The sequence below is a fragment of the Rhinolophus hipposideros genome (assembly GCF_964194185.1).
Source record: "Rhinolophus hipposideros genome assembly, chromosome: 3".
Classification (NCBI taxonomy): domain Eukaryota; kingdom Metazoa; phylum Chordata; class Mammalia; order Chiroptera; family Rhinolophidae; genus Rhinolophus; species Rhinolophus hipposideros.
In genome coordinates this window covers 107,232,180-107,376,358 of record NC_138049.1, presented here as the reverse complement: position 1 = coordinate 107,376,358, position 144,179 = coordinate 107,232,180, and the positions used below count along the sequence as shown (strand labels likewise).

General features: G+C 45.3%; 2 protein-coding genes and 1 pseudogene across 4 annotated transcripts; all 3 read right to left on the bottom strand.

Annotated features, from left to right (window-relative positions):
- Positions 1 to 29,761: 29,761 nt before the first annotated feature.
- Positions 29,762 to 33,799, bottom strand: LOC308495772 (patr class I histocompatibility antigen, A-126 alpha chain-like). Of its 2 annotated transcripts, XM_081044159.1 has the most exons (9): positions 33,690 to 33,799; positions 33,207 to 33,315; positions 32,615 to 32,899; positions 32,113 to 32,388; positions 31,226 to 31,501; positions 30,997 to 31,110; positions 30,523 to 30,555; positions 30,333 to 30,380; positions 29,762 to 30,176 (listed from the first exon to the last, which is right to left on the bottom strand). In XM_081044159.1, the coding sequence occupies exons 2-9, from the start codon at positions 33,268 to 33,270 to the stop codon at positions 30,172 to 30,174; spliced, it is 1,101 nt and encodes a 366-aa protein (XP_080900285.1). In that variant the 5' UTR covers positions 33,271 to 33,315; positions 33,690 to 33,799; the 3' UTR covers positions 29,762 to 30,171. The 2 variants fall into 2 exon arrangements, with proteins under 2 accessions (XP_080900285.1, XP_080900284.1); XM_081044158.1 differs by lacking the exon at positions 33,690 to 33,799 and having other exon boundaries at positions 33,207 to 33,504.
- A 9,249-nt stretch (positions 33,800 to 43,048) lies between these two features.
- LOC308494786 (high mobility group protein B1-like) lies at positions 43,049 to 81,980 on the bottom strand (annotated as a pseudogene). Its single transcript has 5 exons — positions 81,954 to 81,980; positions 76,697 to 77,312; positions 43,341 to 43,464; positions 43,179 to 43,211; positions 43,049 to 43,090 (listed from the first exon to the last, which is right to left on the bottom strand). The product of its transcript is annotated as a high mobility group protein B1-like (transcript).
- A 5,050-nt stretch (positions 81,981 to 87,030) lies between these two features.
- Positions 87,031 to 90,706, bottom strand: LOC308495774 (patr class I histocompatibility antigen, A-126 alpha chain-like). The gene is made up of 8 exons (XM_081044161.1): positions 90,410 to 90,706; positions 89,853 to 90,137; positions 89,367 to 89,642; positions 88,396 to 88,671; positions 88,165 to 88,278; positions 87,689 to 87,721; positions 87,499 to 87,546; positions 87,031 to 87,340 (listed from the first exon to the last, which is right to left on the bottom strand). The coding sequence occupies exons 1-8, from the start codon at positions 90,471 to 90,473 to the stop codon at positions 87,336 to 87,338; spliced, it is 1,101 nt and encodes a 366-aa protein (XP_080900287.1). The 5' UTR covers positions 90,474 to 90,706; the 3' UTR covers positions 87,031 to 87,335.
- Positions 90,707 to 144,179: the final 53,473 nt, after the last annotated feature.

Sequence of the window (144,179 nt, the reverse complement as noted above, 5' to 3'; positions counted from 1 at the left end):
ACTTTTTGTACGTCATAGACCATCTCCACAATCCAGTCTAGATCCTTTCCATCACTCCCAGAGCTCCTCTGACCCCAGTGACACCGGGTCTCCATCCCACCCCCACCCCCAGGCCACCGCGCATTTGCTGCTCATCTCCTTAGATTCGGTGGACACTTCATGTAAATAAAACCACACAATAGGCGCTCTTATGTTGCTTCTGGTGTAACGCTTCTGCGGTTCCTTCTCGGTGTAATGGGCATCAGGAGTTCCTTTCCTCACACTGCCAAGTAGTGTTCGATGCGTGCAGACGCCACACTTGGTTTCGCTCTCATCAGTCCACGGATGTCTGGATTGTTTGCTCCATTTTTGGCTATAATAAATAATGCTGCTATGAAGGTTCATGCCTGGGATTTGTGTGGACACAGATTTTCACTTCTCTTGGTAGGTATCGCATTGGAATTGCAGTGTTGTATGTTTACGTTTAATCTTTTAGGGATCTGACACAGCTTTTTCAAAATGACTTATTTTATATATTCACCAGCAATATGTGAGACTCCCCGTTTCTTCATATCTTCAGCAACATCTGTCTTTTTTGTTATAGCCATTCTGGTGGGTGTGTAGTGGTAGCTCATTATGGTTTTAATTTCCATTTCCCTAATGATTAATGATGTGATAATCTTTTTGTATGCTTATTATAAGCTACTTACATATTTCCTTGAGTGAAATATCTATTCAAATCTTATGGTCATTTAAAATTTTGAGTTAAAGAACTTTGGTGGGATAATTGTAGGTCGACATTTAAAGAAATAATAGAGAAATTCTGTATACACTTCACCTAGTTTCCCCCCAGTAGTCACATCTTGCATAACTTTAGTACAACATCAAAGGCAGGAAATGGACATGGATGCAGTCCATCAGATGTCACCACTTTACATGTGTGTGTAATTAGTTCTATATAATTTTATCACATGTTGATTATGAGACCACCAGCAGTTCCATGACGAGCACCATTTGTGCTGCCCTTTTATAGGCACAGCCCCTCCTCCCTCCCCCAACCATGGCAACCAACAGTCTCTTCTCCAGCTCTATCATGTTGTCATTTGGAAAATCTAAATAAATGGAATCATTCAGTACGGATGTAACTTTGAAGACTGGCTGTTTTTCACCTAGCCTAATTTCCCTGAGATCACCCTTGAGCATAATTTCCTAACTGGAGAGCCCATCAGGAAGCTCTGTGACCAGCAGGTCTAGGAAAACTGGACTGCCACAGGGTCTTCACTGCAGGTCAGTGCCTGTGGCTGAGGGGGCCAGTGGAGCGGCCAGCGGGGCTGTGTGCAGGTGCTCGTGCAGGTGAGGAGGCCCGAGGTCTACCCTGTTTCCCCGAAAGTAAGACCTAACCGGACGATAAGCTCTAATGCATCTTTTGGAGCAAAAATTAATATGAGACCTGGTATTATATTATATTATATTATATTATATTATATTATATTATATTATATTATATTATATTATATTATATTATATACCGGGTCTTATATTAGATTAAAATAAGACTGGGTCTCATATTAATTTTTGCTCCAAAAGATGCATTAGAGCTTATCGTCCGGTGAAGTCTTATTTTCGGGGAAACACAGTAAGCGGAGAAGGAGCTTTGTGTGGGGCCCTTCCCAGGCCTGGAGGACCAAGGCGCCATGACCATCAGGGGGGCTCCCACGGAGTCGGGGGATGGGTCAGGGCTTGAGACGAGTGGGCACTGGGTGTCCACTCCTGGGTCTTGTCCTTTAGTCCTGAGGCCCTTTCACCCCCTGCACGGTGGGTGGTGGAAGCAGAGACAGGTGATGATGTTCCTGGAGCCATGGGAGGAGGCCAGCAGGGGCTGGGAAAGTGGGGTGAGGGGAGAATCCGGTGGGGGGGGCATTACTTTTCCTGAGCTCAAGGCAAGGCCTGAAATCTGGAGAGCCTGAGGAGGGAGTATCCCTGAGAAAACACAAGGTTTTCTCACCCAGTTAACTCACGTGTGTTGATTGTTTTTTCTGTTACCTTCTTCCCTAGAACTTGTGAGGTTACAAGTCCAGGGCCAGCACCAGACAGACCATAATGGCCCCACAGGTCAGCTTTCAGTCTCCTTGGTCAGCTCCCGAGGCTCTGATTGAACTGGGGGTGGTGGTGGGGGTGGGGGCAATGAATCTGCAGCCCGGTGGCCTGGGTTGAAATCCCTGCTCTGGTCTTAGGAGCACTTTCCCTCTCGCTGCCTCAGTTTCCCCATCTGTGAAATGACGAGGACACTGCAGCACTTATGTCCTGGGCAGGGTTCTCAGCACAGTGCCATTAACACTGTGGGCCAGATGTCCTTCCTGGGGAACTGCCCCCTGTATTGTGAGTGTTTAGCATGATCTTTGGCCTCTCCCTGAAGGATGCCAGCAATTCCCACTTACCCCCCTCCTTGCCAAGTATGACAACCCAAATGACCCCACACTTCACAACGTCCCCAGGGCTGAGAACCAGGGAGGTGTGGCCAGGCCAGGGGCTCTGTAGCCTGGGGCTAGTCTGGGCCTCAGGCAGGACATCAGGCATTTTTCCACCTGACTTGTGAGGTCATCTTTTGTTTGGTCCAAATAAGGCTTCTCTCCAGCTAATTTTTTGTCCTTAAAACTTACATCCAAAAAAAACCCCACCTTACATCCATCTTTAAAACAAATCAATTTCCCGCTAATCTGCATTCACTAATCTTTCCTCATCCGTTCTTTTAGTGTATCCAGGAATGTGCCAAATTCACTTCTAGCAATTAGCATATTTGACGGGTATGATACAGGGTGTTGCCCCAAGTAGACTTCTGATTCCCTTAGGGCAGGAAATGTGTCCTGAGTCTTCGATCCAGATGGCCTAATCCAGTTTATGTCACTTTACTTCTCCAGGATGTTGCTCCTCATCTTTAAAATGTAAATTTGAATAATAATTACTAGGCAGCTTCTTCCCTCATTCAACACATATTTACTGTGCACACATATATCAAATATGGGGCCTTGTATTGTCTGAAGGATCGCGTCAGATCAAAGAACTGTATTAAGATGTTGTAACCTGTCCAAACCAGGTCTAAGGAGATTTGTGTCCTGCAGTTTCTAAAGCTTTCTCCATGTGGTTTTTCAATGTGCGTATGGTATTTCTTTCTCCACCCTTTAACTTTCATCCTGTCTGTGACCTGCTCCTGAAGGGTGTCCTTTGTAAGCAGTATATGGTTATTTACTTTTACCCATCTGACAGGCTTTGTCTCTTAATTGTAATGTTTGAGTTTATTTGTGTTCAGTGTAGTTACTGACACATGGATTTAAATCTATCACCCGACCTTTCACTCTTTTTTAATCTCATTTATTCTCTGCTCCATTGTTTTTTTTTCCCCTTTTCTTTTGGATTAGCCAAAAACTTTTCATTATTGCAGTTTTCTTAATTAGTTTTCTAGTTACACAATTTATTATTATTCACTTACTTACCCTAGAAATCACAATACTAATCCGTGACTTATTATATGATTCCTGTCACGACATTTTGGCTTAACCCTCAGATAAAGCAAGGGAAGAAGAGGAGCTTGGGCTCTGAGACACGTAGGAGGGGAGTGGGAGGAGAAGCAGGCAATAAAGCTGGAGACGCAGAGGCATCGAGGCCTCTCCCTCCTGAACCCCAGCCCAGGACCCTCTCCCTCTACTGCTGTCCTGGCCTGGAGCTGAGATGCTCCAGCCCCAGCTGCACGTCACCTCCCTGGTCACGCTGTGGTCATGAGCAGATGTCCGTTCCTGGAACTGGACCCCAATATGCTTTAAGGAAATGTAATATACCACCCGGATACAGCCTGGCAGGCCTGCTGATCAGTGCTGACTGCTGCTTCTAGAGGAGGAGTGGACAGCAGGCCCAAGCTGGACAACTGGACGTGCTCTCACAGGAGTGTGAGCCTTGAGCAGGGCTGAAAAGTGTACATGTGGGGTATTTTATGTTGACCCAGGGGGTGCTCCTTAAGGGGACTGTCTGTTGCCACGCAGCAGCCTACTCGTCTGTCTCCTCGTACCTGCTCCTAAAGAAAGGGGAGTCTGTGAGATGGATCCTTTCAGAGACTTTGCTTCACCTTTGTTCTTGCACGTTATGTCTCCCTGTTTGGCCTCAAAAGATGGCTGGCTAGTCAATGACGGGTAAGATTCCCCATGGGGGGGACAACCCAAGCCAGACACAGCCACGTGGGGACCATCCGGGGAACTCACGGAGTCGAGAGAGGTGGGCACAGCCCCCCACATTCCCCCAGCTAAGGAGAGCCTTTGCCTTTGTGGCTGCATTCCTTCCCACAACCTGCAGGGGAAGTGACTCAGTGATGTGCTCTCCATCTATTCATATGCATAAAGGTTTTGTCCCTTGGGGAGGGACATAACATCCTGAGACTTATGGTTCAGCTGCCTGCAGGCAAGAGTGATTGACTTAAATCAGTTTTCTATTATAATGTATGGGATTCACAGATCTTGAGGTTGACAAGCTTTACTTCTTTTACTTCCACACCTAAATAATAAAAGCCATGCGTTGGCCCAATTCAGGGCTCAATCCTTGAGGCTGCAGTCCCTTGGCCCGCTTACACACTATTCTTTTTTTTTTTTTAAATCATTCTTTATTGTTTTGATACATACTTTTTTCATTTTTTTGTGTGGTTTTTTTTTTTTTGTTTTGAGAGCCCACTGGCCCATGTGGGAATCGAACCGGCAGCCTTCGGAGCCAGGAGCATGGAGCTCTAACCACCTGAGCCACCGGGCCGGCCCCTACACACTATTCTTGACTGCTGTCTTTCTTAACCCTGTGACGCTCTCATCGCTCCCCATAACTCTTGTCGCGCAGGACGCGACAACTGCCCATATCCCAGTGCTGCCCTGATCCCCACCCGCCTAAGGCTTACTTCCTCGGCTGCACCCATGATTCTGTAAGCTTGTCCATTATCCCAGCACAACCCCTTTCCCCCAATTAGTAAGGATGCTTTTGTTTCTTTACAAATAACCCAACTGATGACGTCACGAAGTGCACAAACTTTGTGGGGAAATGAAGTGAGATACATGGAGAGGTACTGGGTAATTTTTATTTAAAAAAATAGAGAAAGTTGTGGATGATTGAGAGAAACACGTGTTTATTACCTATTCAGTATAATTATTAGTGTCAGATGGAACTTGTAGTGTTGTGAAGAGGCTTGTTAATGAGTGTATATTTGACCCTTGTGTAATTCAAAGCATGTAAGTGAGGGCTAACACAAGATTTGCCCAGGGACATAAAATACATGTTAAAAATTATCCAGTAGAATAAGCAGGTTAGCTCAGGGCCACAATTATTGGGGAGTAGTCAAGGGGAGATAACAGTCCCTTTTCCAGTAGTTTAATACCCACAGACCATGAGCTCTCATTTGCTAGCAGAACCTGAGGGAACCACTATTATTACCACCCTGCCTCCTGTGTCTAGTCGTATGCTTTCATACACAACCAGGAAGTGAACATAGGGCCCTTTTCCGTGGTTTTCCAATCTGCTCGTCCATCCTGGTTGGTGGAGACCTCACCACCTTTTGATTTTGGAGATTTCTCCCAGGAAGCTCTGCATCTTGGTTATCTGCAGACATTTCCTTTCCTTCCCATTGAGACACACCCTAGGAGCCCATACAGAATGAGCCTAATATCTGTCATCTTCCCAACATTTCTTCTTCTTCTTTATTTTTTTAAACTTTTATATATTTTAAGTGTTTTTCCAGGACTCATCATCTCCAAGTCAAGTAGTTTTCAATCTAGTTGTGGAGGGCACAGCTCACAGTGGCCCATGTGGGGATTGACCCGGCAACCTTGTTGTTAAGGGCACCACGTTCTAACCAACTGAGCTAACTGGCTGCCCCTCAACATTTATTTTTATAGTTGAAGACACACATCCTGCCTTTTCTTTCACAGAATCTGTATAATCTCAACATACCAGTGTTCTCCTTTGTCTGCTCTCCAGGTCCTAAATGGCCCGTGAGGCATCACCTGTATTTTAGTTATTCTCACAGAACACCCCATCTGGGTTCCTTGCCCCCCAGCCTCCAACTGGGTTTGCCAGTAGGAGGCGCTGCAGGGACCACTGATGGGAGGAGAAAGAATTCAAGGCACTGACGCCCCACTCTTCCCTCCTGCGCTGCTACAGCAGTGCCTGCATTCCTCTACCTACAGCACTAGTACGTGTTTGGTGGCCCCTCTCGAAGGTCACAGCTTTGCTGGGTTCTGGAAACTTCTGCTGTCCCTTCAGTCTAAAGATGGTAACAGCTTCCTGCTGTTTCTAGTCCCAGGGAGTTTTGCCATCTATTGCTGTCACCTTCCTGTCCTTTGTAAATAGCCTGGTCATTCACATGATCTCTTCAATGATCTCTTTGATTCTGCCATCTGTTCCCTCCCAAGACCTAATAAGGCACTCAGAAGAGAGATAAAATAGAAACAAGAATTTATTCGTATTGCAGAACTGACACATTGCTTCTCCATGTTAATTCCAAAACACGTGTGAATTAAGAAGTGTCTGGTAACTGCTGGAAGGAAGGAAAAGGCAGAACAGTCTCGTGATTAGTGTGTGAAATTCAGAGGGGCCCTGTGTGCAGTCATTGCCCTTTGTATTGTGGGGGAATCACCAACCTCTGTCAGAGATCAAGTGTGATCAGCATGGGATGACTGTTGTTCTCTTCCAAAACAACCTACAGATAAATCCCATGAGGAAGGAGTGAAATCTACATGGGAAATGAGCAGCATGTCCAGAGGTGGGGCAGGATCGAAACACGCTCCAAACAACTGAGCCATCCGGCTGTCCACCGGGAGTTCAGCAGCAGCTCACAGCTCAAGTCGTTGTCTTCAATCTAGTTGCGGAGGGCACAGCTCACTGGCCCATGTGGGAATCAAACCTGCAACCCTGTTCCTTAGAGCTCATGCGCTAACCGACTGAGCCATCCAGCCACCCTCCAATACCATACTGTTTTGATTACTATATAGCCTTGTAGTATAATTTGATATCAAGTAGTATGATATCTCTAGTTTTGTTCTTGTTTTTCTGGATTGTCATGGCTATTCGGAGTCTTTTATGGTTCCATATAAATTTTAGGATTATTGTCCCGACCGGCAGGACAATGCAACGTGGGACGAGGGGAAGAAACCTGTTGAGGATGAAAAAAAAAGGGGGAGACAGGAGACGCGAAGAATGGAGGCAAGACAGGGATCTGATCAAGCCTCAAAATTTTATTACGATGGCGGGTTATATATATAGCTATGTCAGATGGGGGTGGGATATGCTATGTCATAGGGTGGCGAGGTACTTGTCGCGGGCTGATAGGCTAGGACAGGGCGATGCCATATGAGGTACAAGGAAATGGGCAGGCTCTGGGTTTGGCGCGCGCGGGCTCTGGGTTTGGCGCGCGCGGGCTCTGGGTTTTGTGACCAGGAAGTTCTGCCTAGGCAAGGCCTGGGGATTTCTATGGCTTCCGACATCTCCTCCCTTTTTGTTTGTTTTAAGGAGGTGGGCCTTGACCGAGTGAGGGAACAGAGGCCTGGTTCCTCCAACGAGCAGAGCTCGTTATTGGATGGTTTTGGGTATCTTTTGTGGAGGAGAGGTAGACATTTTTTGATACCAACCTCTATGCAAACCAGGTATGTTCTCAGGAAAGTTAAAGGGAGCCGACCGTTGTGAGTCGAGCCCTTTCCTTGCAAATGCTTTGCTTTGCACTCACCTCGGTGCCCATACCCCTCCCCAACTCGTGGGGGGAGTAGACATACCCTTAGTATTATGTCGTCCCCGTGGGGAGGAAGCCAAGATAGCCTTCTTCGAGGCCGTCCCCTGTTGCTAGCCGCTGATAATGGATTTGGATTGGTTTGGCCAAAACAGCATCGATTTGGTTTTTAATGAGGTCAGTAATGCGCCTAAAAGCCCATGGCCCGAAGGCTATTAAGAGAAGGATGCATAGGAGGGGGCCAAGGGTGGGGAGCAGGTAGGGGAGAAGTCCGTTGAGACCCGTCCAGAGTGGGTTTTCGAAGAGTTCTTTGCGTCTTTTTACTAGGTCCTCTTGTAGTTTTTTGATCTTGTCTCGGACGATCCCAGACTTGTTAGCATAGAAGCAGCAGCGTTCCTGTAAAGCTAAGCAGATACCTCCCTGTTCTGCAGTGAGAAGATCTAGGCCTCGACGGTTTTGTAAGACTACTTCAGCTAAAGAGTCAATCTGATCTTGGAGATCATTGATGGTCCCAGAAAGTGTTTGGACATCATCTATCAGCTGGCGTGATAGTTTATTGTAGGACTGGACTGCAACACCTACTCCCGCGGTACCCGAGGCTATTCCAGCAGTAATTCCTAGCCCTACGAGTAAGGGAATGGCTGTAATAGCACGCTTGTGGCGCCCGGTGGCAAATTCTAGGCTGGGGAGAGGGACAGGTGTGTCTCCTGGGATAATAGAGATATCAGGGAGGAGACTAGCTGAGACACAAAGTCCAGTCCAGTTGGTGGGTAACGTGGTGTAAGCGAGGCTGTTCCCACATATGAAAACTTGTCCAGGGCTAGAACACAAGGTTCCGTTAACTTGAATGATGTCAGAACAGTTAGTAAAAGTGACAAACCCTAGATCTACATCAAAAGTGTTGTTTTGAAATCGTCCCTGATAGCAGGGGGAGGTATTAAATCCTACAGGTTGAACTCTAAGAGGAAGGGAGAGACGGGAACAGTTAGAGATTTGTGTGTTTACTGTGATATTGGAGGGGATTGCAGTAGGTATGGGAGTTCCCATAGTCATGCAAAGCCAGCAGTCCTGGGCAAGAGAAGGGTTGGAATGATTTAAGGCCCAGAAGGTGGATTCGAGAATGTTGTTGGTTTGTGTGTCTAAATCCATATCCCGGGATTTTGGGAGAGCCAAGGGGTGGTAAGTTAAAGGGGGGAATAGGTGGTGGAGTATTTTTTGAATGTGCTCAGTGACAAGAGTCTCTTTTAATATGTCATTTGGCCCTCCGCCATCTGAAATGTGGACAGGCATTTTAGTTGGCCAACAGACTTTATTTCCAATTGTACCACTGCAGCCCGCCTGACTATATTTGTTATTGTCAGAGAGGGAGGTGGAGTCCCAATCACCTCCGAATGTGGCGGACCTACGTCTCAATAACATGGCTGTGAGATAAGTTTGGTTGTCTGAGCCAGTACAAATTTGGGTGGTTGTGTAGCAGGAAGAATGCATTTGATCAAAATAGCTGCATTCGCTGGGGCAGGGCGGTGGTAGTCCTGCAATGGGGGGAATAATGCGGGGCTTATTGGTACAGGTCCATTGTGTTTCATCTATTCCTAGTCCGAATCCCCCCTTTATATTAGGATTATAGGCGAGGTAGGCTACTTTATTACCGCAATCAGTGGATGCTAAGTATGCTAAATCTACCTGTCCTTGTGGGGCTGGCTCCTCGGTGTGGGCACGGAGGTATCCACTGGGCACTGTGCCTCCCGGGCAGTCACATGGGTTGCCATAGAGCTGTCTGTATAGCTGCTCGCGGCTTACGGGGGGCCCAAACCCTCCGTAAACGGGGATGATGAGGAATGTGAAGAGTGTCAAAGTGAAGGACTCCATGAAGAACTTTATGTCCTGTGAAAAGAGAGAGAGATTTTCTCAGGGAAGATATCCCTGGAGTCTTTATGTGTTATTTGGATTTGGGGTGTTGACAGGCTTAACGAGACGCTCTGGCAGCCATCGCGCGCCGCCTTCCTGAGAATCATAAATGCAGGCTGACCCACGTCCCCAAATGAGGACTGGATCGGGGCCGTTCCATTTGGAGGTTAATGGATCTTTCCACATAACTGTAGCATATTGATTTTTTGTTTCTTGGTGCCAGAAGCGATCGGCAGCCGATTTTCCCTGAGCGTCAAGTTGTAGGAAATTAAGGGTAAATAATGCATGGCTGAGAACGTTACGAGGAGATCCTTTGGTCGGATAGGCAGTGGTGGTTTTTAACTTGTTGATGGTGTTTTTGAGTGTCTGGTGGGCTCGCTCTACAATGCCCTGGCCTTGGGGATTGTAAGGGATGCCAGTGACGTGTTTGATTTGGAATTGAGCACAAAAGGCTTGAAATGCCTGGGAGGTATACCCTGGTCCATTGTCTGTTTTTATAGTTTGAGGTTTTCCTAGTGTGGTAAGGCATTGGAGGGTATGGGCTATGATGTTTTTTGTAGCCTCGCCCCCATGAAGGGTGGCAACCATGAAGCCGCTGAAGGTATCTATAGTTACGTGTACATACTTTAAATGGCCGAATTCAGGAATATGTGTAATGTCCATCTGCCAGATTTGTCCAGGGAGTAAGCCCCTTGGGTTAACTCCTAGGTGAGGAAGAGGCAGAAAGGTTATGCACCCTGAGCAACTTTTAACAATGTGTCTAGCCTGATCTCGGGTAATTTTGAATAACAAGCGAAGTGTGTGGGCATTGACATGATGTAAGTTGTGGAATTGGGTGGCTCGCGTTATAGGATCTAAGGTTAAGGGACATACTAAGCGGGTATGATTGTCTGCTATAGCATTGCCCTGTGAAAGGGGTCCAGGGAGGTCAGTATGAGCCCGAAGATGACTAAGGAAAAATGGGGTCTGTCTTTGTAGTATGAGATGTTGTAGTTGTTGAAAAAGTTTGGCAGCGCTGGTAGAGGGCTTGATATATGGCACTGTTTCTAGTTGGGGCACAGACAGGGCGATATAGGCACTATCAGTGTACAAGTTAAAGGGTGACTCCTGTAGTTTTTTAAACACTTTTATAACGGCATAAAGTTCAACAAGTTGGGCAGACTGAAATGGAGACTGCACCTGAAATCTTTGTGAGTTAATGACATATGCTGCTACGCCAGAAGAAGACCCATCCGTGAAAACCAAGGCGGCATTTTGTAATGGTTTAGTGGCTGTTATCTTTGGAAAAACAAAGGGATGTAGTCTGGAGAACTGTAGGAGTTTATTAGGGGGATAATGATTATCTATCTTGCCCTGAAATGATGTAAGGGAAATGATCCAGTCATCGTTATTTTGGGTTAGCCAATTAAGCTGTTCTTTAGTGTAGGGGAGAATGAGCTGATCAGGGTCCCTGCCAAAGTGTTGTCGGCTTTTTTCTCTTCCTATCTTAATAAGTTTGACTACCAGGGATGGGTATGTGACTAGGACCTTAGACGGGGAGGAGGGTAAATGAACCCAGAAGAGGGGATTATCTTGCCATAAGACCCCAGTAGGTGTATGAGGGGTTGCACAAATAATGAGGGAGAAGGGCTGTTTGTATGATAGAAAGGTGACTTGTTGTTGTTGAATTGCCTTTTCTAGTAATTGAAGAGAGCCCTTTGCCTCAGGCGACAGCTCTCGAGGGGAGAGAGGGTCTGAGTCTCCCTGAAGAATATCAAAGAGGGGCTTGAGGTCTCCTGTAGTGAGCCTTAAGTATGGTCGAAGCCAGTTAATATCTCCCAAAAATTTTTGAAAGTCATGTAAAGTGTATAAATGACTAGTTTTAAGTTGGACTTTTTGGGTGGTTATGGACTGATTATGTAGCTCAAATCCCAGATAGTAGTAGGGGTCTTTGAGCTGGATCTTATTGGGGGCAAGTTGGAGTCCATAAGTGGTAAGATTGTGAGTTAAGTGTTGGCAGCATTGGAGTACCTCTGTGGTGGTCTTTCCTGCTAGAAGGATATCGTCCATATAATGAATAATATAAATAGTGGGCCATTGTGTTCTAACAGGATCCACAGCTTGTGCCACAAATTTTTGGCATAGGGTGGGACTATTGGCCATGCCTTGTGGGAGGACTTTCCACTGAAAGCGCTGCATAGGACCCTTGAAGTTGGTTACAGGCAGGCTAAATGCGAAACGCTCTCTGTCCAGGGGGTGTAAAGGAATGGTAAAGAAACAATCTTTAAGGTCTATAATAATCTTGTGATAGTTAGCTGGGATAGCTGTCGGGGAAGGGAGGCCTGGTTGGAGGGCTCCCATGGAGAACATGGTTTTATTAATTTCTCTGAGATCCTGAAGGAGGCGCCAAGACCCAGACTTCTTTTTAATAACAAAAATGGGTGTATTCCATGGCGAAGTAGTTGGTTCTATATGTCCTGCCGCTAATTGTTCCTGCACTAACCGAGAAGCTGCGGACAACTTTTCCTCAGGTAGTGGCCATTGGTCCACCCAAACGGGGGAATTATCTTTCCATTTTATCTTCTCCGCATGGGGTGCAGGAGGATCAATGGCCGCTAGGAAAAATCCTGACTGCCTAATCCTTGTCGGTTAGGGTTGGGCTTTATAGAGAGGGGATTTTTTATCCCTTGACCAGCTTTTCCCAGTCCCTGTCCAGGGAGATAGCCTTGGTTAAGCATCTGTTGAGCAACTATTTCGTTGGGGCTGCACATGATAAGTTTGAGTTGTGATAGGATATCACGGCCCCACAGATTAATGGGAATTCCAGAAATAATATATGGCTGGACCTTACCAGTATTGCCCTCTTCGTCTTCCCATGAGAGTATTTTAGAGCTTTGTCTGGGATTGGCTGATTGTCCTATGCCCTGTAGATGGGTATATGAGGCTTTAGAGGGCCATGTTGAAGGCCAGTATCTATCTGAGATGACTGTTGCGTCCGCTCCCGTGTCTATTAAACCTTGAAATTTTTTTCCATCTAAGTACAGGGTTAAAAGTAGCCTCTCTAAAGTGACCTGTTGTATCCAATAGGCATCTGAGGAGCCGAAGGCGGACTCCCGTCTCTTTGGTGTCAGATATTGTTTATTAGAGGTGTCTAATGGGAGAAGCACAAGCTGTGCTATCCTTTGGCCTTTTACTATGGATACAGGGCCCAGAGGGGCCGAGGCTAAGAGTTGTATGAGTCCTGTATAATCATTATCTATGACTCCTGGGATTATATTCAGGCCGGCGAGGGAAGAGCTGCCCCGTCCCAATATAAGTCCAAATGTTTCCGGGGGCATAGGTCCCGTCGTGGTGGTGGGAACGAGTTGGACCCCTTGGTCTGGGGTTAGTATCGAGTCGGCGGCGGCACAGAGGTCCAGTCCTGCGCTTCCGGGGGTAGCCCGGTGGAGGGAACCGACACTTGAGCTGGGAGGATCTGAGGACTTGGTTGTTGGGGAACAAACCTGACAGCCCCTAGGTTGTGTCCCGATGGAGGGGCCAGGGGCTGGCCCCGACTGGGGTTTCCCGGTTTCCTGGAAAGGGGGATACCTTCAATATCTGTTTTAGAATAACAATCAGAGGCCCAATGTTTGCCCCGTCGACATCTTGGGCACACGGTGGAAGGCATTGGTCTGGAGGGTGTCGGTGGGGGCTGTGATGAATTTTGGGGTTGTGGACCTCTATTTTTTATTGGGCAATCTCGACTAAAGTGTCCAGGTTGTTTACAGGAGAAACATAACCTAGATTGTTGATTAGGAGGCTTGTTTGAGGCAAAGTCTCGGAGGGCGGCTCCGATAGCGAGTCCCAAGGTATGGGAGGCTCCAACCCCTGAGCATAGTTTAATGTAGTCAGCAAGGTTGCCTCCACGGTGGGGGCGAATGGTTGCCTGGCAAGTGGGGTTAGCATTTTCATAGGCTAAATGTTTAACAAAGGCGCTGTCGTTCTCGCCTTCTCCGACCAACCGTTCGGCGGCGTCGGTGAGTCTGCTGATAAACTCACAATATGGCTCCTCGGGGCCCTGACGAATCTTTGCCAGGGAGGTGGTAGCGGAGCCTCTTGGAGGTAGGCGGCGCCACGCCTTGAGACCAGCGTTCTGAATTTGAGCTAACAGCCCCGGGGGAAAAGTTGCCTGGATTTCATTGGTATGATAGGGTTTTTCTCCTAGTAATTTATCCCGAGTCCATGATCTTGTTGTTCTATTTTCACTATTGCGCTGTGCTATCTCTCGGCAGTTTTCTTTAAACTCTGTGTGCCAGAGGACGTGGTCCCCCCCAGAAAGGGTGGCACGAGCTAATTTAAACCAATCATTGGGTGTGAGCCAACGGTCACTGAGACCTTCAAGAATTGCCAAGGTGTAGGGCGCTGTCGGGCCATAAGAGCTTACTGCACCTTTTAAATCTTTAATATGTTTGATGCCTAGCCGGTGATATTTTTGGCCAGTGGGATCATTGGAGTTGGGAGTGTTATCTTCTGGGTCTTCTGTGTCAGAGGCCTCATCGGCCGAGGGGGGATTATGAGAGTCGGGGGGTTCATTGTCAGTCTCTTCCATTGTATCCTCTTGAGAGGGTGGGCCACGGTTTTGGCTGCGGGTAACTGGAAAGGTCATTAGGGTCTTTTTATTAAGTATTGGGCCTTTTTGAGGTTTTTCAGGGTTTTGGTTAGGCATTAAGGTTTTAAGTTCTTTTTCAAGGGCATGCAGCTCCTTTAGGAGTTGCATATGTTCGCGTTTTTGTTGGAGTGTCTCTCTAAGAGAAGAAATTTCTTGGGTTAAAGATATTTTTGCCTGCCTAATGGGATCGGTTAAGGATGGGGTGTTTTGAACTAGGGTGTCTTGAGGGAATAGGGGTGGGTTTGGGTTTAAGACTGGGTCATAGAATGTTGGGAGTTCCTGAGGGGGGACATAAGGGGGAGGGGTATGTATTTTTTGTGAAGGGGCGCGCAAGGTTGGCGCGGCAAGGCCCCAGGGATCTTCTTTTTTATTATAGCGGGCAGCTTGTTCCTCTAAATCTATCTGGTCTCTTGGGGAGAGCTGGTCCTGATTATTAAAGGCCAAAAGGGAAGGGTAGATTTTAGGGGGGTCTTTTAATGGGTGATTCTCTAAGGCAGAGGCTTCCTGATTATCAGCTTGTTTTTTAGGTTCCTCTGGCATGTCTATTGAAACAGATTGGCAGACAGAAGGGGGGCGGGAACTCTCTTTTAGGACTGTTTCCCCTGTCTGTAAGATCTCTCTAACATCTGGGTCTGAGGAATGTATTTTTAGGATATCATTAATCAGATTCCAATATGAGAATGCCGATACAGGGACCTTGTTGGGTCCAAAAACCCGATAGTAATCATTAAAACAGTCTCCAACTCTCTTCCAATATTTTTGATCAATCGTTCCTTCTTGGGGGAACCAGGGGCAGATATCAGAGACAAAACTGAAAAACTCACGTAAATCTTTTTTCTAGCCTTAACTCTCCGCATCTTGAGAGATTCCTTAATACCCTTAAGGAAGAGTTCATGTGAACTCAACTCCTGTCCCATGTCAATCACCTACTCACCAATCTCTCGTCCTTCGCTGGGCGGCTACTCCAACGTCGGGCAAACTTGGAGTCTTTTCTTACGGGTGAATACCTCGTGAACTCCAAACGAGCCTTTTTACTGCCGAGGGGGCTGTCGAGTCTTGTCCCTTACGGGCTCGAAACAAGCCACACTCGCGCCGGGGAGGCCCTCGAGTCTTGTCCCACGAGTGAAAACTGCGTGGGCTCGAAAGAAGCCAGCCCGTGGAGGCTCAGGGAGGGGGGGGGGCCGCGGCGGTTTCCAGAGTAGGTGTCCTCATAGAATCTTCGTACCTCGGGCCCCACGTTGGGCGCCAAAATGTCCCGACCGGCAGGACAATGCAACGTGGGACGAGGGGAAGAAACCTGTTGAGGATGAAAAAAAAAGGGGGAGACAGGAGACGCGAAGAATGGAGGCAAGACAGGGATCTGATCAAGCCTCAAAATTTTATTACGATGGCGGGTTATATATATAGCTATGTCAGATGGGGGTGGGATATGCTATGTCATAGGGTGGCGAGGTACTTGTCGCGGGCTGATAGGCTAGGACAGGGCGATGCCATATGAGGTACAAGGAAATGGGCAGGCTCTGGGTTTGGCGCGCGCGGGCTCTGGGTTTGGCGCGCGCGGGCTCTGGGTTTGGCGCGCGCGGGCTCTGGGTTTTGTGACCAGGAAGTTCTGCCTAGGCAAGGCCTGGGGATTTCTATGGCTTCCGACAGATTATTTGTTCTTGTTTTGTGAAAAATGCCATTGGTATTTTGGTAGGGATTGCATTAAATATATATGTATATTGCTTTGAGTAACATGGACATTTAAACTATATTATTTCTTCCTATCCATGAGTGTGGTATATGTTTCCATTTATTTGTATCTTCTTTAATTTCTCTCTTCAATATTGTATAATTTTCTGAGTACAGGTCTTTTACTTCCTTGGTTAAATTTATTCCTAAGTATTTATTTTGATGCAATTGTAAATGGGATTGTTTTCTTAATTTCTCTATCTGATTATTTGTTATTGATGTATAGAAATGCAACCAATTTCTGAATATTAGTTTTGTATCCTGCTACTTTACTAAATTCATTTTTCAGTTCTAATAGTTTTTTGGTAAAATCTTTGGGGTTCTCTATATAGAATACCAGGTCATTGGCAAATAATGACAATTTTACTTCCTCCTTTCTAATTTAGATGCCTTTTATTTCTTTTTCTTGTCTGACTGTGGGGGCACAGAACTTCCAGTACTATGTTGAATAAAAGTGGAGAAAGTGGGCAACCTTGTCTTGTTCCTGATCTAAAGGGGAATGCTTTTAGCTTTTCCCCATGGAGTATGATATTAGCTGTGGGTTTGTCATATCTGGCCTTTATTATATTGAGGTATGTTCCTTCTATATACTTTGCTGAGAGGTGTTTTTTTTTTTAAATCATAAATGGATGCTGGATTTTGTCAAATACTTTTTCTGCTTCTATTGATATGACCATATGATTTTTATTTTTCATTTTTTTATGTGGTGTATCACATTAATTGATTTGCAGATATTGACCAACTTGCATACCAGGAATGAATCCCACTTGATCGTGGTGTATTGCTGAATTCGGTTTGCTAATATTTTGTTGAGGATTTTTGCATGTATTTTCGTTAGGGATATCAGCTTATAGTTTTCTTTTTTTTTTTTTTTTTTGTAATGTCTTTGTCTGGTTTTAGGATCAGGGTAATGGTAGCCTCGTAAAATGAACTTCTGTATGTTTTGGAATAGTTTGAGGAGTATAGGTGTTAATTCTTTTTTGAATGTTTGGTAAAACTGATCTGTGAAGCCATCTGTTACAGGAATTTTATTTGTTGGGTGCTTGTTGATTACCGATTCAATTCCATTGGTAGTAGTTGGTCTGTTTAGATTTTTGGTTTCTTCTTGATTCAGCTTTGAAAGATTGTATGCTTCCAGGAATTTATACATTTTTCCAGATTGTCCAATTTGTTGGTGTATAGTTACTCATAGTATTAAAAAAAATCTTTTTGTGTGTGTGTATCTGTGGTATCAATTGTCAGTTCTCCTCTTTCATTTGTGATTTTATTTGGGTCCTCTCTCTTTTTTTCTTGATGAGTCTGGTTAAAGGTTTTTCAATTTTATCTCTAAAGAAAGCCAGCTTTTTGTTTTATTGATTTTGTCTCTATTTTGTTTATTCCCACGCTGAAAATAATCAGAAGAAAACACTTTCCTTTTTTTAAAGAGTTTTTCCCCCTCTTCTTCCATCACTCGCCCCCCCCACCCCCCATTCAAGGCATTGTTTCTCAGTCTAGTTGTAAGACACAGCTCCTTGGCCCATGCTGGTGGTATTATGAGCTTTGCCCTCCCCCTGGCTGAGGCAGTCGGTCTCTAGTCATTGGTCGCGGCTCACAGCAGCTCAGTAGCTCTTACCAGCTGCTGGCCGCTCTCCATGGCTGCCCCCATTCACGCTGGTCGCCGGCTCCTCATGGCAGCATCTGGCAGCCCATAGCAGCCCAGCTCCAGGGAGAGCTGTTGTTCACAATCTTAGCTGTAGAGGGCGCAGCTCACTGGCCCATGTGGGAATTGAACCAACGACCTCAGCGTTAGGAGCGTGGCGCTCCAACTACCTGAGCCACCAGGCTGGCCCTATTACCTTTACGGTTCCAACTGTGTGTGATGATAGACATTAACTAAATTATTCTGGGAATTATACATGAAATCATTGTGTTTTACACCTAAAACTAATAAAATGTTATATGTCAATAGTAAACAAAGAAACAAACGCAAAAAGTCCACATCTCCCACAAGTAAACACTCCTAGAAGGGTCAGGAGTATGGTTTAGAGCAGATGAGAAGCTGTTTTTTGAAGGAAAAAGTAAATTTACTAAAATATTTCTCTCTTTTTAAATTTTTGTACATGGTGTAAGAAAGTGGTCTAGTTTTTTGTTTGTTTGTTTTTGGGGGCTTTTTTTTTTGGCATGTATTGTTTTCCCAACACCATTTTTTTTTTCTTTTTAATTGGGGAAGGACAACAGAAATTTATTGGGAAACAGTGTGTATTTCCAGGATGTTTTCCAGGTCAAGTTGCTGTCCTTGCAATCTTAGTTGTAGAGGGCGCAGCTCAGCTCCAGGTCCAGTTGCCGTTGCTAGTTGCAGGGGGCACAGACCACCATCCTTTGTGGGAGTCGAACCGGCAATCTTGTGGTTGAGAGGATGCATTCCAACCAACTGAGCCATCCGGGAGCTCAGCAGCAGCTCAGCTCAAGGTGCCGTGTTTAATCTTAGTTGCAGGGGGCACAGCCCACCATCCCTTGCGGGAGTCGAGGAATCGAACAGGCAACCTTGTGGTTGAGAGCCCACTGGCCCATGTGGGAATCGAACTGGCAGTCTTCGGCATTAGCAGCACGGTGCTCCAACCGCCTGAGCCACCAGGCCGGCCCCACTAAAATATTTCTTGATTTGAATAAGGTCGATGTCATTTCTTGAATTTCAGCTAGCATCCAATAACAATCAGAAGAAAACACTTGACAAAAAGATAAGTTTTTAAAAACTAGCAATTTCTGCTCCCCACCCAGAATTAAAATAAATCAGACTCTCTGGGGCTGGCACTGGATGTCAGTCTTTAAAAAGACTTTGGGATTATTCTAACGTGGGGGAGAGCTGAGGTCACTTGCACAGAGCATGAAGTCTTGCTCTGGTGTGTCTGTTCCCTTTAGGGGCCCACATGGCTCTCTCTGACCACAGGAAACAAAAGTGGGGCAGAGCAGAGGTCAGCCCTAATCTTTGGAAGCTGTGAGTAGGTTCCCTTACATGGCAAAAGGGCTTTAGTGATGTAATTAAGGTTTAGGGCTTTAAAATAGGGAGATTATTCTGGATTACCTGTGTGGACCCAAACAAATCACAGGAATCTTTAGAAGCAGAGCAAGTTACTTTTGTTGTTTCCTTCGAAGAAAAGATATGATTGCATTTTTTTTGCCCCATTTCCACTGCTGCGGAGGACATATCATGCCTGAACATAATCACACTGTGCCATGCTTATACCCACCCTTTTGTCTCAAGTGTCCAGCAACCTTTTGTTTTTTAATTTCAAAGTTATTTTTTAAATGTTATCCTCATGTTAAGGTGCAAGACAAATCAGAAAACTTCCTTGGAATTTCTGGTAAGACAGGTTGTTAATCAGCCCTTGCCCACCACTTCCACCTCCAGAGCTGATGGACTCTGGGAAGGCCCATGGCTGCCTCACACTTGTCAGCCCAGTTCAGCCCAGCCCCAGAGTGGTCCTCACTTCCTAGAAGGCTCTTCAGGAAGATCTGGAGCTGCCTAGGGGCTATCACCCTTCAAATGATAGTGCCAGCATTTCTAAATTAATGCATGTGCGGCTCACACACAACCAGGCGTGTTGATTACCACTTAGTACACCAAAGAATCAGCTTAATGCAAAATACTATAGCACTCACAAGAGTCCATGTCGTGACATTCCCCATGTCCCAACGTATCCCCAAGGCACACTAACCTAGAGAAATAATAATAAAAATGTGAACCACTTTTATGTGTTTTTGGGTGTCCAGGTCAGAATTATCTGAATCATCTTTAAAACTATGCATTTCCTGCAGCAAAGAAGGCTGAGGCATCACTATTCCTTTCCTGAAAGGAACTATTTGTTTTCCTAACTCAAGAGCTTTGTGCTTGCTTGCTTACTTGCAAAAAAAGAAGAAGAAATTGGGTGAATAAAATGCACATTGATGAAGTTAAAACAAAGGTCTTAATACAGCACTGCTGACAGGTGGGTGGAGTAAAGGGGAAACCCTTGTTATTCCTTCAAAACTAAAGGGACTCAAACAAGATGGCTCTATTCACCCCAGTGTGAAGGAATTTGAAAAGCAGGACGGCAAAGACTAGAATGAGAAACCTGATCTGCAACCACTTGGGGCAATAGTCAGGCACATTAATCAGGATAAAGATTCACTAAGAGCCAGAGTTTACTCGACCCCCTGTGGGGACTCAAGTGTGGGTGAATGGTCTAGGGTTGGAGAAGAGGGGGTGTAATGGTCTACACTGGCTGCTTTACATGGGAACCCCAAGTCTGTTGTACCAAACCCGTTAGTGAAGCCCTAACATGGGCACAATTAGATTGAGATAATATAGAAACATAAGAGTTGATAGGATTCAGGTGAAGATGACAATGCAAACGGGACAGTTTATGCAGGTTTTAGTGACGAGCTTGTGTCTCCTGTACCTGAGTGTGTTATGGGAACGGATATTATGTCTGACGGGGGAACACTGTCCCCATGTAGTGTCGCAAGACAGAGACGTGCAAAGGCACCCTGTAAGCAACATTACTTGGACGTGCTAAATGGAACCCAAAGAGCATGGAACGGAAGCTGCAGGGCCGGTACAGACACATTCTCTGTACGACAGCCTGAGTGGAGCAGCCACGGGACCTCATGGCCTCTGAGCCGCTCAGTGGTGACTATGGGAACTTTGAGCTAGAGTTTCCATTCAAGGGGCAGTCACTAGCTGCTACTGGACATTAATTGAAATTACCTTATGAAATAATCTTCACACCTGAAATACACATGATGTCCTGGATAACATTGGCGACACACTCTAGTGTTGAGGACAGTGCCTGGAAGTGTTCCATGAAAACGTAGGGATGGTTTATACAGGGTCGTGCTGCCAGGGAATGGATGCAGGGAGGGTATGTGCATGGCAGGGAGCCTCTTTCCCCAGACTCCCTGAAATACGTGGACATTGGGGGGCTGCCGCAAAGCAGAGAGGGGCTGAGTCTAGACATATTCCTCTTGCATCTGCTGAGGCACAAAGTCCCAAGAAGAACTGTTCTGTGTGCCAACAAGAGAGAGACTGCAGACCGTTGCAGTCACAGATGCCCTGGAGGGAAGGCCTTCAAGGCACAAGTCATACTGAGGCCGCAGTCGCAGGGCGGTGGCTGGAATGGGTCTTAACAGAGTAGCCGCTGCCTCTGGACTGGGCTTGGCTTACCGGGTGGTCCATGCCAAGTCTCACAGTGCTAGGAAAGGACCAGAACAGAAGACATTGCACCAGTGTGGACGCCAAGTCACATTTCTTCAGACCTAGGAATACACTTACAGCCCATAATGTCCGACGAGGGCAGAGAGAGATTCTCCTCAGAGTAATAGTTTGGTAGAGAACTGGATGGATAACGGAAATGCTGGCTGTCTAAAACAGGGCGGGAGGGAGGGTCTCAGGAATGGTGGCAGTGAGGTGGTCTTCTTGAGTTCTCCTCCAGAACCTACAACAAATTGAACATCTATAACCCATCAAAGGATGCTCTGCTCATCACACAGAACAGCTAAGAGACTCGTACAAGGATTACTTAAGGTGGGCAAATTGGGCGAGCAGGGGAGGAGGGAAGGGAGCAGAGTGAAAACACAGCCCGCATCCACCCACATCCGTGGCTGCAGAGATGCAGGGGGTCTCAGGACAGAACAGAGAACACAAAAGCCAGGAGGTGGGCTCTTTCCCTGCGTCCCACAGCTGATCTCTCCCACAGAGAGAGCAGCATACCCAGCATTTGAGGCAGAAACCTCAGCTGAGACCTCCAGCTAGGTCCTAGGTCAGACAAAGGACCTCCTCCATTCTCCCAATCCTACCCCGGGCCTTCCAGAGACTCAAGCTGACCCCTGAATTTAGGAATAGTGTCAGATTACAGAGTAGCCTTAGTGCTCAGGATCTGGGAAGAGTGGCTTGCAGCTCTGACTCAGGGAAGAGGCTGGGAAAAGTGTGATGCAGCTGGGCTGGGAGAGAGAAGACTTCTCCACCCCCAGCCCCCTGTTTCTGGCCTGCCAATTACAACTGCGGAGACTCTCCCTAGGGATCAGCAGTAGGTGGCAGATGCAGCTCTGGGCTTTCAGCAGCTCAGAAATCTCCCACCCTCCACACACACACACACACACACACACACACACACACACACGACAAAAGTGCCCTAAGACTCAGGAGACCTGGGCACAGGGCTGGTGGTGTTACTCTCAGTGCACATATTTGCAGGCAAGAGCAGAAACTGCACTGACTTTGTAAAAACTACCATCCAAACCCCATAACCCCACTCATCTAAAACTGCAGTCTCAAGGTCACACAGGGCACCAGGTGACCGGCTCTGCCTGAACAAGGTGCAGAGGACTCTTTGGTACAGCAGAGGACAACGTGGGGAATACTTCGTGGGCTTAAGCCAAGACTGGAGCTGTTTTTTTTTGTTTTGTTTCTGTATCTTTGATATATTTGCCTGTGTTGAATGTGGGTTATCAGTTGTTTTACATGAATATATTCGATTTTTTCTTTGTTGCTGCTGTTGTTGTTGTTGTGCTTGGTGATTTGCTTTGTTCTGAAATTGCCCTACACCAGGGCCCAGCTTAAAGGGCACAAGATTCAACAAACCCAGAGGACAACTCCAGACCAAATCAGAGTATTACTGGGTTTGACCTACGAGTGACACCTCCAGAGGGAATTCTCTGCAGGCACAAGAGCCCATAGGGGCCAAACCTCAATTAAGCAGTCAACCCTCACGCAGCAGAACACCCTGCGGTGGGCAGAGCCAAGTCTCACAATTAGTCAGCCTAGGCGTCAACCCCACCTACTCACAAGCCAAAAGCAACTAAAGATCAATTTCTAACAGGACAATATACACAACACAAGAGTCACCTTTGGAGCACACGCAGAGGAGAAAAACGAAGTAGTGCAAGTCAAATATAAAGGACACATACTACATAAGATAACCCAGCAAGAACTAAGAACTCTAGGGGATCTACCTAATCCATTGAAGCAAACACAGAGAGTCAGCCAGAATGGGGAAACAAAGAAACATGTCCCAAATAAAAGAACAGTAGAAACCTCCACAATTGGAACAAAATGAAATAGAGGAAACCAACCTATCAGACACAGAGTTCAGAACACTGGTGATGAGAATGTTTAAGGAGCTTAGTGACGACATAAAGAAGGATGTAGAAATCATAATGAACAACCAGTTAGAACTAAAAAACACAATAACTGAAATAAAGAACTCACTTGAAGGAATTAGCGGCAGGTTAGATGAAGCAGAGGATCGAATCAGCGACTTAGAAGACAAGTTAGCAGAGATCACCCAAACAGAACAACAGAAAGAAAAAATAATAAAAAACAATGAAGATGGTTTAAGAGTCCTCTGGGATAACATAAAGCACAACAACATGCGCGTCATAGGAATACCAGAAGGTGAAGAGAGGAAGCAAGGGATTGAGAATATATTTGAAGTAATAATGTCCGAAAACTTCCCTAACCTGATGAAGGAAACCAACATACAAGCCCAGGAAGTGCAGAGAGTTCCAACCAGGATAAACCCAAACAGGCCCACACCAAGACACATTATAGTTAAAATGGCAAAGCTTAAAGACAAAGAGAGAATCCTAAAAGCAGCAAGAGAAACACAGAGGGTTACATACAAGGGAACTCCCATAAGACTCTCAAATGATTTTTCTACAGAAACATTGAAGGCCAGGAGGGAGTGGCAGGAGACACTCAAAGTGATGGAAAACAAAGGCCTACAACCTAGATCGTGTTATCTAGCAAGGCTATCCTTCAAAATTGAAGGAGAGATAAAGAGCTTCCTAGAAAAGAATAAGCTGAAGGAATTTATTACCACCAAGTCAGCATTGCAGGAAATATTAAAAGGGCTTCTGTAAACAGAAGAAAGATGAAAACAATCTAACTACAAATTTAAAAACTGGCAATAACTATGTACCTATCAATAATCACTTTAAATGTAAATGGATTAAATGCTCCAATCAAAAGACATAGGGTGGCTGAGTGGATAAGAAAGTAAGACCCTTGTATATGTTGTATACAAGAGACTCACCTCAGATCAAAAGACACACACAGGCTGAAAGTGAAGGGTTGGAGTAAGATGTTTCACGCAAATGGAAATGAGAAAAAAGCTGGAGTTGCAATACTTATATCTGACAAAATAGACTTTAAAATGAAGAACATATTAAAAGATAAAGATGGGCACTATATAATAATAAAGGGATTGATCCGACAAGAGGACATAACCCTAGTAAACAACTCTGCACCCAACATAGGAGCACCTAAATATATAAAACAGATATTGACTGACATAAAGACAGAGATCAACAGTAACACTATCATAGTAGGGGACTTCAACACACCTCTGACAACAAGGGACAGGTCTTCCAGACAGAAAATCAATATGGAAACAATGGCCTTAAATGACACATTAGACCACTTGGATTTAATCAATATTTTCAGAGCATTTCACCCCAAAGCTGCAGGATACACGTTCTTCTCAAGCACACATGGAATATTTTCCAAGACAGAACACATGTTAGGCCACAAAACAAGTCCTGATAAATTTAAGAAAATTGAAATCATACCAATTGTCTTCTCTGACCACAGTGCTATGAAATTAGAAATCAACTACAGGAAAAAAAACTGGAAGACACACCAATTCATGGAGGCTGAATAACATGTTACTAAATAATGAATGGGTCAAGCAGGAGATCAAGGAAGAAATCAAAAGATATCTTGAGACAAAGGAAAATGAAAACACGACGACCCAAAATCTATGGGATACCGCGAAAGCAGTCCTAAGAGGGAAATTCATAGCACTGCAGGCCTACCTAAAGCAACAAGAAACATCACTAATCAACAGTTTATCATCACACTTAAGGGATCTGGAAAAACAACAGCAAAATAAGCCCAAAGGGAGCACAAGGAAGGAAATAATAAAGATCAGAGCAGAAATAAATGAAATAGAAATGGAACTGCATGTAAACCTGAAAACTAGGACGGTGTTTGTTTGTTTTTTAGTCCTTTGTGATAGTCCAATAAAAAGTGATAAATGTTACATTCTATCCCCAGAAATCACTTCCGCATACAAGGAAATACAAATATTAATATAACACATCAGGGCACACACAGGCCAGGAGTTCCATATCTGAGGGTTTTAATTCTAGTTAGAGACAGAGGCAGGGAGAAGACGTTTCGAGTAATCTTCTGACCATCTTACAAAGCCACTCCGCTTATTTTTAAGTATGAACTGGAGTAGACAAAATTTGGACCCGAGAACCGATTACTAATAGATTAAGTTGAACGACTCATTTATTAGTCCCTGTTCTTCCAGTCAAACCTGAGTGCCTATAACGTGCCAAAGAAAGTTCTAGTCTCAGATCTTTGGTCTGAGAATTGAAATTAGTCATTCTTTTCACATCCCTCACCTTGAACACCTAAACTCTCTTCCTACATTAGGAAAATTCCACAAGTAGAGTCTTGGTGAGAGGCAGAGGCTACTTCACTCCATAAAAGAGGGAAACCCACTGTCCCCAACACTCTTGCAGCTGGACATGGCACGAAGCTCCCCCATCAGGTGACCACATGTTGTCATGCAGCAGCCTAACCATCTGTTCCCTCATGCCTACCCCTAAAGAAAGAAGAGTCTGTGAGACTGATTCTTTCAGGGACTTTGCTTGACCTTTGTGCTTACACCTCATGTCTCTCTGTTTGGCCCCCAAAAGATGGTTGGTCAGCCAATGATGGGTAAGATTCCTCATGGAAGAAACAACAAGCCAGGTGCAGCCATGCGGGACCACCAGGAGAACTCACCGGGTCGATAGAGGTGGGCACAGCCCCCACCGTCCCCCGGCTAAAGAGAACTTCTGTCTCTGTGGCTATATCCCTTCCCACAACCTGTTTGGGAAATGAGCCAATGATGTGATAACATCAGTTCTCCTTCCATTCTTATAAATAAGTTTCAGCATAAAGGATTTGTCCCTGGGGAGGCACATACCGTAATTGTTAAGACATCATCGGACTTTCTATTCCGGCTGTTTGCAGGCAAGGGTGACTGATTTGAATCAGTTTTCTGGTATGATGTATGAGACTCACAGACTGTGGAGAAATCAATATTACTTCCTGTGTGTTCATCAATAAAAGCCAGAAGGTGGCCCGATTCGGGGCTCTCAGTCCTTTGAGGCTGGGAGATCCTTGGCCCCTGTTTCATAACTTTCTTGATTTCTGTTTCTTTCTTAACCCTTCGCCGCCCCTTCTTGTTCTCTCACTGCCTGTGTTGCACTGGATGCGACATCTGGCACCCAACGTGGGGCCACTGATTCTGGGACTCACTTGTGGTGCACGAGGAGGGAAGGGCAACTACGAGTCGTAATTAACTGGTGGAGCAATGGCAAGGGCTCTGGGCAACTGTTGCGCGACAACTACCTGGTAAGGAGGTAGGGAAGGTCCCAGAGAATTCAACCAAGGAAAAGGGGAAGTGAAAAAAGAAAAAATCTTACTAACCACTATTGTATGTGAGAGAGTGATTGTGTGAGTGATTGATCTTAGCTCCACAGCTTCGGCTACGGAGTTTGTGTGAGCTCTAATCTGCGGTTCCGTGGTCATGCCATAAGGTAAAATGGTGATTTGGCGCTTAGCCATCCAGGCTTGGAACTTATATGAGTACACCATAAGCTAAGACGGACCTGAAAGTCCAGCGAGGGACGCGACAACCACATGCCAAACTCTGACTCAGGACGTGGTAACTCAAAGGCTGGAACCGTGCAGAACGCATCTGGCAGTAACACCAGCTGCCAGGAGCAGCAGTGACAGCAGTCATGGCTGCAGGATCCGGGGTCCCCATGGACGTCAGTGGTGTGAGTAGTGACACGTGTGCCCAGCAGCAGGGGCAGTGGTTCCCACGACCTGGGGGGACTGTCAGTTCCTGGTGTGTGGCCTCAAGGCTGCTCTGTGGCCTCCCCAAAATAGTGTTAGACCCCAATATCATAGATAGATGATAGATAGATGGATAGATAGATAGATACTACTTTGCATCTAAATTAGGAAAAATTTTGGATTCTATTGTTTGTTCCCAGAAATCAATCTGGGGCATAGTTTCAGGAGCGAGCATTCAGAGATTTTATTATACTGACCTGTGACCCACTCCTAAATCTCCCACCTGACTCTACAACATGGTAGAGAGAACAACATGTTACCAACATCACGTCTCATAGTTGACGATGTATGTCCTCCCCTTTCTGAGGAAAAAAACACCTTTAAAAGTGTATTTAAGACCATTCCCCACCCTGAGCTCCATCACTGACCTCAGAGGGTCCCAAGCTGGCTGAGCCCCAGGACAGCTTGTGGGCTTGTTACAGACACTCAGGCTTCCCCCAGACCCACCATCTCAGATATTTGGACTCAAGCCCAGGAGTTGCTTCTGTAACAAGCCCTGCAGGTGAGGCTGACATACAGCCCTGTGGGAATCCCGGTCACGGTCTTGCTACTAAAAGTGTGATCTGAAGGCCAGCAGCGGCACCAACCTCCTTATAAATCCAGAGTCTCTGCTCGGCTCCAGACTTTCTGAGTCTTAACAAGATGTCCAGGTGATTCCCTCCCAGGGAAGTTTGGGACTCACTGGTCTATGTGCCTTATCGACGTGGGGCCAGAACTGTGCCGTTTGCAGGGTGTGTGGTCTGATCAGATCACAGCACTGGGGGTCCAGGGTTCAGTCCTGTTCTTTTCCCTTCTATAGCCATCACTCCCTTGGTGACCTCATCTGTGCTCAAGGCTTTAAATATCATTTATATGTGTCACTTCCCAAGTCTATTTCTCCAGGTAACATTTCCCCTAATCTCTAGACTCACCTGCCCACTGCCAGTCCAATGACCTCACTTGTATTTCTAACAGACATCTCAGCTCCAACATCTCTTAAAATGAATGCCTGTGATGCCCCCCACCTCTCAGATAGGCTCCTTCCAGAGCCTTCCCCATCTCTGCTGACAGCACCTCCATCTTTCTACTTGTATCCTCTGAGATTCTGGGTGTCCCTGACTCTCACGCCCCAGACTGACCCATTAGGAAATGCTGTAATGTCCCCCTTCAGGACGTACCCAGAACCCCACTCCCACTATTTCCACCACTCACTCCCAGTAGCAGCATGTCCAACCCTGCAGATTCCTGCAGCTCCCCAACGGCCTCCCTCCCTCAAGTATGTACTCAGCACCGCAGCCCCAGCCGTCCTCTGAAAGGAGGCCCCACCATGTCCCCTTCTGCTCCTAACTCTCCTGTACCCCCCCCCCCCCAGAGCACAGCTCACCGCCCTCCACCACCCTCCCGGCCACGTGGCCTGGCCGCACCTGTCTCTTCTCATCACTCTCTGCTGCAGCCACAACAGCCTCCCCGCTCTTCCCAGAACCCAGACACACTCCTGCCCCAGGGCATTCCCACTGCAGGTTCCCTGCCTGGAAAGAAGGTGCTCAGATGTCCTCCTGGGTAATTCCTTATGTCCTTTACATCTTACCTCAAGGTCAGCTTCGCAGTGAGGCCCACTGACCACCACAATCAAAACAGCCATCTTCCCTGGTCCCACACCCCACACTGTGGATCCCCTTCCCCACTGCATTTTCCTGGAACACTTATCTCCTTCTAACATACACACCTTCCTCGTTTACTGTGCTTATAGGATATAGTCTGTCTCTTCCCACTGGAACAGAACCTCCCGGAGGGCAGCCATTTGTTTTTACTTCAGTGATGTTTCCCAGATGCAGAAACTGTCACACATCTGGCACACGGCCAATGTCATTGAATGATCAGTGACAGCGCCTCTCTGTTCTAGAGACAGTCTTTATTAATGCAGCCTCGGGTCAAATTCTGTGTGGCAGCTACAGCACTAAGTCCCCTCACCCTGGCATCAGTGCCACCTCCACTTTTCTCACACATGCTCCTCCCCCCTCCCCCCTTCTTTCTCCCACACCTGCCCACCTGCACATCACAATACAGTGATATTTCCCTCTTCAGGAAACAATGAGTCCCGACTTATGGGTCCTATTCTTCACCCAAATACAAATCTAAAGCGGACTCTGCTTCATAAACCCCTGAGTCTGGACTGGAGCCAGCACTAGAGCTCAGGGCAGGGAGAGCAGGCAGCGAGCAGAGCAGAATTCCAGCAGGAACTTAGGTAAGATGAGAAATTACGGGATCCCTTGTCTGCTCATTCCCGAATCTGGTTCCTCTGATACTTTGGGAAAAGATGGAAATAACAATCAAGCCCTAGAAGGAGGCAAGAGCTGGATTAATCAAGCCACGGACTCTCAAGCCACGGACTCCTTCTTGTGTGCATGGTCCCAAGGTCAGGCTGGGCATTGTGGGGACAATGACAGGCAAAACACCTCGTGCTGCTGACAGACAGGGACACCCAGAGGAGAATGAGACCAGGATTTGTAAGGAGAACAAAAAGAGTCATATTCTTCTATGGAAACAACAAATAAACACCTGGAAGATGGGGGCTGAAGGCCAGGCCAGGCTTGAGCCTTGGTGACCCGGCCACACGAAGCCCTCACTAACAAGACCAGACCTGGGTGATGTTAGAGTCCCTGAGGTCACAGGTCTTGGTGGGACAAGGTCCTACTGAAGGGACGAGGACAAAGAGGCAGAGAGGTGACCCTGCCGAGAAGTGACCACGTCAGAGCCCACGATGCACTGAGCCCCAACTGGGCTCAGGCCGCGTCCACGCTCGGTCCTCACAGCCTCTTCTGTCTCCACCTGCAACAGACTCAGCACAGCAAACACACGGATTCTGGAAGGTTCTCAGTGCTTCCATTTATTTCCTCTCAAACTTTAGCATTTTCTCCTTCAATTAACCCATCAACCGTTCTTGGCAAGAACTGAAAAAACAGATTCATGTCCAGATTCTTATCTCCACAGGAAGTAAAAAGTTGCCGCTTAGTGTAACATGACGCAAAGGCGGGGATGGAAACAGCCTCTGCTAGAACAGGACAATAGGTAGGGAAGAGACTTGGTCAGTGTGGGGAGGGGGCGTGGAGGGCAGGGGGCGGGCAGTCTCCCACCTCCTCACATGATGTGAGAGGAATGCAGACACATTCAGATGCCCTTTGCAGAAAGAGAGATCAGAGGTTCCTGTGGCACAAAGTGGGGGCATGAACAAATCTCGCATCACTCCGTCCCCACAAGGCAGCTGTCTCACGCTGCAGAAGAAAATAATCATGAACAAATTCAGGTTAGTGGCTGTAAGTGGTGACATTCTCAAAAGACCACCACATGCTCAAACTGTCCCAAGGAACCCCCAGCACCCAGTCCTGTCCCCTCTGCCCCCACTCCCACTTCAGGCCTCCAGGTCTCACCTTTAGAAGCCGTGAGGGACACATCAGAGCCCTGGACACTGTCACTGCCTGGGGGAGAATAAAAGGGGATGTGGTCAGAGCCCACAGCAGATGTGGCTAAAGGAGGAATTATGGGGGTGGGTGAGCTCCTCCAAGGGCTTCCATCTACACTATCCCAAGGGTTTCAGGGATCACCCTCCTCCATACTCACCTGCAGCCTGACTGTAGCTCCCTCCTTTTCCACCTGTGGGAAGAAAACATCATAAGAGATGCCAGGAAGGAGGCAGGACCATGAGGTCCTAAAGGAACCCCCTAGTCCTGGACCCCAGAGAAGTTTCCAGAACTGTGACTACAGACCCTTGGCAGGATCAGGAAACCTGAGGAAAGTACATGTGTGGGGACTGGACCAACCACCCTCCTGGAGGTCTGTCCTCAGCGGGACCCTCGGCTCTGACCTGTGACTATTGAGAATCAGGTCCCCATCACCAGAATCATCAAGGTGATAAATCTATCCCTCATTTTCACACGTGCGTTAACAAAGAGTGAGTGTTAGCAAATAGGGCCCCAGACAGGGAAAGCACACGTGTGTGGATGGTCCTTCCCACTAACGAGGCAGGACACACGTCCACCTGGGGCTTGAAACCCCCAGTGGGACAAGACACCTCAGTCCCCGCCCCTTCCCTACCTGAGCGCTTCCTGCTCCACAGCACAGCTCCAGTGACCGCAGCTCCCAGGACGACCAGCCCAACAATGACACCCACCACCATGCCAGTGGGGATGGCGGCCTGAGGAGGCGGCTCTGGAAGGGAAGGGCAGGTGAGGGCCCTGACCCCAGGCCTCAGCCCCGACCTGACGTCCTCCAGAGGCCCCTGCTTTCCCTGAGAAGAGGCCCTGTGCCCACGGCCCCTCCGTACCCCATCTCAGGGTCAGGGGCTCGGGCAGCCCCTCGTGCTGCACATGGCACGTGTATCTCTGCTCCTCTCCAGAAGGCACCCCCACGGCTGCCCACTTCTGGAAGGTCCCATCCCCCGCAGGCCTGGTCTCCACGAGCTCCGTGTCCTGGGTCACGTCCTCCCCATCGCGCTGCCAGGTCACGGTGATCTCCGCAGGGTAGAAGCCCAGCGCCCAGCACCTCAGGGTGACGTCACGGTCAGAGGTGCGGTGATGGGTCACGTGTGCCTTTGGAGGGTCTGAGGAGAAGGGTCAGAATATTCAGGACCTTTGCACCCCTCAGGGGACACTCCAGTAGTGGTCACGTGACGACCCTGAGACTGGTCAGGACAACTGGGGTGGGGGAAGGGAGCACAAAACCCAGACACCACACTGGACACAGGCATCTGGGATAATCTCTATTCTTTAAAAAGTTGTAGAATCAGGGTGAGACAGCCCAGGGCACAGACAGGTCTCTGAGGGGGAGAAGGGGATTCCTGGTCCTAACCTGGGTGGAGACCAAACGACTCAGAAAAGCTGGGATCAGAGCTCAGTCACATTGTGTGTGAGGCAGAGAACAAACCCTGAGAGGGTCTCCCAGGGTTTCCAGAGCAGCGGCCAGAGTCACAGGGGACCGCTAGTTATTTCTGAGATGGTCCCCCCTCAACCCCCAGAGAAACTGCACCCCTAATTGTCCCTGAGAGAAGGTGGGCCCCTGGGTCACTCTCTGGTACCAGATCTGAAAACCCAGGCAGACTCAATTTCTCGACTCACACGGGATGGGGGTATTCTGGTGTTTATCTTATTTCCTCCTCTTCTCGTAGGAGGCCCAACCAGAAGGGAGATGGGGTGGCCCTGATGTCCCTGGTACCTGCGCGCAGCAGCGTCTCCTTCCCGTTCTCCAGGTATTTGAGGAGCCACTCCAGGCACGTGCCTCCAAAGTACTCTCTGAAGGCCTTTGCTACATCGGCCGCCTCCCACTTGCGCCGGGTGATCTGAGCCGCCGTGTCCGCCGCGGTCCAGGAGCGCAGGTCCTCGTTCAGGGCGATGTAGTCGGCGCCGTCGTAGGCGTACTGATAGTACCCGCGGAGGAGGCGGCCGTCTGGCCCCACCTCGCAGCCGTACATCCTCTGGAGGGTGTGAGACCCTGACCCCGCCCCTAGGTCAGCTCCGACCTTTAACCCCGACCTTTAACCCCGCCCCGCAATGGAGCCTGAACCCAAAACGAAACCGGGTCAAAGGCCCCCGGGCTCTTCCCGGGTGGAGGGGCCAGGCGGGTCCCGCAGTTTAGGGGTGACGCTCGGACAGGAGACTCGGGGGAACCCCGGCCCATCCGTGGGGATCGTGACGGGGACCAGGGCCGCATCGCTCACCGGCCTCGCTCTGGTTGTAGTAGCCGCGTAGGATGTTCAGGTTCACTCGGTAAGTCTGTGCCCAGTCCCTGGCACGCAGTGTCTCTTCTTCCCAATACTGTGGATCCTCCTGCTCCACCCACGGCCCCTCCATCCACGCCGCTCGTGGCTCCATCCTCGGACTCGTGGCGTCGCTGTCGAACCGCACGAACTGCGTGCCGTCCACGTATCCGACTTCGATGTACCGGGGCTCCCCACGGCCGGGCCGGGACCAGGTGGTGATGAAATATGTCATGAAGTGGGAGCCTGGGGACGGGGAGGGGCTGAGACCCAGGGGACACCCCTCCCGGCGCGGGTCCCGGGTCCGAGGGCGATGGGCCGGGAGGGGCAGGGGCCCGGGAGACGGGAAAGTGGGGGACGGAAGGGGGAGGGGGCGGGATCCCGAGTGGGCGGGACACGGGGCGGGGTCAGGGCGGGGCCGGAGGGTCTGGGGTCTGGACCAGGGGGTGGGGACACATCCTCCCCGGGGTCCTGCGTCCCCACCGGGCGGGTCCACCCCCTTGCTCCCCCCCCCCCTTTCGCGGAGACCGTTCCCTCCCGACCCCGCACTCACCCGCCCGGGTCCCGGTCAGGCCCAGGGCCCCCGAGAGCAGCAGGAGGAGGGTTCCGGGGCCCATGACCCGCAGCCTCCAGCTCTGGGGACAGTCTGCGTGCGGGCGGGACTGTGGAGACATTGAAACCGAAAAGGCTGCGACACTGATTGGCTTCTCTAGAACCGGACACGCAATGGGAGTGAGAACTGGGGCGGCGTCACGAGTTTCCAGACAGGAGGACCCGACACAGGTTGTGAGAAGGAGAAGTGGAACTGCGGGGAGTGGGGACTCCCCGACACTGAGCTTCCCTCCCCAGACTCCGCCCTCAGGGGCCCTGGGACTCGCCCTGACCCGTCCTCCTGAACGGAGCGCTCTGTGTCACGCTGTCACCCTGAGTCCTGACCCAGGGACTGTCTGAGGAACCAGGGCTCAGCCCCTTTCCCTCCTCTTCTCTTCCCCGAATCCCTCTCCCTGAAATGGACGCCCTGCCTCCCACCCTTTACCTCTCCCCCGGGAATCTTCTGGAAGAAGACACCCCCAGGGAACGTGGGGCCAGAGTGAGCTCGCCCTGGGAATAGAGGAAGGACAGGGATTTTCTCTTTAATCCTGGAGAAGTTGTGCCTGAAAACACCAGCTGGAGATTCTCAGAGAGACCAGTCTCCTTGTTGTTTATTAACTACAGTGGGGAACAACCTTGGAAACCCCTGATCATCAGGAAGCTAATCTGTAAAATCGTGATTTGTCCCCCTTGGTGCAGAAATGTGTGTAAACAGCACTGCAGTCGGACTCTCAAAGCTCCTAAGTCTCACTTTCCCAGACGGTACACCTGTGACTCCGGATGTTTCTACTGTAAAATGATCTTCCTTCCACAGCCCCGAGTTGTCTGTTGAGTCCCCGCCTCCTCCATACAAAGAAGCAGTGGAAGCAGTTTGTTACTGTGTATTTCAACCAGGACCGTGTACAACCTCAAAGCTGCAAATGTTGAGTGCAGTTAAAATGTTCTTGCATCGCCTATTTTTGTGAATAATTCACATCTAAGCTGTGTTTATATGTTATTGGGACACATTATTATTTTTAGACTGATTAGCATAAGAAACGATTAGTGTTTGGGCAGCTCCACAGAACATCCCGCTGGGCGCTAGATAATTTACTAAAGATCTATAAAACAACATATTTCAACCTGAGAGTTCCACTGCTTTAGGATTCTTCACGTCTGCCCCTTTCCCTCCCCCTGCTTCTCCAGCCCTTCGCTGTCTCTCTCACCCCTCAGCCCCTCTTCCCCCCTTAGACCCCACCACCCTCTCACTCCTGATTGTGGTACTAGTGCCACCCCGTCACCTGCCAGCCAAGGACTGTTCTCCCCACAGGGATCTGGGATCCTCCTAATGTCAGTGAGGCTGTGTCATTTCTTCACTACAAACACTCTAATGGCTCCGAATCACTCTGGGAAGCTTCTAGAATGTCAGGCACATGAGCACAGGGGCTTCGGCCTGTTCAGGTCAAAGTTGTATCCCAGGCATATGAAGCCATTCCTAATAGATAGTAGGTATTAAATTATTTGTTGAATGAATGAATGATTGTATTAAAATTTATATCACATAAAATCCTAGCCTGAGAAATACAAAAAAAATAGGAAATATTTCATTTACAAACGAGTGCACATATCAGTTCATAAATTCATTCCAGTGGAAAAAATGCTGTGTGTTTATTTGTTGCACAGTTGAGCCTGTGTATTAGTTTTCCATTGCTGCGTGACAAATTACCACAACTTAGTGGCTCAAAACAGCACCCATTTATTTGCTCACAGTTTCTTAGTCAGAAATCCAGGCTTGATATGGATGGGATCTCTAGTCAGGGTGTCACGAAGCTGTGTACTCATTCTCAGCTCAGGATCTTCTTCCAAGCTTATGCAGAGATTGTTAGCAGAATTCAATTTTGTCTAGTTGTAGTTCTGAGGTCCCTATTTCTTTGACAAGTGTCAGTGAGGGGGTGCTGCCCCAACCCCTAGTGTCCACCAGCAGTCTTTGCCATGTGGCCCTCAATTTTCAAAGCCCTCAGTGGAGAAATGCCTCACACTGAATCTCTCTCATTTGGAATCTTTGGGAAAGGGGAAACCCCAGTCTGTAGTCCCCTGATTAGGACATTCCCCATGGATAGTTCCCATGTCTGAAGGACAGCTGAATTGAGACCTAAGTTACATCTTCAGAATATCTTCTTGTATTAATGTTTGATTGAATAAATGGGGAAGGTGAATATAGGGTGGTTATTGGTATATATGCTGCCGAAGCGAGCCAGGGTGGTTATTGGGGACCATCACAGAATCAGCCTAGGATGGCTTACTCTTCCCTTTGTGTTTATTTGGGTCGCAGTTGGAAATGAAGTTCAAGTAAATAGATTGTTGTGAGTGGTAATAAAATGCATCTTGTCTATTAGCCATGGAAATTCTTAGATCTTAAAATCAAATGATATGTTTAATATCTTATTAATTTAGAGCAAATGAAAAAGTACAATAATTCATTCTCTCTTTGGACACGATGTGTCACATCATAACAAATTACCCAAAACTTAACAGCTCAAAACAGCAAATGTGTATTATCTCCCAGTTTCCCAGGGTCAGGAATCCAGGAGAGGTTTACCTGACGTTTCTGGCTCAGGGCCTCTCTCAAGGTTGCAGTCAAGTTGTCAGCCAGGTCTGCCTTGTCTGAAGGCTTGACTGGGGCTGGAGGACTCGCATGACACATGGCTCACTCATGGGGCTGTTGGAAGGGGCCTCGTTTCCTTCCTGGATGGTCCCAGGAGGCCTCAGTTCCTAGCTCTGTGACTATGTGGACTTATCCATAAGGATTTTTCCTACCAAATGCCTAGGTACTTGGCTTCCCCTAGAGCAGTGATGAGAGAGAGAGAAACCAAGATGGAAGCTGCAGTGAGTTTTATGTCTTAGACTCAGAGTCACATAACATTACATCAGCCTGATGAGAGGTGAGTCATTAAGTCCAGCCCACACTTACGAGAGAGGGAATTACTCCACCTCTGGAAGGGAGGAGTGTCAAAGAATTTACATACATATAAAAATAAAAATTTCAATTAATTATTGTTTCAGGATTTTATAAATCACACGCTTCTTTTACCTGATTATTTTCTTTAACGCCTTAAGTCTCACTTTTGGAACGTAATGATTAAAAGTTTGACACAGAGAAAGGAGATACAACAATATTTATAACTTTTTATCGCATATGCCTTTAATAACAATATCCCCTAGAATAAATGACAAAAAAGTGGCTAGATCAACTAGTTTAAAGACTGAGTGCCATAACATTAATGCCTTTTTAATAACTTGATAAAAGTGAACTGACTTCTTGGGATGCTTAACCATGGATCTGGGAGGACTGTGGGTGGAGCTGGGCCCCCTGTTGACTCTATAGCCTTGACTTCCTGTTGAACTTCGTGGTAACTTCAGGGGGAGGGATGCTAATAAATAGAATAGCCATCTTGGAATTGGGGTCATTATTTTCCTTCTTTGCGGGAGCTGGTTGGAGCCCTGGGTTGGAGGTGTGCATTCCCGCACTGCAGCGGTGGTTTTTGTTTCTTTTTCCTTTTCCCGAATAAATCGTTTTTCTTGTTGATTTATCTGGAGAGTTATTTTTGCCAGTCAACATTTTGGGGGCTCCTCGGGGATCCAGAGAAGAACAGAACTCTGGCAGCTGCCTGGCTGTTGAGCAAACTATAAATAGGTGCCTACTGAGCCGTTTGCAGCTCCAATACTTTGCTCTTCAGCTTAGGGGGCTGTGGAGTAAGTTCTCTCCTTGATCTGAGCCAACGGGCTTCTGCCTCTGGTGCTCTCCAGGTTTTATTCGAGAACTGTTTGAAAAATTTTGTGTTTGTTTTTGTGTCTGTGTGTGTGTGAATGCATTAAAGGCCTATTTGTCTATGTTGTCTGGATACTCGTTGTAGTACATCAGGTTGATTTCTTTGGAAAACAAGCTATACTTTGAGACAAACACTGGCCTTCGCCAAATGCCCTCCTGGGGATAAAAGGCTATTTGTATCGAAATTGGCCAGTCTTGGCCAGTGTCCAGACTGTGCCATCTCTGAGAGCGGGGAAGAATACCATCCAGCCTAGCCTATAGTTTATCTCACTGAGGGTTGGCGGTTTCCCTGCAACTGGCTCCAGCCTTCAGCCTGATTCTCAGTGATCAAAGTATTCCAGAGTGAGGCGGGCTGAAGGCCTGCAGGTCACGTGAGCTGTGAATTGTTTTGGGCCCAGTGTTAAAAAAAATATGGGATCCCTGATGTCTAAGCCTTCGCAAATTGTTCCTCCTCCAGGGACACTGGCCGAGTACATGTTTAAAACCCGCGGGGAAATTTTCGTGCACATATTTAACTAAATGGACAGATCTGACTAAGAGTAATTTTGAAAAATCAGTAGCCACTTTGGGGAAGTTTACAGATTCCCAAACTTGATTTTCTTAAAACTGTGGTCTCTAAGACCATAGGATAGTAACAGTAAATTGGATAGTAACAGTGTTGTAACTGAAAACTCCAATTCAAAAATCAGTATGCACTCCTATGTTTATTGCAGCACTTTACACAATAGCCAAGATATGGAAAAAACCGAAATGCCCATCGGTAGATGACTGGATTAAGAAGCTGTGGTACATTTATACAATGGAGTATTACGCAGCCATAAAGAAGAAAGAAATCTTATCATTTGCAACAACATGGATGGATCGAGAGAACATTATGTTAAGTGAAATAAGTCAGAAAGAGAAAGACAAGTACCATATGATCTCACTTATATGCAGAATCTAAAGAAAAGAATAAGTGAATGAACTAATCAGAAACAGTTTTGGGGACAAAAAGGGAAAAACCGAGAGTTGTTAGATGGGCGGGGGGTGGTGGTGGAGATAAGGGGAAAGGTGAAGGGATTAGGAAGCAGCTGGTAACCACAAGATGGCCTCAGGGTTTTGAAAATTAATTTGGGGAACGTATTCAATAATGTTGTAAAGATTTTGTTGGGTATCCGATGGACATGCGTCCTATTTGGGAGACCACCTCAGAGATAATGCCTGATCATGGCATTGTACACCAGAAGCTGAACATTAATGAATGCCAACTATAATTTTATATATATAATGTGATGGCTCGGTGTGAGGTCGGAGGGATAGTGGATGGGGGGAGGGGGTTCACAGTGTGAGGGATATAAATGATGAACGTCTTTAAGTATTACCTTGTCTTGTACACCTGAAACTAATAAATTTAAAAAAAAAAAAGAGGAATGGAATGTCTGTTTGGAGTGGTATACTAAGGCTACCAAACAGGATTACAAATCTAAAGTTGTCGTTTTACGAAAAACAAGGTCTTAAAGTTAATGAAGGCTGTTAAGAAATCTAAAATAGAATGGCTGCTGAAATCTGGTGCTCTGTCTACCACACTGCCTTGCCCTTCCCCCACTACTCCTTCGTCTCCTCCCCCACTTTCAACTCAACCCCCAGCCACAACTTCTCTTGAATCTCCTCCTCGAATCTCCTCCTCACTCTTCTTCCTCAGAACTTATCAGCACTTTTCCTTTTAAAATCAAACCATCTGGAGATCCTAATAAACCCCACATTTCCTATGTTCCCTGGTCAAAAGCTGAGTTTTGAGCCATTTTCCTAAAGTAACTGAGGATTTTCTTAAGGTAACTGAGGATTCTAATAAGTTTGCTGAGGAATTTGATATTACTATTCAAGCATATCAACCTGGGTTTTCTGATTTGTTCCAGTTGATCCATATGTTGGTTGGTGAAGGTCAAGCTAGACATTGGATGAGGATCGCCAGATAGGAGCATCCTGAAAGAGATTTAGAAAAACAAATCTCCGATATTTGGGAGGACGCCAGGGAACTTGCTCAAAAGTTACATGAGCAATTCCCCAGGCTTTTCCAAGGTCTATCGATTAGAGCAAAATTCACACTTGCTCATAAAGGCCTGACGAAACTGTTCATGACTTTTATAATAGGTTTCAGGTAGCTTTTAAGGAAAATTCTGGTCTTCCTCCAAATATTGACTCCACATGTGTAACTTTTAACTCTTTGTTTGTCAATGGGCTAAATAAAGACCTTTCCCTCCTGGTCAAGAGATCTAGGATGGGATGGGGAACTATGCCCACCCTAGACTTGGTAAATTTAGCTAATGTGTTGCTAGTTCCCTAGATGAGCCGCCTAAAAACAAGATCACCAAGACATCTGACTTTCAGCCGTGGCAAATGAAAAGCCCTGTGAGAAACCAGAAAACTCCAGCTTTTTTGCCACTACTGCAAAGAACAAGGACATTAGAAAAAGGATTGCTGTAAGTTGAAGCGTACAAGATACTCTCTGCCTACTAACCAGTCTTTTTCAGGCCTTCCTAATTCCCATTGATGGCTCTGAGGAACTACAGGGTTTTTTTTTCCAGTCCTTCCCCTTAATCATTTTGGAGAAACTTCTCTTCAAGTTGGGGAGGAAATTATTTCTGTTCTCATTGACACAGGTGCTACACTCTCGGGGCTCAACCCCACTGGTTATAAACCAGCCAACGCCTCGGAGTAATAAGACATTTCAAATAGTGGGGATTTTAAATAAACCTCAATAGGTTCATGTATCTGAACCTATTCACTTTTGTCTAGAGATGAACATTGTCCCTTAAGAGATGAACATTGTTTTCTCCTTAGTTCTTCTGCCTCTACTCATTTATTAGGTAGACTTCTTAGAGAAGTATCATGCTGGAATATCCTTTTATTGAAAAGGCGAAATAATATTAGAGTTTGATGGTAACCGTCTGTCATGCGGAAGACCCTGCTCGCTGCGCCATTTGTTGTGTGGGGTCTCCTGCAGGGTCTCTGCTCCCGCTCCCCACATAAGAACGCAGGATGTGGCTAGGCCAAAAAGGAACACCCACGGAGCCATAGGTAGGGGAGTCATACCACTGTGGTCTCACTGGAGGCTGGGTTCACACGACGTGTGATCTTCTGTCTGCTGCCAACCGACTGACTCTCCTCGACTCTCCTTCACTCTCCTCCATAGCCGCGGCAGTTATTATCAGTGGCCAATGGCTCAATGGTTACAGCTGACGGCCAACCAGCCACAGCTGACAGCTATCTACTACTACCCGAACCAGCACCTCTCCACATGAGGCCAAGAGCCTGGAAACTGCTCTCTGGGGCTCTCTCCCCACACTCCACCCCTACAGGTTCTCGCCTCATAATCTATACGACAAGCGTCTTCTGCGAGGGTCCCTATGCCATATTAGCCTATTGATACCTACGGACAAAAAGAAACGGTAGTCTTAGGAACCAATAATGGCAAATCCCTTCCATCTGGGAGGACACATGCTAGCTTCTTGTCTTGGGAAAGGAGGGTCGCTGCCACTGGCACCTTTCCCGGTTTGTGGTACCAGACCTTTATGGCAGTGCTTGGGGTCCCTTGCATAGTTTCAACATGTAACAGAACAGGGGACCCCATAATCGGCCATAGTGAGAGCACATAGGTTCCCTGCAAAATCATCCCAGTATCGGGACCTCCATACAATACAGTCATTTGTGGCCACTCAGCCACCACCCCTGGCGTCACTTGCAAATCATGAGTCAAACCGGCCCCCCATGAGGCTATCAGGTCCAACCATCGACAGTGGGGGCTTTTGACCTGCCAGGGCCAAGTCCATTGCTGCCGTTCCCCTGCTTTCAAGCATGTGGGTGCTGGCAGCAAAATGTTTCCATTTCTGCCGTAGCCTGGCTTTAACAGAGTCTCACTGGTGGTAACTTGTAATTGAATGGGAGCGGCTGTTCGATGTAGCAGAGCTTCTACTGGTGCCGGTCCTCCCTTCCGTGGTCTCTCATTCAGGACTCTCAGGACATCCCATAGACACGAGGCCCAGTCACGCATCGTGGGAGGGGGTTTTGACACCCGGAGACCTTGCTTCAAAAGGCCATTATAGCATTCAATCATGCCAGCTGCTTGTGGGTTATACGGAGCATGAAACAACCATTGCACGTCCATCCTGGCAGCCCAGCGCTGCACTTCTTGCCCTGTAAAATGGGTACCTGTCACTTTCAATAACTTGGGGGCACCCATAGAGGGCGCACAGCCGTGTAAGAGCGACCATTGTATGCCGCTGATCCGCAGCTGGACACGGCCAAGCAAACATCAACCCCGTAGCAGTGTCCACTGCTGTAAATGCGTATATCGCATAGCGGGCCTTAGGCAGGGGTCCAATGTAATCCACTTGCCAGCGAGTGAGGGGCACCCTCCCTCGCGTAATCTGCTGTGTCTCCCAGGGGAGCCTCCCCCTTTGGGGGCTGTCCTGGGCACAGACGGCACAGTCATAGCAGGCATCTGCTATCTCCTGCCATTTCAAAGGCAGACCCCAGCGTCTGCTCACCTGCCACATGGTTCGGCTTCCAGCGTGCTGCAATTTCCTTTGCAGCCAATGGGCCACATCAGTGGCAGGAGCCCATTCTAACCATCGGACCCGTGCTAGGGCATCTGCTTCATCATTACCTGGGGACACTAAAGGGGAGTGACCTGTGACATGCATTAAGGTCACCTCCTTTCTCTGCCCTAGGTCCCAGAGGTCCTGCCACATGACTTCACCCGATAATGGATGGTGTCCTACCAACCAGTTTTGGTATTTTCATGTAGGGAGCCACAACGTTAGGCCCCGGAACACCGCCCAGCTGTCAGTACAAATAACTAGGGGCCTGGGCTCGTGGCTGATTACCATCCACACAGCCCGTAATTCAGCCCACTGGGTACTCTGGCCCGTCCCAGTATCAAACCAAATGGTGTCTATTTTGGGCTGCACACCAATAGCCGTCCAAACAGCTGCAGCCCCTCGGCTAGAACCATCGGTAAACCAGGCATCCTCAGGTACTGGGGCCTGTCCTTCTTTGTAGGGCGAGGGCTCCAAGTCCTCCCCTCTAGGAAGAGCACTTGGCTCAGCCTGGGCTACAAGCTCCACAGGCCCCAGGACCTGTTGTAGCTCTGTGCTCAAAGGGCTTGAACTAAGGGTGCTACGTTGCTCCAAGTAGGCACCCCACTTGGCGAGGGTGGTGGTCTGTGCCACCCCTGTTTTGGGTCCCTGGGTCCATGTACGCACCCAGCCCTGGACAGGATAGGTTGTTCGAACCAATACCCTTGCCGTTCCTGTGATGGCTTCTGTGGCCACTAGGGCTGCGTACACAGCAGCCAGCTGCTTCTCTATTAGAGAGTAGCGGACTTCCGATCCTTTCCATAATTGGGACCTAAATCCCACTGGCAACCAGAGACGCTCCTGCCGTTGCTAGAGGCCCCATCCGTATCTCTCTTGGGTTACGTGAACATCAAGTTCAAATGGGCGGCCAGGGTCCACTACTTGCAGAGCCTCTGCCTGCTGCACTGCCCGTTTCATGGCAACGAAGGCTTGCTCTATAGCCTCTGTCCAATCCCATGAGGCCCCCCTTTTTATCATGTTGTACAAGGGCCTTGCCATTTGTGCTAAATGGGGTACAAAGCCCGCCAATATCCTAGCAGACCCAAATACGTCTGCAGTTGGGAGACCTTGGTTGGCCGGGGAAAGGCTTGTATCTTATCAATAATCGCCTCAGGTATAACCTTTGTCTTAGAAGTCTCTGATTCAGCAAATACTCTGCGTCCTGGACCATGTCACCCTCTCCCTTCAGGGCGTGTCCTCAAAGCTAGCACTTCACTGGCACCTTCAGGAGGCCTGTCCAGTGCTCTGTGTGGCCAGCAGCCCCAGGTGGTGCAAATGGGACATGACCAGTGGACCCCACGGTCACGCCCGGCCTGCACCTCCTTCATGTGAAGTGGGTCCCCGGTCAGATGCTGTGCCGAGAGCAGTTCCAAGACTGGGTCAGGGGTTTCGAAGCCCCCAGGTGGTGTTGCCGCTGATGTTCTGAGGACAGGACAGGAAAACCCACACATGGCATAGGTGTCTGTCCCTGTGGGGACGAACCTCTGATGCTTCAGGATGGAAGGCTCACTGTAGTCAGCTTGTCACTTGGTGGCTTGGTCACCTACAGAAATAGGACCAAATAAGGGCCTGGTATGGGTCTAATGCTGACACTTGGACATTCCGAAGTGGCAGCAGCTGGGACAGCCTTGGTACGTGGGAGTCAAAGCTGCTGGGCCTGATGTAGCCCCACCTCTGCCATCGTGGTCACTCCATCCATGTGCCCGTCCACCTGGTCCTGGGCTGACCGGTGATGAAGGCTAGCTGAGGTCAGTTTGTCTGCCTGGCTGTTCGGGGCCTCTTCAGGGGGATGCTGTCTGGTGGATGTTAGCATGTGACTCAGGCTTAGCCACAGATGGACCATTTCCACCTCACGATGGACTGCTGAGCCTGTCCAATGTATGACTTACTGGGTTATGCAGACCCCAAGTCCTAGGGACATTTGTAATCCCATGGACATGCTTGGTGTCCAAGGTCAGCATTCTGTCTTATCAGGTCCAGTAACACACCCAGAGTTCCTTCCCAAAGGGGTCCGTCTGTGCTGTGGATGGCATGGCCTTCCTCCAGAGCCCAGGGGCCGGCACTGTGCTCCTTTCACTGGGCCCGGTTCAGCCCCACGCTGCATCTTCTCCCACCACTGACACCTCGAACAGCACGGGGGCTGCTGGGTGGTGGGGATGCACCAGGGCCTGGAGCTGCCGAGTGTCCTTCCAGGTCCAGGTCCCACTCAAGGCTGGCGTCCTTCTGTGTCACGCAGAGTGTGGGCCCAGCAGTACACCAGGTGTGGAATGTGTGTGTGAGAACCCACAGGCCGACCAGGCAGCGTGCTTCCTTCTCTGCAGCAAGGGAGGCGGGATGCAGAGTGTCTTCCTGTAGAGGGGATATGGCTGCACGGCCCTCCCCGCTGGACTCTAGGCCTGGACTGAGGCGGCCACTCCTGGAGTCTCTGCAAGGTTCAGTCCCACCTCTGCAGGGCCCGTGTTACCGAGGTGCCTGTCCACCTCTTGCTCAGCGTCCCAGTCTGCAAGACGCTGTCAGTGATGTGAGCCACAGTTGACACTTGAGCAACGGGGGTTTGAACTGTGTGGGTCCCCTTGGAAGAGGATTGTTTTTACTGACCTATTCAGTTCTATTAACCCACTCAATTCAAAACTGAGTTCTTCAAGGGTCACCTGTCACGTGTATGGGATGTGCAGGAGGCCCCGATCTCTTCAGACTGTATTACAGAGGGCAGGGAGGTCAAATCGCCCTGAGGCAAATATAAATAAATGTTGTTCCTTCCACGTGCTCATCATTTCACCTCCACTTTCTGATGGGAATAAAAGGAACTCACTCCCACAGTCCCACCCACGCGCCCTGTCCCTGCGGCCTTATCACTGGCGCCAGCGGTGGTACCGCATCCAGCGCGCAGCTGCCAGCAGGGCTGTACCTGCTCAGGTCTGAGGTAATCTCACGCCTTCTTTAGACCCCGTCAGGTTTCCGCAGGGACAGGTTGCTGGGTTAATGGAGATAATAGGCAACGCCAACACGGCCCTGCTTCCCTCAGGTCTCTACTGGTGGTGCTCACCCTACAGCGCCTGCAAACCCCTCCACAGCACCGCCCCTGCGACACAGCATCGTTTCTCACCTGGCCGGGATGGGGCATTGTCACGCGGGGTGTCATGCAGAGTCTCTGGTCCCGCTCCCCACATAAAAACTCAGGACATGGTGCGGCCAAAAAGGAACACCCAAGGAGCCATAGGTAGGGGAGTCATACCACTTTATTCTTCGTGGCGGCTGGGTTGGAGACCCAGGAAGCAGGAGTCACACGATCCGCAATCCACACTCCCCCACTTACTAGCTCAGCCACCATCTTCCTGCTAGGCCCCATTTTGTTGCTAGTGTAACCACAGCAGTTATGTTAGTGGCCAATGGCTCACTGGTTACAGCTGACGGCCAACTAGCCACAGCTGATGGCCATCCAATCACATTTGATGGCTATTTACTACCTGAGCCAGCACCTTTCCACGTGAAGTCGAGAGCCTGGAAACTGCACTCCTGGCTCTGTCCCCATAGGCACTTTCAGAGGTTTCCCTCTGTCCTTCAGCACAATGAGAGACCCTGGGGTTCCTCCAACTGCCAATTGCATCAGTGCTGGTCAGTACTTGGGAAACGGGGCAACAATCCTGGGGGGTCATGGATCCATTGGTCACACTGAGTGCCAGGCTTGTCCAAGACTCCACCTGTGACCTGGCACCTGTAAGCCCCACTGTCAGGGGGACGTGGTGATGCTGTGGGAATCCGGGTACTGATGGCAACACACACCCTGTGTGCAATACTGCTACCCTAACTTAGGAGTACCCTATACTCCTAACCCTAACCCTAAGCCTAACCCTAACAGTCTGGTCGTTTCTGTGTCCCCAGTGTCCAGTCACCCAAGTAAATGGCTGAGGTGCCTTTGCAGAAGGATGAAGGGACTGTCCCCTCCTTACTCACCATGGTGTTCCAGGGTCCTTCCTCCTGGGGCTTTGGACTCCTTTTCAGTCAGTGGGCTCTGATTCTGAAAATTGGCTCAGGTCGGGGAACTCAGCAAAGGATCATGACTCTTTATCAGGACAAAAACCTTCAGTCTTGCTTTTTTATTCTAGATGTTAAGCAGCTCACTTGTTGACCACCCATCCGCTAGGGTCTGAATGTTTGTGTCCCCCCATAATTCACATGTTGGAATACTGCCCCCAAGGTGGTAATATGAGGAGGTGGGTCCTTTGGGAAGGTGGGGCCCTCAGGAATGGGCTTAGTGCTCCTATAAAACAGTCCTGAGAAACCCCTTGCTCCCCCACCACGTGAGGACACCGCTAGGAGGCGCCTTCTGAGAAAGCCGCTCTCACCACACAGCGAACCTGCCAGCACCTTGACCTTGATCCTCCAGAACTGTGAGAAATAAGTTTCTGTTTATAAGTCACCCAGGTTATAGTACCTGTTACAACAGCCGATAAGGACTGAGACACCCTCTGTTCTGACCCAGGGACACGACTCCATCAGCCTTCGTCACCACTCCCGCAGGTCAGGCTCCCTCCCTGTTGCTGCTCTGGGGTTGTTATGGTGACTGTGGCCTCTGGCTGTTGCTGGGTAACTGTCACCATTTGGTCTCTGGCTCTTCAGGGCCATATCCTCCCCATGATACTAAGGAGCTGACTCTGGGATCTCCTTTCCCTGTCATCCCAGCCTGCAGAGGACACAACATCCCCAAACTTAGTGACACAGGGCCCTCTCCAGCACCACCCTGATGGCTTTGGTGACAGGTGAGCCCTCTGGGTTCTCCTGTGGAACATGATCCGCTGCTGGGTCTCTGGCCTCACACAATGATACCCCCACACCTTCAGCCTCTTTCTCCATCCTCTATCATCTGCCAGTGCGACTAAGTCACATGCACCTGGTTGAGAGTCGGACATCATTGTTTCCAGGCTATGAAGAGTCACCCAGCAGTAAGTCGGCCCCATGTCCTGGGTCCCTGATAAACCCATGTGCTGAGAAAGTGCGTCTAAGCCAGTAAATTTGTGTTTATCCAGCCTGACATTCTGGCTACTTGATCAAAACCCTAAAATCCCACCCCAGAGGTGCTCCATGGGCTCCTACAGATATGTGCTGGCTGGTTCTTGCCGAGATCCCCATTGCATCATGGGTGTGGCTTCTGCAGCATCTCCCAGCACAGGGGGAGAGCTAACTGGTACTAGAGAAGGGGGAGCCCCTCTGCATGCCCAGTGGGTCCAGAGGGTGTCCCTCAGGATAACCCTGTCCTTATGCAGGATCTTAGGTTCTCCCACCACGGTCTTGATTTTCATGTAACAAGGCTGCCTCGGCTGAGTGTCCAACCATCTCTGTAGGGTTCTGCGACCCTCACAGTTCCGTCTTCACTGCCACCCGTCTCCACCTGCCGTCCTGTACATGAGACAAGTGCCTGTCTGTGAGCCGCTGCAGAGGCTCTCACACCAGCCTGTGATGGTGTTAACTCCTCAGATGCCCACGATCCTTCTCTAGGGCTGGGGCATCCACACAACGTGCCACCTCACCCACAATCAGCCACCTCCACTGTCTCTGTAGGCCCCCCGCCCCCCGCCAAGTGGTTTTCAAGGGCTTCTGTCCTCACACTTGCCATAGCATCCCCCCAAACCAGGACATTTTCTCAGGTCACCAGGAGTGACGTCTAGCAGTTCAGCTGCCACCCGGTGCCCCACCTAGCGACCTAGACAGCCTCCTCTTGGTCTGCAGGCAGTGGGCACGCTAGTCCCAAATGCCGTCTTTGCCTGTGTTCTTGGGCCACTCCTGACACCACTTGTGTTAGTGAGGGTCCCTGAGGAGCAGACACCAACACGGTATTAAATGCGCAGGATGTTATCAGAGGAAACAGCTGTGAGAGACAATGGGGAGGGACATGGGCAAGGCTGGGAGAGCCATCGCATCTGAATCCAAGTGAAGGAGAGAGGAGAAACATGGGCTGAGGCATCCTGGACCCAGGACAGAGTGAGGACACTTCAGTGAGGTGTCAGGGGGCCCTGGAGCCTCAGTCAGCCTTCAGAGGAGTGAGGGTCCTGTCTTAGTTTCCTGCTGTTCTCAGTCTCTGATGGGGAGGAGCCTGTGGGAAGTGCAGTCTCAGAGCAAATGGGCAACAGATCTGAGAGCACAGCACCGAGGACATCAGTCGATTATCCTCCCTCTCACTGAGGGCCTGGGACGTGCACTCTGGTGACTGCCACAGTGACTAGTGGAGGGGAGATGATAGACGAGAAAAAGGGGAGAATCACTAGACCAACACTTTAAGGAGACAAGAACAGACACGGTCTAGGGCACCAGCAGGGGGACTGGCTCTGGCCAGCAGTAGGGACAGTGAACCTGTGATGAAGGTCTGGAAGTGGACGGTGGTGGAAATCTGTAAAGGTGCCTTCTAATGTGCTCAGTGTTCTCAGTGAGGCAGGAAACAAGGCCATCAGCGGTAATAAGAATGGAAAGGGGGCTGGATGGTGAGCAGAGAGGGGTGTAAGGTCAGCCAGGATGGGAGGAGCCCGAGTGAACGTGCAAGGACAGGGTGATGGCTGGGAGCCGTGTGGGCTCCCCTGTGGTTTGGGTCATGACGCTGAGGTGACAGTGGTCAGCGTGGCTGTGAGTTGTTCTCAGCCTCCTGAAGCTGCACGGGGGCAGGTGCAGGGCAGACAGACGCCAAATTCACCAGCTGTGTTGTCTTTCCATGCAAGGGTGACAAAGCGAGTGAGAGACAAGGGAGGGATTGACATTATTTATCATGGAATTTAAAATGAGTGAGGAGGGAGGAGAGGACATCGAGGAATGAGAGACAGTAAATAGATGGTAGGATCAATAAAGTGGGTCCCAGTGGGCTTAAGGAGTGTTGGAATTGATGTGCTAAGGGGTGGACCCCAGGCCTGGGAAATAAACACATTTGCGGTTTTTTAAAAAATTTTAATTAAATTTATTGGGGGTGACATTGGATAGTAAAATTGTACAGGTTTCAAGTGTAAAATTCTATAATACATCATCTATGTATTGCACTGTGTTTTCACCACTGAGTCAGTTCTCCTTCCATCACCATATATTTGACCCTCTTTACCCTCTTCCATCACCCCCATCCCTCTTGCCCTCTGGAAACCACTAAACTGTTGTCTGTGTCTATGAGTTTTTGTTTGTTTACTTGTATTATTCATTTGTTGCTTTCAGTTTTGTATCGCACATATCAGTGAAGTCATATGGTTCTCGACTTTTTCTGTCTGACTTATCTTGGATCTTAATCTCAAGATCCATTCATGTTACAAATAGCCGATTTCATCTTTTCTTTTTCTCTTCTTTTTTTTTTTTGACCTATCTGTAAGACATTGCAAACTTCTACTTACTAAACATCTGCTCTTACCTTCCTGCAATGATCTTTTGAAGCTCCCAATGCACATTACCTAATCCCTACCTCAGAATGTCTTATATACCCATAATCCCCTTCTCTGAATCTTTTGTTCGTGTTGGGGTCTCTGACTCTCTCATGTATGTGAGTTCATATATATACATATATATATATACATATATATGTATTAAATTTGGTTATTCTCTCTTGCTAATCTGTCTCATGTTCATTTGATTATAGGCACCAAAAGAACTTTGAGGGTAGAGGAAATGAGGGTGCCCCTAATCTGTTACTCTGGGCTCACATTTACAGTGCTCCATCCACCCCGATGCTGTCTCCTATGTCCACACTCATCTGTTAGGATCTGGCCTTCTTAAATTCACTACTATTTGTTGACTGTTAACCACATGTCAAGCCCTTACTACATACTCATTCATCATTCATTCAACAAATACATGGTGAGACCTACTGTAGTCAAGCACCAGGTATATATAATGGTGAACCAAATAGACATTGGTTGCTGGCCCAAAGGAGCTATATGTAGTCTAGTGAAAACTAATAGCTTACATAGAGTGACTGCTATACACAAACCCTGTATTAAGCACTTCATATGGATTACCTGACTTAATCTGTCAGAAAAATTGCTTCATTTAAGGAGCACATCAAACTGAACCAAAGAGAAATGAAGGGTTCTGCCCAAGGAAAAGTTAGACACCCCAGCTAAGGGCAAAGCTGAGATTCCCACGAATGGAGGGCTTCCTTGGGTCCCTCTAAGCTAGCCCTTGTGTTTGACACACCCATTTCCTCCTCCCACAGTGGTCTGGGTACCCAGACCACAGAACTGGAGCCAGTTCTTGTGTCTTTCCTCTGGAGCAGCTAGTCCAGTGAGCCGCCTCCACTCCCCCCACCCCCGCGGCACCCCCCATCCCTGCCCTGGAGCTGCTTCCAACACGTCTACTGAACTTGCAGATCTGATCTAGAACCCTGGATCCTTCCCCCTGTTGTGGGTTTTCATCTGATTAAATCGCAGATCTTCCTTCTGCAGTGGCTCCTACTCAAGACTGACCTAACGAGAAGCCCATTTTACAGATGAAGCAAACACAGATCCTGAGTCATTCAAGATTCCTTCTACCTCCTGACTGGTCGGCTCAGATCCCTTTTTTTCGTGGGAAATGACCTGTCTTCCGAATGTCCAGAATATTAACCCCAAAAAACACAGGCTGATTCTCAGGGCGCTTCTCTGCGCTGGGCTGAGCTTGTTTCGCACTCTGGACACCTTTACTCAAGTTCCATCCCCATCGCCGAACTGGAGATGATCAACTTCCCACCACCACCTGCCACCATAGCCCTCCCGCACACACCCCAGGCACTTCCTTCAACGACGGTGGGGGCTACACTGGGAACGCTCATGCCCCCACCATCCATAGCTCTTCTTTGTGGAGCATGGCCAGCAGGTGGACAGCAAGCCACCGGTCCTGGTCTTGGCCGCTGTGGTTCCCCCAGATTTCATCTTTTCTAATGGCAGAGTAATAGTCCATTGTGTATATATACCACATCTTCTTTATCTAATCATCTGTTGAAGGACACTTTGGTTGTTTCCATGTCTTGGCCACCTGAATAATGCTGCAATAAACATAGAAGTACATATGGGTTTACTGATAAATGTTTTTAGATATTTTGGGGGTAGATAACCAGGAGAGGGATTGCTGGGTCATATGGTAATTCTATGCTTATTTTTTTCAGGAAACTCCATACTGTTTTCCACAGCAGCTGTACCAGTTTACATTCCAGCAACGGTGTATGAGGGTTCCTTTTCCTCCACAGCCTCTCCTACACTTGTTTTGTTAATGATAGCCGTTCTAAATGGTGTGAGGTGGTATCTCATTATGATTTTGATTTGCATTTCCCTAATAGCTAGTGAAGTTTAGCATTTTTTCATATATCTGTTGGCTGTTTGTATGTCTTCTTGGGAGAAGTGTCAGTTCAGGTCCTCTGCCCATTTTTAAATTGGATTGTTTATTTTTTTGTTGAGTGTTATATGAGTTTTTTACATATTTTGGATGTTAGCCCTTTATAAGAGGTGTTTGAAAATACCTTCTCCCATTCCATCGGTGGCCTCTGTTTTTTTGATGGTTTCTTTTGCTGTGCAGAAGCTTTTTAGTTTGATATAATCCCATTCATTTATTTTTGCTTTTTTTCCCCTTGCCTTTGGAGTCAAATTCATAAAATCCTCTCTGAACCCAAGGTCCATAAGTTTAGTAACTATGCTTTCTTCTATGCAATTTATTGTTTCAGATCTCATGTTTAGGTCTTTGATCCATTTTGAGTTAATTTTGGTACATGGTAACAGATAGCAGTCTAATTTCATTCTTTTGAATGTGACTTTCCAATTTTTCCAGCACCACTTATTGAAGAGACATTCATTTCTCCATTGTGTTTTTGACTCCTTTGTTGAAAATTATCTGCCTATATATACATATATATGTGGGTTTATGTTTGGGTTCTCAATTCTATTACATTGGTCCAGGTGTCTTTTTTTCCTGCCAATACCATAAACAGGCATATTTGTGATGAATGGTTTGCTGGTGTTACATTACAACATCTGATAAAATCATCATTTCAGTGTTTCCAGGGCTTAGGCCACCCTGCAAGGAGATGAGCAGGAAGATGGTGGCAGAGAGTGGGAGCATGGAATGGAGACTGTGGAAGGGCTGGGCTGTCGGAAGTGACAAGGTCTAGGGGATGACAAGGGTGTGGGGCCCAGGGAGAGCAGAGCAGAAGGTCACGGGAAGAGGAGCTCAGGGAAGTGAGAAGCCAGGGAATGGGAGCATCCCCTCTGCTGCGTGGGGTCCTCCACGGCCATAAAGTTCCCACAGACCTAGCGGCTTTAGACAGCACCCACTGATTACCTCACAGTGTGTGGGGCCAAGTCCGACATGCTCTCACTGAGCCAAGATCAAGGTGTTGGCAGGTCTCTGTTCCTTACTGGGGGCGCTGGGAGAATCCAGTGCCAAGCTCACAAATTTGGTGTCTGAATTGTTTCTTGCAGACATAGGGCTGAGGTCCCCATTTCCTTGCTGGCTGCCAGCTGGAGCCACCCTGAGCTCCTAGAGGACCTGTTTGGTCCCGGAACAAGGCCCCTACAGCACCCAGGCCTTCCCCCACTTGGAATTTCTCTGACCTCCCCTCGGCCGCGTCTCTGCTGCAGCATCTCTGACTCCATCAAGAAACTTCTCTGCTTCTAAGGGTGTGTGTGATGTGACTGGGCCCACCCGCATAATCCAGGGAGTGTCCCTATTTTAAGGTCCTTACCCTGAATTACATCACCCAGGTCCCTTTGGCCACTGAGGCCATTCAGTTTCCAAGGATAGGGCTGGACATCTCTGGAGACCACTCTTCAACCTCCCACCTCTGCTTATGCTGAAATCACTGAGGGTTGAGGAGGTAACTCTCTTGGGGAGGGAGACAGTGGGTCAGAAACTAAAAGAGTCAACAATGGGGGAGTGACCTGGGGGTTCACAGGGAATAGTTACAGTGAGGGGAGTGGGGGCCGTAATCTGAGTACAGAAGGTTCAAGTAAGAAAATGTTTAGGGAAGAGAGGAACATGGGGTAGGAGGTACCTACGGAAGGGAGAGGTACACCACTGTGGGGGAGGGCTTTATGGGAGCCGTGTCCTTGGGGAGGCCCAGGCTTCTGTCAGAGCTGCGAGGTAAAGGAACCTCCTGACAGAGTACTCTGGGGATTTGGCTCATCCCGGGCTGAGAGCTCAGGGGCTCAGTGGGAAGGTCTCAGGAGTTGGGGACGGGATGTGAGAGGAGAAGGAATAGGGGTCTGCAGAGCTGTGGAGATGAGTGTGCAGGACGTTGGGGGACCAGGTGTGACTGACACAAACAGGGAAAGGACATGAGATAAGTCCTGGTGGTTTCAAGGCAGATGGTGGGGGTGAGTGTGTGAGAGATGCAGGAGGGCAGGAGCAGGGGTTGGGCTCTCATGGGCTGTGTCGGTGCCGATGAGATGGTTTGCGGTGGTTGAATCTTAGTTCCAATGTGTGGAGCTTTTCTTCACCCTCTGAATATGAGGTGCAATCCCTGGGGCAGGAGGGGCATTAAAGGACATCCATGGGTTCACTGTGGGCCCTTGTGGGGTAGGACTGCCCTCAGACCAGCTCTCAGGTCCACGTGACTCCTGTTCAGGAAAGATTTCTGGGGGACTAGGTGTGACCCTGCACGGGGGCCCCTCTTCTGCCCTGCTGAGGGGACAGATGCCTAGGTGAGCTGTGGCCCTTGTCCCAATAGTCCCATGTGCATATCCACACTGGAAGATTATGCAGACATTTAAAAAGTGTTACTAAATACGAGATGATTTTTTTAAAAAGCTGATATGAAATTTAACTTTTGGAGGATAATTAAGATAATTTTATATGACCTTGAAATTTGAATATATTTGAGAATTTTATTTATTTTCCCCATTGTTATAATATTATGGATAGGAAGAAATGTGCTTTTGTCAAAGAGATGAATGCTGAATGTTTAGGGATGGGGGTTATGACGCATGCAAGTGACTGTTAAGTGATTTGGCCAAAATATTATAGAAACATTATTTATCTTTTTTCAAAGTGTATTTTAAAGTTATAGTTGACACAGAATATTCCATAAGTTCCAGGTGTACAACACAGTGGTTTGGCATTTACATACCTTACGAAGTGATGACCACGGTGAGTCTAGTACAGAGTTACGATATTATTGACTGTATTCCCGATGCTGTACTTCACATCCCCGTGACTCATTTTAAACTGGCAGTTTGTACATTAAGAAATCCCCCACAGCATTTTTGCCTACTCCTTGCCCCTCTCCTCTGGCAACGATGCGTTTTTTTCTCTGTATCTATGAGTCTGCTTCTGTTTTGCTTTGTTTCTTTTGTGCTTTGAATTTTGCATATATAAGTGAAATCATACAGCATTTTTCTTTCTCTGTCTGACTTATGTAATCCCACATAACCCTATAGGCTTATCCATGTTGTCACAATAGTAAGATTTCATTCTTTTTAATGACCTAGTAATATGCCATTGTGTATATGTATATATGTGTGTATGAAAATATGGACATTTTAATAATATTAATTATTCCTATCCATGAGCACAGTTCATTCTTTTTCTTTTTTAAAAAATATTTTATTGGGGAAGGGGAACAGGACTTTATTGGGGAACAGTGTGTATTTTCAGGACTTTTTTCCAAGTCAAGTTGTTGTCCTTTCAGTCTTAGTTGTGGAGGGTGCAGCTCAGCTCCAGGTCCAGTTGCCGTTACTAGTTGCAGCGGTCTCAGCCCACCATCCCTTGTGGAAGTCGAGACCGGCAACCTTGTTGTTGAGAGGACGTGCTCCAACCAACTGAGCCATCCGGGAGGCAGCTCAGCTCAGGGTGCCAAGTGTTCAATCTTAGTTGCAGGGGGCGCTGCCCACCATGCCTTGCAGGACTCGAGGAATTGAACTGGCAACCTTGTGGTTGAGAGCCTACTGGCCCATGTGGGAATCGAACCGGCAGCCTTCGGAGTTAGGAGCATGGAGCTCCAAGCGCCTGAGCCACCAGTTCAGCCCCCACAGTTTATTCTTTTATTTGTGTCTTCTTTAATTTCTTTCATCAATGTGTTATAGTTTTTAGAGTACAAATATAACCTCCTTGTTTATATTTATTCCTAGGTATCTTATTCTTTTTGATCCCATTGTGAATGGGATTGTTTTATTTATTTGTTTATTTATTTATTTTTTAAATTTATTGGGGGTGACAATTGCTAGTAAAATTATATAGATTTCAGGTGTACAATTCAGTATTACATCATCTATAAATCCCATTGTGTGCTCACCACCCAGAGTCAGTTCTCCTTCCATCACCATATATTTCATCCTCCTTACCCTCATCTCCCACCCCCCACCCCCTTACCCTCTGTTAACCACTAAACTATTGTCTGTGTCTATGAGTTTTTGTTTCTCATTTGTTTGTCTTGTTTTTGGTTCATATACCACATATCAGTGAAATCATAGGGTTCTCTGCTTTTTCTGTCTGACTTATTTCACTTAGCATTATTCTCTCGAGATCCATCCATGTTGTCACAAATGCTCCTATATCATCTTTCCTTAACGCCGTATAGTATTCCATTGTGTATATATACCACAACTTCTTTATCCATTCATCTAGCGAAGGACATTTTGGTTGTTTCCATGTCTTGGCCACCGTAATAAAAGGCAATGAACATTAGAGCAAACGTATCTTTATGTATAAATGTTTTCAGATTTTTTGGGTAGATACCCAGGAGAGAGATTGCTGCGTCCTATGGTAATTCTATTTGTAATTATTTGAGGAACCTCCACACTGCCTTCCATGGCAGCTGCATCAGTCTGCATTCCCACCAACAGTGTATGAGGGTTCCTTTTTCTCCACAGCCTCTCCAACACTTGTTACGATTTGTCTTGTTGATGATAGCCGTTCTGACTGGGGTGAGGTGATATCTCATTGTGGTTTTCATTTGCATTTCTCTGATGATTAGTGATGTTGAGCATTTTTTCATATGTCTATTTGCCATTTGTATGTCCTCTTTAAAGAAATGTCTCTTCAGGTCCTCTGCCCATTTTTCAATTGGGTTCTTTGTTTTTTTTGTTGTTGAGTTGCATGAGTTCCTTGTATATTTTGGATATTAGCCCCTTATTGGAGGCACTGTTTTCAAAAATCTTCTCCCATTCAGTTGGTTGCTTCTTTATTTTGTTGATGGTTTCTTTTGCTGTGCAGAAGCTTTTAAGTTTCATATAGTCCCATTCGCTTATTTTAGCTTTTACTTCCATTGCCTTTGGAGTCAAATTCATAAAATGCTCTTTGAACCCAAGGTCCATAAGTTTAGTACCTATGTTTTCTTCGATGCAGTTTATTGTGTCAGGTCTTATGCTTAACTCTTTGCTCCATTTTGAATTAATTTTGGTACATGGTGACAGATAACAGTCCAGTTTCATTCTTTTGCACATGGCTATCCAATTCTGCCAGCACCATTTATTAAAGAGGCTGTCTTTCCTCCATTGTATGTCTTTAGCTTCTTTGTCAAAAATTAGCTGTCCATATTTATATGGCTTTATTTCTGGGTTCTCAATTCTATTCCATTGGTCTATGTGTCTGTTTTTCCACCAATACCAAGCTGTTTTGATTATTGTAGCCCTGTAATACAAGCTAAAGTCAGGGAGTGTGATACCTCCAGTATTGTTCTTTTTTCTTAAGATTGCTTTGGCTATTTGGGGCCTTTTGTGGTTCCAAACAACTCTGATGGTTCTTTGTTCTATTTCTTTAAAAAATGCCTTTTCGATTTTGATGGGGATTGCATTAAATCTGTATATTGCTTTAGGTAATATGGCCATTTTAACTATGTTAATTCTTCCAATCCATGAGCAAGGAATGTCTTTCCATTTCTTTGTGTCTTCTTCAATTTCTTTCAAAAATGTCTTATAGTTTTCAGCATATAGGTCCTTCACATCCTTGGTTAAGTTTATTCCTAGGTATTTTATTCTTTTTGCTGCAATTGCAAAGGGAATTGTTTTTTGTATTTCTTTTTCTGAGATTTCATTGTTAGTATATAGGAATGCAATGGACTTTTGTACGTCGATTTTGTAGCCAGCAACTTTACTGTATTAGTTGATTGTTTCTAACAGCTTTTTGGTGGAGACTTTAGGGTTTTCTATATATAGCATCATGTCATCTGCAAAGAGCGATAATTTAACTTCTTCATTTCTAATGTGGATGCGTTTAATTTTTTCTCTTGCCTGATTGCTCTGGCAAGGACTTCCAACAATATGTTGAACAGCAGAGGGGATAGGGGACAGCCCTGTTGTGTTCTTGAACGTAGAGCAAAGGGCTTCAGTTTTTCACCATTAATTATGAGATTAGCTGAGAGTTTTTCATATATGGCATTTATTACGTTAAGGTATTTTCCTTCTATACCTATTTTATTAAGTGTTTTAATCATAAATGGATGTTGTATCTTGTCAAATGCTTTTCCTGCATCAATTGATAGAATCATATAATTTTTGTCCTTTACTTTGTTTATGTGATGTGTCACACTGATGGATTTGCAGATGTTGAACCATCCTTGTGCCCCGGGGGTGAACCCCACTTGGTCATGATGAATAATCTTTTTAATGCATTGTTGTATTCTATTTGCTAGAATTTTGTTCAGGATTTTTCATCAGTATTCATCAGAGATATTGGTCTGTACTTTTCTTTTTTGTGTTGTCCTTAACAGGTTTTGGTATCAGGGTAATGTTGGCCTCATAAAAAGAGTTGGGTGTACGGTCTCTTCTTCAATTTTTTGGAAGAGTTTGAGCAGGATTGGTATTAGATCCTCTTTGAAGGTTTGGTAGAATTCACTAGTTAAGCCATCTGGTCCCGGACTTTTGCTTTTGGGAAGGTTTTGAATGACTGATTCAATTCCGTTACTGGTGATCAGTCTGCTTAGATTTTCCAGTTCTTCATGGTTCAGACTAGGAATCTATGTGTTTCTAAGAATGTGTCCATTTCTTCTAGGTTATTGAATTTGGTGGCATATAGTCCTTCATAGTATTCTTGGATAATCCTTTGTATTTCTGTGGTGTCCGTGATAACTTCCCCTTTTTCATTTCTGATTTTATTAATTAGTGTTTTTCCTCTTTTTATCTTAGTGAGTCTAGCCACGGGTTTGTCAATTTTGTTAATCTTTTCAAAGAACCAGGTCTTTGTCACATTGATTTTTTCTATTGTCTTTTTGTTCTCTATTTCATTTAGTTCTGCTCTGATTTTTGTTATCTCCTTTCTTCTGCTGACCTTGGGTTTCGCTTGTTCTTCTTTTTCTAGTTCTTTAAGGTGTAACATGGGGTTATTTATTTGGGATTTTTTCTTGTTTCTTGAGATAGGCCTGTAATGATATAAATTTCCCTCTTAAAACTGCTTTCGCGGCATCCCAAAAATTTTGGTAGGATTATTTTCATTGTCATTTGTTTCTATGTATCTTTTGAGCTCTCCTCTAATTTCTTCTTTGACCCAGTTGTTCTTTAAAAGTATGTTATTTAATCTCCATGTATTTGTGTTTTTTTCCCGCTTTCTTTTTGCAGTTGATATCCAATTTCAAAGCCTTGTGATCAGAGAATATGCTTGGTATGATTTTAATCTTCTTAAATTTGCTGAGTCTGATTTTATGTCCCAATATATGGTCTATCCTTGAGAATGTTCCATGTACACTTGAAAAGAATGTATAGTCTGATGTTTTAGGATGAAGCACTCTATATATGTCAATTATGTCCATTTCATCTAATGTGTCATTTAGGGCTGCTGTTTTGTTATTTATTTTCTGTTTGGATGATCTATCCATAGCTGTCAATGATGTATTTAAGTCCCCTAGTATAATTGTGTTTTGGTCAATTTCTCCCTTTAGTTCTGTTAGCGGTTGCTGGGTATATTTTGGTGCTCCCTGATTGGGGGCATAAATATTGATGACTGTTATGTCTTCTTGTTGTATAGTCCCCTTTACCATTATGAAATGTCCATCTTTGTCTCTTGTTATCTTTTTCACCCTGAAATCTGTTTCATCTGATATCATTATGGCTACACCTGATTTTCTCTGGGCACCATTTGTTTGGAGTGTCAATTTCCACCCTTTCACTTTGAGTCTATGCTTGTCCTTGTAGCTGAGATGTGTCTCTTGTAGGCAGCATATGGTTGGGTTTAGTTTTTTGATCCAATCTGCTACTCTGTGCCTTTTTTTTTCTTTTTTTTTTTTCCGTGAATCCCCCTCCCCCCATCCACCACCACCCCGACCTCACACCAAGCCATCACATTATACACATAAAATTATAGATGGCATTCATTAATGTCCAGTCTCTGGTGTACAATGCCATGACCAGGCATCCACAGCATCCCTGAGGTGGTCTCCCAAACAGGACACATGTCCATCGGACACCCAACAAAATCCCCAAACACTATTGAATAAGTTCCCCAAAGTAATTCTCAAAAAACCCTGAGGCCATCCTGTGGTCACCAGCCGCCCCCCAATCCCTTCACCCTTCCCCCCATCTCCAACCCCCTCCCCCCACCGCACATCTAACAACTCTCGGTTTTTTGTGTCCCCAAAACTGTTTCTGATTAGTTCATACACATATTCTTTTCTTTAGTTTCCGCATATAAGTGAGATCATATGGTACTTGTCTTTCTCTTTCTGACTTATTTCACTTAACATAATGTTCTCTAGATCCATCCATGTTGTTGCAAATTATAAGATTTCTTTTTTCCATATGGCTGCGTAGTACTCCATTGTATAAATGTACCACAGCTTCTTAATCCAGTCATCGACCGATGGGCATTTCGGTTGTTTCCATATCTTGGCTATTGTGTAAAGTGCTGCAATAAACATAGGAGTGCATACAGATTTTTGAATTGGAGTTTTGGATTTCTCCGGGTAGATGCCTAGGAGTGGAATTACTGGATCATAGGGTAGTTCTATCTTCAGATTCCTGAGATACCTCCATACTGTTTTCCATAGTGGCTGTACTCTGTGCCTTTTTATTGGTGAGTTCAGTCCATTTACATTTAGGGTGATTATTGATATGTGAGGATTTCCTGTCATTCTGTCTTTAGTTTTCTGGTAAGGCTGTGTCTCCATTGTTTCTTTGCCTTTTTGTTGTTGTCTATTATTTCTGTGTGGTGATATTCTATGATGTTTCCCTCTGTTTCGTCTTTTATTACAGTATATATTTCAGTTCTGTATGTTTTTGAGTGGTTACGCTTATGTTTATGTAAAAGAAAGTTTGATATTTAGAGTATTCTGTTTTCTTCAGCACGCTTTCTCCATTCCCATATTCCAGTTCAGGCCTTACTCTTCCCCTTTATATGTTTTGGTTACCACAGATTGTCCCTGTTGATGGTGGTCGAATAGCCTCCTTTAGTGTTTCTTGCACTGCAGGTCGTGTATTAGAAAATTTTTTCAGCTTCTGTATGTCTGGAAAGGTCTTTATTCCTCCTTCATATCTAAAGGATATCTTTGCTGGATATATTATTCTTGGCTCATAATTTCTCTCTTTCAATAGTTTGAATATTTGGTTCCATTCCCTCCAAGCTTGTAGAGTTTCTGCTGAAAAATCTGCTGATAATCTAATGGGCTTTCCTTTGTAGGTTACTGTCTTCTTTTCCCAGGCTGGCTTGAGGATTCTTTCTTTGTCATTGATTTTAGACAACTTTAATACAATGTGCCTTGGAGAAGGCCTGTTGGGATTGAGGTAAGTAGGTGATTTATTTGATTCTTGGATTCGAGGTTCCAGTTCTGTCTTCAAGTTTAAGAAGTTCTCATCAACAATTTGTTTGAATATATTCTCTGTTCCCTTCTCTCTTTCTGCTCCTCTGGTATGCTCATTATTCTTATATTGCTCTTTCTAATGGAGTCAGAAAGTTCTTGTAGAGTTCTTTTATTTCTTGTAAGTCTCAAGTCTCTTTCTTCTTCTATCCATGTAATTTCCAGGTTTCTATCTTTGATGTCACTGATTCTTTTCTCCATCTGGTCAACTCTACTACCTAAGATGGTTATTTCATTCTTAATTTCTTCTATTGAGTTCTTAATCTCCAGAAATTCTATTTGGTTCTTTTTCAAAATTTGAATCTCTTTCATAAAATGCTCATGTTGTTCTTTGATTGCGTTTCTGAGTTCATTAAACTGCCTTTCTGTGTTTTCTTGCATCTTGTTCAGTTTTTTCAGAACTGCAATCTTGAATTCTCTGCCATTTAAGTCACATATTTCCATATCTTTAAGTTTCTTTTCTGGAGACTTTTCACTTTCTTTCTGAGCTGTCTTGTTGCCTTGGTTATTCATGGCAATTACTGATTTATTATATTTCTTCCAAGACGTCTACAGGAGTGGCTTTTGCAACAGGTTGATAGGAAGAGGTCTTTCTTTTGTTTTCCAATACTTGTTGGTAGAATGTTTTATTTTCTCTCCGACTGCTGCCTTTTTTTCCTCTCTGACACAGTAGTGGTATGTTTTCTTTGCACTATTCCAGCTTCTCACACAATGGGGGTATGCCCTGGGAGATGGGCTTCTCCTCTGTTAATAGTTTGCCTGGGTCACAGGGCTCAGTGTCTGTGTGTGTATGCAGAGAGCTTTTGAAGTTCCAAAGTTCTTTCTGCTTGGATTCAGAGCCCATATGTTTCAGTAGTTCTGTTTCTTCCTGCAGGATTCCACACAGATAGGTGGGACCAGGGGTGGGGTGAGTTGTGAGTGGTGGCCCAGAGCAATGGCGGTGATCACCACCACACCCGGTCCCGCTTCCACAGTTCCCTCCTCTTTGCCGGAACTAGTTGGGCTGCGAATCTGTGTCTGCGGTCCAAAGTTCTCAGAACAGCAAATATTCTATTCTTTTGATCTGACACTGCTACTGTTCAGCTTCTGGATCCAGGCAGGTGGGGCCGCGGCGTGCTCTGGGAAGGTAGGGAGGGGGTGGCTAGTCTCAGTCCCTATGGCTTCCATTCTCTGTTCGTCAGTGAGGGCTTAAACCACCATTTTCAGCCTTCTTCCCTCAGTTTTTTTTCCGAGGTCTCTGCCGTGAGTGTTGGGTTCAGCCGTGTTATATGCTGCCCCCTCAGCCCTGTGGGCCATAAGCGGAGCCCTAGCAGTCCGAGTTCTTCCCTCTCCCGCAGCTGCAGTAGTTCTGGGATGCAGCGATTTCGGAGCACTGAGCTAGGTCTGCGTCCTGCACCCGTGTGGCTCTGTCTCCGCGCTTCTCTTTTCCCTCCACCCCTGCTTGCGCGATTCTCCCACCTTTAGGTGAATTCAGTGGTGGGCCTCTTCATCTTGCCTGTCTGCTATGCAGGTAGTCCTTTGTGGAGTTATTGTTGTTCAATTAGTTGTAAATTCCAGTGGAGCTTTACAGAGGCTCACCTCATGCCGCCATTTTTCAGTTGTTGCCTATTTTTGATACATTAGATAGATAAATATAGACAAACATTGTTTATGAGTATTAATCAAGTCTTCTGTACTTTACTTACTTTTATCTATGTGGTTTATCAGTTTCTGTAAGCACTGTGCTAACAATTCCGCCACAGTAATGGTATTATCAGTTTTTCTTATAATTTTACCTATTTTTGCATTATATATTTCAAGGCTTGTTGTCAGGTGCCTTCAAGCTCAAGACTGTTTTATTGTCTTGCAAGACTATTCTCTTGATCAGGAGTAAATTTTTTTTCACATCCAGTGATTCTTAAGAAAATTCTACTTCTAAATATCAACATTGTGAGCATGGTAGCTCTGTTTTAACTAGCATTTGCTTCAAATATCCTTTTCTATTATTTTACTTTGAAATATATTTTTCAGTGTGTTTCTTATAAATACCAAATACTAATTTGACTGTTTAAAAGTAGTTCCGAGAATCTCTGTATGTTAAAGGTGAGTTAAGGGTTTTGCATTTATTGTGACTGCTGATATTTTTGGAATTATACTATCATATTTTATGTTTTATTATTCTGTGTTTTTTCCTTTATTTTGTTATTTTGTTTTGAGTGAGTTTTCCTTACTCCCTGCTTATGAGCAACAAATGTATTCACTTACAAGAGAGAAGAAGCCTAAGTATAAATGGTATAAAGAAATGAACTTTATTTTGAAATAGGTAACTTCTGGTGTTAGTTCTGCCCTTAATGACAGCAAGACCAGTGTGTCTGAGATTCTCTTGCCCTTTTCCTCATGCTTCTCATCTCAAGAACATAGGCTGGCTGCTGTAACTTGAGGCATTATGGCCTCAGGCAAGGATATGGAAAAGGGGGAATGTTCAAGGGGCTTTGTGAATGAATCAAGCCCTTCCTCTTCAAAGAAGGTGTTTTCCCAGCAGAAGCACCCATGAATCTCCACTTCCACAACACTGGCCAGAATTCCATCAGATGGGCACCCTTGGCCAACTCCTGGAATGAGGCGGGGTTCATCATCTAAGCGGTGGTGTCGACCACATGTAGTTTTGAATTGGGTTGGTTATGATATATACTATTTTTATTGTTTTAATGTTTACTGATACATTTTTAAAATAAGAACTATTTAAAAATAATCTAAATTTAATTAGCATTTTATTTTATCTTGCTCTTGAAGAGGAGAAGGAGCTTACCATACTTTACCTTTCCTCAGCATGACTGCCTTCCAGCCCAGCTTCAATAGAGTGATTTAGTTTTGGATTCAGAAATAAACCATGGGACAATCAGCAATGCAGAGGAACGTATGCTCTCTTGTTGAGCATAGTGCAAGAACCACCTTTTTCTGCAGGACATAAAAGTGGGCAGAGAATAAAAATTTTAATATGCAAATAAACCTCAATAAGCTATCAGTAGATTTCTCCACAGAAACCGTACTGAAGCCAGGAGACAGTGGAATGCCATAATCAAAGTGTTGGAAGAAAAAAATTGCCAGTCAAGAATACTCTATCTGACAAAGTTGTCCTTCACACATGAAGGAGAAATACTTTCCCAAACAAAAGCTAAGGGAGTTAATCATCACTACAACTGCCTTGCAAAAAAATGCTAAACTGACTTTTTAAAGCTGAAATGAAAAGACTCTAATTAGTGACATGAAAACATAAAAAAGTATACAACATACTAATAAAGGTAAATGTGTAGTCAGATTTAGAAAAATCTAATTGTGTAATAGAATGGTCTGAAAATCATTTAACTATAATATCAAGGTTAAAGGAAAAAAATTTTAAATAACTATAGCCACCATAATTTGTTAAAAAATACAATTTAAAAAAGGGTAAAATGTGACATCAAAAATGAAAAGAGGGGGAAGAAAAGGGTGCACTTTTGCATACAATAGAAGTTCAGTTGCTATCAGTTTAAAATGAATTGTTTTGTCCATGTTTTATGTAATCCTCATGGTAACCACAAAGCAAAAACCTAGAGTAGATGCACAAGAGATAAAGAAAAAGGAAACAGAGCATAGCACCATGGAAAATCACCAATTTACAAAAACAGGCAGAAACGGTGGGCAAAAGAAACAGTGGAAATAAAAAACTACCAGGAAGCAATTAATAAGATGACATTAATAAATCCCTACATATCAATAATTACCCTAAATATAGATGGATTGAAGTCATCAATTAAAACGCAGAGTGGTTGGATGTATAAAAAACAAGACCCACTACATGCTGCCTATAAGAGACTCACTTCAGATTTAAGATCACACATGGGATCAAATTGAAGGGATGGAAAAAATATCCCATGCAAGTAGAAACCGAAAGAAAGAACACAGACACACACACACACACACACACACACACACACACACACACACGCTTATATCAGACAAAATAGACTTTAAGCCAAAAAAATAGTAACAAGAGACAAATAAAACGTTATTATATAATGATGTGGTCAATTCATCAAGAAGATATAGCAATCGTGAATATACACACACCCAACATTGGTTCACCTAAATATATTAGGCAAATACTAACAGATCTGAAGGGGAAAATATATATCAACACAATAATAGTAGGAACTTCAGTACCCCCCCCCCCCTTTCAGCAATGGATAGCTCTTCCAGACAGAATATCAACAAGAAAGCGTTGGACCTGGACCATAGATTAAACCACATAGACCTAACAGACATTTGTAGAACATTCCATCCAACAGCAGTAGAATATATGATCTTCTCAAGTGCACACAGACCATTCTCCAGGATAGTTCATATGATGTTCCACAAAACAAGTCTTAGCAAATTTGAGAAGATTGAAATCTTACCAAGTATCTTTTTCAACCACAATGGTATGAAGCTAGAAATCAACAAGAGGAAAGCTGGAAAAGCTTTAACAACACACTTCTGAACAACCAATTGTTCAAAGAAGAAATCAAAGGGGGAATAAAAAAAATCTCAAGACAAATTAAAATGGAAGCGAACATTCCGAAACTTATGGGATGCTGCAAAAGCAGTTCTGAGAGGGAAGTTCATAGAGATAAACACATATATTAAGAAAAAAGAGAGCTCTCAAATATCACTTAACTTTCCACCTCACAAAGTAATAAGTAAACCCAAAGTTAGCAGAAAGTAAGAAAATAACAAAGATCAAAGCAGAAATAAATGACATACAGAACACAAAAACACTGGAAAAAAATCAATAAAACTAAGAGCTAGTTTTTGAAAAGATAAATAAATTGACAAATCTTGAGCTAGAATAAATAAGGAAAAAAGAGAGAAGACTAAAATAAATAAAATCAGAAAAAAAGAGGAGATATAACCATTGGTACTAGAGAAATACATAGGATCATAAGAGACTACTGTGAACAATTTTAGGCCAACAAACTCAATAACCTAAAAAAATTGGATAACTTCCCAAAAGTTTAAACCTACCAAGACTGAATCAGAAAGAAATAGAAAATATGACCAGACCAATAATGGTTAAGGAGACTGAATCAGTAATCAAACCACCCCCAACACAGAAAAGCTAGAATGAGATGGTTTCACTAGTTAATTGTACCAAACATTCAAGAATAATTAATGCCAATCCTTCTGAAACTATTGTAAAACACAAAAGAGAGGAAACAATTACAAACTTACTTTACGAGGCTAACATTACCTGATACCAAAGCCAGACATGGACACTACAAGGAAAATAAAATAAAAACTACAAACATTTTTGATGAATATAGATGCAATCATTTTCAACAAAATATTAGCAAACCGAATTAAACAACACATTAAAAGGATTATATGCCATGACTAAGTGTGATGTATTTCTGGGATGCAAAAGTGGTTCAACATCCACAAATCAGTAAGTGTTTTACACCATATTAAGAGAAGGAGCTAAAAAATTATATAATCATCTCAATAGATGCAGAAAATCATTTGACAAAATGCAACATCCTATCATGACAAAAATACTTCAAAAAATGGGGTATAAAAAAAACATGCCTCACCATAATAAAGGCCATCTACAACAAACCCACAGCTAACATTATATTCCATGGTGAAGGATATAAAACTTTTCCTCTAGATCAGGGACAAGGACGCCCATTCTCACCACTCTTATTAAACGTATACTTAAAGTGCTAGCTAGAGAAATTAGGCAGCACAAAAAGTAGAAGGCATCCAAATCGGAAAGGAAGCAGAAAAATTGTCATTATTAGCAGATGACAGATATAGAAAACCCTAAAGATTCAACCAAAAAACTGGACCTAGTTAACAAATTCAATAAAATTGCAGGACACAAAACAAACACACAAAAATCAGTTGAGCTTCTATTCACTAACAATGAAAGATCCAAAAAGGAAATAAAGAAAACTATTTCATTCACAGTAGCATCAAAAAGAAAAAAATACTTTGGAATAAATTTACCAAGGAAGTGAAAGATCTGTATAATGAAAATTACAAGACTTTGATGACAGAAATTGATGCAGACATAAACAGATGGAGGGTATCCTGTCTCCATGGATAGAAGAATTAATATTGTTAAATGACCATTTTACCCAAAGCCATCTAGAGATTCAATGCAATCCCTATCAAAATTTCATTGGCAGTTTTCACAGACATAGAAAAAAATTCTAAAATTTTCATGGAACCACCAAAGCCCTCAAATAGCCAACAAATAAGAACAAAGTAGGAGGTACCACATTTCCTGATTTCAAGCTATACTGCAAAGCTACAATAATTAAAACAGTTATACTGGCATAAAAATAGACACAGAGACCAATATAAGAGAATAGAAATCCCCCAAATAACCCCAACATATGTGATCAACTAATATTTGACAAGGGAGCCAAGACTATCCTCAATGGGGAAAAGATACAACAAATGGTGTTGGGAAAATTGGATAAACACATGCAGAAAAATGAAATTGAACCCCTATCTTAATACCAATCACAAAAATTAACTTGAAATGGATTAAAGATTTAAACATAAGACCCGATACTATAAAATTCCTAGAAGAAAACAGCCAGTAATCTCCTTGACATTAGTCTTGGCAATGTTTTCTGGATGTGAGAGCAAAAACACAAGCAACAAAAGCAAAAATCAATAAGTGGGACTGTATCCAACTAAAAAACTTCTGCACAGATAAAGAAAAAAACAACCTACAGAATGGGAGAAAATATTTGCAAACCATACATTAGATAAGTGGTTAATATCCAACATAAAGAGCTCACACACCTCAACAACAACAAGTGCAACAAGAACAACAACAAAACAATCTGACTAAAAAATGGGCAGAGGAACTATATCAATCTTTTCCAAAGAAGACATCCAAATGGCCAACAGATACATGAAAAGATGCTCAGCATCATTATCATCAGGGAAATGCAAGTCAAAACCACAATGACATATCACCTCACACTTGTTGGGATGATTATCAGCAAAACGACAAGAAGCAACAGGTGTTGGCGAGGACGTGGCGAAAAGGGAACTCTAGGAGTTGGGGAAAAAACGGCGGCGTGAGGTGAGCCTCTGTAGCACTCCCCTGGAATTTACAACGAATCGGACAACAATAACTCCACAAAGGACTCCCTGCACAGCAGACAGGCAAGACGAAGAGGCCCACTACTGAATTCACCTCCAGGTGGGTGAATCGCGTGAGCGGGGGAGGAGGGAGAAGAGAAGTGCGGAGATGGAGCTGCACAGCCGCAGGTCGCAGACCTAGCTCAGTGCTCCAGTGCTCACTGCTCCCAGAACTACAGCAGCTGCGGGAGAGGGAAGGACTCGGACTGCTACGGCTCCACTTACGGCCCACAGGGCTGAGAGGGCAGCATATAACACGGCTGAACCCAACTCTCACGGCAGCAAAGACTGAGGGAAAAGGGCTGAAATCGGTGGTTTAAGCCTTCACTGCCCAGCAGAAAGAACGGAAGCCTTAGGCACGGAGACTAGCCGGCCCCTCCCTACCCTCCTAGAGCTCGCCCCGCCCCCACCTGCCCGGTACTAGAAGCAATAAAGTAGCAGTGTCAGATCAAAGGACAGAATATTTGCTGCTCTGAGAACTGTGTACCGCAGACACAGATTCGCAGCCCAACTAGTTCCGGCAAAGGGGAGGGAGCTGTGGAAGTAGGACTGGCTGTGGTGGTGGTCCCACCATTGCTCTGGGCGACCTCTGACAACTCACCCCGCCCCTGGCCCCACCTATCTGGGTGGATCCCTGCAGGAGTAAACAGAACTGCTGAAAGATACGGCTCTGAATCTGGTGCAGAAAGAGCTTTGGAACTTCAAAAGCTCTTCGCATACCTATCAACCTGTTGCAGAAGCCACTCCTGTAAATATCTAGGAAGAGAAATACTAAATCAGTGATTGCCATGAATAACCAAGGCAACAAGACAGCTCAGAAAGAAAGTGAAAAGTCTCCAGAAAAGGAACTTACAGATATGGAAATATGTGATCTAAATGACAGAGAATTCAAGATTGCAATTCTGAAAAAACTGAACGAGATGCAAGAAAACACAGAAAGGCAGTTTAATGAACTCAGAAACACAATCAAAGAACACCATGAGCATTTTACAAAAGAAATTGAAATTTTGAAAAAGAACCAAATAGAATTTCTGGAGATTAAGAACTCAATAGAAGAAATTAACAATAAAATTTCCAGCTTAGGTAGTAGAGTTGACCAGATGGAGGAAAGAATCAGTGACATCGAAGATAGGAACCTGGAATTTACACAGATGGAAGAAGAAAGAGACTTGAGACTTAAAAGAAATGAAAGAACTCTACAAAAACTTTCTAACTCCACCAGAAAGAGCAATATAAGAATAATGGGCATACCAGAGGAGAAGAAAGAGAGAAGGGAACAGAGAATATATTCAAACAAATAGTCAATGAGAACTTCCCAAACTTGTGGAAAAAACTGGATCCTCGAATCCAAGAAGCAAATAGAACACCTAATTACCTCAAACCAACAGGCCTTCACCAAAGCACATTTATTGAAGCTGTCTAAAATCAACGACAAAGAAAGAATCCTCAAGGCAGCCAGGGAAAAGAGATGGTAACTTACAAAGGAAAGCCTATTAGATTATCATCAGATTTTTCAGCAGAAACTCTACAAGCTAGGAGGGAATGGAACCAAATATTCAAACTATTGAAAGAGAGAAATTATGAGCCAAGAATAATATATCCAGCAAAGATCTTTTTTAGATATGAGGAGGAATAAAGACCTTTCCAGACATCCAGAAGCTGAGGGAATTTTCTAATACATGACCTGCACTACAAGAAATACTAAAGGAGGCTATTAAACCACCATCAACAGGGACAACTTGTGGCAACCAAAACATAAAAAGGGAAAGAGTAAAGGCCTGAACTGGAATATGGGAATAGAGACAGTAAGTGTGCTGAAGAAACTGGAATACTCTAAATATCAAACTTTCTTTTACATAAACTTAAGGGTAAACACTCAAAAACCATTCTGAACTGAAATATATACTGTAATAAAAGAAGAAACAGAGGGAAACGTCATAGAATACCACCACACAGAAATAATAGACAACAACAAAACGGCAAAGAAACAATGGAGACACAGCCTTACCAGAAAACTAAAGATAGAATGACAGGAAATCCTCACATACCAATAATCACCCTAAATGTAAATGGACTGAACTCACCAATAAAGAGACACAGAGTAGCAGATTGGATCAAAAAACTAAACCCAACCATATGCTGTCTACAAGAGACACATCTCAGCTACAAGGACAAGCATAGACTCAAAGTGAAAGGGTGGAAATTGACACTCCAAGCAAATGGTACCCAGAGAAAATCAGGTGTAGCCATAATGATTTCCGATGAAACAGACTTCAGGGTGAAACAGATAACAAGAGACAAAGATGGACATTTCATAATGGTAAAGGGGACTATACAACAAGAAGACATAACAGTCATCAATATTTATGCCCCCAATCAGGGAGCACCAAAATATACCCAGCAACCGCTAACAGAACTAAAGGGAGAAATTGATCAAAACACAATTATACTAGGGGACTTAAATACATCATTGACAGCTATGGATAGATCATCCAAACAGAAGATAAATAACGAAATAGCAGCCCTAAATGACACATTAGATGAAATGGACATAATTGACATATATAGAGCGCTTCATCCTAAAACATCAGACTATACATTCTTTTCAAGTGTACATGGAACATTCTCAAGGATAGACCATATATTGGGACATAAAATCAGACTCAGCAAATTTAAGAAGATTAAAATCATACCAAGCATATTCTCTGATCACAAGGCTTTGAAATTGGATATCAACTGCAAAAAGAAAGCAGGAAAAAACACAAATACATGGAGATTACACAACATACTTTTAAAGAACGACTGGGTCAAAGAAGAAATTAGAGGAGAGATCAAAAGGTACATAGAAACAAATGACAATGAAAATACATCCTACCAAAATTTTTGGGATGCCGCGAAAGCAGTTTTAAGAGGGAAGTTTATATCATTACAGGCCTATCTCAAGAAACAAGAAAAAATCCCAAATAAATAACCTCAAGTTACACCTTAAAGAACTAGAAAAAGAAGAACAAGCGAAACCCTAGGTCAGCAGTAGAAAGGAGATAACAAAAATCAGAGCAGAACTAAATGAAATAGAGAACAAAAAGACAATAGAAAAAATCAATGTGACAAAGAGCTGGTTCTTTGAAAAGATTAACAAAATTGACAAACCCTTGGCTAGACTCACTAAGATAAAAGGAGAGAAGACACTAATTAACAAAATCAGAAATGAAAAAGGGGAAGTTATCACAGACACCACAGAAATACAAAGGATTATCCAAGAATACTATGAAGGACTATATGCCACCAAATTCAATAACTTAGAAGAACTGGACAACTTCTTAGCAACATATAGCCTTCCAAGGCTGAATCATGAAGAACTGGTAAATCTAAACAGGCTGATCACCAGTAACGAAATTGAATCAGTCATCCAAAACCTTCCCAAAATCAAAAGTCCTGGACCAGATGGCTTCACTAGTGAATTCTACCAAACCTTCAAACAGGATCTAATACCAATCCTGCTCAAACTCTTCCAAAACATTGAAGAAGAGTCAGTACACCCTAACTCATTTTATGAGGCCAACATTACCCTGATACCAAAACCTGGTAAGGACAACACAAAAAAAGAGAACTACAGACCAATATCTCTGATGAATATAGATGCTAAAATCCTAAACAATATTCTAGCAAATCGAATACAACAATGCATTAAAAAGATTATTCATCACGACCATGTGGGGTTCATCCCGGGGGCACAAGGATGGTTCAACATTTGCAAATACATCAATGTGATACATCACATAAACAAAATAAAGGACAAAAATCATATGATTCTACCAATTGATGCAGAAAAAGCATTTGATAAGATACAACATCCATTTATGATTAAAACACTTAATAAAATTTGTATAGAATGAAAATACCTCAACATAATAAAGGCCATATACGACAAGCCCTCAGCTAATCTCATAATTAATGGTGAAAAGCCAAAGACCTTTGCTCTACGTTCAGGAACACGACAAGGTTGTCCCCTATCACCTCTGCTTTTCAACATAGTGTTGGAAGTCCTTGCCAGAGCAATCAGGCAAGAGAAAGAAATAAAAGGCATCCAAATTGGGAATGAAGAAGTTAAATTGTCACTCTTTTCAGATGACATGATGCTATATATAGAAAACCCTAAAGACTCCACCAAAAAGCTATTGGAAACAATCAATGAATACAGTAAAGTTGCTGGCTACAAAATCAACGTACAAAAGTCCATTGCTTTCCTATATACTAACAATGAAATCTCAGAAAAAGAAATAGAAAAAACAATTTCTTTTGCAATTGCAGCAAAAAGAATAAAATACCTAGGAATAAACTTAACCAAGGATGTGAAGGATTTATATGCTGATAACTATAAGACATTTTTGAAAGAAATTGAAGAAGACACAAAGAAATGGAAAGACATTCCGTGCTCATGGATTGGAAGAATCAACATAGTTAAAATGGCCATATTACCCAAAGCAATATACAGATTTAATGCAATCCCCATTAAAATCCCAATGGCATTTTTTAAAGAAATAGAACAAAAAATCATTAGATTTTTTGGAACCACAAAAGACCCTGAATAGCCACAGCAATATTAAAAAAAAAAAGAACAATACTGGAGATATCACACTCCCTGATTTTTGCTTGTACTACAGGGCTACAATAATCAAAACATCTTGGTATTGGCGCAAAAACAGACACATAGACCAATGGAATAGAATTGAGAACCCAGAAATAAAACCATATAAATATGGACAGATAATTTTTGACAAAGAAGCTAAAAACATACAATGGAGGAAAGACAGCCTCTTTAATAAATGATGCTGGCAGAATTGGATAGCTACGTGCAAAAGAATGAAACTGGACTGCTATCTCTCACCAGGTACCAAAATTAATTCAAAATGGATCAAAGACTTAAGCATAAGACCTGACACAATAAAGTGCATTGAAGAAAACATAGGTACTACACTTATGGACCTTGGGTTCAAAGAGCATTTTATGAATTTGACTCCAAAGGCAATGGAAGTAAAAACTAAAATAAACGAATGGGAGTATATGAAACTGAAAAGCTTCTGCACAGCAAAAGAAACCATCGACAAAATAATGAGGCAACCAACTGAATGGGAGAAGATTTTTGCAAACACTGCCTTTGATAAGGGTCTAATATGCAAAATATACAAGGAAAACATGAAACTCAACAACAAAAAAACAAACAACGGAATTGAAAAATGGACAGAGGACCTGAAGAGACATTTCTCCAAAGAGGATATACGAATGGCAAATAGACATATGAAAAAATGCTCAACATCGCTAATCATCAGAGAAATGCAAATGAAAACCACAATGAGATATCACCTCACCCCAATCAGAATGGCTTTCATCAACAAGACAAATAGTAACAAGTGTTGGAGAGGCTGTGGAGAAAAAGGAACCCTCATACACTGTTGGTGGGAATGCAGACTGGTGCAGCCGTTATGGAAGGCAGTGTGGAGGTCCTCAAGAAATTACGAATAGAATTACCATATGACCCAGCAATCGCTCTCCTGGGTATCTACCCAAAACATCTGAAAACATCTCTCTATAAAGACACGTGTACTCCAATACTCATTGCAGCTTTGTTTACGGTGGCCAAGACATGGAAACAACCAAAATGTCCTTCGATAGATGAATGGATAAAGAAGTTGTGGTATATATACACAATGGAATATTATTCAGCGTTAAGGAAAGATGATATAGGATCATTTGTGACAACATGGATGGATCTTGAGAGTATAATGCTAAGTGAAATAAGTCAGACAGAAAAAGCAGAGAACCCTATGATTTCACTGATATGTAGTATATAAACCAAAAACAACAAAGGAACAAGACAAACAAATGAGAAAGAAAAACTCATAGACACAGACAATAATTTAGTGGTTACCAGAGGGTAAGGGGGTGTGTGGTGGGTGATGAGGGTAAGGCGGATCAAATATATGGTGATGGAAGGAGAATTGACTCTGGGTGGTGAACACACTGTGGGATTTTTAGATGATGTAATACAGAATTGTACACCTGAAATCTATGTAAATTTACTAACAATTGTCACCCCAATAAATTTAATAAAAAAAAAAAAGAGGAAGAAAGATGCCGGCATGGACAGTTGCTGGGGTAGACAACTGCACCTAACTTCAGGTTAACTTTTTCTTATATAGGAAAGGATAGGTACATTTCCTTACAGCAGAAGATGCGATGTATAGACTGAGGTCATTTGATTGACTAATGTTGGTTATATAACTAGTTTCTTTCTGCACATGCTCTTACCCAGAATGCATACAGAAAAACTCATGGGCTGGCAAGCCTTAATGTTCATTTTATTTTAATTTTATTATAATGAGGCTAAAGTGTGAGGAACCAGTTAATACCATTTGGGTCTATCTCCTCTTTTGAGGAGTGTTTGGACATTTTTTATTTATTTTTACAGGATGAGCCTGGGAAGTCCCCCTCAGATTCACTTTTATTAACCCTTGGCCTCTTCAATCCCCTAGATTAGTCTATTACTCACCTGGCACTCTATACATAGTTGTGGCAACATTATTGACTATATTCCCCATGCTGTACTTTACATCCTCCTGATGATTTTTTAACTACCAATTTGTATTTCTTAACCCCCTCCAACACCCCACCCCTCTGGCAACATCAATTTGTTCTCTGTACCTATGAGTCTCTTCCTGTTTCGCTTGTTTGCTTTGTTCTTTAGATTCCACACGTAAGTAAAATCATATGGTATTTGTCTTTCTCAGTCCGACTTATTTCGCTTAGCATAATACCCTCTATGTCCACCCATGTTGTCACAAATGTAAGATTTCATTCTTTTTAATGGCCAAGTAACATTCCATTGTATATAAATACCACTTCTCCTATACCAGTTGTCTACAGATAGGTACTTAGGTTGCTTCTATACATTGGCTATTGTAAATAGTGCTGCAGTGAACATAGGGGTGTGCATGTATTGTTTTCCAAGTACAGGTCTTTTACCTCCTTGTTTAATTTATTCCTAGGTATTTTACATTTTTTGGTGTAATTGTAAATTGGATTGCTTTCTTAATTTCTCTTTCTGATAGTTCATTATTGGTGTGTAAAAATGCAATCAATTTCTGCATATTAACTTTCTATCCTGCTACATACTGAATTCATTTATCAGTTCTAATAGGTTTTTGGTGAAATCTTTTGGGTTTTCTATACATAGTATCACGTCATCTGCAAATAATGACAGTTTTACTTCTTGCTTTTTAATTTGAAAAACTTTCATTTCTTTTTCTTGTCCAATTGCTATGGCCAGGGCTTCCAACACTATGTTGAATAAAAATGGGGAAAGTGGGCATCTTTGTCTTTCTCCTGATATAAGGAAAATGCTTTTAATTTTTCCCCATTGTGTATGATGTTAGCATTTGCCACATATGGCCTTTGTTATGTTGTGATATGTTTCCTCTATTTCTACTTTGTTGAGAGTCTTTTTTTATATACTAACTGGATGCTGTCATTGCTTTTTCTGCATCTATTGATATGATCATATGATTTTTATCTTTCGTTTTAATTGTGTGATGTATCACATTAATTCATTAATTGATTTGTAGATATTCAACCAAACTTGCGTCCCAGGAACAGATCCCACTTGATCGTGATGTATGATGATTTTACTGTATTGATGAATTCAGTTTGCTAATATTTTGTTGAGGATTTATATGTCTATGTTCATTGTGAATATTGGTGTATAATGTTTTTGTTTGTAATGTCTTTGTTCAGTTTTGTAATCAGGGTAATGGTGTCCTTGTAAAATGAGCTTGGGAGCTTTCCCTTCTCTTGAATTTTTTGGAATAGTGTGAGAAGAAATGATGTTAATTCTTCTTTGAAGTTTGGTAAAATTCACCTGTGAAGCCATCTGGTCCAGGATTTTTGTTTGTTGGGAGTCTTTTTATTACTGATTTGATTTTGTCAGTAGTAATCAGTCGTTTTGTATTTTGTTTCTTCTTGATTTAGTCTTGAAAGATTGTATGTTTCTAGAAATTTGTCCATCTCTTCCAGATTGCCCAGTCTGCTCCCATATAATTGTTCATAGTTTTTTCTTATAATCCTTTGTATTTCTGTGGTGTCAATTGTCACTTCTCCTCTTTCATTTCTGATTTTATTTTTTGGGTCCTCTCTCTTTTCTTCTTGATGCTTCCAGTTAAAAGTTTATCAGCTTTGTATATCTTTTCAAAGAAAAGCTCTCATTAATCTTTTGTTCATTTTTTAGACTTTATTTCATTTATTTCTGCTCTGATCTTTATTACTTTTTCCCTTTGGGCTTTGTTTGCTTTTCTTTTTCAATTTTTTTAAGTGTAAGATTAGATTGTTTGAGATTTTTCTTCTTGCTTTTTTTTTTTCCCCTTCCTCTGCTCCCAGCTCTGAGTCAAGCCGTTGTTCAATTCGCTCTAACCAGCTGAGCCATTCAGCCGCTGGCCACCCACCTCTCATGGCAGCACACAGCAGCATGTGAGAGAGGACGCCGGCAGCTGGAAACTCCCGGCAGCTCAGTTCCAGATCGAGCCATTGTTCTCATCTAGTTGCGGTGGGTGCAGCTCACTGGCCCATGTGGGAATCGAACAGAGGACCTCCGTGTTATGAGCACTGTGCTCTAACCACCTGAGCCACTCGGCTGCTCCCTTGTTGCTTTTTTTTTAATTAAAAAATTGTATTTACTTAGAAGCATTCAGAATGTCAGCAAAACAGCTGCATTTTTGTTTTCAATTACAGAGTGGTATTCAGTTAACAGAACAACATTTATTTTGTATAAGCTGCATCAGAGACCACTGAAGATGAAAAAACTACCATCCCCATTATAGCTAATTTGTGCTGTGCACCAACAAGGACCAGCTTTAAATTTCCAGCCAACTTACAGCCCCCCTACTCTACCAGACAAGGTCAGTGTCTATAGAAAACACCACCAGTCCAGGGCTCTCTAAAGACACATTCAGTAGTGTGTTAACAATACAGAAAAAAGACACTGTACAGTTTGAAAACAAATCTCACACAGCCTTATATTTCAATTTTTTTCTTTAAAAGGACTGAATTGTGTACTGGGGAGGGGGGGTAAATGTTTGTAGACAAGAAAAAACTGCGCTAGAACCAACTTATCATCATCCTCTTCTTCTTCGTCTTCCTCCTCCTCATCTTCCTCTTCGTCCTCCTCCTCTCCCATCTTTTTCTTGCTCTTTCCAGCCTTGACAACTCCCCCTTTGGCCACACCAGCCTGTCCTTTAGCTCAGTACGCAGCAATATCCTTTCTGTAGTTTTCCTTCCGCTTAGCAGCCTTCTTCTCACAAGGCTGCTTGTCGCCTGCAGCAGTGTTATTCCGCGTCTCTCTCAGCTTCCTTGCAGCATGACCAACGGACAGGCCGGGATATTCTCCTTTGATTTTGGGGAGATACTTAGAACGAAACAAAAAAAAGGTGACGGAGGCCTCTTGAGTGTATTGGGATCCTTGAACTTCTGTTTCGTTTCCCCTTTAGGAGGATATAAGTTTTCATTTCTCTTTCATAACGGGTCTTGTGCGCCTTTGCCACGTCTTCAAATGTTCCTTTTTCTTTAGCGGGCATGGTCTTCCACCTCTCTGAGCACTTCTTAGAAAACTCTGAGAAATTGACTGAAGCATCTGGGTGCTTCTTCTTGGCTTCTCCCGGCAAGTTTGCACAAAGGTGCACATGATGATGACATTTTGCCTCTTGGCTCTTTAGGATCATCTTTGCCCTGTTTAATTATTTTTCCTCAGCGAGCACAGAGCCACCCAGGCCTGTCCAACTCTCACTTGTTCTGGCTCTGTCTCTATGGAGCTCCGTGTACTGCAATGGCTGGGTATTTTTTTTTTTGTTTCTTGAGGTAGGCCTGCATTGCTGTGAATTTCTTTCTTAGGTCTGCTTTCGCTGTGTCCCATAGATTTTGGGTCACTGTGTTTTCATTTTCATTTGTCTCAAAGTATCTTTTGATTTCTGCCTTGATCTCATTGTTGACCCATTCATTATCTAGTAGTATGTTATTGAGCCTCCATGTATGTGTGTGTGTGTGTGTGTGTGTTTGTGTTATCATGTAATTGACTTCTTGTATCATACCAGTGTGGCCAGAGAACACACTTGATATGATTTCAATCTCCTTAAATTTATTGAGACTTGTTTTGTGGCCTAACATGTTGTCTACCTTGGAAAATGTTCCAGGTACTCTTGAAAAAAAATGTATATTCTGCTGCTTTGGGGTGAAATGCTCTAAGAAATATCAATTATGACATCTGTCCTAGTATATCATTCAAGGTCACTGTTTCCTTGTTGATGTACTTCTGGATGACCTATCCATTGTTGCTAATGGGGCATTAAAATCCCTGCTATGATTGTATTACTGTCTATCTCTTTATTTCAGTCAATATTTGCTTTGCATATTTAGGTCCTCCTATGTTCTGTGTGTAGATATTTATGAGAGTTATATCCTTATGTTGGATTGATTCCTTTATCATTATGAAATGTCCTTCTTTGTCTCTTATTACAGCCCTTGTTTTATAGTCCATTTTGTCTCATATAAGTATTGCTGTCACAGCCTTTTTTTCCTTTTCATTTTCATTTATATGAAAATCTTTATCCATCACTTTACTTACATTTCAGTCTGTGTATGTCTTTCACTCTGACATGGGTCTCTTGTAGACAGCATATGCATGGGTCTGTTTTTGAAATCCATTTAGGCACCCTATGTCTTTGATTGGATTGGAATGTGTAACCATTTACATTTAATGTAATTATCAGTAGGTATGTAGTAATTGGCATTTTATTGTTTTCTGGTTGTTTTTGCTGTACTTCTCTGTTCCTTTCTTATTCTCTTGCTCTCTTCTCTTGTATGTTGATTGATGATTGTCTATAGTTTTGAGTTTGGATTCCTTTGTCTGTATTTCTTATGTATCTCTTGTAGATTTTTGGTTTGTGGTTACCTCATGCTTCATATATACCAAGCTATGTTTATAGCAGTCTAATTTAAGTTGATGTTTGTTTAAGTTTGAACACTTCAAAAGTCACTACAATTTTTACTCACCCACTCTATATTTATTTTTGTCATAATTTTTAACTTATTTTTCTGTTTATGTGTATCCCTTAATTTATTGTAATTACACATGATCTTCCTACTTTTGCCTTTTAACCTTTGTACTTGCTTTATAGTTGGTTGAATCAGTGCTTTTAGTGAGTGTTTGCCTTTTTTCAGTGAGAAATTCTTATATTTTCTTATTTATATGTTTATCTTTTCTATTTAAAGAAGTTCCTTTAACATTTCTTGTAATATTGGTTTAGTAGTGATGAATTTTTGTAAATTTAACTTGTCTAGGAAATTTTATCTCCTTTTAGATTCTAAATGTTAGTGTTGCTGGGTAGAGTAATCTTGGTCATAGGTCCTTTCTTCTCATCAATATGAATATTTCATGACACTCCCTTCTGACCTGCTTCTGTTCAAAAATCAGCTGACAGTCTTATGGGAGGTCCCTTGAATGTAACTAACTGCTTTTCTCTCACTAGATTTAAGATTCTCTCTTGGTTTTTAACCTTTGGCATTTAAATCATGATGTGTCTCATTGTGGGCCTCTTTGGGTTCATCTTGTTTGGGACTGTCTGCACTACCTGGGCTTGTATGTCTATTTCCTTTGCCAGGTTAGGGAAGTTTTCAGTCATTATTTCTTTCAATGGAGTCTCAATTTATTGCTTAGTCTTTCTTCTTCTTCTGGTACACTTAAGATGTTAAGGTTTCTATGCTTGATGTTGTACCAGAGGTCCCTTAAACTATACTGTCTATTCTTACTTACTTATTTATTTATTTTTTAAATTTACTTATTGGGGTGACAATTGTTAATGAAATTACATAATTTCAGGTGTACAATTCTGTATTACATCATCTATAAATCCCATTGTGTGTTCACCACCCAGAGTCAGTTCTCCTTCCATCACCATATACTTGATCCCCCTTACCCTTACATATATATATATTTATTGCTTTTCTGACTATTTTCCACTACCTTGTCTTCCAGATCACTGATTTGATCCTCTGCTTCATCTAGTCTACTGTTGATTCCCTCTAATGTATTCTTCATTTCAGTTATTGCATTCTTCATTTCTGACTGATTCTTTTATATGTTTTCTCTATATATTTTTATATTTCCTATGTCTTTGTGGAAGTTCTCACTCAGTTCTTCTATTCTTCCCACTCAAGTTCACTGAGCATTTTTGTAACCAGTGTTTTTAACTCTGCATCCAGTAAATTGCTTGTCTCTGTTTTGTTTAGTTATTTTTCTGGAGTTTTGTCCTGTTCTTTTATTTAGGACACATTTCCCCCCTCATTTTGCTTGACTCCTTTAGTTGTGTTTGTTTCTATGTATTAGGTAGATCTGCTACTTCGCCCATTCTTGGTAGAGTGGTCCTTATGCAGTAGGTGTCCTGTGGGACCCAATAGCACAGTCTCCCTGGTCACCTTATCTGTGTGCTCCAGTGTTGTCCCTTGTGTGGATTGTGTTTGCCCTCCTGTTGCAGTATAACCTTGATTGCTGTTGGCATGTCAGTGGGTGGGCGTTACACTCAGGCTGACTGGCTATAAGAAATGTCCACGACTACAGTGGACAAGGTGTTTTACATGGGCTGACCCTCTGAAGCACAATTTGTTTTAGTGGGATCAAGTGCCTGCTGAGTTTGACCTTTGGGTGTGTAATTTGCAGAGCTGGTTGGGTATGGTCTGAAGCCATACACTGGGTGTGTTGGTCTTGCAGACTCTTGGGAGGGTCTCTGGGGCAGGACAGGTTAGCCACCACTTGTGCCCTGCTTGGGGCCATGTGATAGGAGCTACAAAGTGATCTGTGATTGGTTGCCACTTGTACTAGGCTTAGAGTTGTTTGGGAGGGGCTATGCTGTGAATTAAGGCTGGCTGCCACTACTACCAGGCTTGGGACTCTTTGGTGGACACCATGGTGTGAGCTGAGGCCAGCCATCAATTGTGCTGGACTTGTGGCCACTTAGTTGAAACTATGTTCTGAGCCAATGCTGACCGCAGCTTGTGCCAGGCTTAGGGCCATCTGATAAGAGTTAAAATGCAATTTGCTACACGTTACCACTTGTTCTGGGCTTGACACCACTTAGCAAGAGGTACAGAGCACAGTGAGGCCAATCAGTGCTTGTTTGGAGTTTGCGGACCTTTGAGAAATTTTAGAAAAGTCCGTAGCACGTGAGCCAAGGCAGGTCACCTGTGTGGAAAAGTTGCTAGAAGAGGTTCAGCCCCGCACAAAACTTGAGTGGGGTGGGTTCTCAAGGAATCACCAGGCCTGGTGTTAGCCAGGTTAATAGAGATCCTCAATTTGGAGCCCCCTTGCACCAGCTGGCAGCGTGGCCAGATGTTATGGGGATTCCTGTTCCTGGCATTGATGCCCTGGGATGTGGAACCCAGTGTGGAGCTGGTACCCCTCACTCCTCAGGGGGTCCTCCACAGCCAAGACATCCCTCCTGATTCTTAATTGCCACAGCATGAATGTGGGACCTGCCTGTTCTGTCTCAGCCTCTCCTACCAGCTTCTTTTTTATTTCCTTAGTTATAGGACTTCTGTTCAGCTAGTCTTCAGGTGGCTACCAATGATGGTTGTGCTATTAATATAATTTAGATGTAATTTTTATATGGTCATTAGAGGAGGTGAGCATAGAGTTTACTTACTCTGACATCTTGACTGGAATTCTATAGCTGCTCCTTGGCTTAATGACTTTTCTAAACTATTTTTGTAAAGACTGTACTTTGTCATGTGTGGCCATTACAATCTCTATTCCATTAGCTCAGTGGTCAGCTAGCGATTGTACAGAGGTTTCCTTCAACAATAGGAGTCAAAAAAATAAATAATATATTCTCTCAGACGTGGCAAATTGGCTCCAAGTTGGGGCACTTCTTCAGTGCTTAACCAGGCTGTTTTCAATTCCTCCTTAGCCTTCCTTTCATGCTTATACACAGAGCGTAAAGATCATCTCTTGTCTCTTTTGAGCATGCATGTAGCATCTATGTGGTCTTGTAGATTCCTCAGTATATGTGGGAGCTTTGCAAACCTTTATTCCCCCATATATCTCCTTCTACAACCTCTACTTTCCTAAGCTTTTTAGTCTGACTGCTGATTGTGCCATTTATTATCTCTTCTCCCAGGCAGCCATGACTAGTATATGCCTTTAAAAGCTATCAAGAAGCAATGTTCTGGAGACCATTCCAGCTCTAATAAGTTCCCAAGGGGGTGAAACAAAGAAAGTTCTTACTTAATCCTTGAGGAACCATCAGACATGTCAAAGGACACAACCACAATTCTTTGAGACCATAGTCCATATTTCCTTCTCTTGCATCAGGAAGCTACAGCAGGAATGTGGGCCACAATCCCCATGGCTACATCAGAGCTGGTGGGAGGGGGTAGAAGGTTTGCCAATGGGTAAGTGAAAATGCCACAATGCTTTCTCACGAAAATTTAGAAGTTTGTTCTTCATTAAGAATTCCCCTAGTTGTTGTAATTTATTAGATTCCAGAGTTTAGGGAAGATTGATTTTGATAGTTTTGTCTAAGTTAATAGTTTCCTTACTGGAGGGATAGGTTTTGGGAGTTTCAGTGAAGTCACTGCAATTGTCCCATAAAGAGATTTAAATAGTAAAAAAAAAAAAAAAATCTTTCATATTTGCCCATGTAGTTCCCATTTCTGGTACTCTTTTTACATATTTCCAACAGTATCATTTTCTTTTCACCTGAAGACTTAAACACTTACTTACTTATAATGCTGGTCTTCTGGTTAGGAATTTTTTCACCCTTTGAATATTGGAAATGCCTTAATTTTAGAAAAATATTTTTGTCGAGAATAAAATTCTAGAACAGGAGACATTGCACCAGTCTGGACGCTGAGTCACGTTTCTTCAGACCAAGGAACGGACTTCCAGCCCACAATGTTCCACGAGGGCAGAGAGACCTCCTCTGCGGAGTAATAGTTTGGTAGAGAACTGTATGGACAACGGAAATGTTGGCTGTCTAAAATGGGGTGGGGGGGACAGGCACGAAGGGCTGGCTGACACCCCTTAATGCGTGTGTGCTCACACCCCACTTGAGGGGCTACGGGAGTGTCCCCACTGCATGGTTTTCTCTTTTTCCTGGTGGATCTGAGTAGAGCTTGGGGAGGATGCTGGTATGATTACAATCCTTCCCAAGTGGAGGGACGGTGGTGTGACTATATGTCACCTCAACTTTCTTCCCACCTGGTGCACTAGTCTCTGGACAGGGCTGCCACCACAAGTGCCAGAAACAGGACTAACTGCTGAGCACGACACTAACTATATTGTCACACCTGTCAGGATCCCCAGGGGCTGACAGTGACCACAGCTGTACGGCCTGTGCTCAGTGAGCCCACTCATCTTGCACTGTGACCGTCCCCTGTGGATGGAGTGGACAGAGGGAACGCACGTGCTAGACAGGTATCGCTGCCTGCTGTCTAGAGCAGCACAGTCCCCGAAGCTAACGTCCCTTCCAAAGGTGGAAACGTTTGGTATCAATGGAGAGAATGGGGAATAGTAGCTGCAGGTAAAGGAATGAGTAAACGGGTTATGTACTGAGGGGAATCGAGTATTACATTAGCACTCAAAGGAGGTGTGAGCAAGAGATGAGACTGTCTCCAGCTCAGTTATAGCAATGCCTGAAAGGGTGAAGCCATGTACAGCTGAGACCACTTCTGCTTCTGGAATCTGACAAGATGAATGGAACCTGCAAACCCGAGTGGCCTCAGCCTGGGAGACATTTTCATACAATAGGACGATGCACTGGACTAATTGTTAATAGCTGAGTGGGACTCCCGTGATATGCCAGGATCTTTTAACTTTTATGATTGTTTTCCCATAAGGGATCTGTGGGCAAAGACCGGGGTGTAGCCTGAGCTCTAATAAGAAATATTTGTTCTTTGTCCCTGCTTCCTGGCACAGAGCTCCCAAATCCTCGTAATCTCCTTAGTGACCAGAGTGTCTTTGGGATGCTCATGAGGTGACTCTTGGCTGAGGGGTCCTGGACAGATTCAGGATGGGGATGGTCACCAGAAAGACCAAGCTGTGATTAGCGGGTGGGAACTTCAGCCTCATCCAACCTCTGGGGAGGGGCTGGAGATTGAGTTCAATCACCCATAGCGAATTTTTTAATTGTACTTACCTAGTGAAACTGCCATAAAACCCCTTAACAATGGGGTTCAGAGAGCTTCTGAATTGGTGAACACATCACATGCTAGTTAGGGGGTGGGGGTCCTGCATGCACGAACCCCATGGTGACAGAGGCTCCTGTGCTAGTGACCCTTCCAGACCTCGCCCTGCGGACCTCTTCATCTGGCTGCTCACTTGTGTCCTTTATAACCAACTGTAACAGTAAGCTTAGCATTTTCCTGAGTTCTATGAGGCCTGACAATTAAGTTCATGAACTTGTTGCAACAATGTTGCTAACCTTTTTTGATATCAGAGGGATTATTCATTATGCATTTGTACCAACTGGACAAGCAGTTAACCAAGTTTACTATTTGGAAGTGCTCAAAAGGCTGCGTGACAAAGTTATACAGCATGAACTTTTCCCCAACAAATCATGGCTCTTGCATCACAACAATGCACCAGCTCACATGGCACTGTCTGTGAGGGAGTTTTTAGCCAGTAAACAAATAACTATTGGAACACCCTCCCTACTCACGGGATCTGGTCCCCAATGACTTGTTTCTTTACCTGAAGATAAAGGAAATATTGAAAGGAAGACATTTTGATGACATTCAGGACATCAAGTGTAATATGACGACAGCTCTGATGGCCATTTGAGAAAAAAAGAGTTCCAAAATAGCTTTGACGGGTGGGCTAGACACTGGCGTCAGTGCATAGCTTCCCAAGGAAAGTACTTCAAGGTGACCATAGTGGTATCCAGCAATGAGGTATGTAGCACTTTTCCTAGGATGAGTTCACGATCTTTGTCAGATCTCATGTAACAAGCCCTGCCGGTGAGGCTGACGCACAGCCCTGTGGGAATCCTGGTCACGGTCTTGCTACTGAAAGTGTGATCTGAAGACCAGCAGCGGCACCAACCTCGTTATAAATCCAGTCTCTGCTCTGCTCCAGACATTCTGAGTCTTAACAAGATGTCCAGGTGATTCCTGTGCCCAGGGAAGTTTGGGACTCGCTGGTCTACGTGTCTTATCGACGTGGGGCCAGAACTGTGCCATCTACTGGGGTATATGATCTGATCAGGTCACAGCATAGGGGTCCAGGGTTCAGTCATATTCCTTTCTCTTCTGCAGCCATCACTCCCTTAATGACCTCATCTGTGCTCAAGGCTTTAAATATCATTTATATATGTGACACCTCCCAAGTCTTTTTTTCCAGCCCAGACATTTACTCTAATCTCTAGATTCATCTGTCCAACTGCCAGTCCGATGATCTCACTTGTATTCTAACAGACATCTCATCTCCAGCATCTCTTAAAATCAATGTCTATGATGACCCCACCCCTCAGATATGCTCCTTCCAGAGCCTTCCCCATCTCTGCTGACAGCACCTCCATCTTTCTACTTGTATCCTCTGAGATTCTGGGTGTCCCTGACTCTCATACGCCAGACTGACCCATTAGGAAATGCTGTAATGTCCCCCTTCAGGACGTACCCAGATCCCCACTCCCACTGTTCCCACCGCTCACTCCCAGTGGCAGCATGTCCAGGCCCGAACCCTGCACATTCCTCCAGCTCCCCACGGCCTCCCTACCCCAAGTCTGTTCCCAGCACCGCAGCCCAGCCGTCCTCTGAAAGGAGGCCACACCATGTCCCCTTCTGCTCCTAACTCTCCTGTACCCCCCGCCCCTCAGAGCACAGCTCACCACCCTCCACCACCCTCCCGGCCACGTGGCCTGGCCGCACCTGTCTCTTCTCATCACTCTCTGCTGCAGCCACACCGGCCTCCCCGCTCTTCCCAGAACCCAGACACACTCCTGCCCCAGGGCATTCCCACTGCAGGTTCCCTGCCTGGAAAGAACGTGCCCAGACGTGCTCGTGGGTAATTCCTCGTGTCCTTCACATCTTCCCTCAAGATCAGCTTCCCTGTAAGGCCCACTGACCACCCCAATCTAAACAGCCATCTTCCCTGGTCCCACACCCCACACCGTGGATCCCCTTCCCCACTGCATTTTCCCAGAACACTTATCTCCTTCTAACATACACACCTTCCTCGTTTACTGTGCTTATAGGATGCAGTCTGTCTCTTCTCACTGGAACAGAATCTCCCCACGGAAAGCCATTTTTCTGACTTACTTCAGTGTTGTTTCCCAGAGGCAGACACTGTCACACATCTGGCACAGGGCCAATGACAGTGAATGATCAGTGACAGCGCCTCCTGTTCTAGAGACAGTGTCTTTACTAATGTAGCCTCGGATCAAATGCTGTTTTGTGGCAGCTACAACACAAAGTCCCCTCACCCTGGCATCAGGGCCACCTCCCCTTTTCTCACAGGTGCTGTTCTCCCCTCTCCCACCTTATTTCTCCCACACCTGCCCTCCTGCTCACCACAGCACAGTTATATTTCCCTCTTCAGGAAACAGTGAGCCCTAACTTATGGGTCCTATTTTCCAACCAAATACAAATCTAAAGTAGACTCTGCTTCATAAACCCCTGAGTTTGGACTGGAGCCAGCACTGGAGCTCAGGGCAGGGAGAGAGGGTGGCGAGCAGAGCAGAATTCCAGCAGGAATTTATCTAAGATGAGAAATTATGGGATCCCTCCTCTGCTCATTCCAGAATCTGGTTCCTCTGATAGTTTGGGAAAAGATGGAAAGAACCATCAAACCCTAGAAAGAGGTAAGAGCAGGATGAGTCTGAAAATTCATCTCTCAATCCACAGACTCCTGTGTGCAGGGTCCCTCTGGTCTTGTGGGGACAGTGACAGGAAAAACACCTCCTGCTGCTGACAGACAGGGGACACCCAGAGGAGAACAAGACCAGGACTCGTAACAAGAACAAACACAGTCATATTTCTCTATAGAAACAATAAATAAACACCCAGAAAAGGGGCCGAGGGCCATGCCAGGCCTGAGCCTTGGTGACCGGGCCACATGAGTCCTCACTGACAAGACCAGACCTGGGTGATGTTAGAGTCCCTGAGATCACAGGTCCTGGTGGGACAAGATTCTACTGAAGGGACGAGGACAAAAGGGCAGAGAGGTGACCCCATGAGGAGTGACCACGTCAGAGCCCACGATGCACTGAGCCCCGACTGGGATCAGGCCGCGTCCACGCTCAGTCCTCACAGCCTCTTCTGTCTCCACCTGCAACAGACTCAGCACAGCAAACACATGGATTCTGGAAGGTTCTCAGGTCTTCCATTTATTTCCTCTCAAACTTTACGATCTTCTCCTTCAATTAACCCAACAAACCTTCATAGCAAGAACTGAAACAATAGATTCATATCCAGATTTTTATTTCCATAGGAAGCAGGAAGTTGCCACTCAGTGTAATATGAAGTAAAGGTGGGGATGGAAACAGCCTCTGCTGGAACAGGACAATAGGTAGGGAAGAGACTTGGTCAGTTTGAGAGGGGGCGTGGTGGGCAGGGGGCGGGCAGTCTCCCACCTCCTCACATGATGCGAGAGGAACGCAGATACACTCAGATACCCTTTGCAGAAAGAGAGCTCAGAGGTTCCTGTGGCACAAAGTGGGGTCATGAACAAATCTCGCATCACTCAGTCCCCACAAGGCAGCTGTCTCACGCTGTAGAAGAAAATAATCATGAACAAATTCAGGTTAGTGGCTATAAATGGTGACATTCTCAAAAGAGCACCACATGCTCAAACTGTCCCAAAGAACCCCCAGCACCCAGTCCTGTCCCCTCTGCCCCCCCTCCCACTTCAGACCCTTCAGGGTCTCACCTCTACAAGCTGTGAGGGACACATCAGAGCCCTGGGTACTGTCACTGCCTGGGGGAGAACAAAACAGGATGTGGTCAGAGCCCACAGCAGATGTGGCTAAAGGAGGAATTATGGGGGTGGGTGAGCTCCCCCAAGGGCTTCCATCTACACTATTCCAAGGGTCTCAGGGATCACCCTCCTCCATACTCACCTGCAGCCTGAGTGTAGCTCCCTCCTTTTCCACCTGTGGGAAGAAATCATCACGTGAGAAGCCAGGAAGGAGGCAGGACCATGAGGTCCTAAAGGAACCCCCTTGTCCTGGACCCCAGAGAAGTTTCCAGAACTGTGACTACAGACCCTTGGCAGGATCAGGAAACCTGAGGAAAGTACATGTGTGGGGACTGGACCAACCACCCTCCTGGAGGTCTGTCCTCAGCAGGGACCCTCTGCTCTGACCTGTGACTATTGAGAATCAGGTCCCCATCACCAGAATCATCCAGGTGATATATTTGTCCTTCATTTTCACACGTGCATTAATAAAGAGTAAATGTTAGCAAATAGGGCCCTAGACTGGGAAAGCACACGTGTGTGGATGGTCCTTCCCACTAACGAGGCAGGACACACGTCCACCTGGGGCTTGAAACCCCCCAGTGGGACAAGACACCTCAGTCCCTGCCCCTTCCCTACCTGAGCGCTTCCTGCTCCACAGCACAGCTCCAGTGACCGCAGCTCCAAGGAGGACCAGCCCAGCAATGACGCCCACCACCATGCCAGGGGGGATGGCTGCCCGAGGAGACGGCTCTGGAAGGGAAGGGCAGGTGAGGGCCCTGACCCCCAGGCCTCAGCCCCGACCTGACGTCCTCCAGAGGCCCCTGCTTTCCCTGAGAAGAGGCCCTGTGCCCACGGCCCCCTCCGTACCCCATCTCAGGGTCAGGGGCTCGGGCAGCCCCTCGTGCTGCACATGGCACGTGTATCTCTGCTCCTCTCCAGAAGGCACCCCCACGGCTGCCCACTTCTGGAAGGTCCCGTCCCCCGCAGGCCTGGTCTCCACGAGCTCCGTGTCCTGGGTCAGGTCCTCCCCATCGCGCTGCCAGGTCACGGTGATCTCCGCAGGGTAGAAGCCCAGCGCCCAGCACCTCAGGGTGACGTCACGGTCAGAGGTGCGGTGGTGGGTCACGTGTGCCTTTGGGGGGTCTGAGGAGAAGGGTCAGAATATTCAGGACCTTTGCACCCCTCAGGGGACACTCCAGCAGTGGTCACGTGACCATCCTGAGTCCGGTCAGGACACCTGGGGTGGGGGAAGGGAGCACAAAACCCAGACACCAGGCTGGACACAGGCATCCGGGATAATCTCCATTCTTTAGAAAGTTCTAGAATCAGGTTGGGAGAGTCCAGTCAGAGACAAGTCTCTGAAAGGGAGAAAAGGGGTTCCCGGTCCTGAGCTGGGTGGAGGCCACGTGACCCAGAAAAGCCGGGGTCAGAGCTCAGTCACACTGTGTGCCGGCAGCGAACACGGCCTGAGAGAGAAGGTCCCCGGGTTCCCAGGGCAGCGGCCAGGGTCCCAGGGAACCGCTGATCGGTTATTTCTGAGATGGTCCCCCCTCCATCCTGCGAGACCGCGCCCCTAACCATCCCTGAGAGAAGGGCCCCGGGTTCCCAGGGCAGCGGCCAGGGTCCCAGGGAACCGCTGATCAATTATTTCCGAGATGGTCCCCCCTCCATCCTGAGAGACCGCGCCCCTAAGTGTCCCTGAGAGAAGGGGCCCCTGGGTCGCTCTCTGGTACCGGATCTGAACACCCGGGCGGCCTCCATCCCCCGGGGTCGGGGAGGGGGTCCGGGTGTGGGTCCCATTTCCTCCCCTCCCCGCAGGAGCCCCGCGCCCCGCTCACCTGCGCGCAGCAGCGTCTCCTTCCCCTTCTCCAGGTATTTGCCGAGCCAGTCCACGCACCCGCTCTTAACGAAGCCCCTCAGTAATTCTGCCACTTGTGCCACTTCAAGTGTCTTCTTGGAGATCTGAGCCGCCGTGTCCACCGCGGTCCAGGAGCGCAGGTCCTCGTTCAGGGCGAGGTAGTCGGCGCCGTCGTAGGCTTCCTGAACGTACCCGCGGAGGAGGCGGCCGTCCGGCCCGACGTCGCAGCCGTACATCATCTGGAGGGTGTGAGACCCTGACCCCGCCCCGCGTCAGCTCCGACCTTTAACCCCGCCCCGCCCACTGCGAACTGAAGATGAAACCCGGTCAAAGGCCCCGCGGATCTTCCCGGGTGGAGGGGCCGGGCGGGTCCCGCAGCTTCGGGGTGAAGCCGGGACCCGGAGACTCGGGGGGACCCCGGCCCGTCCGTGGGGGTGGGGATCGTGACCCGGGCCGCGTTGCTCACCGGCCTCGCTCTGGTTGTAGTAGCCGCGCAGGATGTTCAGGTTCACTTGGTAAGTCTGTGAGTTGCTCTTGCAGACCTGCGTGTTCCGGTCCCAGAACCCTGGCAGCGCCTGCTCCACCCACGGCCCCTCCATCCACGCCGCCCGCGGCTCCATCCTCCTATTCGCGGCGTCGCTGTCAAACCGCACGAACTGCGTGTCGTCCACGTAGCCGACACAGACAAAGCGGGGCTCCCCGCGGCCGGGCCGGGACCAGGTGGTGGCGAAATATCTCAGGGAGTGGGAGCCTGGGGACGGAGGAGGGGGTTAAGACCCAGGGGACAGCCCTCCCGGCGCGGGTCCCAGGTCCGAGGGCGATGGGCCGGGACTTAGCAGGAGCCTAGTGGGCGACAGGAGTGGGCGGGGCACGGGGCGGGTCAGGGCGGGGCGGGGCCGGGGGTCTGGGGTCTGGACACGGCGGTGGGGACACATCCTCCCCGGGTCCCGCGCCCCCACCGGGCGGTCCCCTCGCTTCCCCCCCCCCCCCGCGGAGGCCGTTCCCTCCCGACCCCGCACTCACCCGCCCGGGTCCCCGTCAGGCCCAGGGCCCCCGAGAGCAGCAGGAGGAGGGTTCCGGGGCCCATGACGCGCCTCCTCGGGGTCTGGGGACAATCTGCGTGCGGGCGGGTCCGTGGAGACTATAGACGGAAAGGCGGTGACACTGATTGGCTTCTCTAGAACCGGACACGCAATGGGAGTGACAAATGGGGCCGCGTCCTGAGTTTCCAGACCCGAGGACCTGACACAGGTGTGAGAAGAAGTGAAACCGCGAGGAGGTGAGGAATCCCCAACACTGAGCTTCCCCGCCCCAGACTCCACCCTCAGGGGACCTGGGACTCTGCCCTGACCCCTCCTCCTGCTCTGAGCTCTGTGTCACGCTGTCACCCTGAGTCCTGACCCGGGGGCTGTCTGAGGAACCAGGGCTCAGCCTCTTTCCCTCCTCTTCTCTTCCCGGAATCCCTCTCCCTGAAATGGACGCCCTGCCTCCCACCCTGTGTGTCTCCCCCGGACTCTCCTGGAAGAAGACACCCCCAGGGAACTTGATGCCCCAGAGTGAGCTCGCCCTGGGAATAGAGGAAGGACAGGGCTTTTCTCTTTAATCCTGGAGAAATTGTGCCTGAAAACACCAGCTAGAGATTCTCATAGACACCAGCCTCCTTGTTGTTTATTAACTACAGTGGGGAACACCTTGGAAACCCCTGATCACCAGGAAGCTAATCTGTAAAATCTTGATTTGTCCCCCTTGGTGCAGAAATGTGTGTAAACAGCACTGCAGTCGGACTCTCAAAGCTCCTAAGTCTCACTTTCCCAGCCAGTACACCTGTGACTCCGGATGTTTCTACTGTAAAATGATCTTCGTTCCACAGCCCTGAGTTGTCTGTTGGGTCCCCACCTCCTCAATACAAAGAAGCAGTGGAAGCAGTTTGTTACTGTGTATTTCAACCAGGACCAGTGTACAACCTCAAAGCTGCAAGTGTTGAGTGCAGTTAAAATGTTCTTGTATCACCTATTTTTATGAATAATTCACATCTAAACTGTGTATATTTTATTGGGACACATTATTATTTTTAAACTGATTAGCATAAGGAGAGATTAGTGTTTGGGCAGCTCCACAGAACACCCCGCTGGGCCCTAGATAATTTACTAAAGATCCATAACACAGCGTATTTCAACCTGAGAGTTCCACTGCTTTAGAACTCTTCACCTCTTCAACTCTTCTGAGACTCAGCATTGCGTAGGGGAGTTACCCCCTTGTGTGAGGGTGTCCTTCATTTTACTGCTGCAGTCTTACATTTTATGATGACACCACACTTTCTCTGTTTTCCTATTGATGCATAAGTGGTTATCCCAGTTGCTGTAAACATGAGTGTGCTTGTCTCCTGGGCACACAGCAAGGAATTCCCCGGAGAGGACGGTCAGGAGGGATGGCTGGGTACAGGGGTGTGAGCTCTAACCACAGTAGATAAGATAGTGTGCATTTGATTTCTGAAGTGTTTGTGTCAATTTAAACTTTCACCAGGAGTGTGTAAGGCTTCATGTTGCTGAAGTGTCTGTTCTGAAAATAAACCACACTCAGCTTAAGGAGAGGAATTAAGAGCTGGAGGTCATTTCCTTGGTTGCAGAATCACCCAGGCATTTTCTTTTCTGACAATTAATTACTTCCTCTTTTTTTCATTTATTCCATTTACTTGGCATTATACTTTTAACATATACACCCAGATAATGCTTCCTTTTAGCATAACCACGTAGTATTATTTTATATTTGAGGTATATGACAATGAGAATGAAGGAAGGAGGGAAGGAAAGAAGGAAGAAAGAGAGGTGAAAAGACGAAAGAAAATAAAAGAGAGAACAGGCAGAGAGAAATTAGAAACAGCGAGTGCAGATAACATTTTCAAAGTGCAAGGAAATAGGAATGGAGAATAATAAAAACTTAAGAGAGCTTTATTAGTTACCTGTTATTGTGCAACAAACTACCCCAAAATTTAATGGTTTAAAACAATAAACATCTGTTACCTCTAAGGGATAATACAAAGACAAGCAAAATGGAACAGATGCTGGTGAGAGAAGCTGGGTGAAGAGAAGGATTTTACAAGACGGGATAAGTAATAGGTTGTTGGTGTAGAATAGAATAGTACCAGAACTGCCTCCTCAAGGGTTAAGAAGCCCTTTTCTGAACAGCCCCTAGACCAGAATAACCTAGTCATTAATCATAAACACCACGCATTGCAAGGTCAGGATGTTCTGTTGAGAAAAGGCTTATCTTGCAGCAAGAATGTAAGCAAGGACACAGGACCAAAAGTCTTGTAAATATCTTGCCTGCATGGAAAATTACTGAGAGCCTTAAAATGTTATGCTATTTCTCTAAAAAGGACATACAGAAGGCAAGAAGACATATGAAGAAATGCTCAACCTCACTAACCATCAGAGAAATGCAAATAAAAACCACAATGAGATACCACCTCACTCCAGTCAAAATGGCTATTATCAATAAATCAACAAACAACAAATGCTGGCGCAGATGTGGAGAAAAGGGAACGCTAGTGCACTGTTGGTGGGACTGCAGATTAGTGCAGCCACTATGGAAAACAGTATGGAGGTATCTCAGGAATCTGAAAATGGAACTACCCTATGATCCAGTAATTCCACTCCTAGGCATCTACCCGGAGAAATCCAAAACTCCAATTCAAAAATCTGTATGCACTCCTATGTTTATTGCAGCACTTTACACAATAGCCAAGATATGGAAACAACCGAAATGCCCATCGGTAGATGACTGGATTAAGAAGCTGTGGTACATTTATACAATGGAGTATTACGCAGCCATAAAGAAGAAAGAAATCTTATCATTTGCAGCAACATGGATGGATCTAGAGAACATTATGTTAAGTGAAATAAGTCATAAAGAGAAAGACAAGTACCATATGATCTCACTTATATATGGAATCTAAAGAAAAGACTATGCGAATGAACTAATCAGAGACAGTTTTGGGGACGCGGAGAAAAAACCGAGAGTGGTTAGATGGGTGTGTGGGAGGGGGTTGGGGATAAGGGGAAAGGTGAAGGGATTTGGAGGCAGCTGGTGACCACAAGATGGCCTCGGGGTTTTTTTTTGTTTGTTTATTTATTTATTTATTTTTTTGTTGTTTTTGAAAATTAATTTGGGGAAGGTATTCTATAATGTTGTGGAGATTTTGTTGGGTATCCGATGGGCATGCGTCCTGTTTGGGAGACCACCTCAGGGATGCTGTGGATACCTGATCATGGCATTGGACACCAGAGGCTGGACATTAATGAATGCCAACTATAATTTTATATATATAATGTGATGGTTCGGTGTGGGGTCGGAGGGATGGTGGATAGGGGGAGGGGGGTTCACAGTGTGAGGGATATGGATGATGAACGTCTAAGTATTACCTTGTTTTGTACACCTGAAACTAATAAATAAATAAATTTATGAAAAAAATAAAATAAAATAAAATGTTATGCTATAAAAACCCCTAGCTTTGTGTGTTTGGGGTCCTTGTTGAAACCCGCTGCGTCGGGCAGATACTCGGACCTCAGCTAGCTGGAAATAAACCTGGCTGTGTGACTTGCATTATTGTGTGACTTCTGTTCACTTGAGGAGGGGTTGACTCCGGACCCTAACAGTTGGTATAACGATGAAAATGTTTTTGTTACTCAGGGTCCCCCAAGAAGCAGACCACAAGATGGAATTAAACTCAGCTGTATTTTATCAGGAGAAACACCTGTCGGAGACTATGGAGAAGGAGCCAGAAAATACCTGGAGAGCCAGCAGACAGCGATGCCAGTCTGATGGTCGGGGGAGAATGTTCATCAGCCGTATCTCAGGTCCCTGCCGGGCAATCTGAGTGAAGTGGAGCCAGGCCCTGGGAGAGTGAGTGCTCGAGCCACACCAGCCATCAGAGGAGCCCCTGTCCAGCAATGGCCTGCCTCAGTGTCCCTCCTGTGAGCAGTCATTGTCTGGGAACAGCCCGGGGCAGCAGGGCTCTGCACAAATGCTGCCATGGATTTCAGGGCACTGGAGTGGGGACCCTGGTGGCTTACCTGGGGGATGTGACCCAAACCTTCCTACTCAGGGGCCTGGGCCCTTGGAACTCAAAGCCTTTTCAGACTCCTTTACTGTACATGTCCCTGCACAGTTACAGGGAACGAGAGGAAGCTACAAGGTGCCCAGGGTATAACCCAGGTCCCCACATATTCCTCCCGCCCCCATTATGTGACAGCAGCCCCCCGCCCCCGAGGATCAGGGTATATTACTCCTGGCTCAAGAAGAGGGGACTTGTCTTCTCACCTGCTTTTCCCAAGGCACGTGGTGTCCATCTTCCCTGGTGACAAACATAATGTAAGTTCAGTGGGACCTTTGTCATGTCCCCTTGTAAGAGTGCCCCCCACTTTGGGAGTTGTGTCCAGAGTTGTGCAGACAGGAGGTGCCACATCCCCCAGGGGTTGACTCTAAGTGATGGTGTCCAGGGCCACACCTGCTTCCACTATCTGGTCCTAGACCACGTTCTCTTCCTGTTGAGAACTTGGCACACTGAGGTCTCTGATTCAGTAAATACTCTGCGTCCTGGACCATGTCACCCCCTCCCTTCAGGGCGTGTCCTCAAAGCTGGCACTTCACTGGCACCTTCAGGAGGCCTGTCCAGTGCTCTGTGTGGCCAGCAGCCCCAGGCGGTGCAGATGGGACATGACCAGTGGACCCCACGTCACGCCCGGCCTGCACCTCCTTCATGTGAAGTGGGTCCCCGGTCAGATGCTGTGCCGAGAGCAGTTCCAAGACTGGGTCAGGGGTTTCGAAGCCCCCAGGTGGTGGTGCCGCTGACGTTCTGAGGACAGGACAGGAAAACCCACACATGGCATAGGTGTCTGTCCCTGTGGGGACGAACCTCTGACGCTCCAGGATGGAAGGCTCATTGTAGTCAGCTTGTCACTTGGTGGCTAGTTGGTCACCTACAGAAATAGGACCAAATAAGGGCCTGGTATGGGTCTAATGCTGACACTTGGACATTCCGAGGTGGCAGCAGCTGGGACAGCCTTGGTACGTGGGAGTCAAAGCTGCTGGGCCTGATGTAGCCCCACCTCTGCCATCGTGGTCACCCCATCCATGTGTCCATCCTCCCTGTCCTGGGCTGACCGGTGATGAAGGCTGGCTGAGGTCAGTTTGTCTGCCTGGCTGTTCGGGGCCTGTTCAGGGGGATGCTGTCTGGTGGGTGTTAGCATGTGACTCAGGCTTAGCCACAGAGGGACCATTTCCACCTCACGATGGACTGCTGGGCCTGTCCAATGTATGACTTACTGGGTTATGCAGACCCCGAGTCCTGGGGACGTTTGTAATCCCATGGACATGCTTGGTGTCCAAGGTCAGCATTCTGTCTTATCAGGCCCAGTAACACACCCAGAGTTCCTTCCCAAAGGGGTCGTCTGTGCTGTGGATGGCATGGCCTTCCTCCAGAGCCCAGGGGCCGGCACTGTGCTCCTCCCACTGGGCCCGGTTCAGCCCCACGCTGCATCCCCTCCCACCACTGACACCTCGAACAGCACGGGGGCTGCGGGGTGGTGGGGATGCACCACGGCCTGGAGCTGCCGAGTGTCCTTCCAGGTCCAGGTCCCACTCAAGGCTGGCGTCCTTCTGTGTCACGCAGAGTGTGGGCCCAGCAGTATACCAGGTGTGGAATGTGTGTGAGAACCCACAGGCTGACCAGGCAGCGTGCTTCCTTCTCTGCAGCGAGGGAGGCGGGATGCAGAGTGTCTTCCTGTAGAGGGGATATGGCTGCACGGCCCTCCCCGCTGGACTCTAGGCCTGGACTGAGGCGGCCACTCCCGGAGTCTCTGCAAGGTTCAGTCCCACCTCTGCAGAGCCCGTGTTACCGAGGCGTCCTGTCCACCTCTTGCTCAGCGTCCCAGTCTGCAAGACGCTGTCAGTGATGGGAGCTACAGGTGACACTTGAGCAACGGGGGTTTGAACTGTGTGGGTCCCCTTGGAAGAGGATTGTTTTTGTTGACCTATTCAGTTCTATTCACCCACTCAATTCAAAACTGAGTTCTTCAAGGGTCACCTGTCACGTGTATGGGATGTGCAGGAGGCCCCGATCTCTTCAGACTGTATTACAGAGGGCTGGGAGGTCAAATGGCCCAGAGGCAAATATGAATAAATATTGTTCCTTCCACGTGCTAATCATTTCACCTCTACCTTTCCGATGGGAATAAAAGGAACTCACTCCCACAGTCCCACCCACGCGCCCTGTCCCTGCGGCCTTATCACTGGCGCCAGCGGTGGTACCGCATCCAGCGCGCAGCTGCCAGCAGGGCTGTACCTGCTCAGGTCTGAGGTAATCTCGCGCCTTCTTTAGACCCCGTCAGGTTCCCGCAGGGACAGGTTGCTGGGTTAATGGAGATAATAGACAACGCCAACACGGCCCTGCTTCCCTCAGGTCTCTACTGGTGGTGCTCACCCTACAGCGCCTGCAAAACCCTCCACAGCACCGCCCCTGCGACACAGTATCGTTTCTGGCCGGGATGGGGCAGTTTCAGAGTTTTCCGTCTGCCCTTTAGCACAATGAGAGACCCTGCTCCACAGACAGGGACCCCGTGGGAGGGTTCCTCCAACTGCCAAGTGCATCAGTGCTGGTCAGTACTTGGGAAACGGGGCAACCACCCCCCGGGGGGTCATGGACCCAGTGGTCACGCTGAGTGCCAGGTGCTGGATTTTGTCAAATGCTTTTTCTCCATCTATTGATATGACATACGATTTTTATTTTTCATTTTGTTAATGTGGTGTATCACATTAATTGATTTGCAGATATTGAACCAACCTTGCATACCAGGAATGAATCCCACTTTATCATAGTGTATGATCTTCCTAATGTATTGCTGAATTCTGTTTGCTAATATTTTGTTGAGGATTTTTGCATATATGCTCATTAGGGATATCAGCCTGTAGTTTTCTTTTCTTTTTTTGTAATGCCTTTGTCTAATTTGGGGATCAGGGTGATAGTGGCCTCATGAAAAGAGTTTGGGAGCCTTCCCTCCTTCTGGATTTTTTGGAATAGTTTAAGGAGAATAAGTGATAATTTTTTTGTGAATGTTTTGTAAAATTCACCTGTAAAACCATCTGGTCCAGGGCTTTTGTTTGTTTGTTTGTTTGTTTTTGTTGATTACTGATTCAATTTCCTTGGTAATAATCAGTCTATTCAGATTTTTCGTTTCTTCTTGAGTTAGACTTGGAAGGTTGCATGCTTCTAAAAAATGATCCATTTCTTCCAGATTGTCTAATTTGTTGACGTATGGTTGCTCATAGTATTTTCTTAAAATTTTTTGTATTTCTGTAGTGTCTGTTGTCACTTCTCCTCTTTCACTTTTGATTTTATTAATTTGGGTCTTTTTTTTTGATGAGTCTGGCTAAAGTTTTGTCAATTTTGTTTATCTTCTCAAAAACCAGCTCTTGGTTTCATTGATATTTTGTATTATTATTTTTTTCGTGGTCTCTATTTTGTTTATTTCTGCTCTGAACTTTACTATCTCCTTCTTGGTATTCCCTTTGGACTTATTTTGCTGTTCTCTTTACAGTTCCCTTAGGTGCAAGGATAAACTGCTGATTTGAGACTTTTCTTGTTTCTTTAGGTAGGCCTGCATTACTATGAATTTCTCTTTTAGTACTGCTTTTGCTGCATCCCATAAATTTTGGGTCATTGTACTTTCATTTTCATTAGTCTTGAGGTGTCTTTTGATTTCTTCCTTGATCTCATTGCTGACCCATTCATTATTTCGTAACATGTTATTCAGCCTCCATGTGTTTGTGTGTTTTCCAGTTTTGTTCTTGCAGTTGATTTCTAATTTCATAGCACTGTGGTCAGAGAAGACGCTTGATATGATTGCAATTTTCTTAAATTTATTGAGACATGTTTTGTGGCCTAACATATGATCTATCTTGGAAAATGTTTCATGTGTGCTCAAGAAGAATGTATATTCTACAGCTTTGGGGTGAAATGCTCTAAAAATATCTATTATATCCAACTGATCTAATGTGTCATTTAAGGCTGCTGTTTCCATATTGATTTTCTTTCCCTCCCCCGCCCCCACTCCAGTTCAAACCATTGTTTCTCAGTCTGGTTGTATAGGACACAGCTCCTTGGCCCATGCTGGTATTATGAGCCTTGCACCTCCCCTTGGTGAGGCAGTCGGTTGCCTGTCATTGGTCAGGTGCTCACAGCAGCTGTTGGCAGCTCTCACTGGCTGCCGGCTGCTAACAATGGCCATCAGACACTCATGGCAGCACACACCAACCTTCGGCTGCTCTCAGCAGCCCAGCTCTCCTGAAGCTGTTGTTCACAATCTTAGCTGTAGAGGTGCAACTCACTGACCCACGTGGGAATCAAACCAGCGACCTTGGCACTAGGAGCATGGTGCTCCAATCAGCTGAGATACCCTGCCGGTCCATATTGATTTTCTGTCTGGAGGATCTGTCCTGTGTTGTCAGTGGTGTGTTGAAACCCCTACTATGATAGTGTTACTGTTGATCTCTGTCTTTATGTCAGTCAATATCTGTTTTATATATTTAGGTGCTCCTATGTTGGGTGGATAGATGTTTACTAGGGTTATGTCCTCTTGTTGGATCAATCCCTTTATTATTATGTAGTGCCCTTCTTTGTATTTTATCATATTCTTCATTTTAAAGTCTATTTTGTCAGATATAAGTATTGCAACTCCAGCTTTTTTCTCATTTTCATTTGCATGAAATATCTTACTCCATCCCTTTATTTTCAGCCTGTGTGTCTTTTGATCTGACGTCAGTCTCTTGTATACAGCATATAAAAGGGTCTTGTTTTTTTCTCCACTCAGCCACCTTATGTCTTTTGATGGGAGCATTTAATCCGTTTACAATTGAAAGTGATTACTGTGATTATTGATACGTACATAGTTATTGCCGTTTTGTTATTTGCATTTCTGGTCTTCATTAGTTAGATGGTTTTCATCTTTCTTCTGCTTAAAGAAACACTTTTAACATTTCCTGAAATGCTGACTTGGTGGTAATGAATTTCTTTAGTTTATTCTTTTCTGGGAAGCTCTTTATCTCTCCTTCAATTTTAAATGATAGCCTTGCTGGATAAAACAGTTTAGGTTGTAGGCCTTTGTTTTTCATCACTTTGAGTATCTCCTGCCACTCCCTCCTGGCCTTCAATGTTTCTGTAGAAAAGTCAGCTGATAGTCTTATGGGAGGAATCTTGTAAGTAATTCGCTGTCTGTCTCTTGCTGCTTTTAGGATTCTCTCTTTGTCTGTAATCTTTGCCATTTTAACTATAACGTGTCTTGGTGTGGGCCTGTTTTGGTTTATCCTGGTTGGAACTCTCTGCACTTCCTGGGCTTGTATGTCGATTTCCTTCACCAGGTTAGGGAAGTTTTCGGTCATTAGTTCCTCAAATATGTTCTCTATCCTTTGCTCCCTCTCTTCACCTTATGGTATTACTGTGATGTGCATGTTGCACTTGATGTCATCCCACAGGTCTCTTAAACTATATTCATTATTTTTTCTTTTTGTTGTTCCGATTGGGTGATCTCTGCTATCTTGTCTTCCAAATTACTGACTCAATCCTCCGCTTCATCTAATCTGCTGGTAACTCCTTCGAGTGTGTTCTTTATTTCAGTTATTGTATTCTTTAGTTCTAACTGGTTGTTGCTTTTTTACGATTTCTGTATCCTTCTTTATGTTCTCACTAAGTTTCTTAAATATTCTTATCATCAGTGTTCCAAACTCTGTCTCTGATAGGTTGGTTACCTCTATTTCATTTGGTTCCAGTTCTGGAGGTTTCTTCTGTTCTTTTATTTGGGACATGTTTCTTTGTTTCCCCATTCTGGCTGACTCTCTGTTTGCTTCAATATATTAGTAGATCCCTCAGGTCTTTTTGCAGGGCGATCTTATGTAGTATGTGTTCTTTATATTTGAATTTCACCATCTCCCTATTCTCCTGTGCGTGTGTTCCAGAGGTGTCCCTTGTGTTGTGTGCATTCTCCTGCTGAAGCTGAGTTTTAATTGTTTTTGGCCTGTCAGTGGGTGGGATTGACTCCCAGGCTGACTACCTGTGAGAATTGGCTACGCCCACAGTGTATGAGCTGCTGTGTGAGGGTTGACCCCTCAGATGAGGCTTGGCCCCTATGGGCTCTTGTGCCTGTAGAGAAATCCCTTTGGGTGTGTCACTTGTAGGTCAAACCTGGCAGTGCTCTGGTTTTGTCTGGAGTTGGCTTCTGGGTGTGTTGATTCTTGTGACTCTTGAGCTGGGTCCTTGTCCGGGATGATTTCATGACAAAACAAACCAACAAGCACCACCACCACAATAAAAAAAACCAAATACGCTCACATGTGAAAACAACTGACAACCAACACTCAACACAAACAAAAATATCAAAAATACAAAACAAAAAACAACAACAAAAAAAAACAAAATAAAATATAGCAACACACCCCAAATAAAATTAATACAGGAAAATGGAAAGAAGGAGGAAACGTAGAGCAAGGAAAAGAAGAAAGAAAAGAAGGGAAAGAGAAAGGAGGGGAAAAAAGAAAGAAAAAAATATATATAGATATATACCTATATCTATATCTATATCTATATCTATATCTATATCTATATCTATATCTATATCTATATCTATATCTATATCTATATCTATATCTATATAGTTTTATTATATAGTTATATATATGTATATAGATATAGATATATGTAACTGAAAATGAGGATAATAATAATAAGAAAACAGCGCCAGTCTTGGCTTAAGTCCACCAAGCTATCTTGTGGTTGTCCTCTGCTGTAGAATAACTCCTCCGCCTCTTGTGGAGGCAGAGCCGGCCACCTGGCGCCCACAGTGACCCTGGCACTGCAGTGCTAGGTGGGCAGGGTATGGGGTGTGGTTGGTAGTTTTACAAAGTCAATGCAGTTTCTGCTGTCACCTGCACAAAGTTGCACTGAGAGCACCACAGCCAACCACCGGGAGGTGGGCTTCTTCCCTGTGCCCAGGTTTCCTGGGTCTTAGGGCACTTCTTCCGTCAGGAGGACGGGGTGCGGGGGAGAGGGTGGAGGGTGTGAGATTTCTGAGTTTCTGAAAGCCCAGGGCTGCCTCTGCCACCCGCCTCTGACACCCACTGCTGACACCTGCATGTGTCTCAGCAGCTCTAATTGTCTTGCCTGTAACTGCCCAAAACAGGTGGGGGCTGGGTAGGTCGGTGCCTTTCTCTCCCTGGACAGCTCAGCAGTGTCACACTCTTCCCAGCCTGTTCCCTAGGTCACAACTGCAAACTGGCTTTTTCCAGTTCTTCAGGGCTGCAGCTCCTCTGTAATCTGACACTACTCTTTTCCATCCAGGGACCAGCTGTTCTGAGCGCCTGTAAGGGCAGTCGCCACATTTCAGTCTCTTCCTGAAAGTAAGGGGGATATTCCCCCCCCCCCGGCAGGGCCCTAAGTCCCTGCGTGGTACTCGTGATGTGAGAGGGGAACAAAGTCCCACCACAGGTTCAGATAGAGTAACACAGCTTTATTTGGGAGCCAATGTCCCTCCAGAGGCCAATGATCTGGTAAGCACAGAAGGTTATACAGAATAGCATAGAATTTAATAACGACCCAAGTCCCAGAGTCAATTGAGGTTGTGAAGGTCCCTTGTCCAAGAGAGACAACTGTGCCCCCTGACGAGTCTGAGGCAAGCTGGTCTTGCAGGGAAGAGCTTCGGATAGGCCTGGAATATCGCAGCTTACATCTCTCAGAGGACTCTGTGACATAATGCCTCACACAGAACCTCGCGGAGGGACTTAGCCAGAGCGCCCAGTCAGACTGCTCACAGCATTGCTCTGGAGTTCTGCTTTTATCCTCCTTTCCTTGGACTTGTTTACTTCTTAGGTGATAGCCAGAAGTTGTTTTCCAAGAGTTGTTTACCTCTTAGATGATAACCAGAATTTGTTTGATAAATGTGTTTATCACTCAATTTTGTTATGTTCAGTTTCACACAAAAACATGTTTTTTACTTCACTCTTATCAGTCTCACACATGTGCAGCCATAATCCTGTCCCTACTAGTAAACAACTTGTTTTACAAACCTCAATCCAACATATATAATGCACTTTGTATGCTCTATACATGCCATCCCCTGATTTCTGAAAGGTTACAAAGAAAACATTGAGAAAATCATAATTATTGTGTTTCAGCAAAAATTTTATCTGTGCAAGAGGTGCGTATTACATATTTCAGCAAATACCATCCAAAAACAATACATATCATAAAAAGCAAAATTTCTTTAAGTCAACTCCAAACATTTCCAATGATAGAATTCCAGGTATTGTGAAAAATACAGAGGGTTATATGTGCTCCATGAGCTAGAACGAGTGTGTATGCACAGGGATCTCTTAATGAGTCCCTGAAAGGAACAAGGTGTACTTAATTCAGTGGTCATTCTTCCTTAGATAACCCTGCATTCATGGTATAAACCAATGACTGTTTAGGTTGTATGTCTCCAATGCATGGAGGTGTTTAATGGTGTCATCATGAGAGGTCTTTAGTACATCCAAATTTTGATGAATAGCTTCCTTGACTGTGGTGGAATTAATCCAAGGTATTGGTTTGCTAGTATCTGCCACCGTGGGTGGAATGAAGCAGTATGATAAACGTGTATTCATAGAAGTCATGTAGCTATGACCATTAAAAGTAATATTAATAACATTCAAAACATGAATGCAAGCTGTAAATGTTAAATTGTTATTTGACATGGCTGTATGATTAAAATAGAATAACTGAGATATGTTGCGTGTATACAAAATCCATGCGCCATCACCCAAACCCCAAGTGTTGGGGATTCAATTTATACCCTATTAATATCAGAAAAAGCAACTTCCACAGGTTGCATAGTGAAGTAAATAGATGAGTGAAAGGACGAACAAGATCTCTAGAAAGGTAATAGCTTTGCAGATAAAAAGGTCTTTCAAGGGGAACAAAAGTTCATCCCTGAATTGTGACAGGTGTAGCATAAGTGTCATAGAAAAGTACTAGAGCTGTATCTATTCATTCTATTAGATTGATCTGACATTCACCATTGGCTGGACAGCCAGATGGCCTGGAATAATCCATTTCTAACAGAGAAGAAGGGCTCCAAGAATTAGTAGATGCAATATACCATAACTAAGGAGTCTCTGGATGTCAGCATAAGCAAGCTGAAGCAAAGTGTACATTTTATCACAGTGTCCTCTTAGCTGGTTTTCTAAGTATTGGGATCTAAGAAAGAAAACATTTTGTTCTAACCGCTCATGTTGTTGTTGTTGTAGTTGTCGAGTTTTCACAACTGCATGGATAAGTGTGCCATGTGTATGTAGTAAAGAATTAATTTCACCTATAGAAGAAGAAAGTTCATGTACAATGTCCTGAGTCTGCTTGAAAAAATGTCGTCTTGTTACTTGTTCCTCCAATGGTTTCCCTCTTATATCCTGTATTCCAGCTTCTTGTACTCCAGCAATAATGAAATTAGTAATTAGTCCACCTGCTAATAGTACCTGTAATGATTTCCTAACTTTAAAGTCATCCAATGGTTTCATTATGCCTAAATTAATTGTCATCTGATATCTAGGATCTGTGTATGCCTTACATTCAGGAAGTAGCTATGACACCCTGAAATCATCTAAATTAAAGGTAATACGTACCCTTCTAGGTGTAGGTCTGTATAGCAGGCGTTTAGGCTGCAACATAGGTAGTGGTCTGAATGCAGCACAGATTACTGGAGGTGGTTTCACCAAACCTGATGTCCATTCTGGTTTATAATGTTCAGCTCTCAGGTAATGTGTTGCCTTGAAGCAACCTCTCTCTGTAATACATGGTCCTGGCACATACTCAGGAACATGGCATTACTTCCATGTCATTATTGCAAGAAAAAGCTTCTGTTCAGAAACACTTTGAAGGTGTTTCTAATTCCTTCAAAGGTAGCATACTTCCAGCTGCTTTGCATTGGAAGCAACATCGGAAAAGAATAAGGATCTAGTAGCGTACTTACTCTTGGCAAGTCTGGTAAAGAACCTCCCAAGGTTTCCCACCACTCAGGTGAGCGTCCTTGGAGGTGTGCAGAACATTGGGTGGAAAATAAAAAAGAAGATCTGAAAAGGCGTGCGGTTGACAAAAAACAAAAGTTGGAGACCGTCTCTGGAGAATATCTGCTCGAGCAGATCCAGTAATAGACATTACCCTGACGTTTGTGGGATTATAATGTTTGGTAATTGTGGGGACAGAGCCAGGAGTGCAGTTTCCAGGCTCTCGGCCTCACGTGGAAAGGTGCTGGCTCGGGTAGTAAATGGCCATCAACTGCGATTGGATGGCCATCAGCTGTGGCTAGTTGGCCGTCAGCTGTAACAAGTGAGCCACTGGCCACTAATATAACGGCTGTGGTTACACTTGCAGCAAATGGGGGCTGAGCTAGCAAGCGCAGATTGCACAGGGGTGCAGATTGTAGTTAGTAAGTGAGGTAGGTTGGCAGAGAAGAGGACAGCAGGTTGCGAATCATGTGGCTCCTGTTTCCTGTGTCTCCAACCCAGCCACCAGCGAGAATATAGTGGTATGATTCCCTTATCTATGGCTCCATGGGTGTTCCTTTTTGGCCTCACCATATCCTGCATTCTTATGCGGGGAGTGGGACCAGAGACCCTGCATGACACCCTGCATGACAGTAATGCTATAGGAAAAGGAAGTGTTATGTAATAACTCTGTCCAAATGTCAGCAATATTCCTTTTAGTCCCTAAGGGAAAATATGGGCCTGCAGCTATGGGTGAATAGTGCTGCATAGCGGTTACCATCTCCGGCTTGTGTGAGCAAGAAAGAAACATAGAGGAGCCAATAGTTTTTTGAATAGCTGGCCAACAGCTATCCCTCTGTGTGTCTGCAAACAACCGTCTTTGAACCGTTTCTTTATAAGGCTGTTGTAAAGGGTAGCCACAGATGAAGTTAAAAGGCAGCTTCTGCACTGGGGCGTTAGGCGGAAGGAAAGGGATCCAAAGACCATATTTCTCCCAACCGGTGGCTTTGAATGTTTTCAATGTGACATTAAACCATGTAATGTAAATTTTTTCTATAAAATGTATCTCTCCGTGTCTGATGTATCATTAATATATGTAAAGTTCCTAAGTGGATATACCCTAGGGGTATTTAGAAGCTTGTGCCATAAAGTTGAGTTAGAGTGATTAGGCATAAGATAAGGTGTATTCTGACAAATGTTGGTTCTATTTTTACATGTAATATAAGAAGATATGCTGGTCCTTAAGCTTCTACCTGTATTGGGTATGAATGGTATAGCATGAGATTGTGTTTCTTTCTTTCCTCTTTTTAAAAATTAAACTTTATTGGGGTGACAATTGTTAGTAAAGTTACATAGATTAAGGTGTACAATTCCGTATTACATCATCTATATCTCACATTGTGGGTTCACCACCCAGAGTCAGTTCTTTTTCCATCACCGTATATTTGACCCTGTTTACCCTCTTCTACCAGCCCCCACCCCCCTTACCTTCTGGTAACCTCTAAACTACTAAAAACTCAATGTCTATGAGTTTTTGTTCTTTCAATTGTTTGTTTTGTTCTTTTGTTGTTTTCAGTTGTATACACCACATATCAGTGAAATCATATGGTTCTCTACTTTTCCTGACTTATTTCGCTTAGCATTATACTCTCAAGATCCATCCATGTTGTCACAAATAGTACCATTTCATCATTTCTTACTGCCGAATAGTATTGTATTGTGTATATTTACCACAACTTCTTTACCCAATCATCTATCAAAGGACAGTTTAATGGTTTCCATGTCTTGACCACCATAAATAAAGCTGCAATGAACATTGGAGCACACATATCTCTATGGATAAATGTTTTCAGATTTTTTGGGTAGATACCCAGGAGAGCGATTGCTGGGTCATATGGTAATTCTATTCGTAACTTATTGAGGAATCTCCACACTGCCTTCCATAGTGGCTGCACCAGTCTGCATTCCCACCAACAGTGTATGAGGGTTCCTTTTTCTCCACAGCCTCTCCAACACTTGTTGCTATTTGTCTTGTTGATGATAGCCATTCTGACTGGGGTGAGGTGATATCTCATTGTGGTTTTTATTTGCATTTCTCTGATGATTAGTGATGTTGAGCATTTTTTCATATGTCTATTTGCCATTTGTATGTTCTCTTTGAAGAAATGTCTCTTCAGGTCCTCTGCCCATTTTTCAATTGGGTTGTTTGTTTTTTCATTGTTGTGTTGCATGAGTTCCTTTTATATTTTGGATATTAGACCCTTATTGGAGGCACTGCTTGCAAAAATCTTCTCCCATTCATTTGGTTGCCTCTTTATTTTGTCGATGGTTTCTTTTCCTGTGCAGAAGCTTTTAAGTTTCATATAGTCCCATTCATTTATTTCAGCTTTAACTTCCCTTGCCTTTGGAGTCAAATTCATAAAATGCTCTTTGAATCCAAGGTCCATAAGTACCTGTGTTTTTTTCTATGCAGTTTATCGTGTCAGGTCTTATGCTTAAGTCTTTGATCCATTTTGAATTAATTTTGGTACATGGTGACAGATAGCAGTCCAGTTTCATTCTTTTGCATGTGGCTTACCAATTCTCCCAGCACCATTTATTCAAGAGGCTGTCTTTTCTCCATTATATGTTTTTAGCTTCTTTGTCAAAAATTAGCTGTCCATATTTATGTGGTTATATTTCTGGGTTCTCAATTCTATTCCATTGGTCTATGTGTCTGTTTTTCTGCCAATACCAAGCTGTTTTGATTATTGTAGCCCTAAAGTACAAGCTAAAGTCAGGGAGTGTGATACCTCCAGTATTGTTCTTTTTTCTTACGATTCCTTTGGCTATTCAGGGTCTTTTGTGGATCCAAACAAATCTGATGATTTTTTTGTTCTATTTCTTTAAAAAAAGCCATTGGGATTTTGATGGTGATTGCATTAAATCTGTATATTGCTTTGGGTAATACGGTCATTTTAACTATGCTGATTCATCCAATTCATGAGTATGGAATGTCTTTTCATTTCTTTGTGTCTTCTTCAATTTCATTTAAAAATGTCTTATAGTTTTCAACATATAGGTCTTTCACATCCTTCGTTAAGTTTATTCCTAGATATTTTATTCTTTTTGCTGCAATTGCAAAAGGAGGTATTTTAAAATTTCTTTTTCTGAGATTTCATTGTTAGTATATAGGAATGCAACGGACTTTTGTACGTCGATTTTGTAGCCAGCAACTTTACTGTATTCGTTGATTGTTTGTAACAGCTTTTTGGTGGAGTCTTTAGGGTTTTCTATATATAGCATCATGTCATCTGCAAAGAATGATATTTTAACTTCTTCATTCCCAATTTGGATGCCTTTTATTTCTTTCTCTTGCCTGATGGCTCTGGCAAGGACTTCCAACACGATGTTGAAAAGCAGAGGTGATAGGGGACAACCCTGTCGGGTTCCTGAACGTAGAGCAAAGGGCTTCAGTTTTTCACCATTAATTATGAGATTAGCTGAGGGCTTGTCATAGATGGCCTTTATTATGTTAAGGTATTTCCTTTCTATACCTATTTTATAAAGTGTTTTAATCATAAATGGATGTTGTATCTTGTCAAATGCTTTTTCTGCATCAATTGATATAATCATATGATTTTTGTCCTTTATTTTGTTTATGTGATGTATCACATTGATGGATATGCGGATGTTGAACCATCCTTGTGCCCCAGGGATGAACCCCACTTGGTCATGATGAATAATCTGTTTAATGCATTGTTGTATTCGATTTGCTAGAATTCTGTGTAGGATTTTTGCATCAGTATTCATCAGAGATATAGGTCTGTAGTTTTCTTTTTTTGTGTTGTCCTTACCAGGTTTTGGTATCAGGGTAATGTTGGCCTCATAAAATGAGTTAGGCAGTACTGACTCTTCTTCAATTTTTTGGAAGAGTTTGAGCAGGATTGGTATTAGATCCTCTTTGAAGGTTTGGTAGAATTCACTAGTGAAGCCATCTGGTCCAGGACTTTTGATTTTGGGAAGGTTTTGGATGACTGATTCAATTTCGTTACTGGTGATCGGCCTGTTAAGATTTTCCAGTTCTTCATGGTTCAGCCTTGGAAGGCTATATGTTTCTAAGAAGTTGTCCATTTCTTCTAAGTTATTGAATTTGGTGGCATATAGTCCTTCATAGTATTCTTGGATAATCCTTTGTATTTCTGTGGTGTCTGTGATAACTTCACCTTTTTCATTTCTGATTTTGTTAATTAGTGTCTTCTCTCTTTTTATCTTAGTGAGTCCAGCCAAGGGTTTGTCAATTTTGTTAATCTTTTCAAAGAACCAGCTCTTTGTCACATTGATTTTTTCTATTGTCTTTTTGTTCTCTATTTCATTTAGTTCTGCTCTGATTTTTGTTATTTCCTTTCTACTGCTGACCTTGGGTTTCGCTTGTTCTTCTTTTTCTAGTTCTTTAAGGTGTAACTTGAGGTTATTTATTTGGGATTTTTTCTTGTTTCTTGAGATAGGCCTGTAATGATATAAATTTCCCTCTTAAAACTGCTTTCGCGGCATCCCAAAAATTTTGGTAGGATGTATTTTCATTGTCATTTGTTTCTATGTACCTTTTGATCTCTCCTCTAATTTCTTCTTTGACCCAGTCGTTCTTTAAAAGTATGTTGTTTAATCTCCATGTATTTGTGTTTTTTCCTGCTTTCTTTTTGCAGTTGATATCCAATTTCAAAGCCTTGTGATAAGAGAATATGCTTGGTATGATTTCAATCTTCTTAAATTTGCTGAGGCTGCTTTTATGCCCCAATATATGGTCTATCCTTGAGAATGTTCCATGTACACTCGAAAAGAATGTATAGTCTGATGTTTTAGGATGAAGTGCTTTATATATGTCAATTATGTTCATTTCATCTAATGTGTCATTTAGGGCTGCGATTTCGTTATTTATCTTCTGTTTGGATGATCTATTCATAGCTGTCAATGATGTATTTAATTCCCCTAGTATAATTGTGTTTTGGTCAATTTCTCCCTTTAGTTCTGTTAGTAGTTGCTTGGTATATTTCGGTGCTCCCTGATTGGGGGCAAAAATATTGATGACTGTTATGTCTTCTTGTTGTAAAATCCCCTTTACCATTATGAAATGTCCATCTTTATCTCTTGTTACTTTTTTACCCTGAAGTCTGTCTCATCTGATATCAGTATAGCCACACCTGATTTCCTCTGGATACCATTTGCTTGGAGTGTCAATTTCCACCCTTTCACTTTGAGTCTATGCTTGTCCTTGTAGCTGAGATGTGTCTCTTGGAGACAGCATATGGTTGGATTTAGTTTTTTGATCCAATCTGCTACTCTGTGCCTTTTTATTGGTAAGTTCAGTCCATTTACATTTAGGGTGATTATTGTACGTGAGGATTTCCTGTCATTCTATATTTAGTTTTCTGGTAAGGCTATGTCTCCATTGTTTCTTTGCCTTTTTGTTTTTGTCTATTATTTCTGTGTGGTGGTATTTAATGATGTTTCCCTCTGTTTCTTCTTTTATTACAGTATATATTTCAGTTCTGGAGTTTTTTGAGTGGTTACCCTTAAGAGTATGTAAAAGAAAGTTTGATATTTAGAGTATTCCATTTTCTACAGCATGCTTACTTTCTCCATTCCCATATTCCGGTTCAGGCCTTTACTCTCCCCATTTTTATGTTTCGGTTGCCACAAATTGTCCCTGTTGATGGTAGTCGAATAGCCTCCTTTAGTATTTCTTGTAGTGCAGGTCGTGTATTAGAAAATTCCCTCAGCTTCTGGATGTCTGGAAAGGTCTTTATTCCTCCTTCATATCTAAAGGATATTTTTGCTGGATATACTATTCTTGGCTCATGATTTCTCTCTTTCAATAGTTTGAATATTTGGTTCCACTCCCTCCTGGCTTGTAGAGTTTCTGCTGAAAAATCTGATGATAATCTAATGGGCTTTCCTTTGTAGGTTACCGTCTTCTTTTCCCTGGCTGCCTTGAGGATTCTTTCTTTGTCGTTGATTTTAGACAGCTTCAATACAATGTGCCTTGGAGAAGGCCTGTTGGGATTGAGGTAATTAGGTGTTCTATTTGTTTCTTGGATTCGAGGATCTAGTTCTGTCCACAGATTTGGGAAGTTCTCATCAACAATTTCTTTGAATATATTCTCTGTTCCCTTCTCTCTTTCTTCTCTTTCTAGTATGCCCATTATTCTTATATTGCTCTTTCTGATGGAGTCAGAAAGTTCTTGTAGAGTTCTTTCATTTCTTTTAAGTCTCTAGTCTCTTTCTTCTTCCATCTGTGTAATTTCTAGGTTTCTATCTTTGATGTCACTGATTCTTTCCTCCATCTGGTTAACTCTACTAACTAAGATGGTTATTTCATTCTTAATTTCTTCTATTGAGTTCTTAATCTCCAGAAATTCCATTTGGTTCTTTTTTAAAATTTCAATCTCTTTCGTAAAATGCTCATGTTGTTCTTTTATTGCGTTTCTGAGTTCATTAAATTGCCTTTCTGTGTTTTCTTGCATCTCGTTGAGGTTTTTCAGAACTGCAATCTTGAATTCTCTGTCATTTAAGTCACATATTTCCATATCTTTAAGTTCGTTTTCTGGAGACTTTTCACTTTCTTTCTGAGCTGTCTTGTTGCCTTGGTTATTCATGGCAATTACTGATTTATTATTTCTCTTTTAGACATCTATAGGAGTGGCTTCTTCAACAGGTTGATAGGAAGAGGTCTTTCTTTTGTTTTCCAATACTTGTTGGTAGAATGTTTTATTTTCTCTCTGACTGCAGCCTTTTCTTTCTCTCTGACATAGTAGTGCTATATTTTCTCTGCACTATTCCAGCTCCTCACAAAATGGGGGTATTCCCTGGGAGACAGGCCTCTCCTCTGTTAACAGTTCACCTGGGTCATAGGGCACCACGTCCCTGTGGGGCTGCGGAGAGCTTTTGAAGTTCCAAAGCTTTTTCTGCACCCGATTCAGAGCCCGTATGTTTCAGCAGTTCTGTTTATTCCTGCAGGGATCTGCCCAGATAGGTGGGGCCAGTGGCAGGGTGAGTGGTGAGAGGTGGCCCAGAGCAATGGCAGCGACCACCACCACAGCTGGTCCTGCTTCCACAGCTCCCACCCCTTTGCCGGAATTAGTTGGGCTGCAAATCTGTGTCTGCGGTCCACAGTTCTCAGAACAGCAAATATCCTGTCCTTTTGATCTGACACTGCTACTTTATCCATTCTAGCACCGGGTAGTTGAGGGTGGGGCGACCTCTGGGAGGGTAGAGAGGGGGCGGCTAGTCTCAGTGCCTAAGGCTTCCGTTCTCTGCTCGGCAGTGAGGGCTTAAACCACCGTTTTCAGCCTTCTTCCCTCAGTCTTTGTTCCGAGGTCTCTGCCGTGAGCATTGGGTTCAGCCGTGTTATATGCTGCCCCCTCAGCCCTGTGGGCCGTAAGCGGAGCCATAGCAGTCCGAGTTCTTCCCTCTCTCGCAGCTGCGGTAGTTCCGGGATGCAGTGAGCTCGGAGCACTGAGCTAGGTCTGGTTCCTGCGCCCGCGTGGCTCCTCCCCCGCATTTCTCCCTTCCCTACTCCCCTGCTCTCTCGATTCGCCCACCTGGAGGTGAATTCAGTAGTGGGCCTCTTCGTCTTGCCTGTCTGCTGTGCAGGGAGTCCTTTGTGGAGTTATTGTAGTTCGATTAGTTGTAAATTCCAGGGGTGCTTTACAGAGGCTCAGCTCACTCCGCCATTTTGATGATGTCTCTCTGTTGTGTATTATTTCTGTGTCATGGTATTGTTTGATTTTTCCCTTTGTTTCTTCTTTATTATGTTATATATTTCAGTTCTGGGTTATTTTGAGTGGTTATCATTAGGTTTATGTAAAAGAAAGTTTCATATTTAGAGTATTCCATTTTCATCAGCATGCTTACTTTCTCCATTCCAATATTCTGGTTCAGGGCTTTACTCTCCCCCCTTTTATGTATTGGTTGTCACAAATTATCCCCGTTTATGCTGGTCAAATAGCCTCCTTCAGTATTTCCTGTAGTGCAGGTCATGTGTTAGAAAATTCTCTCAGTTCTGTATGTCTAGAAAGGTCTTTATTTCTCCTTCATATCTAAAGGATATCTTTGCTGGATATATTATTCTTGGTTCATAATTTCTGTCTTTCAATAGTTTGAATATTTGATTCCATTCCCTCCTAGCTTGTAAAGTTTATGCTGAAAAATCTGATGATAACCTTATGGGCTTTCCTTTGTTGGTTACCATCTTCTTTTCCCTGCCTGCCTTGAAAATTCTTTGTCATTAATTTTTGACAGCTTCAATACAATGTGTCTTGGAGAAGGCCTGTTGGAATTGAGGTAATTAGGTGTTCTATTTGCTTCTTGGATTCGAAAATCCAATTCTTTCCACAAGTTTGGGAAGGTCTAATCGACTATTTCTTTGCATATACTCTCTCTTTCTTTGCCTTCTGGTATGCCCATTATTCTTATATTGCTCTTTCCGATGGAGTCAGAAAGTTCTTGTAGAGTTCTTTCACTTCTTTTCAGTGTCAAGTCTCTTTCTTCTTCCATTCATGTCATTTCCAGATTTCTCTCTTCGATGTCACTGATTCTTTCCTCCACCTGGTCAACTTTGCTACCTAAACTGTCTATTTCGTTTTTTATTTCTTTTATTGAGTTCTTAATCTCCAGAAATTCTCTTTGGTTTTTTTTTAAATTTCAGTCTCTTTGGTAAAATGTTCATTTTGTTCTTTGGTTGTGTTTCTGAGTTCATTTAACTGCCTGTCTGTGTTTTCTTGCATCTCGTTGAGTTTTTTAAGAACTGCAATCTTGAATTCTCTGTCATTTAAGTCACATATTTCCATGTCTTTAAGTTTATTTTCTGTAGACTTTTCATTTTCTTTCTGAGGTGTCTTGTTGCCTTGGTTATTCATGGCAATTAATGATTTATTATTTCTCTTCTTAGACATCTACAGGAGCCGGTCCTGCAATAGGTTGATAGAAAGAGGTCTTTTTTTGTTTTCCATTAGGTGTTCATAGAATGTTTTATATTCTCTCCGACTGTAGCCTTTTATTCTCTCTCACACTGTAGTGTTATATTTTCTCTACACTCTTCCAGCTTCTCATACAATGGGGGGATTCGCTGAAAGGCGGGCTTTTCCTCTGTGAACAGTTCACCTGGGTCATAGGGTGCCGCCTCTGTGGGGAGATGTGGAGAGCTTCTGAATTTCCAAAGCTCTTCCTGCACCAGATTAAGAGCACGTGTGTTTCAGCAGCTCTGTTTACTCCTGCAGGGATCCACCCAGATATGTGGGGAAAGGGGAGGGGTGCATAGTGAGAGGTGGCCCAGAGCAATGGCGGCAACTATCACTACAGCCAGTCCTGCTTCCACGGCTCCCTCCTCTTTGCCAGAACTAGTTGGGCTGCAAGTCTGTGTCTATGGACCATAGTTCTCAGAATTGCAAATATTCTGTTCTTCTGATCTGGCACTGCTGCTGTTCTGCATCTAGCACTGGGCAGGTGAGGTTGGGGTGAGCTCTGGGAAGGTACGAAGGGGGCGTCTAGGCTCAGTGCCTAAGCCTTCCATTCTCTGCTCAGCAGTGAGGGCTTATCCACCGTTTTCAGCCTTGTTCCCTGTTTCTTTTCTCCAAGGTCTCTGCTGTGAGCGTTGGGTTCAGCCGTGTTATATGCTGTCCCATCAGCCCTGTGGGCCATAAGCAGAACCCTAGCAGTCCGAGTTCTTCCCTCTCTCACAGCTGTGGTAGTTCCAGGATGCAGCGAGCTCTGAGCACCAAGCTAGGTCTGCGTCCTGCGCCTGTGTGGCTCCGTCTCTGCACTTCTCTCTTCTCTCCTTTCTTCCCTCACATAATTTGCCCACCTTTAGGTGATTTCAGTAGTGAGCCTCTTCGTCTTGCCTGTCTGCTGGGCAGCAATTCCTTTGTGGAGTTATAGTTGTTCAATTTGTTGTAAATTTCAGGGGAGATTTCAAGAGGCTCACCTTACACTGCCATTTTATGACGTCATCGGAGATTGTGTTTCTATACCTGCATGGTTCCAAGTTCTCTGTGTGATAGTTGCAATTACATGGAAGCAAACAAAAAGTTTTTGAGTTTTTAACCAATTGCTGTTCTTTAGGTGTATTGTAGTATAATTAGCTCTGTATCCAATTACACAAATGTGTTTCAATTTTGGGCATACTTCCATTATTTCCTGGTCCAAATCTCTCTGAGGGTATTCCAATGGTCTATTAAGGTTAACTAATGTGGATGTGAGAATTGTAACCAGTGGATGAGTAATAAAATCCATTTCTGCTGGTGAAAGGGTAGTTTTGGTTCTGTTAAAAAATTTTGAAGGAGATAAAAAATTGTCCAAAGTCTGGAAAGGTCTTTATTCCTCCTTCATATCTAAAGGAGATCTTTGCCGGATATATTATTCTTGATACCAAGTATCAAATAGTGGGTTTCCCACACATTTATGGATACAAAAATTTTCAAAGACTGGGAAATTTAGAAAATCTGTCAGTTTATGTGTATACCAGATTCTACCATCTTTGTTTGTGGAAGTAATATTGTAGGAAAGTGGATATCCAAATCTTCCTGTTATAGGTGTTTTGCTAGGTGAGAAGCAGAAAGGACGATGGATTAAATTGAGGATAGGTGATTTAGCTGTAGTTTCAGCTATAGTTCTAGTGCTAGTAGGTGTTGTAGATGTAGCACTAATGTTAGGTATAGTACTGTTAATAGATGTAATGCTATTGCTCTCCTCTTCATAATCCTCATAATCCTCATCATCATGATCATCATAAACATCCTCTTCCTTTTCTCCAGGTACCCACCAAAAGTTATAGATTAAATTGGTAAAGCCCTTGTAAGATTCTAGAATTAATTGGAAGCATGTAGAATTAAGGGCTGAGACCATATGGTTCAATTCAGGTAGTATCAATGTCCATGCCAAAAGGTGTGTCATTATATTGTATGGAGCCTTTTTAAAAGTTTCTTCATCCTCTAGGTCTTGTATATATACTGAAAAGTGTGATGTCATGTTATTAAAATCCTGATTTAATGTACAATAAGCCAATTGTGTACATTCTATCAGTGTATCCTTGCATGTTTGGACATCTTGTCTTTGTGGTGTCTGGTGTGTAAATTCCCTCCATCCCCTGGCTGTCTGCAGTCTTTTCAATATGACCTGCGTGTATTTGTCCTGTGTCTAGTACAGATAGCAATAAGATCAAACCTTAAGCCATGATAGAGTTCGTGCTCCTCTGTTAAAAAATGTACTCAAAAGCCTAGAAGTGTTGTATAGAATGTATTCAGGAATATGTTCCTCTAATCCTGGTGCTGGAAGGAGAGTGGCACCTGTGGGTGTTCTATATGTCACATTAGCAGGTGGTAATAAAATAATGGGAGATGGAGCTACAGTATAAGTTGTAGCAGAGATCGTGTTATTAGTAGGGTCTATACCTGCAAGTATAAGGAGCGCAGATAGGAGAAGTCTCTGAATGTATTTGTTCCAATAGTGGAACTGCATAATGACTAGGAGTAAGTAATTTAGGTCTAGCAAGCAAGATTTCAGGGTTATGTTCTGTCTGACACTTATGAAGCACCTGAAAAATACAATGTACCATATATACTAAAAGCCAAGCAAATCCTATATTTCTTATATTCAGTGTGATGTCTAGTCAAAAGCTATATGCTTGAACAGATTTGTATCAGTAAGTCCTTATGTTCTTGCATTAAGGTTCCATTCCTTACAGGTATGAGAAGATCAAATCTATGTATCCAAAGAAGAGTCTTCTTGCAGTACCCATCTAGAGCCACAATGTTTCCAGAAGACACAAGGTATAATTGGTAAACTTTACAGCCAGCCCCTGCAGTGGTGTTATCCCAAGAGCAATTTCTAGTCCCATAAATGGTGTAGTGTTTGGTCAAAATATGGCTGTGTCGATTAGGATCAAATAAACAAGAAAGCTGACAACCGCTCCAGTGAATGTGCAAAGCGACATCCTCCGGGACAGGGGAAAGTCACTTAGGGTCTAACTGTAATTCCTGTAATCCCCTTCCAATTTCCCTATGATCTGGCCTTCTACCCAAAATGTAGATTCTCAGATTCTTAGGTTATAATTTCATCTTCTGCCCAATGTTTTGGTTCTAACGGTCAAATGCATGGTCTCGTTTTGGCATTCCTGTGCATGTTAAAAAATTGAATCCTCCTAGTTAAATATTTCTGTGTCTCTGTAGAGGTGTCTAATAGTTTTTTAATGACAATAATTTGCAGTGAGAAAGGGTTAATTGATTTTATAAATTTAAAGCAATCTGTAGATTATATTTGTACCATGTTATCTGTTCTTGAGGTTTTTTATACGTGTAATTCAAGTATCCAGGCATTCTACACTGGAGAATTTACTTCACTAAGCAAGCCAAAGACCAAAAAGCTGGTTGTTTGACTTTCTCAAATTCCATTGCCCTAATGTGTCTGTTAGGTAGACTTACTGCTATATAAGTGCATGTGCAGCAGTCTCTATTGTGTAGCCTATGTCCTAAGTTATACAGACGGGATACCCCTCCTCAGGGCCCATGACCTGGTAATGGTTTGGCGGGGGGAGGGTTGCCAAAGGGTGTATTTGAGGCACATGCCATCCCCTTCAGTAGGCATATTCACAAAAGAAAAAGGTGATAAATAAAATAGAGAAAATAAGGGCTGGTAGTATTGCCAAGTGAAGGTATGTTGGAGCACAGAGATAAATAAGAATAATATACACAAGTTCAACAAGTGTTAAGCACTAATAAAATATCTAGTAAAAAGTAGCAAGAATACTTATCAGTCTGGGGGGATTTGGTTGTTTTTGTGGAGCTGTAGCTGTCCACGTCCTCCAAAATCCAGTAGTTATTCCCTCCTGCATCAACGGTTATGTCCTGTGGGGAGAGTTTATTTTTATGATCCTTAACGGTGACTTTATAAGGAAATTTACAAGGTTTGTTGTCAACTGGCAAATCGAAAATGTCTGGTGAGCAATTTAGATAGGAGTGAGGTGGCTCACGACCAAGTCTTTCCCTTTGATTTAAATGGAAACATGCAACATCTAGTGCCAATTGAAAAGAAGAATGTTGCTCTGATAATTTTAGTACCCTTTTTGAAAGTCCATTGAATCTTTCAATGTTGCCTGAAGCAGTGGGATTATAAGGCAAATGATATTGCCATTGGATTTCTAAAAGTTGTGCCACTTTTTTAGTTGCTGTGGAGATAAGATGTGATCCTTGATCACTTTCAATAATTTCAGGTGGTCCATAGAAACAATACCATTGAAGAATTGCTCTTTGGACTGCCTTCGATGTGGGTTTGTGACAGGCTAATGCAACTCCAGGGCCAGAGAATTTATCCACTAAGGTGCGTGCGTATTTTTGGGTGTATGAATGTGTTAATGGTCTGATAAAATCTATTTGACAAGAAAATTAAATGTGTATATAGATGTAGTATCCAGTGGTTCTTTGTATCTGTATCTGTCGCTAAATGTTGTGTAGTCAACGCATGTAGAAATAACATGCTTAATGCGTTGCCATGCAATTTGTAAACCTCTTTTAGTTAGCCAATTATAAGTGGAATGTGTTCCTAAATGCCCTAAGCTATTATGGATCTGTTTAATAGTATCATCAATTATAACAGGTTTTTGTTCTGTAACTTGTGTTGCATAGTCCTTTAAATGAGCTGAGGCTAATGCTCCCTCTGTGGTCTATGTGGGTGTGTTTTGGGGCCTAAGGATTGTGTTTTTTCTGGTTCATTAGGAACCTTAAATGCTCCAGTTGTATCATAGTCCTGATACCTAACAGGAAATTTGATTTGTCTCTTTAGCCTAGATAGTGAGTCCTTAGATGCTAATGCTAGCCTTACCCCTGATTCTTTGGTGAGTCTGCAATGTTATTATAGTATTCTTCTGGTGTTTCTCCCTTACTATGTGCTGATACATGTGTAACTAAGATCTTAATCTGTTCAACTAATAGGCTTAGTTCTTTCCAGTAATCCCTGGACCAGACTTCTCTGCCATTAATTTTGAATTCTATTTTTTTTTCCATCTTTGTGACCAAATTGTAATTCCATTAGCAACTGCCCAGGAGTCAGTAAAAATTCTGACCATAGGTTGCTTTTCCTGTACTGAGTGTCTCACTGCCAACACCACAGCTATGAGCTCTGCATGCTGAGCTGTGGGGAGCCATGATTTCTTACTGCTCTGGAGTCTGGTGGTCTGGCTCAATTTATGACTAAGGCTTTATCTCTGCAAAAAACCTTGAGAGTGTTTTGCAAGTTGCTGAGGAATGAGGTGGGAGTGGCCGTTTTCCCAGACACAGATAACTGGTGACTATCAGGATAATTGGTAGTCTCTTTCATGTGATAATTACTTTGGAGAGTTTTGTAGTGATTTGTAGTTTCTTTGTAGAAGTTAGAAAATTTACTCTCTGTAAGATAACACAAGCCAGTGAATGTTAAACTGCACGTACCTAAAGGATATAAATTGGTGAAGGTGATTAAATCAGGTGCTCCAGCATCCCTGGAGACCGGCCGCATCATCATTTGTGTGAGTGTCTCTTTTTTCATTCCCACTCCCCCCTTTAGGGACCGTTCGATTCGTGGCGGCTGGCCCGTCACACTGAGCGGAACTGCTCTTACCTTGTTCCCTGAGAACCACCCCGTCGTCTGGCCTGAAAGTTGCTGCTGTCCATGCAGTCACACCCTTAATTACCATTGCTGAGCCATCCAAGAACCAGACGTTCTGCAAGACAGGAGACCAGAATGAGCCCCATTTTTCTATTGGGACATGGATTTGCTCATCCCTAGGACCAGGGTCCGGCAAGTCTATCTCTGCCTTGTGAATCTCCTCTGTGAGAAGACTAGGTTGCCCCTTTGTGGCAATATCCCTGCCTTGGATATACCATTACCAGGCGAGCCACCGCTGGTCACATGGGACACCCATTGTTTCTTCTGGCGTCAGCTTAGTCCACTGTAGGACAGGTACTATGGTTCCAACAGTGAGCTTGGTGTTGCCCGTGAGAGGCTCTGTTGATTTTAAAGCTTCATACAAGAACCAGACTGATTGTTCAAATTTGGTATATTTATTAGGAGAGCATCAAAATTGCTTGGTCCAGAAACCACATGGTTTGAACACTTTATCTCCCTTTTTTCTGGTCCCTAGGACCATGTGCCATGATCACCCGTCTGTACTAGTTCCAAGCACACGTCATCACCTTGTGCTGGATATACTAGGATTTGAAAGGTAATAATATAGGCTTTTAACTGCTTAAAAGCTTTTTCCTGTTCTGAGTCCCAAACAAAATTTTCTGCCTTCCTAGTTATTTTGTACAATGGTTCCAGCAGCGCTCCCAAAAAGGAATGTGCTGTCTCCAATAGCCAGATAATCCTATCAGCCTCTGAGCCTGTACCTTATCCTTGTGCTGTTAGAGATTTAATTTTGTCAATTGCTGATCGTGGTACTTGTCTGCCTTGTGAATTCCATGTTATGCCTAAAAATTTAACAGTTGTTGTGGGACCTGAGGTCTTATCCTCATTTATGGTCCATCCTTTTGATCTTAAGTCCTGTATCAATTTTTGTTTTTCCTGTTCCAATTGTGTTCCTCATCATGCATCATAATGATATCATCACTGTAGGAGATAATAAGAGAAGAGTATTTGGAGTTGTCAATTTGTGATGCTAAAATGGCATGTGCAATGATTGGACTATTCAAGTATCCTTGTGGTAACCTATTGAATTGATATTGTGCACCTTCCCATGTAAAGGAGGTGTATTCCTTGCTATCCTCCATAATCAGAATGGCAAAGAATGTATCTCACATACCAATTGTCACATAAAATTTGTTGTTTTACTGGATCATTTCATTAATTACCTCCTCAGGGTCAGGCAATGCCCTTGGCATTTTGGAACTATTTTTATTAATATTCCCATAGTCAATAGTCTATCTGTATTGCCCACTTGGTTTTAAAACCAGCCACACTAGGTTATTAAATCTGTGAGAACGACCTTTAGAGATTATGCCCTCAGTCACCATTTCCTGAATTTTAGCAGTAATTTCCCTATGTTCCCCCTTAAGAGGGTATTGTTTAGTAAGGCATTGTCCAATAGGTTTTGGTAATTTTACTTGATCAATCTGGACAGATGCTAAGTTACATTTGAAACCAACTACATTATTTTTTAAGATTTTTAGTGGAATAAAGAAAGAAAATAAAGTAGGTAAAACGTCCATCTCCAGGATGTTTTCTAAATTTTGTCCTATATAGGCATAGGTGTTAAATGGGTTCCTATCGCAATTATGTATAATGATAGACATTTTATATGCTTTGGAGAGTGTACCCCAAGCCCTTCAATATTGCAGGATGGGAATATTCCCAAATTCCTGCTATCTGTTTGATTCAACTGAGTAAGCTGTGAGTCTGTATCAATTAAGAATTCTACCACCTAAGGGTGTGAAAAAATTTCTACATATAACTTTGTGTAAGGTCTATTATCCCCTGGTCAACCGTGAATGTTAGCTGTGTCCACCCGGGGATTTACCTGTTTTTTGAAAAGAATTTTTTAGTATATTGTACCTGTGATTGTTGGTCATCTCTAGGATTCTATCTAGGATTCCTGTTGAGACATCATCTTACGGGTTGTGTATTTCCCCTAGACTTATTTTGAAAATTAGGGCTCCTGTAGGAATTACCCTGAAAGTTGGAATTCCGCTGTGAATTCCCTGAAAAGTTATTCACCTGCTGGTTTCTTCGAGTTCAATTTCTTGGAGACCATGCCCTGAACATACTAATAGTGGGTCCTGGTTTTTGGAAAAAATCTGCCGTTCCAGGGCCTGATAAATGTCTGCCTAGGGTTTTCCTGTTTCCTGGTTTGTTGCTGTGGCATAGAGCCTCTGCTGGGATTCCTGATTTGTTCATTGAATGTAAATTTTGGAATGCCCTGGAGTTCCTAGGCCAGTCTGAAGACCTTAATTATAACTTCAATTATCCTTGCCTGTGCTATTGAATTCATATATGACATTTTTAGGTGTGGCAGGGCTCCTTTGAGTGTGGCCTTCTTTATTGCATTTGAAGCAGTAACCTGCATGGGAGTGTTAATATTTTTGTCATGTATCATTGCCAGGATTGACCATTTTCTAGTGACTTTGATGGCTTGGGCTGTGTCCTTCCAGTGTAAACCTTCCCCCAGGAACGTTGGGTCCACTGTAGGGTCTGTGGCTCACCAGGCCTCTGCGATCCAATCCCACAGTGTCAGTATCCATTGGGGATGCCTGAGTTATGGCCAATAGCTGTGCATTCAACTGAGGTTGCTCAGTGACGGCTGCTATTTGCCTCATCTCTGTTCCTGTAAGCGTGATAGTGTTTGCTCCTTTATCCCAAATATGGAGAAGCCATACCGTGTCTGCCAGATCTTTTTGTGAGAAATCAGTCCTCATGGTCTGGAGTTCTGCTCTAGTGAATCCTCTTCCTTCCCTAGGTATTGTGGTGTTCCCTGCCCATGGCTATAATCTGTAACCTGTTTCTAGTTATTACCAGTCTAGCCTGGGAGACTTCCTCTGGGGCCCACGGGTTAGTATTATCTCCTGGATCCTCCAGGTGCGGATCCCTTGGTTTCCATCATCGTCATTTTTAAACCTAACATTTAGGTTTTCTGCAGATCTGCTCAAAACGTTCCTGGCCAGTGTCTTTCATTTATTCCTGTCCTCACAGACCTGAGAGAGGCTTTTAAGCAAAATCGCAGGAATTTCCTGCGTGGGTGCCCTTGCAATGAAAGGATTCTCATTTTTAGGATTTTTGAGGTCCATCCGTACATCTTCGGGGGTTTGTACGGGAAGCCATTTCCTGACTTCTATCCGTCTCATACCATGGGTCCTCCTTTTTAAGTACAGTATTTGGATGTCTCCTAATATTAAGCTTCTTTTCTAGGGATTTAGCTAGGGTCCACATCCTATGGAAGGGGGGCGGAATCTAAAAGAAATGGAAAATAAGCTATAGAACTTTGGATGCAAGAGAATATAAGCAATTAGTTTTCCAAACCAAAAATTTCCATTTCACAGTTCCAACTGTTAATAAATTCTGTCTCAATTTTTCCTCACGCAATTCAGCTCTTTCATATGTTATTTTGGCTATCCAGCGTGCCATATGTTGCTACCCACTGTCATCGAGCACCAGATAGATTTTAAGAAAAAATTTTCAGTCATAAAGTGCTGACTATGCCAATTTAAAGCCGACTAAGGCAATCTAATGTCGCGCATTCCTCTAAGGCAGTCGCCACACTTCAGTCTCTTCCTGAAAGTCAAGGGGACATTAACCCCTTGGCAGTGCCCTACATACCTGCGTGGTACTTGTGACGCAAGTGGGGAACAAAGTCCCAGCACACAGGTTCAGATAGAGTGAGTAACACTTTATTTGGGAGCCAATGTCCCTCCAGCACCCAATGCTCTGGTAAGCACAGAAGGCTATACAGAATTGAATAGAATTTAGTAACGACCCAAGTCCCAGAGTCAGTGGGGATGGAGAAGGTCCCTGTTCCAGGAGAGGCGACTGAGCCCACGATGGGTCTGAGGCAAGCTGATCTTGCAAGGAAACGCTTTGGAAAGTCCAGGAGTATGGTGGCTTACACCTCGCAGAGGACTCTGTCGGATAGTGTCTGGTGCACAGCCTCGCTGGAGGGTCTTAGCAGAAGTGCCCGGACTGCTCACAGCATTGCTCTGCAGTTCTGCTTTTATCCTCCTTTTCTTGGACTTGTTTACTTAGGTGACAACCAGAAGTTGTTTGGTAAATGTGTTTGTCACTCAATTTTGTTATGCTCAGTTTCACACAGAAACATGTTTTTTATTTCACTCTTATCAGTCTCACACATGTGCGGCCATAGTCCTGTCCCTCCTAGTAAACAACTTGTTTTGCCAACCTCAGTGCAACATATACATACATTTTATGTGCTCTATACATCAGCTTAAGACTCTGGAAGGGTGGGGGTAGGAGAGTTGTGGGAGAGAGGGGGGAGGGGTCCAAGTATGTTGTAAGAGACCCGCGCAGTCCTCAGCTGAGGTCTCTGCCTCTAACCCTGGGCACCACCATTTTATATGCTGATCCCTCGGCAGGCCTGTGGGGTGTAGAGAGAGAACCCACAGCCTGGCTGTGATCTCTGATCTGCATCCTGGGGCCCCTGTGTCTCCAGGGCTGTGGCTGCTGGCCATCTCCGCACCACTCCCTTTCCTCTTCCCCTGCTCACCTGGTTTGCCCACCTTCAGGTAATCCTCATGCGTGTCTTTTAGCTATTCCATGCAATGAGCAGAGAATCCTTTGATGGGTTATAGATGTTCAATTTGTGGTAACATCCAGGGGAGAACTCAAGAAGACCACCTCACTGCCGCCATTTCTATGACATCCTATTCTTCATTTTTTGAGGAACCTCTGTACAGTTTTCCATGGGGGCAGCACCAGTTTACATGGTTCCTTTTTCTCCACAGCCTCTCCAACACTTGTTATTATTTGTCTTATTGATGATAGCCATTCTAACTGGGGTGAGGTTAAGGTGATATCTCATTGTGGTTTTGATTTGCATTTCCCTAATAGGTAGTGAAGTTGTGCATTTTTTCATATATATCTGTTGGTCATTTTTCTGTCTTCTTAAGAGGAGTGTCTGTTCAGGTCCTCTGCCCATTTGTTAATTGGATTGCTTATTTTTTTCTTGTTGAGTGTTGTATGAGTTATGTATATATTTTGGATTTTAGCCCCTTATTGGAGGCATTTTTTTATGACTATCTTCTCCCATTTGTTTGGTTGCCTTTGTTTTGTCGATGGTTTCTTTTGCTGTGCAGAAGCTTTTAAGTTTGATATAGTCCCACTCATTGATTTTTGCTTTTACTTCCCTTGCCTTTGAGGTCAAATTAATAAAATCCTCTGTGAACCAAGGTCTATAAGTTTAGTACCTATGCTTCATCTATGCAATTTATTGTTTCGGGCCTTATATTTAGGTCTTTCATTCATTTTGAGTTTATTTTGATGTATGGTGACAGATAGCAGTCTAATTTTTTTCTTTTGTACGTGGCTTTCCAATGTTCCCAGCACCATTTATTGAAGAGGCTGTCTTTTCTCCATTGTATGTTTTTGGCTCCTTTGTCAAAAATTGTGTGCATATATATATATATGTATATATATATATACACACATATATATATATATGTGTGTGTGTGTGTGTGTGTGTGTTTATTTCCGTGTTCTCAATTCTATTCCATTGATCTGTGTCTCTGTTCTTCTGCCAATGCCATAAACAGGCACATTTGTGATGAATGGTTTGCTGGTGTTACATTATAACATATGATAAAATCATCGTATCAGGGTTTCCAGGGCTTAGGCCACCCTGCAAGGGGATGAGCAGGAAGATGGTGGCAGAGAGTGGGGAGCGTGGAATGGAGACTGTGGAAGAGCTGGGCTATCGGCAGTGACAAGGTCAGCAGTGACAAGGGGATGATAGGGACATGGGGCCCAGAGAGAGCAGAGCAAAAGGTCACGGAGGAGAGGAGTTCAGGGAAGTGAGAAGCCAGGGAATGGGAGCATCCCCTCTGCTGCGTGGGGTCCTCCACGGCCATAAAATTACCACAGACCTAGCGGCTTTAGACAGCACCCACTGATTACCTCACAGTGTGTGGGTCCAAGTCCGACATGCTCTCACTGGGCTAAGATCAAGGTGTTGGCAGGTCTCTGTTCCTTACTGGGGACGCTGGGAGAAGCCAGTGCCAAGCTCACAAATTTGGTGTCTGAATTGTTTCTTGCAGACATAGGGCTGAGGTCCCCATTTCCTTGCTGGCTGCCAACTGGAGCCACCCTGAGCTCCTAGAGGACCTGTTTGGTCCTGGAACAAGGCCCCTACAGCACCCAGGCCTTCCCCCACCTGGAACCTCTCTGACTTCCCCTCGGCTGCGTCTCTGCTGAGGCATCTCTGACTCCATCGAGAAACTTCTCTGCTTCTAAGGGTGTGTGTGATGTGACTGGGCCCACCCGCATAATCCAGGGAGTCTCCCTATTTTAAGGTCCTTACCCTGAATTACATCACCCAGGTCCCTTTGGCCACCGAGGCCATTCAGTTTCCAAGGATGAGGGCTGGACATCTCTGGGGACCACTCTTCAGCCTCCCACCTCTGCTTATGTGGAAATCAGCGAGGACCAAGGAGATAACTCTGCTGGTCAGGGTGACGGTGGGCCAGGAGCTAAAAGAGTCAACAATGGGGGAGTGACCTGGGAGTTCACAGGGAATAGTTACAGTGAGGGGAGTGGGGGCCGTAATCTGAGTACAGAAGGTTCACGTAAGAAAATGTTTAGGGAAGAGAGGAACATGGGGTACGAGGTACCTATGGAAGGGAGAGGTACACCACCGTCAGGGAGGACCTGCCTGGGGCTCTTCTTGTGGAGCTGTCATGCTTTTCAGGCGTACGTCCATGGTGGTTTGCTGGGTTTGTTTATTTTTTCATCGTAGATTTTCTTGTAAGAAGATAATGCACCACGAACATTCCTCTCTGTCAATGAAAACCTTTCAGTGTTGGGGTCCATGTTTTCAAACCTTTTAAGGAGTTGGCTGAGGTCTGTGTTGCGAGCGCCTATAAGGGCAGTTGCCACACTTCAGTCTCTTCCTGAAAGTCAAGGGGACATTAACCCTTCCGCAGGGCCCTATGTCCCTGCGTGGTACATGTGACGGGAGTGCGGAACAAAGTTCCGGCACACAGGTTCAGTTAGAGTAACACAGCTCTATGTGGGAGCCAGTTTCCTTGAGAAGCCAATGCTCTGGTAAGCACAGAAGGTTATACAGAATAGAACAGAATTTAATAACGACCCAAGTCCCAGAGTCAATCAGGATGGAGAAGGTCCCTGGTCTGGGAGAGATGACAGGGCCCATGAAGGGTCTGAGGCGAGCTGGTCTTGCAGGGAAGAACTTCGGAGAGGCCCGGAATATCATGGCTTATACCTTGCCCTTAGCCAGAGCACCCAGTCAGACTGCTCACAGCCTTGCTCTGCAGTTCTGCTTTTATCCTCTTTACCTTGGACTTTTTTACCTCTGAGGTGATAACCAGAAGTTGTTTTAGTGAAAGTGTTTATCACTCAACTGTGTTATGCTCAGTTTCACACAAAAACATGTTTTTTACTTCACTCTTATCAGTCTCACACATGTGCGGCCATAGTCCTGTCCCTACTAGTAAACAGTTTTGCAAACCTCAATCCAACATACATAATACGTTTTATATGCTCTATACAGTCTGAAAAGCTTCTGCTAAACCTTTCACTGTGAGTTTTCTTGCAGTCTCTTCTTTTCTTCCCCTGCAGTTTCCTCTTCTCTTGCCCCTGCCTCAGTTATGCGTTGTCTTCCAGTCCCAACAACCCCCCCCCATCAGTCGGCTCCCAGGAACCACCTCCAGGGCTCCACAGTGTCATCTCATCTGTGAGATGAATTGACATGTTCCGGTTATTGGCCATCTCAGCCACAGCCTCGCTGATTTCTGCAGCCTCCTCACCCTTGGCAAACCCTCTGACGTCATGAATGAACCTCCTGAGTGTCTCCTTCCAGATGCCATTCACACTCACACTCCTTGGTGACATCACCCCAAGCCCAAGCAAGGATCTCAATGCACCACAGACGCTGTAACCCTCCCAGAATTGCATCAGTGTCTCCCTCACTGGCAGTAGCAGCCTGGGCAAAGGTCCTTAAAAGGCCTTCAAAGCTGATCCACAGGTGGTGTTAGGAGGGAAAAAAACACCACTTCGCTATTGGGATGAAGATCAGCATAAAAGCAGCATTATCTACAATAAGCACAGTCTTGAAAGGTATGTAATCTCCAAACAGCAGTCCTCCATTTTCCTGGTGGAGCAAAGCAGAGGGCACCTGGGAGAGCAGCTGTCATCATGACCTCTTACTGCTCCTGTAGGACTCCGGCGGTGTGTGCTCACTGACATGCATGGAGGCCCTGGGTTCCCACTGCGCCGGGTCACAGAGGGTTTCCTTTTGTACCTGCAGCACTGCTCCCAAGCAACAGTGGTATCCTGTCCTGAAAAGCCCTGAAACCTGCCATAAAATTGGCTTCCTTATGGATGAAAGTCCTTTCAGGCAGTAGTTTGCAGAATAGGGAGACTTCATGTATATTGAATATCTGCTCTGGCAGTAATTTTCCTCCACAATCAGCTCATCTAGAATTTACAAAAATTCTTCAGCTGCCTTCACATCGGCACTCGCAGACTCATGCCTCACATTCACATTACGTAATGAGTAACAATCCTTAAGTTGTTTAAACCACACAGAGCTAGCAGTAAATTCAACATCATAGTCGGGTGCAGCCTTTTCTTTCAACATCACAAAAAACCTGTTTGCTTTGTCTGGGATCGTCATGGTGCTGAGAGGGATATGTGTCTGTGTCCAGTCCTCAATCCAGGTCATTGGAAGTTTTTCCACGTCTGATGTAGGCCCTTCTCGAATGTTTGCTAAGTCTCTCATCTTCAATGAAGCAGATCCTTTAACAGCTTCCATCACCTTGTGCTTGTTCTTCACGATCGTAGCTGTGGTGGAATGGGACATGCCTGCCTGGCAAGCGGTAACCATCACTGATTTTCCCCCTTCATGGTCCTTAATCACTTTTAATTTTATTTCCGGGCCAGTCACTCAACGTGGCCTCTCACTGGCAGTGTTAGCGGTGGATTTTATACGCTTAGGCGCTGCGATAAACAACACGAGGTTAAATCAAGCACAAGAGAAAAGGATGCGGTCGAGAGACACCGTGAACACGACATAGAGGAGGCTGCTGCCAGAGAAACACAGCGGGCTGCTTTACAGCAAACGTTCTGTGAGTACGAACAGCACACTCTAAAATAACGATTAAAATTACAGTGTCGTAAGGACATAAACCAGTAACATAGTCGTTTACTATCATTGTCGAGTGTCGTGTACTGCACACAATTGTGTGTGCTGTGCTTTCATACGACCAGCAGCACAGCAGGCGTGTTTACTCCAGCATCTCCACACGCACGCGTTGCACTACGACGTTACAACCGCCGCGACGTCACCAGGTGACAGGAATTTTTCAGCTCCTTTCCAATGTTAAGGGACCACTGTGATATACGCCGTCCATCGTTCACCCACGTCGTTACCTGCAGCCTGACTAGCGGAGTGGCCTTGGAGGACTCAGGCGCAGTCACCGCCAGGTGGCGCACTGCTCGGCGCTGGGGCGAGGCTCTGGAGGAGGCTGAGCGTGCGCAGAACCGGCGTCCAGTTACTGGTGCTGTTTCTCCAGGGCCAGGAGTCACAGGTGCAGGAGTCAGGAGTGGAGGTGGAGCGGACCACTCACTATGGCCCTTAGCTGTCCACCAGCAAAGCTTCCCCGTCTTTCTGACCTTATGCTCTGCTGGCCTAGAGGCCTTCGTTTCAAGAGGGGAATGCTTCCACCAGGAGACACAGCAGTGACTCCGTGGGACTAGCTGCTGAGACGGCCACTCGGCCACTCTGGGCCCTCAAGCCTCTGAATCAGCAGGCGGAGGGGAGTCCCTGTGCAGGCCGGGCGACTGATCCTGACCACCTACAGGAAACTGGGCCGCTGCCCCACGTGGAGGCGAGGAAGAGTTTGTCTGGAATGTGGGCGTCCCTGGGAGAGTCTCTTAGCATTACCATGTCCTGCGACGGAAGTCAATAGCAAACACGGCACCCCAATTCAGGAAGGACTACGAGTGGCCCTAAGCCTTCAGGAGTGAAAGTTTGGTCAGACCTGCAGGCAGAGAACCACAGGCAGCTGTTGTGCGTGCTGAGGGCAAAGGGAACACGAATGGGTGTTGGAAGAAAGTGGTTCTAAACACCAGCACGTGACCAGTGACAGAAACAAGTACTGTCATTCAATGAGTTTACTTCTTATTTTGTTATGATTATGTTTGGGGTGTGTGTGTACATCTCAAACCTAGTGTTCTGGAGAGCCCTGACTAACACATGTCCCCTAAGCGTTCACTCTGCATCGTTATAAAGCGCCGGCTCTGAGCACCCTGCTATTCTGACCACAGTGCTGGGCCAGGGCTGTGCCTGAGCCAGGCCCCCCGTGTGGGTGCTGTTTTGAGGGACTGACCAGTAGTAGTTGGGCAGACTCACCTCATCAGATCTTCTCTTTTCAGTAGCAGAATACTCAGAAACTGCAAATACTCGACTTGAAGATGGCTCTTAAAAAACCAAGTTTCTACTGAGTAAACAAATTCGGTATTTCCCCGAAAATAAGACCTATCCAGACAATCAGCTCTAATGCATCTTTTGGAGCAAAATTTAATATAAGACCTATTATTATATTATATTGTATTGTATTATATTATATGTATTTTTTAAATTTATTTATTGGGGTGACAATTGTTAATGAAATTACATAATTTCAGGTGTACAATTCTGTATTACATCATCTATAAATCCCATTGTGTGTTCACCACCCAGAGTCAGTTCTCCTTCCATCACCATATATTTGATCCCCCTTACACTCATCTCCCTCCCCCCAACCCCCTTACCCTCTGGTAACCACTAAACTATTGTCTGTGTCTATGAGTTTTTGTTTCTCATTTGTTTGTCATGTTTTTGGTTTATATATATTATATTATATTATATTATATTATATTATATTATATTATATTAACCGGGTCTTATTTTAATTTTTGCTCCAAAAGGCGCATTAGAGCTGATTGTCCAGCTAGGTCTTATTTTTACGGAAACACGGTTGTAGAAGATGGTATACTTCTTATTTTAGAAATTATTCAGCTAATGAATGAGGCGGGACGAGAAACTAAGAATATAACTCTTTTGCAAACTCTAGTGAATGAACAGATTTAGCCATTAAACAGCAATGGCCATTAACATCACAATTAAAGAAAACCCAGAAATGAAGTGCCCCTTGATGGAAGAACAAAACCAACCACCAATAAAGTACTTGCACCAAAGGAAACAAATCAAACATGAATATAATCAAGCCTCTATATCCATCAACTATTGCCACACAGCAGCTTACCCATCTGTCCCCTGGTACCTACCCCTAAAGAAAGGAGAGTCTGTGAGACTAATCCTTTCAGGGACTTTGCTTCACCTTTGTGCTTACACCTTATGTCTCCCTGTTTGCCCCCGGAGGTTGGCTGGTTAGCCATTTGTTACATAAAATTTCTTTTACCATAATATGTTAAAAAGTAAATGCTAAAATTCTTTTATAATACAAAAAAACAAGTACTTAAATGTAAACAAATAAAAATTTTAATTAAAAAATTAAAATGAAAGAATTTTTTCCCTGAAAGTTTGGGCCAAAGAAGTGGGTGCGCATTATACACAGCAAAATATGGGGATTCCTTCCCCTTTTCACCCATTGTCAACACCCCCCCTTTTCATCTGGCAACCATCAAAATGTTCTCTATATCTATGTTTCTGTTTTATTTGCTTATTTTGTTCTTTAGATTCCACATACAAGCAAAATCATGTTGCATGTCTTTCTCTGTCTGACATACTCCACTCAGCACAATTACCTTCCAGGCTCATCCATGTTGTCGCAGATGGCAAGAACCCATTTCCTTCCATGACTGAGCAATATTCCATTGTATACATGTACCACCTCCTCTTTATCCATTCATCCATCAACAGACACCCAGTTGGACACTCAGGCTGCCTGAACATCTTGACCATTGTAAGCAATGGTGCAATGAATATGTGGATGTACACGTCTCCTCAAAGTAGTATTTTGGGTTTCTTTGAATAATTACTCAGAAGTGGGAAGTGTGGGTTCTTTTTTGTCACTGTTGTAGCCTTTATTTTAAAGTCTATCTAGTCTGATATAAGCATTGCTACCACTGTTTTTTTTGTTTTGTTTTGTTCCCATTTTCATGAAATATCTTTTCCCCATCTCTTTACTTTCAATTTGTGTGTCTTTTGATCTGAAGTGTTTCTTGCAGTCAGCATATGTAAGGGTCATGTTTTCTTATCCATTCATCCCCCTTAACTTTTGATTGGAGAACTTAAGCCATTTAGTTGTTCATAGATATGTAGGCATTGCCATTTTATTATTCATATTTTTTATTTTTTTATTGTTATTGCTGTCTACATTCCTTGTAATACTTGTTTGGTAGTGAGGAACTCCTTTAGCTTTTTCTCATCTGGGAAGCTCTTTATCTGTCCTTCGATTCTAAACAACAGTTTTGCGGGGTAGAGTAATCTTGGTTGCAGGTCCTTACTTTTCATCACTTTGAATATTTCCTGCCAGTCCCTTCTGGCCTGCAAAGTTTCTGTTGAGAAATTAACTGACAGTCCTATGGAAGTTCCCTTGTAGGTAACTAACTGCTTTCGTCTTGCTGCTTTTAAGAGTCTCTCTTTGTCTTTAAACTTTGGCATTTTAATTAGGTGTCTTGATGTGGGCCTCTTTGGGTTCATTTTGTTTGGGACTTTCTGCACTACCTGGGCTTGTATATCTATTTTCTTTGCCAGGTTAAGGGATTTTTCAGTCATTATTTTTTCAAATATGTTTTCACCTCTTTGTTCTCACTCTTCTCCTTCTGGTATCCCAATGATGTGAATGCTGTTACTCATGATGTTTTACCAAAGAACCCTTAAAACATCCTCATTTTTTTTGGATTCTTTTTTTCTTTTTGCTATTCTGATTGGGTGTTTTTTGCTACCTTATATTATAATTTGCTGATTTGATCCTCTGCTTCATTTACTCTACTATTGATTCCCTTTAATGAATTCTTCATGTCAGTTATTGTATTCTTTATTTCTGACTTTTTTTGAAGTTTCCTATCTCTCTGTTGAAGCTCTCCATGAGATCACTGAGTATCCTTATAACCAGTGTTTGGAATTCTGCATCTGATAAATTGCTTGTCTCCATTTTGTTTAGTTCTTTTTCTGGAGCTTTGTTCTGTTCTTTTATTTAGGAACTGTTTCTTTGTCTCCCCATTTTGACTGCCTCCCTGTGTTTGTTTCTATGTAGGACTGCTATGCCTCCCGGTCTTAGTAGAGTGGCCTTATATAGTAAGTGTCCTGTGGGATGCAGTGATGCAGTCTCCCTGGTCACCAGAGGCAGATGCTCCAGGAGTGTCCCTTGTGTAGGTTGTGTATGCCCTCCTGTTGTAGTTGAGACTTGACTGCTGTTTGCTCATTAGTGGGAGGGATTGACCCTCAGTTTGATTGGCTGTGAGGACTGGCTGTGACTGCAGTGGAGGAGCTGTTGTGCAACAGCTGACCCTAAAGAGCAATGTTTGCTTGAGCAGTGCTCTGGTGCCAGTCCAGTATGCTCTTTGGGTGTGTCATCCTGGGAGGTCGCCAGGTAATTCTCTGCTTGGTCTGAAGCTGGCCACTGGGACTGCCAGCCCCAGGACCTCCTGGGATGGGACCCACTGACAGCCAAATTCATTCACAGTCTGTGCCGTGCCCAGGGCCACCTAGCACGAGCCACAAAGCAATTCAGAGATGACCGCTGCCCAAGAGGGTAACCAAGGCCTGCTGTCACTAGTGCCAGGCTTAGGGCTGCTCAGCCAGAGGTATGGGACATGTGAAGCCAGATGCTGCTTGTTTGGGTTTTCAGAAACTTTGAGAGATTTTAGGAAAGTCCACAGCATGAGCCAAGGCAGGCTGTTTAATGGAAAAGACCCTGGAATCAGCTTGAGTATGCCCCAAAGTTGGGTGAGATGTGGCCCAAGTTATCACTAAGGTGGGGCAGATGCAAGGTGATAGCCAGTTTGATGGAGACTCAGATATGGAGTCTGTCTACTTCTGCATGCAAGGAGGGTGAGAGCTCAACAAAGAAACAATGGTTTCTGTTAGCTCCTCTTTCCAGGAGAATGCTGCCACTCCATCCCTCATTCAGAAACTAGGCAATTTAGTTCTTCCCTGTGTTTGCCTGGTTCCTCTCCAGCTTTTGCCCCAGAACTGGAGCTCAAAACCAGTGACTCCATCGGTGAGTAAGTCCAGCACAGTCCCTTTAAAAGGGGGACCTTGGACTCCTACTGCTTCCTGTCTCACTAAGCCACAATCTCTGCTGGTTTGCACAGTCAAAAGTTCTGGGAACTTCTCTCTCCAGCACTGAAATTCTGGACTGGGGAGGTTCAGGGTCCCCTCACTCTTCAGGGGACACCTCTGCAGCCTAGATATCCTTCCTGACTTTTAATGGTCACATGCATGTGTGAGAGCAGCCTGTTCAGCATCTCTGGCCCACCCACCACTCTCCAGGTAGCTTCTTCTGTATGTCTGTAGTTGTAGGGCTATCTTATACTGTGCACTTAAAATGGTTAAGCTGGTAAATTTTATGTGTTTTTTACCACAATAAAAATAATTAATCCTATTTCTAATTTAGAAAAAAAACCATGTTAATTAATTAAAAATGTGTTAGTATGGGCTTACCATTAAAAAAAAAAACATAGAGAAAGATATAGTACAGAAAACAGGAGTGAATGGGAGAAGATATTTATAAACAATGCCTCTGATAAGGGGCTAATATCCAAAATATATAAAGAACTCATGCAACACAACAACAGAAAAACAAACAATCCAATTTAAAAATGGGCAGAGGACCTAAAGAGACATTTCTCCAAAAAGGACATACAAATGGCAAATAGACATGAAAAAATGCTCAACATCACTAATCATCAGAGAAATGCAGATAAAAACCCCAATGAGATATCACCTCACCCCAGTCAGAATGGCTATCATCAACAAGGCAAATAATAACAAGTGTTGGAGAGGCTGTGGAGAAAAAGGAACCCTCATACACTGTTGGTGGGAATGCAGACTGGTGCAGCCGCAATGGAAGGCACTGTGGAGGTTCCCCACAAAATTAAGAATAGAATTACCATATGACCCAGCAATCCCTCTCCAGGGTATCTACTCAAAAAAATCTGAAAACACTTATCCATAAAGATATATGTGCTCTGATGTTCATTGCAGCTTTATTTACAATGGCCAAGACATGGAAACAACCAAAGTGTCCTTCAATAGATGATTGGATAAGTTGTGGTATATATACACAATGGAATACTATTCTGCCATAAGAAAAGATGAAACAGTGCCATGTGTGACAACATGGATGTATCTTGATATTATGCTAAGTGAAACAAGTCAGATAGAAATAGTTGAGAACCATCTGACTTCACTGATATGTGGGATATAAAACTGAAAGCAACAAAGGAACAAGACAAACTAATGAAGAAACAAAAACTCACAGACACAGGCAATAGTTTAGGGGTTACCAGAGGGTATGGGCAGTGGCTGTTTGTAGAAAAGGGTAAATGGGGTCAAATATATGGTGATGGAAGGAGAACTGACTCTGGGTGGTGAACACACAATGTGGTATATAGATGATGCATTACAGAATTGTACACTTGAAACCTATCTAATTTTACTAACTATTGACACACCAATAAATTTCAATTATAAAAAAGAAAAAGAAAACTGGAGATGCAACACAAGAGAAAAACAAGAAAAGATTCTTGCAAGTTTACTTATCATCCATGGACCAGCAGAAGCAGCATCACAGAAAACTAGAAAATCAGGCTCACAGGCCCCATCCTTGACATCTTTAATCAGTCTGCATTTCAGCAGGATATCCAGGTGACTCCACTGCATTGAAAAGCACTGCCCAGGTGAAGATGGAGGGAGATCCTAGGACCGTGACCATGCTCCAGATGTGAGGAATTTAGTCCAGATGGGAGCATGTCACAGGGCCCAGAATGAATATTTTCAAGAAGGTAAAATTGACAGGATGCCCAACATATCTTCAACTCTTGGCAGGTGAGAACCCTACCGCCGCACCACTGGGGGAGCACTATATCTTCAACTCTTGAAAGAGTCATACAAATAGAAGAAATACTATAGTTAAATTAGTGAAAGTTACATAGGAAATAATGAGACAAAATCAAAGGCAATTATTAACTTTGGGGACTACCAAAGGTTTTACAGGAAGTGAGAACTATTAAAGTTTATATATAAGAGCATTAGTAATGGAAAAGAAAATGTTGCATGACTGAGCTAAACATAATTACTATATAAATATTGGGAAAATGAAGGAATGGAAAGAGTGAAAGAGAACAATGAGTGTTAACTATTCCATCAGCCACTGTGCAATGCAGCAGACAATGCCTGCCCCTGAAAGCTCAAGCCTCAGCACTTATGGCCTGGTATGTAGAGCTATGGAAGTAAAGGCCAAAGGAATCAACTAGAAAATATTGAAAGTGCTTGCCTGTAGGAAGGTATAAATTGATAAGAGGCAGAGAGGAGTCTAATAGTAGATTGCATAATAAATCTTGTACAAATATTTGACTCTTTAATTTACAGGCAATTATGACTTTGCTGAAAACAAAAACAAGAATTGAATGAGTATGAAACTTTATGCTTAATGACAACTGGGTGCAATAAGTGACTCTTGGGACCTGACTGAAATGCAGGAATGCTGGGATGACAACATGCACACACAAACATGTGAGTGACATCGAAGCTAAAATGAACGAACATGTCAGTATCCACACACCTGAATAAATAGATGCATGTATGAGTTCCCCGTCCCATTTCCCTGACTGTTTGCCCTGTGAACCCGGCAGGGAGGGAACAGGACCTGACTGGGGCCCTCGCCCTTCTCTTGCTACCCCGCAGGTCCTGCTGCAGGAAGGGCTCCCATCCTCCGCCCCCAGGTGTGGGAGGCGCCCCCCAATGCTTTCTGCCCCAGTGCCTCACTGGTGGGGCTCAGGTTGTCCTGACCAAGGAGAGCACCGCCCGTCCGTGCCCCCAAGACCAGAAGTCAGGAAGGACTGAGCATCAGGTGGGGGACATCTCCCTCCCCAGCGCCCCGCACACCTCAGTCTGAGCTGAGGGAGTTGGTGCTGATGCTGCCTCACTCAGCCACATTCTATGTTCATTTATTCTCGCAACTCAGCCCCCATCCAGCAGTCACGTCGCCCCAGAGGGAGACTGACTCCTGTGGTTCATACTCAGGAACCCGCAGTATCACCCCGCCCCTGATGTCACACTTCAGCTCTGCTTCGTCCCGTGAGGGTTACACCTGTTCAGAGCACGTTTCCCCCCACAGGGCAGCCCCTGAGCACTGGCCCAAATGGCCCAATCCCTCTTCTCCCAGCCCTTTGTGCTTTGCTGTGAGTCACCGGGATGGGGTGGGGGTGGGTTACGGGGAGATTTCTTAGTGCTGCGTCAGGTATTGAGATGTACCTCTCCTTCTCCCCAGAACATCACCGTCTACCCCCTCCCAGACACAGGAAATAAAGCACAGACCAGACAGGTTTATTTACAGAGCATTTAAACACATATAAAATTATACAGATACAATACACATAAAGTAATGCATATGACAGTGTGATGGGGGAGAAGGGGACCTCAGGGTGCCAGAAAGCTGGTATTAGACCCCTCAGGAGGAGCCATAACAAAGAAGCCTATAGATAAAGCTCATTGACAAAAATAAAACTACTACACATGTAATATAGTAGCTATAAAATAGCAAAAATAATGATAATAACTGATGTGGCGGAGCTGCAAGCACCTCACGTATATTAACACTTTAAATCTTGCAAGCACAACTGGACACAAATGCTGTTATTTTCCCTATTTCACAGATGAGGTAATTGAGGCACCAAGAGGGAAAGTGCTAGTGACACCAGAGTGGGAGCTGAACTCAGGCCTCCTGGCTCAGGTGATCAGTGGGCCCAGGGCTGACGATGGCACTGAGATCCCAGCTGCCTGCTGCCCTTATGGTCTGTTGGCGCCATCTGCCATTGACCCAGGTCCTATAGGCTAACGAGCTCCGGGGACAGAGAAACCAGTAAATGTTCATTTGGTGGCAGAGTACTGCTTACCGTATTATTCCCTCAGAGATTCTCCTTCAGTTGCTCCAAAATCAGGTCTGTCTTCCTCTGCAGGAGGATAATACCCCACGTTTTCCCTTTCACCCCACTTTCCCAGCCCCTGCTGGTCTCCCATGACTCCATGCACATCGTCACCTGTCCCTACTTCTGCCACACACTATGCAAGGGCGGGACTCCCATTCCCCTCACAGGTACCCAACGTCCAGCTCCTCTTAGAGGCTGGTCACCCCCACGCCTGTCTGTGCAGAGGGAGATGGGAGGGACCCTATGTAACAGGCAGAATCCGTCCCCAATCCACTGCCCAGATTTCTCACCTGGGTTCTCCGCAGCCGATCGTGTCTTCTTGCACCAAAGGACACAGAGAATGACGATGACAGCAAAAGCAGCAGCAGTGACACCCAGAACGGTTGGCCAGAGACTCTGACGACCATGGCCTTTCCTGAGAAAGGGCCTTGTTATAACCTGGGCACCGCAGCCCACAGGCCTGCTCTCCTCTCCCCCACCTGGGCCCCTGGCCCTGCCAGGGTCAGAACCCCCTCCAGGGTCACCCCAGGCTCATCAGAGGGCACAGGGTGTGCACTGTGGTTCCCGCTGTGTTCCCCGGAGCACGTGAACCTCGGCTCCTCTCCTTAGGGAGCCCTCATGGTCACCCAGGTCTCGTAGGTCCCACTCCCATCAGGCAGGACACCCCCAGACTGCTGAGCTTTCTCGCTCAGGGGTTCCTCATCCTGAAGTCAGGCCACTGGGATGTCCCGGGAGGGACGCTGAAAGCCCAGCACATCAGTGTGACCACGACCTCCAAGGCCTGCCTGTGGGTCATGTCCACGGCTGGGGGGCTGGGAGGAAAGGGCAGAGCCAGTGAGGCTGGGGGCCAAGCCCCGCTCCCTCTAAGGAGAACAGGCTGCTCCTCCCACCTCCCCAGCTCTGGCTGACCCCTCACTGACCCAGACCTGCTCGGCACCCTGGGGCCGAGTCCGTTAGACTGGCAGCAGGATGGACTGGGATTGAGGCCTCGCTCTCTCGGAGCCACGTGTTGATGCTGAGAGGGGCCTGTGCGGGGTGGGCTCCTGGGCCGGGGGCGGGGAGGAACTCTCCATGACAGGTGGGCTGGGAGCCGGGGGGGGGGGGGGGGGGGGGGGGGGGGGGGGTCAGCCCCGGTCTGAGGACTTCCTCTCCTGCCTGACACCCCCCTTCCCCGGTTCAGTGCTCTGTCGGAGGGCCCACTGCCTCCCTGGATAACACGGGGACAGTTCAGTCCCCTCCCCACCTACCTGTCTGCATCCAGGGGCTTCAACAGGACGGGTTAATCACAGCACAACACGTCATCATAACATGCACGCATCCCAGAGTACAGGGAGGTCTCCGTGTGCCGGGAGGAGGGAGGGGAGCTCTAGGGTCTGCGGGGAGGAAGGCCTGCCCCAGGTCATACCTGCTCTCTTCTTGAGCCCGTCCAGGACTCCAGATAGCTCCACCCCTTCCACAAAGCCCTCCCTGCACATGCGCCAGGAATCCTTGCTGCGAGAGCCATCTGCATCCCAGGACTTCCTGGTTTCCACACCGAGGTCTGAGCCAGGACTGGGGCACTGCCCACCCACAGGTCTTCCAGTGACAGGAGAGGAAGCGCTCACGTGGCAGCAGAAATGCCTGAAGCCCTGGGTGCTGTGTCTTCCTGGATCTCACAGCCTGTCCCACCCAGCAGTCACCTCCAGTCCCTGTGTCCCTGTGCCTTCCCTGCCCAGGAGAGAAACTTCAGTCAGAGGGGCCCCTCCCTGGCCTCCTCCCTGTCTTCCTGTGCTGGCTGAGTCAGGGTCACCTCTGTGATGAAATCACAGACCCCCATTCCTCATCCCCACCCCCAGCCACATCCAGTGGAGAGACGGGCCCTGCTCTGCGCCCCAAACTTTCCTGGAAAAGCCTCGCATCACTCTTGCCCCTCCCCACTCTCGCCTCCTTTCTGGACCTGCAGAGCCATGATTTCTGCAGAGTCAGTCTGAAGTCCTTCCCGTTCTCTGTCAGGTCCTTGGTCTCTGTGTCCCATGTCTCAGCTCCTGCCCACCGCCCCGGGCTCTGCCCTGCCTTTCTCACTGTCATAGTGCAGGAAGAGCTGGCCATCCAAGTGTCCCCCAGATGCAATCCTGGGACAGCACCATGAGGCTGTAGTGAAGACCGGGATCCTGGGTGGGGAGGAAACCACAGATAAAACTGCCTCCTGGAAATACCTTGTGGGGACAAAACCCCAAAAAAAACAGTTTCCAGGCTCTCGGCCTCACATAGAAAGGTGCTGGCTCGGGTAGTAAATGGCCATCAACTGTGATCAGATGCCAGCAGCTGTGGCTAGTTGGCCGTCAGCTGTAACCCGTAGGCCATTGGCCACTAATATAACGGCTGTGGCTACGCTAGCAGAGAAGGAATGGGGGCTAGCGAGAAGATGGTGGCTGGCAAGCGCGGACTGCTGTTAGGCAGATTATGTAGATCCTGCTTCCTGTGTCTCCAGCCCAGCTGCCAGCGAGAATATATTGGTTTGACTCCCCTACTTATGGCTCCATGGGTGTTCCTTTTTGGCCTTACCGTGTCCTGCGTTCTTGGGCGGGGAGCGGGAGCTGAGACCCTGCACGACAAATGGCGCAGCGAGCAGGGTCCCCCGCGTGACACTTGGCGTAGTCGGCAGGATACGGTGCTGGCCAAAGCTTTCCAAAGGGCAGTGGAGCAGTTTGTGCGTCTGAAAGCTCAGTCTGAGGAAGACCAGGAGGAGCAGCTGCCGGAGAGCTCGATCCCCATGGAGGGGTGGGAAGATGTGGATGGTTCCCCAACCAGCAGAGGCCGGAGAAAGCGGAGAAAGCGAAGGTTGTTGCCGCCCTGTGGGCTGGGAACTGCTTGCTGAGGAAGCCCAGATGCGGGATTTGTCCCAGGAGGAAATGCATGCTGAGTCCTCCTTGGGAGATGAGGGTGAGGTCAAGGTCATCCCTCACCCCCAGGACAGCCCTGGCGAATGACTATGGACTATGGGGAATTGCCTTCCATCCCTAATTTATTGGACGCTTGACTGTTTGGGAACATACCACCATGTAGTGGGACTGGTGGATGTTTGCTTTTGTCTTGACTGGCCGCCATTGATAATATGTAAGCACCTTGATGTGAGCCGCTGTTGTTCCAGCACAGTACCCCGAGAGGCCCAGAGAGAGTGGCAGTGCCCTGAGGCCCTGGCTGTGTCCAGGAAGTCTGGCTGTGCCCAGAGAGAGTGGCAGTGCCCTGAGAGCCCTGGCTGTGTCCAGGAAGTCTGGCTGTGTCCAGAGAGAGTGGCAGTGCCCTGAGGCCCTGGCTGTGTCCAGGAAGTCTGGCTGTGCCCAGAGACAGTGGCAGTGCCCTGTGAGCCCTGGCTGTGTCCAGGAAGTCTGGCTGTGTCCAGAGAGAGTGGCAGTGCCCTGAGAAACTCTGGCTGTGCCCGGGGAGACAGGTGGTACCCTAAGAATCCCAGGAAGTCTGGCTGTGCCCAGAAGTACTGTGGTGGTGCCCTGAGAAAACCTGGCTGTGCCCGGGGAGACAGGTGGTACCCTAAGAATCCCAGGAAGTCTGGCTGTGCCCAGAAGTACTGTGGTGGTGCCCTGAGAAAACCTGGCTGTGCCCGGGGAAACAGGTGGTACCCTAAGAAGCCCAGGATGTCTGGCTGTGCCCAGAAGTACTGGGGTGGTGCCCTGAGAAACCCTGGCTGTGCCCGGGGAGACTGGTGGTACCTTAAGAAGCCCAGGATGTCTGGCTGTGCCCAGAAGTACTGTGGTGGTGCCCTGAGAAACCCTGGCTGTGCCCAGAGAGCCTGGCTGTGTTCAGGATAGTGCATTCACCTCCAGGCTCCTTGCACAGGGCCCCTCGCAGAAGACGCTTGTCGCGTAGATTGTGAGGCGAGACCCTGTAGGGGTGGAGTGTGGGGACAAAACCCCAAAAAAAACAGTTTCCAGGCTCTCGGCCTCACATAGAAAGGTGCTGGCTCGGGTAGTAAATGGCCATCAACTGTGATCAGATGCCAGCAGCTGTGGCTAGTTGGCCGTCAGCTGTAACCCGTAGGCCATTGGCCACTAATATAACGGCTGTGGCTACGCTAGCAGAGAAGGAATGGGGGCTAGCGAGAAGATGGTGGCTGGCAAGCGCGGACTGCTGTTAGGCAGATTATGTAGATCCTGCTTCCTGTGTCTCCAGCCCAGCTGCCAGCGAGAATATATTGGTTTGACTCCCCTACTTATGGCTCCATGGGTGTTCCTTTTTGGCCTTACCGTGTCCTGCGTTCTTGGGCGGGGAGCGGGAGCTGAGACCCTGCACGACAAATGGCGCAGCGAGCAGGGTCCCCTGCGTGACATACCTGCACATCAGGTTTTCACAGAAGAGTTCTGCTGTCTGAGCATCTACAAGTCTTGAGGAGGCAGAAATTGCACATGTACAAGGGACAAGAATAAGGATTTCCAATGCAGGGAAATAGGGAAGGGTAAAGGAAGGAGAGGGGAATTGAGGAATGGCAGGAGGGGGGTGGATATGGGCAAATGGGTAGGACTGGTGCCAGGACACAGGCTCCCTAGGGTTACAGGTAGGAGGTTTTAGGGCGGGGCGTCCGGCGGGGTCTCTAATCCCACTCCCCACATAAGAACGCAGGACATGGTGAGGCCAAAAAGGAACACCCATGGAGCCATAAGTAGGGGAGTCATACCACTATATTCTCACCGGTGGCATCCACCTCTCTGCAATCCGCTCTTGCTAGCCCCCATCTTCTCTCTGCTAGCGTAGCCACAGCCATTATATTAGTGGCCAATGGCTTACGGGTTACAGCTGACAGCCAACTAGCCACAGCTGCTGGCCATCTCATCACAGTTGATGGCCATTTACTACCCGAGCCAGCACCTTTCTATGTGAAGCCGAGAGCCTGGAAACTGTTTTTTGGGGCTTTGTCCCCAACAGAGGTCAAGGGGAGAGGCTGGCCTACAGGGGGCAGGGGAGAAGCAAGAAGGCCCAGGTAGGGGCAGGGGTGTTGGGGGGGTGGGGTTTTGCCAGAGGGGAGGGAGGGGCAGTGTCAGGCCAGGATCAGAGGGACCCATGGTCAGAGCTGCTGGGGTGCAAAGGCGGGAAGGTGAGAGGGACAGAGAGGGGCTGCTGCTTGTGGTGAAGGCTCCTTATGGACAGATGGGGACAGGGGAGGGTGTGGCAGTGAGGCAGGAGGACAGGGGAGGGTGTAGCCCTAAGGAAGTTTAGGGTGGCCAGTCCCCCTGAGGAGGTGAAGGTGTGGGCCTGGGCCCAGAGTGGAAGAGACATGGTGAGACCCCGGTGGAGAGGCAGGGGGTCCTGCCAGTGTCTCCTGAGGAGAGGCTGGTGGCAGGGGTCTCAAGGAGTCAGTGCAGTGTGCCCAAGGGTAGTTTACAGTTAGAAAGGAGGCGGTGGCAAGAGAAAATGGAACTTAACTGCCCAAGCTCACACCTTGGGGAAGGATGGACATGGTAAGAGTGGTTTGGGGTGTGGGGGTGTCATACCACCACAGAGGTCAGGGTTAGACATCCAGCCCAGGAGGGGAGGTGCTGGAGAAGGCCTCCCTGCTGCAGGGAAAGGCCAGAGCTGACCGAGTGGTATGAACAAGGATTTTGGATCCATGGTGTATGAGAGCCCACTGGGTCCAGGACCCAATGGGGTGGGGGAGGGGTGAAGGCCAAAGGGCAGATGGACCAAGAGCAGTTTGCAGGTCTGTGAGGGGTGGTGAGGTGGGAAGAACAAGAGGCACCAGGGGAGACTAGTGCTGAGGGCCTGGGATTGGGGGGCAGGGGTGGGATAAGCCTGGTGCAGGGGTGATCCTGGGAGAACTAGGGTTAGGAGAAGAGGGGTGCTCTGGGTGAGGGTGGGGTGGTGACTGCAAGGGTCCCTCGGGAGGGGGCTGTGAGCTGTGAGAACTTGGTGAGGGCCCAAGGGCAGGTGGCTGCACTGGAGGGGGTCGGGGATGGGGCGCCAGGACGGGACAGGGCTGTGCACAGGGGCTGTGCTGTGCCAAGGCCCAAATGGGTCAGCACCAAGTCTGCCCTCAGTGAGGGTGCAGGGGAGTGGGGATGGGGGGAGACCCACTGGGCAGTAAGCACCCCCAGAGAATGTGGGTTAGTGAAGTTTGGCGAGGTAGGAGCCACGAGGGGGAAGGCTCCTTGGATGCCAAGGCCCATGAGAGGACAAGGGACCTAACGGTACACTTTATAGGGGTGAATTATGTGATATATGAACCACATCTCAATAATAATGTTGATAATAACAATAACTCCATCCCAGACGCCTCCTTCTACTGACAGCTGTGCCTCACCCCCAACACATCTCTCCTGGTCTCTGGACATGTCCCCCATGGTCTGCAATTTTGGCTGCTTATACAACCAGGTGGAGAGTTCTTCCACAGGCCCAGGCCCCGGCCAAAGCCATCAAATCAGTGCTCTTGGGTCGGATCCAGGCCTTCTGCCTTTTAAATCTCCCTGGTGACTCCACTGTGCAGGTGAGTTTTAGAACCTCTGGTCAGCTCATGGATGACCCTCCCTGCTGGTACCAGGTGCCCTGCCTTGAACCCATCTGACCGTCTTACACACCCCCCGTTAGACAGTGAGCCACTCCAGGACCAGGAGCTGTGTTCCTCTCCTCTCTGTCTCCCTGAAAATGCTTTCTTACAGCAGAGCTCTGCCCATCATCACTAACCACAAGGACCCCCATCCTACACGTGTATGTGGATGGAGATGTCACGTACCACAACGTTTTAACAATTCCTTAGATTTCACATCCATTTGTATTGATTAATGACGTGACCATCATAAAGTATTTAGCACTACAGGGATGGGGTCCTGTTGTGACTGAACTTAGTATGGGTTCACCTCTTGGTGAATCATGAATCAGACAGTACACCAAGGGTTGTTAGCAC

Excerpts from the sequence above, each read along its gene's own strand:
- LOC308495772 (XM_081044158.1), bottom strand. The coding sequence starts at position 33,327 with ATGTCTCCACAGTCCCGCCCGCACGCAGACTGTCCCCAGAGCTGGAGG. Across the intron at positions 32,900-33,206 it reads CCTGACCGGGACCCGGGCGG|GCTCCCACTTCATGACATAT; the intron begins GTGAGTGCGGGG and ends CCCCGTCCCCAG. Across the intron at positions 32,389-32,614 it reads CTACAACCAGAGCGAGGCCG|GGTCTCACACCCTCCAGAGG; the intron begins GTGAGCGATGCG and ends GGGCGGGGTCAG.
- LOC308495774 (XM_081044161.1), bottom strand. The coding sequence starts at position 90,473 with ATGGGCCCCGGAACCCTCCTCCTGCTGCTCTCGGGGGCCCTGGGCCTG. Across the intron at positions 90,138-90,409 it reads CCTGACGGGGACCCGGGCGG|GCTCCCACTCCCTGAGATAT; the intron begins GTGAGTGCGGGG and ends CTCCGTCCCCAG. Across the intron at positions 88,279-88,395 it reads GCCCCTGACCCTGAGATGGG|AGCCGTCTCCTCGGGCAGCC; the intron begins GTACGGAGGGGG and ends CTTCCCTTCCAG.